The sequence below is a fragment of the Puma concolor genome, chromosome A1 (genome assembly GCF_028749965.1).
Source record: "Puma concolor isolate L17-30 chromosome A1, mPumCon1.1.hap2, whole genome shotgun sequence".
Lineage (NCBI taxonomy): Eukaryota > Metazoa > Chordata > Mammalia > Carnivora > Felidae > Puma > Puma concolor.
In genome coordinates this window covers 202,147,991-202,292,169 of record NC_141667.1, presented here as the reverse complement: position 1 = coordinate 202,292,169, position 144,179 = coordinate 202,147,991, and positions in this window count along the sequence as shown.

Genomic DNA, 144,179 nt, shown 5'->3' with positions numbered 1-144,179 from the left:
TTTATATTTCTGAGTGGCTAACTTATTGCTTGTTGGATATACAAGTAGTGCAGAATTGTTGTTTTCCCTATTATGTTGCATTTGTTGCCTCTCCTTAGATGTAGGCTGAAAAATAATTAGTAATAAAAATAATGTTAATAATTATAGCAATGGCATTAGTTGTTCTTGGTTATAAGCAAAAGAAACTGATTCTGGCTGTTTTATTTTTTTAAGTTTATTTATTTTGAGAGAGAGAGTGTGTGTGAGCAGGGGAGGGGCAAAGAGAGAGAGGAAGGGAGAGAATCCTAAGCAGGCTCCACGCCGTCAGCGCAGAGCCCGACGTGGGGCTCAAACCCACAAACCGTGGGATCATGACCTGAGCCGAAACCAAGAGGTAGTGGCTTAACCGACTGAGCCATGCAGGCACCCCGATTCTGGCTGTTTTCAACAAAAGTTGAATGTATTGGATGTGTGTGCGGGAATCACTATACTGATCACAGGCTGGAGAACCTAGGCTAAGAACTGTGCAAAAATAAGACTGTCAGAGCACTTGGCAACAAGACCATCTGGCTAGAAATTTGCTAGGCCTTCTCTCACCGTTGTTTCACGGCCAGTGTAAGTAGTGGCAAACTTCCCCTTACTTTCCATCAAAATTTCTAGATTCACACTTCCATATTTGAGAATCTGATTGGCTAAGGCTCATTACAGTCATCTGATTCAGGAGTTTAGTTACTGTCTCTCACAGTGTGGGTTTGGCCCCGCCGAAGAAGGAGCTAGTTGAATCTGAACAGCGAAAATGACAGTAGTCACTATTTTTCACCATTTTGGTTACTCAAAATGTAAAAACTCTCTTTTGGCCTATTTTTATATCTGTAAGTAAAATCCTAAGGCACTAGTCCGTTAGTAGATATTCACTCTCTCCCCTAAAGGGAGAGAACCCCAAATGTTGTCAAGTACCAATCTGGCTGCACATAACAGGATCGTTGAATAAAATCTTTAATATTCACTTAAAAACGTAATAGGCTTATTTTTAGGCAGTTTTGTGTTTACAGAACAATAAATGCTGAATACAGAGTTGTCATAAATATCCCTTCAGCCCTCCCTCCTCCTCCACTCAGTTTCTGTTATTATTAACATCTTGGATTAATGTGGTACATTTGCTGCCATCCCTGAATATTGATACATTATTATCAACTAAAGTGCACAGTTCACATTTGAGATAACTCTTTGTGTTGTACATTCTCTTGGTTCTGACAAATATGTCATGACACGTATCCACCATTATGGTATCATATGGAGTAGTTTCATGGTCTTAAAAATACAAATATTCATGTGTCCATAGCAGTATTTATTACCTCTCTTCTCCACTCTCCATTATTGCCTTTGACTTATACCTCAGACAGACGAGATTCTTTTCCTAAAGTCAAAAACCCTTTATTAGGGATTTTGTTTTTGACTATTCTGCCTTTAGAGAGTCATGATGCATTATTCATTGTGATTTTTAGAACTAAAAAATGGAAAGATGAGGAAGAAAACATGGAGTTTCTAGAAAGTTTTACCCATAGTCCATCCAGTCTCCAAAAAGTGACAAGAGCTTTATTCCTTAGTGATACAGAGGATGTACTATCTAAGCCAATATCCTGAACCCTTTTTTTTTTATTCATCCTGGGATTCATCTACCCAACTTCAAAACTGGCAGGAGCCCTCAAAATGACTTGGTAGCAGTTTTATTTTGGAACCATTGCCCTCTTTCTGGTGAAGCAGTCCTTTGTTTCATGAAATTGATTCCAGAAACCCAGCAGAGCCCAGAGCTCCAGTGCAGAAGACAAATTTTCGTTTAACAGATCATTGAATAGACAACAGCAATCCCTCTCATATACACATGTCCTTCTCACATACACACTGTCTTCTCTGGTGCCCAGAAATATATGTGCTGCTTGTTTCAGAGATCGCATCAACTCTCTGAAGATGCGCTCCAAATGGGAACCATATAGAATACCAATAACAAACTTCCATGAGAAGGGTGATTGGCAAAAAAAGTGTCCATTCCTGAAAAACGTAACTTTTAAATGAACATTCCTCAGAATTGTTCTAAAAATTCCTACAGCTATCTCACCACCATAGGTCTCCCTTCCCTCACTAGATCTTTTACAAATCAATCAGCTCTGTCAAAACGTAATGTCAAAAATTGTCAAATTTTGCTGCAAGGCCACGTACCTATAGCCAAAACATTAAGGTAGTTAGAAAAAAAAAGGCATCCAGTTTAATGCTACTTGGGGTATATTGAGATATTCAATGCCAGCTTTATTCTGTATGAGAGAGAGAGAGAGAGAGAGAGAGAGAGAACTGGGGGAAGTGAGAGAAAGATTGATACGTATGGTTGGCTACAGTGATAAAACTACTTGCAATGTTTTCTTTACACAAACAGAAGAGATTAAAGAAATATCTTGCTAAAAGATTTATTCTGTTGTTATTTTAGGATTGAAACACATTTTACCCACACAATTAATTCCTTCTATGGTCTCCCTTCATTTCAAGGATAAGTTTTAAATGCCCTAGAATAACAAAGAAAGTCTTTCACGATCCAGTCCCAGACAATCTTTCTTACCATAAATTTGTCTTAACTGAATTTTAGTTCTAACATTCAGTTTACACCCCAACTTCCTTCTGGCTTTTTTTCAATCTAAGCGCTCTCTGCTCCAGAAACTCTAAAGTAATCATAGACTTCGATTATCACATTCACTTTCCCTCTTCGTCAATGCCCTACCCTCCATCTAGAAAGCTCTTTATTACACTCTCTCTACTTCCTATTAAACAGACATTCATGCTTCAGAACATGTTTCAAATGTCACTTCCTCTGTAAATTCATCCTTAACTTTTCCTGGCAAAGTTAATCATTTTCTCTATTGTATTCTTAGAACATTCTGAACATACAATATTTGCTTTGAAAGTATTGGTTTACCCATCATCTGTACCCACTAGATGGTGGGAATACAGGTTATGTCATAGTCATCTTTATATCTCAAATGATAAGAAGAATAGGTAGGTATTCATTGGTTGAGTGTTGAACATTTGAGATTTTCAGCCATTTTTGGAGCAGTTGTTTATATGAACAGTATCTCCAATAGAACCCTTACCCTGAAAACGAATGCATATTCAGTATGTTGGTTATTTTTTTTACATATATTTATTCAGGATTTTAAAATATATCATCTGTTTAATAAAAACATATATTAAAGAAGTTAATCAAAATAGATTAATGTCTGTACTCAAAATATTCAAATGTTAAGTTTAAAAAAGTTTTTAAAATGACAAGAAGAGGAGTGTCTGGGTGGCTCAGTCAGTTAAGTAAGCGTCTGACTCTTGATTTTGGCTCAGGTCATGATCTCACAGTTAGTGAGTTTAAGCACCATGTCGGGCTCTGCACTATCTGTGTGGAGCCTGCTTGGAATTCTCTCTCTGCACCACCCCGCGACCTCAGAATAAATAAAAATAAAACTTTAAAAAAATAAATAAATTGACAAGAAGAAAGTAGAAATTTTAACATGAAATTTGGGGCATGGTTTTCAGGATTGTGATCTTTGAAAATAACAAGGACTTTATTAATTTGCTGAAAACAAAAACAAATTATATTGATAAATAAATGAATGAATAAATACATAATTAAGATTGAACATATGGTCCCTGATATAGGTAATATTATTAGAAACACTTAGAAATGCTGTGGAACTTATTAGCATGGTGCCTTGTTAACAACTAAATTTAGGCTTTAGCTTTAAGGCTTAGAACTGAAATTAATAAAAGTTTTAAATGATATTTTAGAATTGACAGTTGGGTGGGATGTGAATATTCTGGACAGCTAAAATATATCCCAAATCTAAGAAAGTTAAAATCGTCAGCAGTCTCTGTTTTAACAATGCAATTTTGAAATTCTATTCCCAGTTAGCCCCAGGGAAACATGTTAAATACCTATAAAATGATGGCTAATGTCAAAATCTCTAATGCAACTAAATAGACAAATCTTCCCAAGTTAGGCCAAGACAATATAAAGCAGGTTTCAGTCAACACATCTCGATGTATGCCTAATGTGCTTTATAACACCTGAAAGAAAAACTAGAAAATAAAACATCAAGACAACTTGCCGGCTTAGAGATATTTACACCCCAGATATCAAAAGACAGCACCAATGATGGGTAACTAAAATGCTGAAATAACAAGTTATTGAGAACTGTCATTGTGGTAAATCACTTACAAAATTTGTCTCATTTTTTTTCTTAGTCTGCTCAGGCTATCATAACAAAATACCATAGACTGAATGACTTAAACAGCAGAAATTTATTTTCTTACAGTTCTGGAGCCTGGAAAAACCAAGGTCCAGATGCTGGAAGAGTGTGTTCCTAGTAAGGGCCTCTCTCCTGGCTTGTGTCCTCACATGGCCCTTCCACAGTGTGTGTGTATAGAGGCAGTGAGCAAGATCTATGATGTCTCTTCTTACAAGAACACTAATCCCATTATTATCCAGTCTTATGACCTCCTCCAGTTTCCTCCCAACTGCCACATCTCCATATACCATTACACTGAAGATTAGCATTTCACCATATAAGGGATACAAACATTCAGTCCATAACATTTATTTAGTCCAGTTGCCTATGGCCAACTGCAAAAAAAAAAAAAAAAAAAAAAAAAAAAAAAAAAAAAAAATCTATTATATTTACTCAGAAAATAACACTTGTTTAGGAAAAACTTTTTAAAAAGATTGCAGTCATTGAAGACAAATGAAACCCCAAAATACAATCCAAGGAATTCATGAAGTTGTATGGCCTCTGTATTCAGATCTTGAAAATGAGAGAGAGAGAGAGACGATAACACTGTTGGTAGCAAACCAAACTTTAAATAAACAGAAAACAGTTTCTTCTCCCTGGCAAGCTTCTGTTTTCATCATTGTTGTTAGGACATTTAAAAGATGAGGAAATCAGGTTTCACATTCATGAAGTAATTCAAATAAATTCATACAAATAGAAAGTAACAAACTCAGGAATTTTTATGCAAAACAGTTTGAAATTTAAAACCTATATTCATAACAAGTGGGATATACAGTCCAAACAACCTCCCTGCACCTTTATATTTAAGACCGTATTAATAAAACCTAAGTTATAGAAAAATTTTAAAACTGGCTTATGAAAAATACCAATCACATAGTAATTGTTATGGAATGAATGATTGTGTCCCCTTTAAAATGCATTTTAGGGGCACCTGGGTGGCTCAGTGGTGAAGCGTCCAACTTTGGCTCCTGTTATCGTTTCTTGGTTCGTGAGTTCGAGCATCGCATTGGGGTTGCTGCTGTCAGTCCAGGGCCCACTTTGATCCTCTGTCCCCCCTCTCTCTGCCCCTCCCCTGCTAACAAGTACTCTCTCTCAAAAGTGAATAAGCATTTTAAAAAATTGATTTGTTAAAATTCTAGCCCACAGTATGATGGTTCTATGAGGTGGGACTTTTGGGAAGTGACTAAATCATGAAGGTAGAGTCCTCATGAATGGAATTAGTACCTTACAAAGGGGACCCCCGAGAGCTCTCTCACTCTTTCTGCCTGGTAAAGACACAGTGAGAAGACAGCCATCTATAAGCCAGGAAGAGGGCTCTCATCAGACACCAAATCTGTTGGTATCTTGATCTTGGACATCATAGTTTCCAGAACTGTGAGAGAGGAATGTTTGTTATTCAAGCCACCCAATCCATGGTATTTTTGTTATAGCAGATGGAAAAGACTAAGAGAGTAATTATAAAAGTAGTTCTGTTTATTGTTCTCATTAGTTTTTGTAGAAACTTACTTCAAATACTTATAATTAAATAAAATTATTATTATTATTATTATTTAATTTTTTTGGCTTAAGATTAATTATTAAATTAATTATTTGGCTTAAAGTCTCAGATCTCTGTTAATTAGACAATGCAATAATACATTTCAAAACATATTTTTAAAAAATTAAAAGTACACTATCATGGAGGAGTTAACCCTCGAAGTCACTGCTGTTCGGTGATTTATGATTGTTTTTCATGTTGTTGCTTCAATTTTTTCAAATTAGTCAGGTACAGTTGAACTAGAAAAACTGACTTGTGTCATTTGAACCTACTCAATAATGATTTAGTCGGAAAAGTTTGGACTATATACTTTGATCTAGATAAATTTCTCTTGTCCTTGTGCAAGGATAAAGGTAGTGCAAGGATAAAGGTACTGGTCTCAGGGCATCATACAAGAAAAACATATGCTCAGTTCATCTCTGTTTTCCAGTTATAGAACTGAGTGGGCCTCCCTGGGGTGCCCCACACCAATCTCTACCTGACTCATCATGGTAAAAACACCAGAAGTAAAGCTGTTCCTCTCAGACGTGTCATGTTACATTAGAAATAATGGCTTTTCGCTCTTCATCTATTAGTTTAATTTCTCATATCAAGTTACACAAACTAGCCATCTAGTTATTGTTGACCCAACTGTCTTACTATCTTCTGAGAATAATGTTTACTAACCCAACAGTCTTATCTTCTAAAGATAAAGCTTAAGGCATATGTCTTCATATATAAAGATATATAACACACACACATATATACATGCCATCCTGGCATAAACAACCATAACAGTGTAAAAAAATGTCTAAGGCAACTTTTTTATCTTTTTATTTTTTAGCTTTAGGTAACAACCTTTCAAATTTCTAGTCCTTAAAGAATAAAAATTCACGGATCCAAGTGTGTGATCATATCAGCTTTCCCTGTAGAGCGCTGTACCATAAGCTTACATCTAACCAGAGTATGATAGTAACACTGAGCTGAAGAAATAGTTGTCAGTGATTGGGGCAGCTAAAGTGATTGGACTTTATGAGGCAGGTCACCAGAGAGGAGTCAGCTGCCTAGGGGTGTGAGAAGCAATCTGGGTCTAAATTCTCCATGTTACCTCAACATAGAACTGGGCTTCTAATATGCAGAACAGGTCTACAAAATGATAATCAGACAGCAGCTGCTACAGCGTGAGGGCACAACAGGTAACAGGTTAGTTGGTGCTGGGGACCACTTAAGGTCTGGTTCACCCAAGTAGTGAATATTTGTCACTCCAGTGCTGAAACTGAGACAAGGACTACACCTCTGCCTGCTCCAGACCTACCCTAACAAAGCATAAGCCAAATCCCGGAGAAAAACTGATGCGAACACAATTTGGAAGTTGATAGTCTCACCAAGTTCTAGGAACTTCAGTAATATCATGAGTTTTACACAGATCTCCCTTAACAAAATACAAACCAAGCCTATACAAGTTCAAGTTGATCAGAAGTAGTTAATGCACCAACTAGGAAAAAATCAATAATCTCTAGAAGAAGAATAGAGTACACGGTCTCCAATTTACACTCCACAATGTCTAATATACATAACCTCATTCATGTGAACAAACAGGAAAATGTGAATCAGAGTAAAAAAAAAAAAGCAGTCAATAAAATTCTGTCCCCAAGATGGCTGAGAAAGTTGCCTTTAGAAGATAAAAATGTTAAAAGTTACTATAAATATATTCAAAGAATTAAATAAAATATGCCTTATTGAATGAATGTGTATACTCTTAGCAAAGAGATAGAAAGAGTAATGGAAAAATAAGTGATCTTAAAAAATGAGTCAATAGATGTTATCCCATCAGAAGAGCAGAAGTAAAAAATATAAATAAGATTGAAAAAAATTAACAGAGGTTTAGGAAGCCTAGACACATATAAAATAGTCTAATATTCATGTAATAAGAGTCCCAGAAGAAGAGAGGGAATATGGAAATACAGAGAAGAAAGAAAGAAAGAAAGAAAGAAAGAAAGAAAGAAAGAAATTGTTGAAAAATGCCAAATCTGATCAAAACATCTAGTTACAAATCTAACCCAAGAAAATCTAATAAAGTAGTTTGGCACATCATACTCAAACAAGCAAATATCAGGAGAAAATCCTCAAAACATGTACAGAAAAATTGCATATTGCATAGTTTATCAAAGATAAGAATGGTAGAAACAATTATCAGAAAAAAATTGAGGCCAGAATATAATGAAGGAGATAATAAAATCACAGCTTTAAAAAGCTAACCACAATGACAAAAAGATTGCCTTTCATGCAATAATTCAGTATTCATAAAGAATACCCTTTAAAACTCAAGATGAAAATAAATACATTTTTAGGTAACTGAAAGCTTAGGAAATTTGACACGAGACCCAAACTATAAGAAATGTTAACATATTCTTTAAGCTGAAGAAGTAAACAAAAATTTGAATCTGCAGAAGGAAAAAAATGAATAATGAAAATGACAAATAAATAAGTAATATAGTCATCAGGTCCTAATATATTTCAGGAAAAGTAATCCAGGGGATATAGGTAAAAAAGAATAGTGTGATTGGTTTTATGTTATATACAATTGTTAAAGAATGTCTCCCTGCTAGGAGACATTTCATTATATATCTAAAGAAAGTGAAGGTGTGAGCCTTGAGGATGTCTAAGAGAGGAGCCTTTTGGGTAAACAGTAAAGATCCTGAAGCAAAGCTATGCTTGGGGTACTCAAGGGTCAAGAAGGAATTCTGTGGAGCTGGTATGGAGGGAAGGAGAAGGGAGTAAATAGTAGAAGATAATGACCAGATCAAGTCCCAGGACATAGTGAGTATTTGGCTTTGCTCTAACTGTGACAGGGAGCTACTTCGAATTTTTGAATGAGGTGACATAGTAGGTCTTTAATTTTAAAAGGATCACTCGGGTTGCAGCAGTAAGTAGAGATGTGGAATGCTGGAGATGGGGAGTGGATGCAAAGCAATTGAAATCTGAATATATTCTCTAAGAGAAGCCAACAAGATTTAAGGATGAATTTAATATAGAGTGAGAGAGAGAGAAAATAGGGATGTCTTTAAAAGTTATGGCCTTAACAACTGTTAAATGCATTTGCTAATTTCTGAGAGGTTGATGTTATGAAGTTTGGTGATGTTTCAATAAGCATTCACCAAAAAACAGATGACACACTGAAATGGGGCAATTTGAAAAGAGTTGAATAAGGAAGAGACTATTTACAAAGGTTGATCTGAGAAAATCCAGAAGGGCTTGTATAGTACTCTGGGGGCTAATGGTTGCCATTATAATCCCTAAGTCTATAGGAAGGAGCAGTTACCATGAACCATAGAGAAGACTTCCAGAAATAGAATTGTGTTAAGAAAGCTCTGTTCTTCAGTAAAGTGTTGCAGACAGCATATGGTGATCTTAGTGAAAAGGATCCAGGGCCATAAATATCCCAGCATTACTTTCTTCTTGCTCTCTAGACTTCATTCTGGGGTCTCTCATTATGAAATCCAACCGGAAATAAGAGGGCATGGGAGATTCTTGATCCAGTTCATATAGTTTAAGCTCACGATGGTAGAAAGCAAAGTGGAAAAATATGAATAATGGAACCAAGGCAATTATTTGAAGATACGTAACACAGGTAGAATGCCAAGAATCAATCATGAGACAGCAAAGAAGAAATGTTTAGTAGCCTGGAGTTCAAGGAAAAGATAACCATAACTAATAAAAAGCAGAGAATACCAGCATATATCTGATATATAAAACCATGTAGCTGGATGTGTAGTTTCTAATAAAAAGGTGTCAAAAGTCTCATATGTAGGTTTATCTAGAATTAGGAGCCCTGGCCTTCCCTTAGCTTTGGTGTTCACTCCACTTGGGAGGACCATTAAATCGACTTGATAATCTTGAATTGTCAATAAGTAAATTAGACATCTTAAAGTAAAACTTCCCAAAGGTTCTCTAGCACCAACTTAAATTTAGAAAGGTCTTTAAATCTCTGTAATGATTGTTGTAAGGCCAACTGAATACATACATATATTGTAATTTGTCAGATTGGCTTCATTTGCGTATTTATTCTCTTGCTAATGAGTGTTACCTTGTGGGAGGTACTGAACCATACTCTGTGATGACATATTACTCTATTGGTCCTCTCTCTCTCAGTCAGCTCCTGCATACAGGTTATGTAAATAAATGGCAGGACAACTGTCAATGAATAGTCTTCCTATTCATCTACCAACTTACCTCCTTGAAAAATATCTTTGTTACCTTAAAAGTAAAGAAGAATGGAAACAAAATTTACTTTCTAGCAGGGCCTAAGTCTAAGAAGTATATATGATATTATTTTGACCATTCAATTAAATACTCACCTTCACTCTGATCTGCATATAATTTTGTGTTTCATGGTGTATGAAGGTCAATTACCAATATTATACATGCCTTTGAAGTATGATTATTTATAACAAGAGCTCCCATGAGTTTTTCAGTTCCTCAGTTATTTTATAGTTATGAACAATTACCACACATTCAGTTTACTCTTTATGATACTGAAAAATCATTTCAGGGACACTTACATTGGTGCTTTTCCTTCCTACAAAATCTGCAGAGGTCTGAAATCTTTATTAAAGTTTAAGGTCACTTTCACACAATCTGTATATGTTTAGCAAAGAAATGCAGTGTCCCTCCTGATGTTGGATATTTGGTTTTAGGTCCTCATGAGAATTCTTAGTCATAAATTCACTAACAATTTTCCTTGTAAGTTCCTAATTGAAAATCCCCCCTTAACATTCAGTGTTGCCTTTTCAAAAAACTTGAATCGCTGTTCTTGAACAACTCCAGGAGAAGAATATTACTTCTCTTTGCCTTTCTCATTCATATAATTGCTTTCCTATTGATTCATATTTGGATTTCTTTCCACTGTATTATGGATCCCATCGGAAAAAGAGCAAGCAAAACTTGTATATATATTTCTTAGCATTCATCACAGGGCACAATTCAGTGTCTACCACAAAGTAGCAATCTCTAAAAATAGGGTAAATGCATAAATTAAGCCCATCTAGTGAATCAGGATTTATCTATTCATTACATGAGATGGAAAGTATGTTTCTTCTTTACATGTGTTTACTTGTTATTAAACACATATCTGTTTCTTCTTTTCTTGACTATGTAACAGTCATATAGGTAAAGATTAGAATAATGTTTTCTACTACTTTGAATCCCTGGCTCTTGTCAGAACATCTGGTGCAGAATAGACAGTTGGTTCTAGATGAACACAATTGAATTGACATAAAATGGGACTGCAATTCTACCTGATTGCCATATCCTCCTATAATTCAGAAAAAAGCAATGGGAGAAATATTTCTATTATGTCCCATAAATATATGTGTGTGTGTGTGTATATATATATATATATATATATATATATATATATATATATATATGTGTGTGTGTATATATATAATATTTAAAATGCTAATATAGTACTCAAAAGCTTCTACTTTTTTTTTAATGTTTGTTTATTTTTGAGAGAGTGAGAGACATAGAGTGTGAGCGGGGGAGGAGCAGAGAGATAGGAAGACACAGAATCCAAAGCAGGCTCAAGGCTCTGAGCTGTCAGCACAGACCCTGACATGGGACTCCAACTCAGGAATCACGAGATCATGACCTGAGCCAAACTGACTGAGCTACCAAAGTGCCCCCAAAAGCTTCTACTCTGAAGTGGGAAAGATTTGAAGGAATGACCCCTACTTATTACTATAAGGATTACAGATTTCTTAAATCACCAATATTTTAAAGAATATTACAAAAATCTAAAGGTCATCTCCCTTGAATCATCCACATATCTTCATGCAAAATTTGATTCCAAAGGGCTCACAAGCCCCAAGTTTTAGTATCCAAGGGCCATAGATTAAAGCCCAGATTATAGCAATCAATCCATATGAAAAGATCCCAATATATCATTTCAATCCATGACTGAGTAATCCATGTTTCAGTGATACATCCCTAAAAATCTCAAATAATAATAATCATAATATTGATAAAAATAATGAAATAATATCTATAGTAGCATGCAAAGGAAACAATAATGAGTTTGGGATTAGGTATCCTACATTCAGTTATATAATACTGTTAAAAAATTTATTGTTCTTTGACTCAGAACATCAGCTCACATATTGCACATTGCAGAACAACTACTGTAGGCACTCAATAAATATGTGTAATCTGAATATTAATTACATTCCCATCTTCTGCCTGTGGTGGTTAAACTGAAAACCCTGAGCTCTAATAATTTATTCCATAATAACATTTCTGTTAGTTCAATTTTAAATTCATTTTAAATTTGGGTTTTAATCTGATTTTAGATTAATATTTTTCATATTTAACCTTACATTTACTATATCCTTTAGTGAGATGCATAACTGGGATTAATAAATTAAATGAACAGGCTCAAGAAATAATTTTAGATAATTTTATTTTCCCCCCTTTTTTTCTACTCTAGAAGCTGACCCTACAAAAAATATCAGGGTAGTACAATTTGAGGCACACGGAGTTTGTTTTACTGTAAAATTTCATTGACACTTAGCATCTATCCTAATAGTAAGTAAACATTCCCAAGATGTATGAATTCAAATATATTCTCAATAATTTACGTTTTTCTTCTTTGTTCAAAATTGAAAATTTAAGCCATATCAAGATACATCAGTATAACCTTACATTTCTGTAATAAAATAACTTCACATTTCTAAAAACAGTAATTGTATAACCTTATTTTTTAATGCAAACCAGTGACACTTATTTAAATAGCAGGCAAATTTAGATCTTAATGGCCAAATTTCACATGTACTGTATTTTTCTCATTTTTCATCTGAATGATGTTGACATGTTCATCCAATGACATTCTAACCATGAATGATTATGACTCAACTGTAGCTGCACAAATTTTAAAAATACAATTTTGAGTTGTAAAAATTGGTGAAACTTACAGTAAAATCTGATTTATATTAAATTCAAAATTACACAGACACTTTCTCTCTCTCTCTCTCTCTCTCTCTCTATATATATATATATATATACACACACAATGAGGCTATCTATAGGAAAAAAAAGAAAGTATATAATATTCAAAATATCTGTGTTAAGATTGTGAACAGTATTATTAACAGTCTCATATTGGCTTGCGTGAGTACACAGATGTTTATTGTATTATTTTTTATATTCCATTTTATGCATTAAGTATAGTCTTTGGTGTATAAGAAACATATAATTAAAACAGAATAAAAATATGTAAACACTGAATTCCAAACTGAGAGGAAATACATCACACTTATAAAACCCTGTCCATATGCAAAGCAGGGTATTTGGAAATTAATCGTGTTTTTTTAATAACTATTTAAAGTATTTCTATATCCATGATATTAAATAAGAAGAACACTTTGGTAAACTTTCAAAAATGTTTTTGTGAATGGCAGCTTTTAATCATTCAACTAATTGCCCCTTTAAAATTCCTGAAATTTCTAATTCATATCTTTGGCCGACAAACTTCCTCTATTCAGGAAATGGATATTTTCTCAATATTATTATCTTAGGTGACTGCCTACCTATATATTATTATAATTAAAAACCTATTTTAATAGTCCACTTCTTTAAACAGCAAGTTGTGTAAAACACTGTTATTGAATTCCAGAAAAGGGGGCTCTTAATTTTTAAATGTTATTTGTATAGATAATTTGTATCATTTAAAATAGTCTTTAAAAGAGTTTGAAGACTATTTAAAGCTACGTTAATTTTAAATTTTCTATCATTAAAAATAGACCCTTTTCATCTATGTGATCACATTGATGGCAAGTTAGTTCTTTAATCACAATAAAATTGAAGAAAATCTGAACATATTTTAGAAAAGGGTGTTTTGTTTTCGTTTCCCTTTAAAACATAATATTGTATAGAGATTTTCTATTTTAATTTAAAATATTGTTTGAGAATACTAGTAATGTCTCACAAAATATGGTTTTGTTTGAAGAGTACTTAGAGCTCTGTTAACTTTAAATTTATTACAACTTAAAAATCCTTTTTATCTATGCAAGCACACAGTTGGTGAGTCCAGGTAAATGACAAGATTGTGCACAATATTTAACAATGCACCGTATTGCAAACAAAAAAGCAGGTTTTCATTCATGTAATCATCAAAATCTAATTGAAAAATTAAAAGTCTTTCAGCATTTTGACAATTCTGTATCCATGTCATTCAAGAAGGTATGGCAGGTAGATTAAAAAATTTAATCTCTCAAAGGGCAAAATATTCAATATAAACTTAAAGCGACTTAAAATGAGCCAGTCCTGTTTGTCAGTCATTCTTGTTTCTCTAATTTGGCTGCATAGTTTGCACATTAGTGCCTAATTCAAACTGTTTAGCATTGTCCTTAAAAGCTCACTCTGAGCCCTTTACTGTAGCACAAGACTTGTTTTTCATGTACCTATGTACTTAATGCAATCTGATGCATGCTTACTCAACTTCCTTTCCTCTGACTCATTATTTTTCAGATACCCTCTAGCCACCTCGTAATTTTCTGATGTTTTAATTTCCTTAACTCCATGTCTCTTTTCTTACTAGCCTTTTCTAGGGGAATTCTTCTGCATAAAAAAAAATCATTTCTTCTATCATTTTACCTCAGTATGTTTTTTATTAAATGATTATCTTTTTCATTCATTTCACTCTTTCTCTTTGCTTACTCTTTCAGTCCAGACAAAAATACAATGAAGACCCCTCATGTCTACAGTCTCTTGACATTTATATGTGTGTAAAATGCCATCTCTACAAAATTCTTCATCCCTTCCTGAGACCATTTGTCCTTATTCTGGTGTTAAAATTGCTTTCTCCGAGTATTAGCCTATGCTAAAATATATGAAATAAAGAAGAAAAGGAAGCATATATGGATGGCAAAGTGAGGACCCAAGGTAATAGAAATATCTGTTTATTGTGACAAATATATTAACAAAACATGGATTCAGAACTTGACATCTATGATTTCTAGCTGGGTAAATTTATACAAGTTGTAAAACTAACCTAAGTCACAGTTTCCTTTTCTGAAAGGAATAAATTAATATTATCTTTGTTTTTGCTGCATTTTTTCAAAGAAAATAATGTGTTAAGTTTTTATGCAAGTGACGGCCAAGTGATAAGCACAAGCCAAATAATGTGTGTGTGTGTTCCTAATATTAAAAATAATCTTTTGGTATTACCTAACTAAAGAGAGAGTTAATTTAAGTTGAAATGAAACCACAACATTCAGTGTCTATAGAATGAAAAAATAAGCATATTTTTATCTTTTGATACTGCTATGAAATCCATTATTTTTACTTATAGACAAAGGTTATTACTTATCATTAACAGAAAACTATAATATCTATTTATATGACCATCTAACAATCAAACTTAAATCCTATCATATCTTAGGATTCCAAGAATGGTAAATTCTGCAGTTTAGTATAATTAAACTTCTTTTAAAATTGAGTCATACTGTTATATTTTATTGAAAGCAGTTCCAGTAAAAAAAAAAAAAAAAAAAAAAAAGACAAATAAATGATCATTTGTGTTGAAATAAAAAGGTAGACATAGGTTACTTTTCTAATTTTTAAAATATAGGCAATATATTTTCAATTTTCTAATTGAAATTGCAGAAAATATGTCTGCATGACTAGAATTTTCCCCTCATATAAGATCACAGAAGTAAAGATACTTGTCTATACAGGTCAGTGTACTAATTTCATATATTACCAAGTTCACAATATGGCATTTTTAACACAGGACTCAGAATATATCATCTCAAGGAGTCCATCTTAACTATTCAAAGTATCATATTTTTCAAGTTCTTATTATATGTATGCATATTATCAATTCTATAAGTATATCATAATTTGGAAATATAATTTCTAATATGGCAATATGGAAGAATATGTAAGCCAACTTCTATGAATCTATATGAGTAATTTCTTTCACTGAGACTGTCACATGAGTGGAATGATTCATGTCTTGGTGCCATACCTCTTACGATTCATTCCAAAGAATTAACTATATTAGTAGAAACAAAGAAATTAGGAACTAATAAAATAATCCATTGATTCTTTAATATTTTGGGAGTTATTAAATGGTGTCCCTCATAGAAGCTATCAATAATCTTTGAGTAAAAATTCAGATATATACAAAGAAAAACAACTTCTAGAAGTCCTAAACCTGCCTTAGCAAAACTAAGAAGGAAGAACACAAACGCAAACACACACACACACACACACACACACACACACACACACACACACAACCTCAATGCGATCAGCCTTGAAGATTCCCAGAGCCATCCGCAACTTGCCCCTATCTCTGGTCATATCAGCACAGACACTCAAGTTCCTGTTCATGAGAGTCCATCCATCTTTATATGCTTTTTGATAAATTCTTCACTCTTCCTTCCCTTCCAGAAAGGTCCAAATCTCTCATCCCCCAAAACAAGATATTAACAAGACATGATCACTGTCCCTAAGGAGGTGACAATCTTGTTGTTATTGTTGGCATAATATAGAATTAATAGTCTGGGTAAATCTGGGCAGTAACAGTCTTTCAAAAGTCTTTGAAGACTGGTTGATTAATTTGTTAATTGATTGACCTCATTGGCAGTACATCCAAGTGAACTCATTCTGAGAATTGTGCTTTACTAAAATTGTATGCTATAAAGCCAAAGGTTAGTGTTTGTAATTGTTTTGATTGAGGAAATCTGATTTTCTGGTGCCCCCCAAGAGCCTTGCTTGCATTGCTACAATTAATTTTTTCATTTCTAAGGTCCTCATTTTGATGACCTGATGGCCCTCAATAAGCAGAAAAATACTATCTAATCTCTGGGGAAGATTTTATAGATGAGGGTGGAGGCTCTTACTTCAAGTAGATGCAATATAAGAGAAGGTACATTTATTTAAATCACAAATTTGAATTTCATTTTGTACTGCAGCAGAAACCAGTCAATCTTCATGGGAAACAAAGAGTGTGAAACGTATATGATGGAATCAGCATTTAAATGTGATGCAGTTTTATAGAAGCACTTGTTATAAGAGCTCCAAAACACTGATTAACTAAAGTGCTTTATGTAAATGTATTTTAGCTCCAGTAATTTTTACATGGGCTACAATCTAAGTATTATATGTGTTTGAGAAAGCAAATTTGCAAAGACATAAGAAAAGATATTGTAGAATGCATATTTCTTTGCGATAGAATATAATGTGGGATATCAGAAATTATAGTGTATTATTCCTAGGCAAAATGAAAATTTCAAAAATCACTCCAAACTACAAAGTGGAGAAATTGATTTTTCTCTCTATAAAATAAAGACGGTCTCCAACTTACAATGGTTTGGCTTACAATTTTTCAACTTTTACAATGGTGCAAAACAATATGCATTCAGTAGAAACTGTACTTCGAATTTTGAATTTTGATTTTTTCCTGGGCTGGTGATATGTGGTACCATACTCTACCACATTGCTAGGCAACGTAGTGAGTCACAGCTCCCTTGTCAGCCACACATGATCATGAGGATAAGCAACTGACACATTTACAACCATTCTGTACCCATACAACGCTTCTGTTCTTTCACTTTCAGTACAGTATTCAATAAATTACATGAGATAGTCCAAACTTTACTACAGGGGCACCTCAGTAGCTGAGTCAGTTAAGGGTCTGACTCTTAATTTCAGCCCAGGTAATGATCTGACAGTTCCTGGGATCAGGCCCTGTGGTGGGCTCTGTGCTGACATTATGGAGCCTGCTTGGGACTCTTTCTCTCCTCTCTCTCTGCCTCTCCCCCTGCTTGTGCACACGAGCTCTCTCTCTCTCTGTGTCTCTGTCTCTGTCCCTCTCTCTCTCTCTCAAAAATAAATACACAAACAAAAATTTTTATTATAAAGAGGCTTTGATTTTGCCCAACTGTAGGCTAACGTTAGTGTTCTGAGCATGTTTAACATTGGCTAGGCTAAGCTATGATCTTCCACAGGTTAGGTCTATTATATGGACATGGTAAAAATAAAACCAAATTAAAGATAGATACTTTGCAGAGAGAAGTCCAATGTCATGAAAGGTAAGTAAATACTGTCACAACACAACAAACCATCCTAATTGGGATGATAGATTAATAGCAGCTATTTTTTAAAATCTCTCGATGACATATTTCAGGTAGGGTTTTTTTTTTTTTACATGTATCAGTATTTTCTAACCTATATGTAAATTTATATAATTTATCTAATTTGTATATAGAGCCCATGCTGACCAAAAATAATAAACAGAATCCTTGTGAGACATTCAAAAGAGTAGAAAGAATGAACCCTCACTAAAAGGATATTAAGCAAACAGAAATGAGAGAATGAAAATACATGAGCACATATACAATTATATACAATAAAATAAAACTGCTAGGAGAAATTAATACAGTGGGCATTAGAGTCAGCAGTTTATAAAAAAAAAATACTTAAAAAATATGTTTCTGATAAAAAAAAATTTCCAGTGGAACAAACTTTGAAAAATACCCCTTGATAAATGCTCCCTTGGCTAAGTTTAATTCCTTCACTGCAGACAGACTTACTGCCATTTTTGTCTTAGGAGCAATGGAGTCCAATGGCAGTTCAGTAAAGGAATAAGGCAGTGACAGAAGAGAAATCTCTACCAAGTACAGGAAAGAGCAGTCACTGAGAGCTGGAGAAAAAGGATTGAGTACCAGCAGCATTGGAGTGGCACCAGTGACTAGATGGAGTAGGTGAATGCTTAGAGGTCAGTAAGGACCCAGAATACATGAGACATGCATAAGGTTGCGTGGTAGCCACGCATACTTTTGACTTCAAACCCTATGTGGATAGTGACCCTCTGCTTTTGTACAAAGCTCATGGAAATGAATGCAGAGAGAGAAAATACAGCCTTGGGAGTAAACTGAACTTTAAGCGAACAGAAAATGTTTCCTCCCAGTGGCAAGATGAAGCTTTTCTTCACCATTGCCAGGACTTGGGGTTGCTGAAGTTTCAATTAGTTATTGAAATCAAGGCGTTCTAGTGTCTTGACCAATAATATTATGGGTAACAATGCAGTCACTAAAAGGAGTATATACCTACCATGTAAGATGAAAGTTATTTTCATCTATAAAAATTTATCTGATTGAAGCAATCCATATACATTCTGAAGCTAATATTTACCATTAATTATTATAGTTTAAAAGAGTCATTTTCTTACTCTTGTGCATGTCATATATGTTGAATTTTAAGCAGAAAATAAGTCAGAATCAGGTATCTGAAGATTTTTTTCTGATTTAAGATGACTACTTTTTAAAAATGGTTTGGGGCAAATTAAATTAATCTGAGCTCAGTCCTTCTCACCACTTCAATGGAATAATCATAATAGTAATAATGTCAATAATTATACAATTTTTAAAAATTTAGGGGCTCAGTGGGTTGAGCGTCTGACTTCAGCTCAGGTCACAATCACATGGCTCATGTGTTCGAGCCCCGCATCTGGCTCTGAGCTGTCAGCACAGATTCTATGTCTCCCTCTCTCTCTCTGTCCCTCTCCCATTCACTCTGCCTCTCTCAAAAATAAATAAAAACATTGAAAAATGTAATGGAATGTTTATGAGGTCTTCTTCGATCAATATAACAACTCCTCTTCAATTTGAGGAACTCTCCTTCTGTGAGTCTTGGAGGAACACAGGGACCAACCTTTTCCTAAAGAAGTCAGGGTGACGTGCTAGTTTTTCCACAATTCTACAATTTAAAGTATATGCACATGCTTTAAGTTTGGCCCTTAGGACTTGGAATATTGAACAATATCTCAAAGACAAAGGAGCAGGTGAAAAAATTCTCACAGTGGCGGGGGTGGTAATAAGAAACTAGGAGGAGGAGTGATGAGTGGCCCTCACAGTCCAGCTGTGACAGTGGTCTAAGTGGTGTCCAAACCTGGATGTCTCATGGAATGGCTATCCATTATTAATGCCTGTATATTTTCTGTGACTGACAAAATATCTTGTCTATTCATCAGTCACCTGATATCCTTTAAAAAAATTCCGCTAAAGATCTCCCAGTCAATTTCTGTTGTTTGCAAGTAAGAACTGTAACTCACACCAATTGGTATTCATGGTGTAAACAGGAAGATGAAAAACATGAAATTTTATAACACTTCAGTATAATGATTTCATGGAAAACATATTTTTAGTTGAAACACTTTGGAACCTTTCTAACCTCTCGTTATCTTCAGCAGACTTTCCCTCCTCCATTAATAAGGAACAGTGTATTAGTTTTCAATCGCTGCCCTAACAAATTACCACAGACTTGGTGGCTTAAAACAACACAGATTATTATCTTACATTTCTGAAGGTCAGAAGTCCAAAATAGGTCTAAGTGGACTACAATCAAAGTGTCAGCACAGCTGCATTCCTTTCTGGAGGGGTGAATCCATTTCCTTGCCCTTTTCAATGTCTAGAAGCCACTCATATTCCTTGGTTCATTAACCTTCATCCATCCTCAAAATCAACTATAGAAGGTCAAGCTATTCTCACCTTACCTCACCTTAACTTCCTCTTCTGCTTCCTCCTTCCACATTTAAGGACCTTTATGATTAAATTCACCCCATTCCGAAAATTCAGGATAAACTCATTTTAAATTGACTAACAATCTTAATTCTATCTGCCACTTTAACACACCTTTACCATGTAACGTAACACATTCACTGTTTCAGATTAGGATGTGGATACCTCTAGGGGGGCATTATTTCACCTACTGTAAAGAACATTCCAATAACCGATTTGAGAAATTCAGAAGGATAAGAAGGCATTTGCTACAAATTGACAACCAATGAAAAGTTGTCTTAGGGTCAAAAAGCTGAAATCCATTGGAATACATGTATATGAGGTTAATGAAGTCTAACTATCAAATCTGTTTTCCATTACAAACAGGAAGCATATTATGAAATATAGGAGAAAACACAAAATTGAAACTATGAAATAGATTTTGGGTTAGCAAATAGGAGACTCTGAATATATTTAGGAAAAAATAAATTACAATAGAGGATCACTGAATCAAATACAACTTAGTAATGTCTTTTTAAACAATTCATCTTAAGTATTTCTAAATTACATTTCATGTTTCCCTTCTGTCTTTAAAGTTTTGTCTAGGCTTCACAAAAAAATACTGTGCCTCTTTTGTTTGTTTCTCCCATATGAATTATATTTGAGAGTTACCAAACATGAATGATATGGGGAAATTATTCTTTTATTTCAAAAATTCCAGTTAATAAATGCAAATAAAAGTAAAAAAAAAAGTTAATATATGCATTCATGGCAATGGCAGTGGCAGACAACACCTGAACCCACTGACCAATTTTAACATCCCTAAATCGAGGACAATCTTCTCTTTTATTTCTGGTTTTGAATGAGGTTTTGATAATAGTTAAAACTATACCCATATCAAAGAGAAGGAAAAGAAAGTGTATCTGGAGCAAAACTAACTTATCTGATGTAGACCTGAAACTAATAAGGTATTATTTGTCAATTATACCTCGATTAAAAAAAAACTGAGCCAACTTAATAATTTATGGTATCAATTTCTGAAGTATCTTAGAGCTCCAGATATTCCTCACAATTTCCTAAGAAGCCTCCATCCTTCTCCTTTTAAAATGCTTTCATCCAGCAATGGCAATAAATTGAAAAATATTATATTTACCTTGTTTTTTTGTTTGACAGTTTCACAAATACCACATTCTAATAAAATCATTGTTTATTAATATATTATGGCTCCATTAGGATTCAAATGTATTCACGTTATTGGCCTAGGAACCTAACATTTTAACATTTAACATTTTTAACCTTAAAATAACTATTTTTAACAGTATTTACTTGGGAACTTTTCTGCATATTGAAAACAACAACTATAACATTAACTATTGAAAAGCAACTAATTTGTTACTTAGGAGTGATTATGGTTCTTGTAGTTCTCTTTTTTTGACGCATTTCTGTTTTAAACGTCTCAATATTTATAATCAAAACTTTTCATATTATCATAATTTAACATTATTTCACAATTGAACTGTTCCGTACATTTGAAAATACAAAATTCTATAGCAGCAAATGATATAAACAATGTCATATAATGAAAAAAACTTACAGTTTAAATGAAATTAATCTCTTGGAAATTACAATAAAATGGAAGTCATAGGATGAGATTATGTGAATTGCAGGTTCAATTTTTATGAACACGTATACAGGTTTCACTGGAGGGCTTTTTTCCTCTCTCTAGAGCTCTAGAGGCTGCACACCAGGTTAAATCAACTGACCTCCTCATCCTAGTTTCCTCTGGGCTATTTCATTTTCTACATCGTTCTATTTAACCCCTAATGTATTTTTCAGGAACTCTTTAACCTTCTCCAATAAATGCACAAGCCTTTAGGGATGTTCGGAGTTTGTGACTATTTGTTTTTAATTGATCGGAGTTTTCTTAAAAAAACAAAACAAAATAAAATCAGCTTGTAGGGGCACTCTTACACAGTATATTCAATGGCCAGTTACAGTTAATTTTACAGTGTTTTACACCAACCAAATTATTTTAAACTAAACTAATGAAATTTGTTGATAGAACTCAAAGTCCTATTACCAACTGAGAAGAAGAAAAGAGAACATCAGACTAAAGTAATAATAAACCGTAAGGGTGAAGAGAAACACAGAACTTTTGGTTGCAATTCTAAAGAGGAGATAAGAAGCATGAAGATTAGAGCCTATACAGAATAGGTTGCTAAATGGGAGAAGCAAATATTTATTTTTTTCTTTGAAGTACAAATGTCACAACTACTCCCACTACCAATCTTCCCTTCTACAGCGTGGAAGAAAATATTCATACAATTGTCAAAATTATGTTAAACGAGTTATCATAATCTATCAGATAAAAGGCCTCATTTTATTTTTTTTTTTAATTTTTTTTTCAACGTTTATTTATTTTTGGGACAGAGAGAGACAGAGCATGAACGGGGGAGGGGCAGAGAGAGAGGGAGACACAGAATCGGAAACAGGCTCCAGGCTCTGAGCCATCAGCCCAGAGCCCGACGCGGGGCTCGAACTCACGGACTGCGAGCGTGACCTGGCTGAAGTCGGACGCTTAACCGACTGCGCCACCCAGGCGCCCCAAAAGGCCTCATTTTAAAGAGACTTAATGTTTAGGTCTAAGCCTTAAGTTTTATTTGTATTTCAGGATTCAATCAAGAAAGAGAACATTGTAATACCTGCCGGTTGCTGCCAAATAGGCAAATGAATGGTAGAATGCATTCCAAAAGTAAATTCCATAAAGAGGAGTCTACATGAATAAGGAAATGACCACAATAAAACAATCCTAACTTCTCTGTTTTTATTACTGCGCAATCCACATAAATATTGAAATCTTTTAACAAGATTTAACTTTAAGAGACTATGATCAACATGAGAAAGCTCCTTAATCAAAGGAACTGTGTCTTGTGGTTTAATGTGCCCGAAGTACAGGAGGATCAAAATAAATGTGCACCAAGTGAGTTTACCTCACTTGTGAAGTGAGTGAAATGGAATAGCTTAATAATAGCATGAGCTTGAGGTTTTTGTTTTGTTTTTGCTACAGTGCTTTGCAAGAGAAAATATTTTTAAGAGACCATAATATGCTATAAAATTTCCATTTCATGTCACTATAACTAAAATCCATGTGTTAGAACAAATTATCTTTAGTTTAAATATAGTCTCCTGATATCTCCTGATTGGAATAGTTCCTTATGTTATGATTTAGAAAAAAAAGTTGCTTTTCAAATTAGATCAGTCTCTTGGAAATTACAATAATATATATGTGTACATTTCAGAAATTTGATTATTCCAAAAGATAACTTTTTTCTCAATATTAAAATCCATGTTGATGAAATAATTCTACAATTATCTATTAACTAGGAAATAGGTTATGTGTTTGGTCCTGCCTAAATAATCTAATGCATTAAAAGCATGTTGAATTGTGCCTAGCTTCTATAAAATGTACAATGATTCGTGGTTCTTTGCTCCACTTCTCAGACTTTTTCAAATATTGAGTTTAAACTCAACAGGCTTATATTTTCAAAGGGATTTACTTCGAATAATAGGGGTTTATTTTGAATAATAAATAATATGAAGCTTTAAAGATTACAGGAAATTGAACACAATTCTGATAGTGCAAGCTTATACACTGTTTAAAGTTGGGATAAACTGTAGTGTCAAATAAATGTGTTCTGTTCGTCAAGAGAAATTTTCAGAAAATTTCTAAATACAAAGCATAGACAACTGTTCCAAATGGCTATCAATTTATTTCTAGGGAGAAAATTATATGGAATTATCAGTATTGCCCTTCATACCTAACATGAAATCATTTAAAATGTATATAATGCTGCGTTTTTTTAAATAAAAATTTCAGTTACATTAGTTATTTTCATTAACATATGCCCTGACATATGACAGATGCTATATGACATAACTTATGTCATTACTCATTCAATTTTTATGCATACAATGATATAAATTATGTTCTAAAATATATTTAAAACTGTAACTGAAACTATTTTTAGTATTAGAAATCCTTGTGGAGGGAAAAGGAGTGATGACTGGGAGGAGCATAGTAGTGACATGGGGTGTCTTAGGTGCTAGGAGTATTCTACTACTTGTACTCGACAGTGGTTGCATGGTTATGTGATCTTTGTAAAAATTCTCCAAACCACACACTTACAATTTCCTGTACATTTCTCTCCTTATGTTGACATGGGTCTTTCCTAGGATCAGCTAGCCAAATGACACTTAAGTGAAGCCAGCCATCAGCCTTCTGCACATTTATAACTTCCAATCAGCTTTCAGCTTCACTATCTGTAGCATGCGTATACAAAGAGCTCAAAACATCTGAGAAAATTCTATAATGTGAAAAAGAACAAAGCACAACAAATGAACAGCAGGAAAACACTTTGAAACAAAGACTAAACAAGAACATCCTCCAAAATACATATTAATATACTCCAAAATACAAGAAATCTAATACCATCAGGCAACAAAAACCAGGATCCACTACAAAATAAGATCATTCAAAGAACACAAACATGTGGCTAGTAATGAAAAACTCTATAAAAAATCTGAAGATCCAAGTGAAGACATCTCCCTAAAAGGCAAGCAGAAGACAAATATATGAAAATAAGGAAAGAAAATATAAAATTGGTGGAAATTGGTGCATCCGTCTGGGAGTTCCACTAACTAACGAATAAGAGTTCTATAAAAAAAGAACAAAGAAAATAAAGTGGAGGAAATTAAGAAATAATGCAAAATGATTTTACAGAATTTAAGAATCTGAACTTTTGGTTAAAAGAATCCACTAGGTGCAAGTACAATGTATGAAAACAGAAATATAAGAAACCAGGTAGAAAAGAACATCCTAAATATTTTTAGGGCCAAGGGTATAGTGAGAAACAGATAGAGAGAGATAGATAGAGAGAGAGAGAGAAGTTTTTCATATAAAATATCAAAGTATCAAGTGATCTTGGAAGCCATCAGACAGAGCAGCAACATCTCACACATCAAAAAAAACTATTGTCCACCATGAATTTTACAAGCCATCAAATGACCACTTAAGTGTAAGGGTAAAATAAAGATAATTTCATATACTTAATGTCTCCACGAATTTAACTCCATGCACCCTTTCCCAGAAAATTACTAGACAAAGTGCTCAAGCAAATTCGGGAATCAAGCAAGAAAGCAAGAGATATGGGATCCAGTAAAAAGACTTTAAACAAAAGAAATATGTGAGCAGAATTATTGAAATGATGACAGTGGTGGTCTCTGGAACACAGATGTGTAGCAGGGCTGGTGACAAACCAAGCACTTTTGTAAGGTTGGAAGGCTCCTGGGGGAGGCTTGTTTGTAATGGTGACACAGAAACACACACACACATGCACCACATGCAGGCACACACGCATACACACACACACACGCATACATCTGAGAGCATTTGATGATAAATTAGGGATAAATGAATGGCAAGCTAAACAAGTGGGACAAAAATATGATTATTCTCTTCAAAAAATGTTTCTCTGGGGACAGTATATTTCATGTCCACTTGTCAATGTAGTGCGAGAAGATATAAAGATAACAAATCTCACTTTTTCACAGTGAAGAGTCAATTACTTATTGATTGGAGCATTGTCTATGCTCCTTCTTAAAAAATAAAGAAGCAATATAAGTATATTATTTAGAGATACAGAGGAAAGTATAGGAATAACTTAAAGAAAATGGAAATGATAACCTCTGAGGAAAGGCAAAAGGGGACTTCTGTTTTCTGGTTAAAAAAAAAAGTTTGTAGATTTTTCAATACCCTTACATGCAGGACTTTGACAGATTTTAAGAATAATAATACTTAAACATACTAGGAACCATGCTCAGATCAGTTTCTTCACTTATTAAAGGAGGTAGATGATGCCAAAAATAGCTCATTTTGAGGCAACAATATAATGGCTAAGCTAAGTTAATGATAGAAGCCTTTAGGGGCCCCTGGGTAGCTCAGTCAGTTAAGCATCCTACTCTTGATTTCTGCTTAGGTCATGATCTCACAACTCAGGGACAATGACAGTGCAGAGCCTGCTTGAAATTCTCTCCCCTTCCCTCTACCTCTATTCTTCCCCTGCTCACACACATGTGTATTCTCCCTCTCTCTCTCTCTCAGAATAAATAAATAAACATGAAAAAAAAGAGAAGCCTTTGGACTACGAGGCAGGTGGTCTCTTCCTAAGGAAAGTGGAAAGTGGTCCCTTTCTTAAGAAAACCACTCAGGAATAGACCTATCTACTGAAATTTGCAGGCCAAAAAAAAAAAAAAAAAATGTCATGGAATCTTCAATGTGATAAACAGGAAAACTATACAGCCAAGAATCCTTTATCCAGCAAGCCTGTCATTCAGTATATAAGGAGAGATAAAGGTTTCCTCAAACAAATAAAAACTGAAGGAATTCATCACCACTAAACCAGCCCTACAAGAGATCCTAAGGGGGACTCTGTGAGTGAAGTGTTGCAAGGACCACAAAGTACCAAAGACATCACTACAAGCATGAAACCTACAGATAACACAATGACTCTACACCCATATCTTTCAATAATAACACTGAATGCAAATTGACTAAATGCTCCAATCAAAAGACACACGTTATCAGAATGGATTGCCATCTGCAAGAGACCCATTTTAGACCAGATGACATCTTCAGATTCAAAGTGAGGGGATAGAGAACCATCTGTCATGCTACTGGAAGTCATACTTATATTACACAAACTAGACTTTTAATTAAAGGCTATAACAAGAGATGAAGAAGGGAATTATATAATAATTATGGGGTCTGTCCATCAGGAAGAGCTAACAACTATAAATGTCTATGCACCGAATTGGAAAGCACCCAAATATATAAAACAATTAATCACAAACATAAGCAATCTTATTGATAAGAACGTGGTAATTGCAGGGGACTTTAATCCTCCACTTATAACATTGGATAGATCATCTAGACAGAAAATCAATAAAGAAACAATGGCCCTGAATGACACACTGGACCAGATGGACTTGACAGATATATTTAGAACTTTTCATCCTAAAGTAGCAGAATATACTTTCTTCTTGAGTGCACATGGAATATTCTACAAGACAGATCATGTACTGGGTCACAAAACAGCCCTCAATAAATATAAAAGGATTGAGATCATACCACGTGCACTTTCAGATCACAATGCTATGAAACTTGAAATCAACCACAGGAAAAAGTTTGCAAAACCTCCAAATGCATGGAGGTTAAAGAACATTCTACTAGGGGCGCCTGGGTGGCTCAGTCGGTTGAGCGCCCGACTTCAGCCCAGGTCATGATCTCGCGGTCCGTGAGTTCGAGCCCCACGTCGGGCTCTGTGCTGACAGCTCGGAGCCTGGAGCCTGTTTCAGATTCTGTGTCTCCCTCTCTCTCTGACCCTCCCCTGTTCACGCTCTGTCTCTCTCTGTCTCAAAAATAAATAAACATTAAAAATTTTTTTTTAAAAAAAAGAACATTCTACTAAAGAATGAATGGGTCAAGCAGGCAATTAAAGAACAAATTCAAATATATATGGAAACAAATGAAAATGAAACCACAAGAATCCAAACCCTTTGGGATATAGCAAAGGCAGTCCTAAGAGGAAAATACATTGCAATCCAGGCCTATCTCAAGAAACAAGAAAAATCCCAAAATAAAAATCTAATAGCACACCTAAAGGAAATAGAAGCAGAACAGCAAAGAAACCCCAAATGCAGCAGAAGAAATCATAAAGATCAGAGCAGAAATAAACAATATAGAATCCAAAAACATAGTATAACAGATCAATGAAACTAGGAATTGGTTTTTTGAAAAAATAAAATTGATAAACCTCTAGCCAGGATTCTCAAAAAGAAAAGAGAGAGGACCCATACAGATCAAATCGTGAATGAAAATGGATTTACTACAACCAATCCCTCAGAAATACAAGCAATTATCAGGGAATACTATGAAAAATTATATGCCAACAATGTGGACAACCTGGAAGAAATGGACAAATTCGTAAACACCCACACACTAACAAAACTCAAAAGGGAAGAAATAGAAAATACGAACAGATCCATAACTAGTAAGGAAATTGAATCAGTTATCAAAAATCTCCCAACAAATAAAGAGTCCTGGACCAGATGGCTTCCCTGGGGAATTCTACCAGATATTTACAGCAGAGTTAATACCTATCCTTCTCAAGCTGTTCCCAAAAATAGAAATGAAAGGAAGACTTTGGGACTCATTCTACGTAACCTTAAAAATAATAGGATAGGGGCGCCTGGGTGGCACAGTCGGTTAAGCGTCCGACTTCAGCCAGGTCACGATCTCGCGGTCCGGGAGTTCGAGCCCCGCGTCAGGCTCTGGGCTGATGGCTCAGAGCCTGGAGCCTGTTTCCGATTCTGTGTCTCCCTCTCTCTCTGCCCCTCCCCCGTTCATGCTCTGTCTCTCTCTGTCCCAAAAATAAAAAAAATAAAAAAATAAAAAACGTTGGAAAAAAAAAATTAAAAAAAAAAAATAATAGGATAGAGGCGCCTGGGTGGCTCAGTCAGTTAAGCATCCGACTTTGGCTCAGGTCATGATCTCACAGTTCATGGGTTCAAGCCCCACATCAGGCTCTGTGCTGACAGCTCACAGCCTGGAGCCTGTTTCAGATTCTGTGTCTCCCTCTCTCTCTGCCCCTCTGCTGCTCATCCTCTGTCTCTCACAAAAATAAACATTTAAAATTCTTAAAAATAAGATAACAGCCACAAGGATAGGCCCATCTCATGTAGAGAACTGTCCCTTGTAGAATTCATGAGGATGAACATCTTCTGGCTCAAGTTGGTTCTTTAATACAGGATTTGTAAGTTTTCTAATTTCTAGTTAGTAATGCCAAGTGAGTAAGGAGCCAGTTCTGGAAAGATGCACATATGTACATGCACACAGAACTTCTATTACATTCTTCCTTAGAGTTTTATTCTCATCTTTCCTCTGAGCTTGATGTTTCCAAGGTAGTAAAACATAATCTCTGCTTTCCTGGATAACTAAATCCTTCAGGGGCTACAGCCTAATCTTATTCTTGCAGTATCACTTTTACAGGGATTTCTCAACTGAGGACTGGCAAACCACAGACCTGTGGGTATGTCTGGATTCACTGAAAATAAACACTAAAATTAAATATTGTTTCATTTGTACATGCTTACCTTGAACATCATAACTCCCAGTGTAATGAATGGAACAGATGCAAACATAGTTTAACATTTTCAAGGCAGCTTTCTGGGCTAGCCCCAGGATTGTACAGCTTTGTTTAAATTTGGCTTATATCAGCAATGAGAAGCTCACATTTGGGGATAAAAAAACTTGGGAACTATAGCTTCTCATACTTTCCTCAACATTAAAAAAAAAATCAAAATCCCTTGCTTTGACATAGGACAAATTATCAATGATATATGCAGGAAAGACCAGGGGCAAGGCGGGAGGAAGAGAAGCTAAGAATACAGCTTTATTAAAAGAATCTACAATAAGTCATCTAATCCATCTAAACAATTATTCAGGGGCGCCTAGGTGGTTCAGTCGGTTGAGCGTCCGACTTCAGCTCGGGTCATGATCTCACGGTTCGTGAGTTCAAGACCCATGGGGGGGCTCTGTGCTGACAGCTCAGAGCCTGGAGCCTGCTTCAGATTCTGTGTCTCCCCCTCTCTGTCTCTCCCTTGCTCATGCTCTGTCTCTGTCTCAAAAATAAATAAAAACATTTAAAAAAATTTAAACAATTATTCAACCTACTCATTTTTTTTTTTGTCCCTAGAAGCAAGTTACAAATGACAGCCAGTAAAATGTTTAAATGAAACAGATACAAGGAGACATGTGACTTTGTTTAGGAAAAAAATGGTAAGGAGGAAACTTGTGCATATCACAAGCATTATTAATTTGGGAAAAAAGCAATTGTTTTCTTTACATTTATTCATTTTGTTAATGATTTTGCATTTATAAAATTTCACTATGTCAGGGTGCCTGGGTGGCTCAGTTGGTTAAGCGACAAGCGACAGGCTCTTGATTTCAGCTCAGGTCATGACCTCACAGTCATGAGATGGAGCCCCAAGGCAGGTGTGGAGCCTGTTTAAGACTCACTCTCTCTCTCTCTCTCTCTCTCTCTCCTTCTCTCTCTCTCTCTCCTTCTGTCCCACCCCACTCACCCTCTCTCAAAAAAAAATAAATCTACTATGTCATCCAGAAATAATAGCAACATTTGTCTTTCTGTTTTAAGTTTATTCATTTATTTTGAAAGAGAAAGAGAGGAAGAGAGAGGGAGTAAGAGAATCCCAAGCAGGCTCTGTGCTGTCAGCACAGAGTCCGACGCAGCTCTTCATTCCATAAACCGTGAGATCATGACGTGAGCTGAAATCAAGAGTTGAAGGCTTAACCAACTGAGTCACCTGGGCACCACAGAGAGCAGCATTTCTTTCCCAGAATTTATCCTAAATAGTGTTTTTTGTTTGTTTATTATTATTTTTAACGTTTACTTATTTTTGAGAGACAGAGACAAAGCATGAGCGGGGAGAGGACAGACAGAGAGGGAGACAGAGAATGCGAAGCAGGCTCCAGGCTCTGAGCTGTCAGCACAGAGCCTGATGTGAGGCTCGAAACCCACAAACTTTGAGATTACAACCTGAGCCAAAGTCAGATGCTTAACTGAATGAGCCACCCAGACACCCCAATAATGTTTGTTTTAAATCTAGGAACTAATTGCATTTTGTGTGCTACCTATAGCATAGAGGTCCACTTTACAGAAAATCACCTCACTGATAAATAAATAGGGTGCTATTATTTTGTCCTTGGGAAGACTTTTGGCTATAACCCTGCTAGCTAGGGGAATGTCTGCATTTCTAACTAAGAACAATATTCTATTTCCTACAAATCACGATACTCAAATGTCATAACCTGCCAGTGAGTGAAGAGTTTGTCTTTATTATATATATTTGTGATGCCAATAACAAGTTATAGTATATTTTCTTGAGAGTCACAAATACTAATACACTCACCAATTATGGCTCATAATGAAAAGGAAATTCCACTCTTGCACTTGAGACCAGACTTCTTTATTAGTGTAGGGGCTATTCACAATAAGCTAAAATACGTTTTCCTCTAATGAATTCCATAGGCCAATTCTTGTAACAACTTAAAGCCTTCTGGGCACTACACCCCTTCTTAAATAAAAGCTCTATTCTCAGTAGGAAACCAGGCCAGTAAATACATGGAAATTATTAAGAAAATCGACTGATTTTTAAATAGATTTTTAGGCAGGTCACTTCAATGCTAGTGACGTTTGAAATATTGTTGCTTGGAAATTTAATATGTATTCCACTTTTTAGAATTTTAATTGACATTGGCATAGAAAGTCAAAGAGTAAGATTGTTCCTGCTTATATTGTGCTACTTATAAGGTCTAATCCCCTTTTTTATACTTGTTGGTCAAAGCAAAATATAATGAAATGCATGTTACCTTGAAATGGGCATATTACTCATGTGGTAAATTTGTCTGCATCTGATAGATGTTTTGAGGTAGAATTTGTGTTAGTTGAATCTCTTGGTTTTAAGTAAAGAAACCCAACTGGCTATCTTTTAAAAACAAATAAAAGGTAAGTAATCCACAGGAAAATATTACAGACCTTAGTTTTAGACAGAAGGTAGACTAAGTCATTGGCTAAAGCCACCAGAGATCTTTGCATATTTGGTGTTCTCTGTATATCAGCTTCATTTCCTTTTCTTTCTGTTGACATATTTTGTAAGTAAAGATCCCCAAGGCAGAATACAGATAGCTCAAATTTTCATATTTCATATGTTAAAGTTATAAATTTACAAACACAGAGAACAGAAACAAAATAAAAAACAAAACCAAATATAAGTCCATGAATTGCCTCACATTTTCAGGAAATAAATTCTGATTGGCTTAAATTGTGTCAACTCCCTACAATTCCCAAGTCAACTATAGTCATAGGATAAGGTTGTATAATGAAACATGAGTCTTAGGGGTTCAGACCTATGAGTAATAGTCATTTTCCAGGGGAATAAAGATATATTATAAGCAAGTCAGACATTCTAATAGATTTGTAGCATGGTATTGTTTCCATGATTATGATACTTCACCACCATAAATTATAGTATATATTACAATAATTGATCAAATATAGGATATAAATGAAATATAAAATTTATTTAGCAGTTTGATATAGCAACGTATTATTAAAAATCTGCAATTTGCCAAGAGTTTGCTTTAATTAGGAAAATGTTTAGAGAACAGATATAATGTCTACTTTCATTTGGTGAATTCTTCTGGAGGCAAACAGATGGTCAGGGCACATTTAAACTTTATGAATATCAGAAATAAATAGGGATCAAGTATGCATTTAGAAAGAGGTGAAAGGCATATGATCCTTCTCATCCCAAATTCTAGGCAAAGCCATATTTGGTAAAATATACCAAAGATGATCACTGAAGCAACATAAATATTAGAATAAAGACTTTGAAATATGAATGACAGTTCTGACCTGCCTGGTAAAACCATTTGGAAATGTATAACTGAAAAAATTGCATGTACTTTTATATACAAAAGACAAATATGTATTTGGATAAACTATACTTACAAGCTTTATAAAACTGACTTTTTTAGATTGATTCTATCTATTTTGTTTGGCTCCTTTTGATACATAAAAAGCATAGTCTTAATGACCCGAGCATTATTCCATTTGGGGTAGACGACAGTAGAACTTAATTTGAGACAGATACTAACAAGATGTTTACCAATTTAATGTCCTTATTCTAGACATACAGGAAGATTATCTTTCTCAGTCTTATAATTATTCTGGGGTCATAAACTGGATTCTAGCCAAATGTAAGGCTAGAAATGATGTGTGTGAATCCAAGCCTTGTTATACAACAGTTTGAAGACTCTTCCACATCTCTGTCTTTGAACACTAGCTGGAAGAATGCAAAAGATCTAGAAGACAACTCTTTGGGGTCCCTAGGAGAAGGTGGAGAAGAAGGTCCCTAGGAGGAAGGCTCTTTCCCTTAGTTGCCACTGAAGAGATCTCTCCAGTGCAGTTATCCACTGTAATCTGCTTCTGATTTGACTAAGAAATAAAAATTTATTGCATTAAGTCTCTAAGATTTTAATTTTTTAAGTTTATTTCTTTAGTAACCTCTATACCCAAAGTGGGGGTCTAACTCATGACCCCGAGATTAAGATTTTAAACTGTTTATATACCAGGTATCACTCATGGCCCAGGCTTAAATGATAGTGTAATTGTGATTCTTATTTATACTATAAAAGAGCAACCATATCTTATAATTTTCCAATATTTTAAACTCAGTCCTCACTCTTACTGCTTGTAGTTTGAAGTTTGTTAATGAGTTCTTTTTCTTCAAAGGAAACAAACAAAACAAAACAAGAAACCAGATTGTTCCTTCAAGTTCTAAGGCATCTTTTTAAAACAATTTTAGACTGACATGCTTCCACCACTAAAGAATAAACACTATATGAAGGGAAAGGAGTGTATTGTCAGGAGAATTGAACTTTTAGAAGATATACTTTCATTTTTAGTTCTACCATCTACTAGCTGTAGGGCCTAAGGCAAGCAATTTTAAGTATCTGGGTTTCAATTTCCTCATATGTAACATGAAAGAGTTAGAGCAGACCCCCAAGGTCCCATCCAATTCCAAGATTTAATGATCTAGGAATAGCCATGACTTGGAAAGGAAGAAGAGTTGTAGAAATAATGAAAAGAAGAAGGATATAAAGGTTATAGGTTGAAGAAACTAAATGTTAAAATAGAGGTGTGGCAGAGATTACAGAGAGAAAACAAAACTGTAGAATGATAGCATTTACTACAGTTGTAGAAGTTCTATGTACGGAAATCTTGATGTATAGAGAGTCATTTTTAAGAGTTTAGTCTGTGAAATCGAAAGTTATTTCAAAGCCAGGGTCTGCAATGTATACTTGGAAATGTATTTACATCTCTTTGCACTTGAGTTACCCACTCCATAAATTAAGATAATGATAAATTTTTCTTAAGTGAAAATTAATTAAGTTGAGTACATGTAAGGACATAAATGACATAAAATGCATGAAATGTATTCCAAAAACAGGATGTTTATTTAATAATTTATTATTTTAATCCTTCAGTTCCCAAGTCAAATTAAGTTTTCACATTTCTGTATGAGTTATCAATTTCCCCTTTAATTTACTGTGTAAACTTGTCAAATCACTTTCTGTCTTCATGTCTCAATTTTCTAATCTGTGAAAAACACCATCAAACTGAAACAATTCTCTTCAAATGCTAAATTATATCAATTTCCTCTGCATTGGTAAAAGTGTCTAGAATTGGATACAAAATATGGAAATTAGATAAACATTAGAAAGTTACTACTATATTTTCCCTTTATAGACATTGCAAGCACCTGAGAAAACATAACAATCATAATCATAATCTTTGAAAAAATCAAACTGTCTTAATTTTCTAAAAATTTTCTGTATCATTAAAAGGACTTGAGTTAAAGAATGAAAGAAACACTAATGGGCTTGAATAGTAATGGTACAAAAATATATTGTGAATATTAAATAATAATTGAAATTTCATAATTTTTTTAATCCTTTATACTATTAAAAGAGAGTCACTAAGAGAGAGAACTACACATGCAAAAAATCCTAAGTGAAACCCATAATTTTAAAATTTAACTCACTTTTTTCTCATTGCCACGTAGTATTCCATTGTGTATATAAACCACAATTTCTTTATCCATTCATCAGTTGATGGACATTTAGGCTCTTTCCATAATTTGGCTATTGTTGAGAGTGCTGCTATGAACATTGGGGTACAAGTGCCCCTATGCATCAGTACTCCTGTGTCCCTTGGATAAATTCCTAGCAGTGCTATTGCTGGGTCATAGGGTAGGTCTATTTTTAATTTTCTGAGGAACCTCCACACTGCTTTCCAGAGCGGCTGCACCAATTTGCATTCCCACCAACAGTGCAAGAGGGTTCCCGTTTCTCCACATCCTCTCCAGCATCTATAGTCTCCTGATTTGTTCATTTTGGCCACTCTGACTGGCGTGAGGTGATACCTGAGTGTGGTTTTGATTTGTATTTCCCTGATAGGGAGCGACGCTGAACATCTTTTCATGTGCCTGTTGGCCATCCGGATGTCTTCTTTAGAGAAGTGTCTGTTTATGTTTTCTGCCCATTTCTTCACTGGGTTATTTGTTTTTCGGGTGTGGAGTTTGGTGAGCTCTTTATAGATTTTGGATACTAGCCCTTTGTCCGATATGTCATTTGCAAATATCTTTTCCCATTCCGTTGGTTGCCTTTTAGTTTTGTTGGTTGTTTTCCTTTGCTGTGCAGAAGCTTTTTATCTTCATAAGGTCCCAGTAATTCACTTTTGCTTTTAATTCCCTTGCCTTTGGGGATGTGTCGAGTAAGAGATTGCTACGGCTGAGGTCAGAGAGGTCTTTTCCTGCTTTCTCCTCTAAGGTTTTGATGGTTTCCTGTCTCACATTCAGGTCCTTTATCCATTTTGAGTTTATTTTTGTGAATGGTGTGAGAAAGTGGTCTAGTTTCAACCTCCTGCATGGAACTGGAGAGTGTGATGCTAAGTGAAATAAGCCATACAGAGAAAGACAGATACCATATGGTTTCACTCTTAGGTGGATCCTGAGAAACTTAACAGGAACCCATGGGGGAGGGGAAGGAAAAAAAAAAAAAAAAAAAAAAAGAGGTTAGAGTGGGAGAGAGCCAAAGCATAAGAGACTGTTGAGAACTGAGAACAAACTAAGGGTTGATGGGGGGTGGGAGGGAGGAGAGGGTGGGTGATGGGTATTGAGGAGGGCACCTTTTGGGATGAGCACTGGGTGTTGTATGGAAACCAATTTGACAATAAATTTCATATATAAATAAAAAAAAATAATAAAATAAGAAAAAAAATAAAATAAAATAAAATTTAACTCACTTTATGTATTAACTATTTTGATTGTTGATTTGATTTTCATGCACATGAAAGCAAAAGCAGTGGACTTACTTCCAAGTGGTAGTTATGTTAATACAAATAATTAAAGAAAATGTGGTTTTTTTTCTAATGATTAATTTTTAACAGCTGTTATAACTGAATCGCCATTTTCTCCTGATTTTATTATGGCTGGATACGTGCTGTTAGAGGAGAGCTTGAGTAATTGCTATACTAACTTTTTTCTATATAAATACTTAAAATTGAAAGTTTAAGTCTTGAGGTGCCTGGGTGGCTTAGTCAGTTGAGCGTATGACTCTCGATTTTGGCTCAGGTCATTATCCCAGGATCTGGGAATCAAGCCCTGTGTTGGGCTTCGTATGTGGAGCCTGCTTAGGATCCTCTCTCTCTGTCTCTGTCTCTCTGTCTCTGTCTCTCTCTCTGTCTCTCTCCCCCTCTTTCTCCCCCTTTTTGTCCTCCCCCCACTCAGATTCTATAAATCAATCAATATATAAAGTTGAAGCCTTAATTCAATGTTTTAAGTTTGTTCCTTGAGGAAAATAACAGTCATTTAGGATTTGACTTCAGATTTCTCAAATCTTAAAATGGCATCATACATGAAAAACATTAATGATTGTATACATGAAAAACACAAAGAAATGCTGGTAGTCAATAGAATTCCGAGAAATGGAAACATATATAGGAGAAGAAATTTAGGAAATTATTCTAAAGTCTTTAGGGTTAATAACACCAAAATTTCATGTTAATTGACCAAAAAGGGACAAAATAATGTGAAATTTAACTCAATGTTTAGTCTCAAAAACCATGTTTTGAGACTGGAAATTTTCCAGTCTTCCACCTGTCTTTTAAATATAACTAATGGGATTTTTAAAATTCTGTTCTATACTTTATCTTTAATTTACTCTTGAACGATATCAAAAGTCTGTGAAAAATATAAGGATTGAAATGTCAAAGGTCACATAAGCCAACTTAAATATGCTTATCGAAAAGTAGTCTACTAATTTGTTTCCCTGTATAATTGTGTGGGCTTTGATTTCCTGCAAAATGTTCAGGTGGTGAAACATGATTATTTTGTACACCAGAACTCAAGCCTACATATGGTGCTGAATCAATGAACAAGGATTAAAGGAGGCAAGTTTTAAGCACAAAACTGGTATGGAAATTAAAGTGAAATATGAGCCAAGGAGCATAAATCTGTCTGGACTATCTAAGAAATGAAAAACTAAGATGAATCTACTCATCCTGTATATTTGTACTGTAACTATAGATATGAGGACACCTTGTATATTTAGATTTCTTGCAGAGAATCATCAGCCTAAATAAATCTATACAAAGATATGTAGTGCCACAGTAATTTTCAATAATGGGAAAAATTCTCTAACAAATCCTTAATTATCCAAATAATTATCTAAATAAATGGGAGAAAGACACATACTTATCATGGTGAACATTTTTGATAACAACCTTGTCCCTTTAATTTTCTCTTCAATGATTTTGTGTTTTTACCAGAGGAAAAAAGATGTTACACACTTCCTTATCATCTCTATTACTTACTACTGTCTTATCCTACTTTCCTAATTTTATCTGAACAAGATATCCTAAATAATATGACACATTAGAAATAAATACATTGTAATGCCCTCACTAACTGACGTGGCAATATATCCTAATGCATTCTTTGATTCAAATATCAACATACAGGGTATAAAGTCTTATGATGTAATCAGTTTTTAATACTTGTCAGTATTCTGTTTTCAATGTTTATCCTTCCTAATATGTTTTGGAAAAAAGAAATTTGTCTCTTGTCTGCATCTGAGCCATCCACCCCACAACATGCTCCTAGCTACAATTCCTAACACCACAGTGGATTGCAACTCTCCACTCTGCTGTAATTTCCTGGTCGATGGCCTTGTCTGGCAGGATGTGAATTTTCCTATGTTGTTTTTATAGGTATGAATATCCCTTTATTGCCTCACTATTCTATTCCCCAGGACTCTATGTTTTATCAGACTGGATTGAAAAATCAGAGTAACTCAAAGAAATTACAGTGCAGGAGCATGGAAACCCTTCTCACATAACAGTCCTAGCAGCGCAAAGGAAAATTATCCTCACTAATGCATTGTAGTTCCTAACTTCGTCTCTGTCCTCAAACCTGGACATCTCTTAGAGCAAATCACCTATAAACTGCCACGCTAGAAATGTGTACTGCCAGAGGGCAATCCACCTTCCACCCAGAGAGATTGTCCAGGCCTCAGAATATATCTTCCTTTCTTTCTCACATGTATTCTCACCTGAGCACAGGAATGCTGCCGTTTTCCACCGTACAATCTCAACATATGAGTCATTCAGCCTAAAATATCAAAGGTAGGAGAACGGAGAAAGATGATGTATTTACAGAATAATCAGGGATCCACTTTGGATTGGGCATTACAAATCCGTCAAAGTTATCCAGAATGGGCTTGGTTTCAACAAGTTCAATTTTCTTTTAAGTCTCCTGGCTATAGTGAAGTGGAGCAGACATGTGTTACTTTTTTCTGTAGCTGAACCTTTAATCATAACTTGTAGACATTCATGGGGCACCTGGGTGGCTCAGTCGGTTAAGCATCTGACTTCAGCTCAGGTCATGGTCTCACAGTCTGTGAGTTCAAGCCCCACCTCAAGCTCTTATCTGACAGCTCAGAGCCCGCAGCCTGCTTCAGATTCTGCCTCCCTCTCCTTCCCCTCCCCCACTCATGCTCTGTCTCTCAAAAATGAAGAAATGTTAAAAAAAATTTTTTTAAATAACTTGTAGACATTCACTCATAAAACAAATATTATGTTCCCACTTGTGTCTATATTTGCATTTGTTCTTTATATTTTAAAGTTTAAGAAATTTTGATCTAGCAATGAACAAAACTGTCAAGAACCATACCCTTATGAAGCTTGCGTTCTTTTTTTAAATGTTTATTTATTTATTGGGAGAGAAAGAGAGTACAAGCAAGGGGAAGGGGTGAGAGAGGAGAGAGAGAATCCCAAGCAGGCTCCACACTGTCAGTGTAGAGCTCAATGTGGGGCTTGATCCCACAAATCTTGAGATCACGACCTGAGCTGAAATCAAGAGTCTGACGCTTAACCGACTGAGCCATCCACATGCTCCTGAAGCTTGCATTCTCTGGAGACAAGAGAGAAAACAAATAAGAACAAAACTTGCGTGACAGAAGATAATATGAACTAAGTGAAAAATCAAAACAGGGAGTGTTTGAGAATGGACTGCATTTCTAAATAGGAGTCTGGGAAGCCTCACGAAGAATGGGACACAGAACAGAGGGCAAGAGTAAGGGTGATAAATGATTTAGATATGAACCATTAAATGAACAAACACAAAGGCTGGCAGCATTCTCGTCACACGTGAGGCAAATGAAGGAAAGCAGTGTGGCTAGAATAGACTATGATAGCATGAGAATTTAATTCCAGATGGGGGAGGAACTTGTAGAGCACGCCACATGCTTTGGCTTTTTTTGCGTCTAAGAGGGAAAGCGCTGGAAGATTTTCAGCAGAGCAGTAATGTGATCTGACCTAAGGTGTAGCAGAATCATGCTGACTGCAGCGTTCAGAAGATATTGAAGAGGAGCAACGATGGAAGAAAAGGAGAGCAGTTAGGAGGCTACTGCAATAATCAGGGGCTTCTGCAATAACCGGGAGCTACCACCAGGATACAATGATGAGAAGCTGCTGCAATAATTAGGGACTGCTACAATAATCATGGGCAACCCAACAACCAAGAAGCTACTTCGATGAGGGACCACTGCAATAACAAGGAGGCTACTGCAATAATCAAGCCTGAGATGATAGTGCCTGGATGGGGTGTTACAACGAAGAACATAGAGCAATAAACAGACTTGGGCTTTATTTTGAAAATTGGCCCTACAGGATTTCTGGACAGACGCCACATATAGTGTGAGAGAAAGAGAGAGATTTTAAAAAAAAAAAGAAAAAAAAGAGTCACATCAACATGTATGTTTGTTCATTGCTTTTGCTAAGGGAAGACGGAGTTGCTGACTGAGATGGGAAATATTGTGGGTGAAGCAGGCTTGGGGAAGTTGGATTGGAATTTCAATACTGGACACGGAAAATGCTGCAAGAGGTTTTTTCCAAAGTGTGTTCTGAAGGTTACTACATACGTGAGATTCTTCAGAAAATGTCACATTTTTATTTTTAGAAATACCTCTGTGTTCATCTCTTAAAATATAGAAAGGTGTTTTTTTAAAGTCCTACTGCCAATAAAATGCACCATTTTACTTCACCTTTTTCACAGGCATTGGTAGATATGAATGACCATGGGTTTGGGTTTGTTTTGAGATCCATAATTACTGTAAATATCCAGTAGAAATATGATTCTGTAGAACAAAAAAATGTGGCAGGCATATACAATGGAATATTATTCCAGAATCTTTGTTGAAAGATTGAAATCTTAAATATTAAAGGTCAGGAAATGTACAAAGTTTTTTACACATATCTTTTTTCCTACTCCTTAAAAAGTATGCAAAAAGATCATTAATATTTCAAACTTTCAAATGATGATAGTTTTCTTGCATAAAGAAATTATCAGTGTTTCCCTCCAACCCGTGTCCCCAGGAAGAGATTACACATTTTTATACTATGTATTCTACTCACTGCAAGGAACAAAAAGCATCCTCTATGAAATTTCTCCTTAAATTGACCAAAATCGTTTTTATGTTAATGTCTAAAAGGCCCTGTTTTTTTTCCTATCTAAGTAACAGCATCTGTTGACTATTAAGGTGAGGTCCAGAAGAAAAAAACACATTTAGAAATGAGTACTCAAGTGAGAATTTCTCTAACTCTTGGATTTTAGAGACAAGCATACAAGAAATACTTCTATGTAACCTTTGAAAGGAAGCATTTTGAAAATTGAGAATTAGTTTTGTTAATATTCATACTTATTCAATATTCTTTACATTGTAACTAAATTATATTAGGCTTTGTTGAGAGAAATACAACATACATGCTCAAAATTTTGCGATAAAGATATCTGATAAATATTAAAGTAGGAGATGAGGGTCATCTGTATTTTTAGGGTTTATTGTAGCTTTAAATTCAATGCAAATAAACTCAAAAGAAGAAAAGATTAACACTTCATTTTTGTGTGGAAAAAAATCATCACGTAATTAGTTACATTGAAAATTTTCATTTTAGGGGCACCTGGGTGGCTCAGTCGGTTAAGCATCCGACTTCAGCTCAGGTCATGATTTCACAGTCCATGGGTTCGAGCCCCGTGTTGGGCTCTGTGCTCACCGCTCAGAGCTGGAGCCTGCTTCGGATTCTGTGTCTCCCTCTCTCTCTGCCCCTCCCCTGCTCATGCTCTGTCTCTCTCTGTCTCAAAAATAAATAAAAACATTAAAAATTTTTTAAAAAGAAAATTTTCATTTTAAATTTTGTATTTTTTTCACTTCATTTCATTTCACTTCATTTCATTTTCATTTTTCACTTCATTTCATTAAACTTGACCCAACAAGTTTAAGGTCAATGAACTGTGCATTAGAGCAAGAGTTGTTTGCCTCCAAGGGTTGATTAAGTAGTGCACAAATATTTTGTAAGTATCTTCAGAAATATAATATGAAATGTTGGGAACACTGTGCTTTCAACCATTTCTATCACTTTGTTTATAACAAAAACAGGGTTCCCACTGAAGCAAATTCTGTTTTAGTGAGTGCTACTGAAGTTTATTCCATGGACACGCTGCTTTTGTTGGTGATACAAAACAAATTCTGTGGTTACAAGAATGTTAAAGAGAAAAATGGAAGTTAGGAGATATTTCATGCAGTTTTATCCTGAAAGACATTAATAAATTATCAAATGTGGTTTAAAAATAGATCTGCTCCATTTTCTTTCCCCTAGTTTAGATGCTTCTCTTTATAGTTGTATATGTTTTCATTTTACCTCTTACACATTTATGTAGAACATAAACAGTTATAGCTAATGTTAAGTGTAATGTTACACTTTTCTAGGATGTTTTACTCACTAAAAGACAGGAATTACTCCTTTTCTTCCTGATGTAAATCCTTTATTAGATTTTTCCACATTATTTATTATGGCATTCGAGTTTGTTCAACTTCTATTTAAGGACTTTGTGGAATTTTAAAAATGGAGATATAATTGACAAATTACATTGTGTAAATATGAGGTGTACAACATGCCGATTTGATACTTATATTCATTACAATATGATTACCACCATAGCATTAGCTAAAATCTCCATCATGTCATATAATTATCATTACTTTTTTGTGGCGAGAACATTTAATAATTCTGAAGCATGTAGTGCAGTATTGTTAACTAGAAACATAATGCTGTGCATTAGCTCTTCAGACTTATCATCTTCCAACTGCTAGTTTGTACCCTTGAACAACATTTCCCCAATTTCCCCACTCTCCAACCCCTGGTAACCACCATTCTACTATCTGTTTCTGAGTTCAGCTTTTTTAGATTCTGCATATAAGTAATATCATATAGTATTTCTTTCTCTGTTCAATTTATCTCACTTGGCTTAATATCCCCAAGGTCCATCCATGCTGTCACAAATAGCAGGAGTTCCTTCTTTTTGTAGTTGAATAATATTCCATTGGATGTATATGCCACCTCTCCTTTATCCATTCATCTGTTGAGAGACATTTGGCTGGTTTCCATGTACTGGCTATTGTGAATAAAGATGCAATAAAAATGGGAATGCAGACACCCTTTCGAGATCCTATTTTCATTTCCTTTGGATATATATCCATATGTGAGATTGCTGCATTATATGGTGATTTCATGGTGATTATAACCCCATGAAATCATATCCTAATACAGTATTTCACACCAAAATAATTCAGCATCATAAAATAGTCACTTTCTGGCCAGAATAATTTCACAACTATTTGCTATAGGAAAATAGAAGCTTAAACATTTCATAATTGAACTACTTTCCTAATCTGCGTTCAGTAGTAATGGCCCCTCTTCATTTCTGATATTAGAAATTTCTCTTCTTTTTTTATTTTTCTTACTTAGCCTGTCTAGACATTTATAATTTTATTGATCTTTCAAAAAAAATGTAGGTTTTGTTGATTCTTTTCTATTGATTTGTTTTCAATTTCATTGATTTCTGTCCTAAGTTTTATTATTTTATTTTTGCTCTCTTAGGTTTATATTGTTCATTTTTATCTATCTCCTAAGGCAGAAGCCTAGATTATTGATGTTTGATCTTTTCATTTTTTAAGATATGCACTCAATGCTATAAATTTCTCCTAGCATTTTTTCTACATTCAACATATTTTCATAACTGTATTTTCATTTTCATTTAGTTCAAAATATCTTAAAATTTTTCTTGAGACATTTTCTATGACCCATGTGTTACTTAGAAGTGTGTTGATTAACCTCCAAATATTTCCAAATTTCCTTGATATCTGCTATTGATATCCACTTAATTTCTAAAGCAATTTTTCTCTATTCCTCCCTGTAAGAACCTTATGTTGCTCCTCTAGGTCAAAGCCATGAAAGTGTGGGGCTCTCCTTAAGACTGGGCCCACAGGAGTTTTTAGCTCTCAAGATAGTCTACACTCAGCCTCCTACGATCTATCAATTACCATTAAGTGTTCCTAGTTTCCAGTTACTGTCTCAAGCATCTTCTGATCCAGTAGGCTGATGTCAACTGTGAATTTCTCTCTATTCTCCTGACTCTTCAGTTTGAACATGATGGCCTGCCCTGTGTCCTCATTTCCATGATGGGTCTAAATAAAGTTTTTGACTTTCAGTTCATTTCAACTGTTTTCTTTATGTGAGGATGGGAGTAATTACTTCTAAGCTCCTTACATACAGGAGCTTAAACCAGGATCACCATTATTGTATTTTTAATTTTTCACATGTTTGCAAAGCATTTTGGTTTATTTGATTAATAATATATCTTCTCTGTTGACATTAACTATAATTGTTGCAGATGGTTTTTTCCACTGTTATCTCTGTTGCCTTCATTGCTATGAGTCACTGATTTCTTAGTATTGCTATCTGCCTTTCATGTTAAAGTCTTTCTTTTAAAGTTAGTGACATGCAACTGTGCATTCATAACTAAGTTGGGGGTACTCAAAAGCTGTTTGTATGAGACAGTTTGCAGACTGGTGAGCTTTATGGTATAATTACCACTAAAAAGAAACATTATTTAGAGATACTACAAGGTTAGTGGCAGAAGACTTGGAATTTCCTGCTCACAAGCAGTTAAATATATAGATGGTTATTATTTTTATTTTATCATATAATTCTTTTTGGTATATGATTATAAATCATCTATAGATCATTTTTTGCAGATGTTTTAAAAGTCCTTGCAGGCCAAAATAAGATTCTGCAAAAAATCCTTCTCAAAATAGTGTTTTATACCCAGAAGTTGTCCTTGAAAAACAACAGATAATTTCTGGTAACTACTGAAGTCCTGGTTGGTTTTACTAGAAATAAGAGAGGTTGGGGAGGAGGTCTTAGTGCAACTATCCCATGCACTGAATCTCTCTGTTGCTCTAGATCCTTCATTTCCAACTTATGCATGTATTTTGCTCAAAGAGAAAGTGGTGAATGTGGCAAATATTCCCCTGAAAATTGTACAATTTTATGTAGGGCTTCCAGTGTGAGAAAGTTTAAAAATGATTTCCCTTTCTTTATTCCCTACATACAGATGCTTTATAAATAAATGAGTAATGGAAGGTTATAATCAGCATTCTTTCTCACAAATTTACTTAGCAATGGAAGTAAATATCTTAGTATATATGGTAGGGAACAATGCAGAAGCTACAATGACTGCAACTGTTAATATAATTGTTTACATATTTAATGAAACCATATTTCCTGATTAACTCTCATATCTCTATCTGTCCTTTTTTGTTACTCCATTATATGTAAGCTTAGTAACATCACATGATTTTGTTTTTTATAAATGCCTTATGTGTTCCCTGGTACTTCTAAAGTAAATAGAGAACAGTCCCTGCCTTATAGGAGCATAACTCTAATATTTGTGAATTAAAATTGTTTTATTTCAAAATATATTATGCTGATGAATTAACAAACATTTAATTATTAGGCAAAAAGATATAAGAAAATTATTTTTAAAGACTGTCTTTGAAAAGACGGGAACATAATTAGATTTTATTTTACAAATAGAAAACATTAAAATTTCTCTATTTTGTTATTCAAAATGAAAATAGAACATATCATTATATTATTATTATTATTATTATTATTAATGCTATTTACAATAGGAAACATAAAGTTGAAAAGGAAAATGAAAACTAGCAGTTCTCTTCTGCCTGGGGCCCTAGCTCTTTCTTCCATTCTTTCCCTAAAAGGTAAACAAAGAATCTTAGCTAGATTGCCTTACAGGGTTTTCAAATAATAGGGAAAAACTATTGCAATTTAAAAGAAAATAATTTAGGGGTGCCTGGGTGGCGCAGTCGGTTAAGCGTCCGACTTCAGCCAGGTCACGATCTCGCGGTCCGTGAGTTCGAGCCCCGCGTCAGGCTCTGGGCTGATGGCTCAGAGCCTGGAGCCTGTTTCCGATTCTGTGTCTTCCTCTCTCTCTGCCCCTCCCCCGTTCATGCTCTGTCTCTCTCTGTCCCAAAAATAAATAAACGTTGAAAAAAAAAATTTTTTTTTAAATAAAAGAAAATAATTTAAAATGAAGTCCCTCACCACAGTTGGGCTCCCCTCTCATTCCATCTTAACTCTTTGCCTTGGTGTTGGGGTCCTACCCAAATTGTTTGAAGTAATTTCCTTTCTGCTACACCTAATTCAATCTGTATAATCCCTGTTTTTAGAAATGAAAAATCTAAACATTATTTTAACTTTTATTGAAAATATGTAAGGTTTCTTGTGCCTGATTTATTTTCCAGTCTGCCTCTGAATCTTCCTCTCCTAAGCAAAATAGGCTTTAGTATATTTTATTTTTTTTCTGTTGTTGCATAACAAATTAACACAAAATAATAGAACAGCACATGTTTATTATATTACTTTTTTATGTAATGGGGCCCAGGGTCAGGAATCTGGACACAGTTCAGCTGATCCTCAGCTCAGGGTCTCACAAGGCTGTAATCAAGGTACTAGCTAGGCCTGAATTTGCATCTGGGGTCTTTACTGGGAAAGCAATTTACTTCCAAACTCATTCAGGTTTTTGGCAGAATTCATCTGCTTGCAACTGTTGGAATAAGATTCCAAGCTTCTTGCTGGCTGTCAGCTGGAAACTGCACTCAGCCTGTGGAGTCCTCCTACAGTTACTAGAAACTTTTCACAATTCCTGGGGGCTGGCTGCAATTCCTCATTATGAGGGCTTTCCCAATATGTGCACTTACTTCATCAAACAGGCAGGAAAAGTGTCTAGATCAAGACTGGTTTGCAAATCAGTCAACATATACCACGTTAATAAAAGATAAAAACCATATGATCATTTCAAGACACGGAAAAAGCATTTGACAAAGTACAACATCCATGATAAAAACTCTCACAAAGTAGGTTTAGAGGGAACATACCTCAACAAAATAAAGACCATATATGAAAAATCCATAGCTAATATCATCCTCAATGGGGAAAAACTGAAAGCTTTTCCTCCTACCATCAGAAACAAGACAGGGATATCCACTCTCACCACTATTATTTAATAACAGTGGAAGTCTTAGCCTCAGACAATCAGACAACAAAAAGAAATGAAAGGCATCCAAATCAGCAAGGAAGAAGTCAAACTTTCACTATTTGCAGATGATATGATACTCTATATAGAAAACCCAAAAGGTTTCACCAAAAAATTGCTAGAACTAATACACAAATTCGGTAGTCTCAGGATACAAAAACAATGCACAGAAATCTGTTGCATTTCTATACACCAATAATGAAGCACTAGAAGGAGAAATCAAAGAGTCATTCCCACTTACAACTGCACCAAAAACCATAAGATACCTAGGAATAAACCTAACTAAAGAGGTGAAAGACCTGTACTCTTAAAACTATAAAACACTGATGAAAGAAATTGAAGATGACATGAAAAAATGGAAAGAAATTCCATGCTCGTGGATTAGAAGAACAAACCTTGTTAAAATATCTATACCACCCAAAGCAATTTACACATTTAACGCAATCCCTATCAAAATACCACCAGCATTTTTCATAGGGCTAGAACAATCCTAAAATTTGCTGCAAACCACAAAAGACCCCAAACAGCCAAAACAACCATGAAGAAGAAAAGCAAAGCTGGAAGTGTCACAATTCTGGACTTGAAGTTACAATACTAGGCTGTAGTGATCAAGACAGTATGGTACTGGCATAAAAATAGACACAGAGATCAATGGACTAGAACAGAAAACCACAAAATAAATCCATAACATATGGTCAATTAATCTTTGATTAAGCAGGAAAGAATATCCAATGGAAAAAAAGATAGTCTCTTCAACAAATGATGTTGGGAAAACTGGACAGAAACGTGCAAAAGAATGAAGCTGGACCACTTTCTTACACCGCACAGAAATCATTTCAAAATGGTTTAAAGAGATAAATGGGAGACCTGAAACCATCAAATCCTAGAGATCAGAGGCAGTAGTAACCTCTTTGACATTGGCCACAGCAACTTCTTTCTAGATATGTCTCCTGAGGCAAGGGAAACAAAAGCAAAAATAAACTATTGGGACTTCATCAACATAAAAGACTTCTGCACAGCAAAGGAAACAATCAACAAAACTAACAGGTAACCTACAGAATGGGAAAAGATATTTGCAAATGTCATATCCAATAAAGGGTTAGTATCCAAATATATATAAACATTTTATAAAACTCAACAACCAAAAAATAAATAATTCATTAAAAATGGGCAGAAGACACGAATAGACATTTTTACAAAGAAGATATCCAGATGGCCAACAGACACATAAAGTATGCTCAACATCACTGATCATCGGGGAAATACAAATCAAAACGTCAATGAAATATCACCTCACAGCTGTCAAAATGGCTAAAATCAACAGCACAAGAAATAACAAGTGTTGGTGAGAATGTGTATTGAAAGGGGAACCCTTCTACATTGTTGGTGGGTGTGCAAACTGGTGCAGCCACTCTGGAAAACAGTGTGGATGTTCCTGAGAAAGTTAAAAAAAGAACTATCCTGTGATCCAGCAATTGTATTACTAGGTATTTACCCAAAGAATACAAAAATACTAATTCAAAGGGATACATTAACTACAGTAGACAAATTATGGAAAGAGCCCATGTATATATCAACTGATGAATGGATAAAAAGAGCTGGTATGTGTATACACATATATTTGGAATATTACTCAGCCAGGAAAAGAATGAAATCTTGTCATTTGCAAAGATGCAGGTGGAGCTAGAGCTATTAGGCTAAGCAAAGTAAGTCAGTCAGAGGAAGACAAATACCATACGATTTCACTTATATGGAATTTAAGAAACAAAAAAATTGAACAAAGAGAAAAGAAGAGAGAGACAATGGCAAACCAAGAAACAGACTCTTAACTATAGAGGACAAACTGATAGTTACCAGAGGGGAGGAGGGTGGCGAAATGGGTTAAATAAGTGATGGGGTATACATCTGAAACTAATCCTACACTGCAAATAAATGGAATTTAAATAAAAACTTTAAAATGTTTTAAATAAATAATTTTTAAAATTTAGAAAAAGAAAAAATACGTCATGAAATAACTTAGCAAAAAAAAGAAGACTGATAAGAAGGCAGAATCTTATATAACATAAGGTAATCATAAAGTGACATTCCCCTTTTCCATCTTCTATTGGGTGAAGTAAATTACAGATCACATCCACACTTGGACAGGGAAGGTAATACACAAGGTACAAATACCAAGGTTAAAAAGCACGAGTGGTATATGGTAGGTATCTGAGAAAATGTCTGCCACAATATGCTTCTACAAATAAAAAGTAATTCTGGAAATGAATCCTACTGCTCTTGCAGAATGCGTAAGTAGTGGTATTAAAACCATTTTCATTTGATAGCAATAGTAGTTGTTATTGATATGCATGTAAGTATTTTTAATGGAACTCTATTCTAAAAAATGTTTTATAGCATTTTATTTCATTAAACTGGGTACATGCATGTATTGCCATAGAAAAGATTATAAATACGCTTTATGACTTTCAGTACTTACAAAGTGTTATCTTTTATGAATGTACACAATGTATTTAAACATTTCTTTGTTGATGGGCAAATGTTTCACTCATTTTATCGCTCTTAGCTGCACTGATGAACACCGTGTTATGTATTTCTCTGCAAAACTGTTAAATTATTTCATTATTTAACATTTCTTGATCCAAAGTTCCAGAGTCATCTGAAAGCCTGCACATTTAAATTTTGATACCAACTGCCCTTCAGAAATTTGCATTTAAGATCTCACCTACAGAGTATGAGGGTATCCATGACCTGGATTCAAACTAGGTAAACTATTAAAGCACCTAAGCCTTTAATGCACAAACCAAAGTGCACACACACAAAATTTTCAGAATTAATTGCAAGTAGATATTCTTCTTTTTTTTTTTTTTGAGTACTCGAAATCAATGAAACCCAAAGTAGTTGGAGACTTCTGAGTTATTTCCAATGTGCTCTTCATTGTACTTGTAAGAATAACATGATATAAAACTTTTACCATTGATGGCTTCTGGCCTTTGACTGAATTATTCATTAATATGCATACATGTATTTGACATTATCACTGTCTCTTTATTTCAAGATAAAAAAATGAAATAGCCAGTGAAAACCCCTCACTGAATATAATTTTCCATGGATGAACCTTTAATGACATGTAAATATAAACTAATTATTTAATACTAAAGCATAATATTCTCCTGAATTATAGTAATATACACCTAAAAATTTTAAACGTTGAAGAGAATTTTTATGTTTGCGCTACTTGTTTGGATGATATAGATGATATACTGAACTTGCACTTTTGCATATTAAGTAGGGTTTCAAAGTTCACAGGGGCAAACTGTTTTTGAACATTTGCTACTTTTATAAAACTTCTCTGGCACTTACAATACAAATATAGATAAAATATAATACATGGAGAGTGAAATACTAAATATCCTTTTAAATTATATGTCACATACTCTATTAGAAGTAATAGAAAAATGGACAATGATTCTTTTTTATAAAGGGTGATATTTCAAATGGTACTTGAGGAGGAGGGCTCCCGGCTAAAAACCTAAGTATGATTTTCAGGCCGAATCATAGACTATGATAAAGGCTTTTTACCTGGCAGGCCTCATGGCGGAAAGCTGGCCTACCCACATCTAGACCTGGTGCAAAGCCAATGCACTGCAGTCTCTGAAGGGAGCCAAGGACTCGGGGCTCCACTACCTTCAGTTCACATTCCCAAGGTGAAGACATGACGTGTGACATTTTAATATCTGACTTCTGCTCAGTTATTCACTCCTTGGAAATACTTCAAACATCATATATACTCTATATATGTTCACATGTAGCTGTACACTATAGTCACACAATAACTTACATTCTTAACAATACATTCTATTATGTATGATGTTCATTCTTCCTGAAATGCTCTCCCTTCTCCTGTTTCTCAGTCTTCAAGATTCAGCTCCCTTAATACTTTATTTGTAATAATTCTAGCTATTTTCTCCTTTAGGTTCTCAGATTATCTAATAAACTTCAGTTATAGAACACATGACCCTATTTTCAATTTTATTTTTAATTTGTTCCCTATTTTTTGACCAAAAAGCAGCCTTCCTTTTTATTATTTATTTATTTATAATTTTTTGAGAGAGAGAGAGAGAGAGAGAGAGAGAGAGAGAGAGAAGAGAGGAGACACCGGGGGGGGGAGGGGCAGAGAGAGAGGGAGAGAGAATCCCAAGCAGCCTCCATGTCCAGCATGGACCTCCACACAGGGTTCAATCTCAGGAGTGTGAGATCATAACCTGAGCCAAATCAAGAGCCAGATGCTTAACTCACTGAGCCACTCAGGTGCCCCAAAACTTTCCTTTTTAATCTGTGCTTCCCCAGTGTGCAATATGACTCCCGAAACAAAGTTTCTGCTTACTTTTGTTTACTTAAAAGGAATATATATTCACTATCTAATAAAACCACACGCCAATTTCACTACTTCAGTTATAATACCCTTTTCTTTTATATATAGTCACCAAGTATGACTGCATTCATTATTTTTCTGTGATATATCTCCCTTCTTTGATCTGTTCTTTTTGATGCTCAGCATTACTGAAAAATAATTTCATAATAATTAACAGTTGTTTAAAATTTCTTATTCCATTGGCAACTATATGACAAGCATTAATTTATATTCCCGTATCATAATGCCCTTTAACTATATAACTACTTAGCTAAGTACTCTACTGTACTCACTTTCTATGATTAGAGCAGCCCCTGGTTGCTTCTAAAATAAAACCCAAATTCTATGGTCTAATACAAAAGACTCACTTAATCTACCACTTGAAAATTATGGAACCTATAACATGCATAATAAATGACAGAATTAAAATACAAATTTAGTTGTATCTCTTGATGTCCCTTTTTTTCTTTTGTTTTTGTTTTTTTTTTAATATGAAATTTATTGTCAAATTGGTTTCCATACAACACCCAGTGCTCATCCCAACAGGTGCCCTCCTCAATGCCCATCATACACTTTCCCCCACCACCCACCCTCCATCAACCTTCAGTTCATTCTCAGTTTTTAAGAGTCTCTTATGGTTTGCCTCCCTCCCTCTCTAACTTTTTTTCCTTCCCCTCCCCCCATGGTCTTCTGTTGTTTCTCAGGATCCACATATGAATGAAAACATATGGTATCTGTCTTTCTCTGCCTGACTTATTTCACTTAGCATAACACTCTCCAGTTACACCTACGTTGCTACAAAAGGCCATATTTCATTCTTTCTCATTGCCGTGTCGTATTCCACTGTGTATTTAAAACCACAATTTCTTTATCCATTCATCAGTTGACGAACATTTAGGCTCTTTCCATAATTTAGCTATTGTTGAAAGTGCTGCTATAAACATTGGGGTACAAGTGCCCCTATGCATCAACACTCCTGTATCCCTTGAGTAAATTCCTAGCAGTGCTATTGTTGTGTCATAGGGTAGATCTATTTTGAATTTTTTGAGGAACCTCCACACTGTTTTCCAGAGTGGCTGCAGCAGTTTGCATTCCCACCAACAGTACAAGAGGGTTCCCATTTCTCCACATCGTCTCAGCATCTATAGTCTCCTGATTTGTTCATTTTGGCCACTCTGACTGGCGTGAGGTGATATCTGAGTGTGGTTTTGATTTTGTATTTCCCTGATGAGAAGTGACACTGAGCATCTTTTCATATGCCTGTTGGCCATCTGGATGTCTTCTTTAGAGAAATGTCTATTCATGTTTTCTGCCCATTTCTTCACTGGATTATTTGTTTTTCGGGTGTGGAGTTTGGTGAGTTCTTTATAGATTTTGAATACTAGCCCTTTGTCCGATATGTCATTTGCAAATATCTTTTCCCATTCCATAGGCTGCCTTTTAGTTTTGTTGATGGTTTCCTTTGCAGTGCAGAAGCTTTTTATCTTCATGAGGTCGCAATAGTTCATTTTCGCGTTTAATTCCCTTGCCTTTGGAGATGTGTCAAGTAAGAAATTGCTGCACCTGAGATCAGAGAGGTTTTTTCCTGCTTTGTCCTCTAGGGTTTTGATGGTTTCCTGTCTCATGTTCAGGTCCTTTACCCATTTTGAGTTTATTTTTGTGAATGGTGTAAGAAAGTGCTCTAGTTTCATTCTTCTACATGTTGCTGTCCAGTTCTCCCAGCACCATTTGTTAAAGAGACTGTCTTTTTTCCATTGGATATTCTTTCCTGCTTTGACAAAGATTAGTTGGCCATACTTTTGTGGGTCCAATTCTGGAGTCTCTATTCTATTCCATTGGTCTATCTGTCTGTTTTTGTGCCAATCCCATGCTGTCTTGATGATTACAGCTTTGTAGGAGAGCCTAAAGTCTGGGATTGTGATGTCTCCCGCCTTTGGTCGTCTTCTTCAAAATTACTTTGGCTATTCACATTCTTTTGTGGTTCCACACAAATTTTAGGATTGCTTGCTCTAGCTTCGAGAAGAATGCTGGTGCAATTTTGACTGGGATTACATTGAATGTGTACATTGCTTTGGGTAGTATTAACATTTTAACAATATTTATTCTTCCAATCCATGAACACAGGATGTTTTTCCATTTCTTTGTAGCCTCTTCAATTTCCTTCATAAATTGATAGTTTTCAACATACAGGTCTTTTACATCTTTAGTTAGGTTTATTCCTAGGTATTTTATGATTCTTGGTGCAATTGTGAATAGGATTAGTTTCTTTATTTGTCTTTCTGTTGCTTCATTCTTAGTGTATAAGAATGTAACTCATTTCTGTACATTAATTTTGTATCCTGGCACTTGGCTGAATTCATGTATCAGTTCTAACAGACTTTTGGTGGAGTCTATAGGATTTTTCATGTATAATACCATGTCATCTGCAAAAAGTGAAAGCTTGACTTCATCTTTGCCAATTTTGATGGCTTTGATTTCCTTTTGTTGTCTGACTGCTGATGCTAAAACTTCCAACACTATGTTAAACAACAGCGGTGAGAGTGGACATCCCTGTCATGTTCCTGATCTCAGAAGGAAAGCTCTCAGTTTTTCCCCATTGAGGATGATATTAGTTGTGGGCTTTCCACAAATGGTTTTATGATGTTTAAGTATGTTCCTTCTATCCCGACTTTCTCGAGGGTTTTTATTAAGAATGGATGCTGAATTTTGTCAAATGCTTTTTCTGCATCGATTGACAGGATCATATGGTTCTTATCTTTTCTTTTATTAATGTGATGTATCACATTGATTGATTTGCGAATGTTGAACCAGCCCTGCATCCCAGGATGAATCACACTTGATCATGGTGAATAATTATTTTTATATGCTATTAAATTCGATTTGCCTGTATGTTGTTTAGAATTTTTGCATCCATATTCATCAGGGATATTGGCCTGTAGTTCTATTTTTTGGCTGGGTCTCTGTCTGGTTTAGGAATCAAAGAAATGCTGGCTTCACAGAATGAGTATGGAAGTTTTCCTTCCTTTCTATTTTTTGGAACAGCTTGAGAAGGATAGGTATTATCTCTGTTTTAAATGTCTGGGAGAATTCCCCAGGGAAGCCATCTGGTCCTGGACTCTTATTTGTTGGGAGATTTTTGATAACTGATCCAATTTCTTCGCTGGTTATGGGTCTGTTCAAGTTTTCTATTTCTTCCTGTTTGAGTTTTGGAAGTGGGTGGGTGCTTAGGAATCTGCCCATTTCTTCCAGGTTGTCCAGTTTGTTGGCATATAATTTTTCATAGTATTACCTGATAATTGCTTATATTTCTGAGGGATTGGCTGTAATAATTCCATTTTCATTCAATGTTTTATCTGTTTGGGTCATCTCCCTTTTCTTTTTGAGAAGCCAGGCTAGGGGTATCAATTTTGTTTACTTTTTCAAAAAACCAATTCTTGGTTTCATTGATCTGCTCTACAGTTTTTTTTACATTCTATATTGTTTATTTCTGCTCCAATCTTTATTATTTCTCTTCTTCTGCTGGGTTTGGGGTGTCTTTGCTGTTCTGCTTCTATTTCCTTTAGGTGTGCTATTAGATTTTGTATTTGGGACTTTTCTTGTTTCTTGTGATAGGCCTGCATTGCAATGTATTTTCCTCTCAGGACTGCTTTTACTGCATCCCAAAGCGTTTGGATTGTTGTATTTTCATTTTAGTTCTTTTCCATATATTTTTTTAATTTCTTCTCTAACTGCCTGGTTGACCCATTCATTCTTTAGTAGGATGTTCTTTGACCTCCATGTTTTTGGAGGTTTTCCAGACTTTTCCTGTGGTTGATTTCAAATTTTATAGCATTGTGGTCTGAAAGTGTGCATGTTATGATCTCAATTATTTTATACTTATGAAGGGCTGTTTTGTGACCCAGTATGTGATCTATTTTTGAGAAGGTTCCATGTGCACTCAAGAAGATAGTATATTCTGTTGCTTTGGGAGGCAGAGTTCTAGATATATCTATCAAGTCCATCTGATCCAATGTATCATTCAGGGCCCTTGTTTCTTTATTGACCATGTGCCTAGATGATCTATCCATTGTTGTAAGTGTTGTATTAAAGTCCCCTGCAATTACTACATTCTTATCAATAAGGTTGCTTATGTTTGTGATTGTTTTATATATTTGGGGGCTCCCGTATTCAGCACATAGACATTTATAATTGTTAGCTCTTCCTGATGGATAGACCCTGTAATTATCATATAATGCCCTTTTTCATCTCTTGTTAGAGCCTTCAACTTAAAGTCTAGTTTGTCTGATACAAGTATGGCTACTTCAGCTTTCTTTTGACTTCAGTAGCATGAAAGATAGTTCTCCATCCCCTCACTTTCAATCTGAAGGTGTTCAGGTCAAAAATGAGTCTCTTGTAGACAGCAAAGAGATGGGTCTCATTTTTTTATCCATTCTGATACCCTATGTCTTTTGGTTGGAACATTTAGTCCATTTACATTCAGTGTTATTATTGAAGGATATGGGTTTAGAGTCATTGTGATGTCTGTAGGTTTCATGCTTGTAGTGATATCTCTGGTACTTTGTGGTCCTTGCAACATTTCACTCACAGAATCCCGTTAGGATCTCTTGTAGGGCTGGTTTAGTGGTGAGGAATTCCTTCAGTTTTTGTTTGTTTGGGAAAACCTTTATCTGTCCTTCTATTCTGAATGACAGACTTGCTGGATAAAGGATTCTTGGCTGCATATTTTTTTCTGTTCATCACATTGAAGATCTCCTGCCATTCCTTTCTGGTCTGCCAAGTGTCAGTAGATAGGTCTGCTACTATTCTTATGTCTCTACCTTTGTAGGTTAGAGCCTTTTTATCCATAGCTGCTTTCAGAATTTTTTCTTTATCCTTGTATGTTACCAGTTTCACTATGATATGTCGTGCAGAAGATCGATTCAAGTTACGTTTGAAGGGAGTTTTCTGTGCCCCTTGGATTTCAATGACTTTCTCCTTCCCCAGATCAGGGAAGTTCTCAGCTATTATTTGTTCAAGTACACCTTCAGCCCCTTTCTCTCTTCCTCTTCTAGAATTCCTATGATACAGATATTGTTCCATTTGAAAGCCTCACTTAGTTCTCTAATTCTCCCCTCATACTCCTGGATTTTTTTTAATCTTTTTCTCAGCTTCCTCTTTTTCCATAATTTTATATTCTAATTCACCTATTCTCTCCTCTGCCTCTTCAATCCATGCTATGGCCACCTCCATTTTATTTTGCACCTTATTTATAGGATTTTTTTAGCTCCTCATGACTATTTCTTAGTCCCTTGATCTCTGTAGAAATAGATTCTCTTCTGTCCTCTATCGATGTCCCTTTAACAATATATCTGGACAGGGGCGCCTGAGTGGCTCAGTCTGTTGAACGTTCGACTTCAGCTCAGGTCATGATCTCATGGTTCATGGGTTCAAGCTCTGCCTCAGGCTCTGGGCTGACCATTTGCTCAGAGCCTGAAGGCTGCTTCGGATTCTGTGTCTCCTTTTCTCTCTGCCCCTCCCCTAGTCACACTCTGTCTCACTCTGTCTTTCAAAAATAAATGTATGGGGGCGCCTGGGTGGCGCAGTCGGTTAAGCGTCGGACTTCAGCCAGGTCACGATCTCGCGGTCCGTGAGTTCGAGCCCCGCGTCGGGCTCTGGGCTGATGGCTCGGAGCCTGGAGCCTGTTTCCGATTCTGTGTCTCCCTCTCTCTCTGCCCCTCCCCCGTTCATGCTCTGTCTCTCTCTGTCTCAAAAATAAATAAAAACGTTGAAAAAAAAAATTTTTTTAAAAATAAATGTATGTAAGAAAAAAATTAACAATATATCTGGACAAAGATACTTTTAGGTTCCTTGAGAATTAACTCTTTAATAATAGACATAATTTTGGTTTTATTAAATCAAAAATAACTGTTTGACTTCATAAAATGCATTATACAAAATACTAGCAAAATTCCAACTTTTTTCTTAACAACAAATATCCTCTTTTCCTATCTTTTCTTTAAAAACTTTTTATTCAGTTATTTAAGCTTAAAAAAATAGCCTATTTCTCCATAGTCTTCTCAAGCCCCCATCTCTGGCACCCACCAATCTGTTCCCTGTATCTCTGGTTTAGTTATTTGTTTTTTGTTTTGTGTGTGTATGTATGTCTGGGTTTTTTGTTGTTTGTTGTTGTTGTTTTACTTTTGGGTAGGCTCCATGCCCAATTTAATGCTTGAACTCACAAACCTCAGATCAAGAGCTGCATGTTCTACTGACTAAGCCAGCCAGGTCCCCCTCTTTTTTTTAACATCCTTATATAAGAAAGATCATGTGATATTTGTCCTTCTCTGCATGACTTATTTCACCTAGCATACAGCCCTCAAGGTCTATACATATTGTCACAAATGACAAGATTTCATCCTTTTTATGGCTGAATAATCACATATATAAACATACAAATATAAATTTTATATATATATATATACACATATATATATATATATATATATATATATATATATATATATCACAATTTCTTTATCCATTTAGCCATCTGTAAACACTTAGGTTGTTTCCACATCTTATAATGAATACTGCAATAAATACATGTATGCAGGTATCTTTTCAAGTTAGTGTTTCCATTTTTTTTGGATAAATACCCAGAAGTGAAATTGCTGCATTGTATCTTATAATATCATACTACTTAAATTTTTTGAGGGACCATGATACAGTTTTCCATAGTGGCTGCACTAATTTACATTTCCACTAACAGTGCACAAATGTTTGAGTTCTCTTTCCCTTTTGTCTTGGTGAGTCTAACTAAAGGTTTGTCAATTAATTAGATTCAAGCTGGAAGCCAGCAGATAGAAAGGGACATGTTTGGGGCTTCTTTCTCTCTTTTTTCCTCTCTCATCCTGAGCTAGGTTCTTAAGGCTTTACCACTCCAGGACAAGTTCATGGGGAAAGAGAAGGGAAAAGAGGCAGCTACTATTTGATATGAACTGGCTTTTTACTTCATTTGCCCTGCAGATGATCAAGCTACTTCCTTGTCTCTGGTGAGGTCCTTTCATGATCTCTATGAAGCTTCCCTGATGACTTCTCTCTCCTGCATTTCTTCTTACAACCAAGATTCCAAAGGATGAATTTCTATCCCTGCATATATCTAGCAACTTCATCATTATCCCCCAAGTGTCCAAGTCTAGATTCTTTTTGGATATCTTCCTATCTTAATTGGACAAAATACAAAATAAACCTGTGCTGTCTTTCTTTCATTTTTCTTCCTGGATCTCATCACAAGTACAAAAATATATACATATCCTTTGCTCTAACAAAATCTGGACATGCAGTTAGATCTGAATACACTAACCTGACACCCTCCCTCAAAAGTTCACTCAGCCACACTGCCTTCTCTAGGTTTTCTAGATTAGAGTCATTTTGCTGACAACTAATGTACTCTAATATAAGGGGCCAATTTAAACATTCAATGCAGTTTCCCCTAAATTCTCCAACAATGTTTGAGGTGATGTGTAGAAACATAAACGGATATTTATAATAAATGATTATTTTTTTACCTCTCAAATATCTAAGAATATTCTTGCCCCTTGACCAAACTCAGACCTTGTACTGGGAAAAATCTCATCTGTGTAATATACTAATTCACAATGATCTTTCTTTTTTTCTTTTTTTTTGAGTTCTTAAGATATATGATACCTAGATATATGAATTGATAAGGTCATTGATCTTTTTAATGAATGAATATTACTATATTGACCAGAGTACTAGACTTTTAGACCAGGGACTTTCAGCTACAGCATTTTAATATCCCTAATTTTCAACACAGAAGAGTTAGTTAATAAATATAAAGCATTATTGAAAATGATGGATGCTTAGAAGTTTATACTGATATATTTAGACCAGTAGATTGATGAATTTATACATACCTAATAAATAGTTCTTAACTTCATTGTACAATATATAGTGTGTTAAGTAAAGCAGTTTATTCAGTGTCTGTGGTGAGTTTAGACATCTTTTTGAATGCTGGAACATACATTAGATTTCCTTATATCCTCCAAAAATCTGTGAATCTGTAACTTCTGTGTGTATGTGTGTGTTTGTGTGTTTGCAGAAAGCTATCTTTTTTAAATAAAAAGTCAAATTTAACCAAATTTTAGCATGTCCTAGAAAAATGCATTTTGCTTAAAAGTTCTTAGTAAACATGTAATATTTTTATTGTCCATAAAATTCTATGATGGACAAAATGGTGGTATTTGAATACTAATGTTGAAGTATCCAGTAGGTCAATGAAGAAGAAAAGATACTGGTGGGGTTTAAAAAACAGAAGAAACCAATATGGACATTTTATGAGGATACAAATCCATTTTCAAGCAAACTTTGCTTTATAGTTACACACATATAAGTCTGAAACAGTCCTAAAGAACCCTATATCATTCTATGCCAATCTAAAAAATTCACCAACCTACCACAATGCATTGAGTGCTCTTTAAAAAAAAAATTTTTTAATGTTTACTTATTTTTGAGATACAGAGAGAGACAAAGAAGGAGCGGGGCAGGGTCAGAGAGAGAAAGAGACACAGTGTCTGAAGCAGGCTCCAGGCTCTGAGCTGTCAGCATAGAGACCTACGCAGAGCTCGAACTCACAAACCCTGAGATCATGACCTGAGCCGAAATGGGAAGATTAACCTATTTAGCCGCCGAGGCACCCCCAGAGTGCTTTTTTTAAAAAAAATAATTTCCGGGGCGCCTGGGTGGCGCAGTCGGTTAAGCGTCCGACTTCAGCCAGGTCACGATCTCGCGGTACGCGAGTTCGAGCCCCGCGTCGGGCTCTGGGCTGATGGCTCAGAGCCTGGAGCCTATTTCCGAATCTGTGTCTCCCTCTCTCTCTGCCCCGCCCCCCCCCCCCCCCCCGTTCATGCTCTGTCTCTCTCTGTCCCAAAAATAAATTAAAAAAAAAAAAAAAAAAAAAAAAAAACGTTGAAAAAAAAAAAATAATTTCCCTTTTTATATTTAAAGTTGATCCATTCAAAATATTCTTAAGACTTCAAAAAATTCTTTAAACAAATAGAAGATGTTAAACTAACAAGATATATTTTACAATCTGTAAATTCACTTAGTACATATAACTCATGAAGACATACTGCTACCCCATACTGCATTGTTACTTTTTGACTTGTTATCACTGAAATTAACGGCAGCCATGCTCAAAGACCACTGGGGACTCCAGTACAATCAAAGATGATTCTTTCATAAGCACCACATCTTAAGAAATAACTTAAATGCAAACTTACAGTACGTTACATATGTGGGCTAATTCTAATGAATGAGGTATCTTTTGAACTTTCTGGTATCATTGCTATGTTTGGTAAATTAGTTAATGAGCTGTCTTTTATGTTTCTTGCTGTGCCAATTGATACAAAGATACCAATCTAGAAAAAAACAATTCTTTATTAAATACAAAATCAGATAGTTGCTTAATGAAGTTTTATCTTTTATTTGATGACATATTGAATATGTGGTATGTCCAAGGGTTCATTTGATAGATTTACAGAAAGTTAAATCTAACTTTGTTCTTACATTAGCAGTAAGACTTTGCAGGCTGGAGTGTTCTGCTTTTTCAATTATTTAGTGAGTGACTCAGTAGCAAGGCTGCCTCCACACAGCCAACTGTTCACGTGTAGTAACAAATGAAACACCATAATCTTAACAAGATTATCATAATAAAGAGTCATCAGAGAAATTAGAATTATCTTCTTTAATTATGAGATTATAACCCCATTAACTCCTCTGCATGAAAAGTGGGAATTGGGGAATAAGAAAGGAGAATCCATAGTTGGCAATTAAAACCCCAGAGCAAATTAAAGGGAGGGTGGAGAAAAACATCCTACATGGATTTAGATATTTCAGGTAATTTATATGGGAGCATATGTTTGTTGTAGATTGCAACTTCCAAACTATAACCACGGGAAGCATGCTATTTTGGTTTTGAATTTTGTTTTTTCAGATTGCCTAAACGAGCAGCCCTGAAAGCAACAAACTTAAAGAAGACCCTTATTTAAATATGCCTAGAGCTGTGAATTAATTATGGACTAAGTAAGTTATTAGAACAATATTGTCACTGATGCATTATTTATGGATAGTTGTTGAAAAGTTTGTAATCGCAAAAGTACTGAAGTGACATTTCCAAAGACATTAACATGAAAATGAGGAGAATTTGAAGAGAAAAAATTATTCAATGTGCAACCTCTTACTAAGATAGTCTTCAATAATGTATACAGCAACTACATTTTTTTTTTACTTCTAATATACACATGTAATATTCATAGGCCTGCTCTAAAGCTTTTTCAAATTAAGTTTGCAAGTCTAAATGAAAAAATAGACACCCAGTGACAGTAAAATTTATATGATAACAAAATTATATCCAGGCATTGTTACCACAAGCACAATAAACACACTAAGAACAAAATATACTTCAGAGTTGTCATAGACCATGCAAGTTTTAAAATAAATACTTATCTACTTTCTTACTGTGATATTAATATTTATATTTTAGATACTCTGATATAATTATATTAAATTGTAGGTGATCTGTACCTTTTGGAGATTAAATAACACAGAAAAACAAGTGAATGCATTGTATTCAGTGAAGCATGTTATTAAATTTCAGCATGGCAGCTATTTTGGTTGTTTATATTATAAAAAAGGATAACATTATGCTATTGTGTAAAAAAGATTTTACTGAAATTAGCTTCTGACAAAAGATTGTACAGAAATAATCCTTGAAACAATTCAGAAAAAGCAGTAGCAACTGCTATAGTCATTGAAAGATAAGACAAACAAGAGGTAAGATGCGCTCACAAGACATTTATTATGTATTCAATTTCAAATCTTAAATGGTCAAGCTAGAAGCTTTGTATGATGCATTATGTATACTGTGTATATTAAGAAATACAATCCAATCAGATTTCTGCAGGGTCATGCATAGCTCAAGCAGCTATGAAGAAAAATTTTAGCTTTTGTTAACATACACAGTAGTATTGTTCATTTCAAAATTTTATGTGCTTTCCCCTTACATCAGTGAATGGGTATACTAAAATCAAGAAATCATCAGTGTTTTTTTAAAAATGTTTTTAACATTAATTATTTTTGAGAGAGAGACAGAGTGTGAGCGAGGGAGGGGCAGAGAGACAGGGAGACACAGAATCTGAAGCAGGTTCCAGGCTCTAAGCTGTCAGCACAGAGCCCGATGTGGGGCTGGAACTCCGGAACCATGAGATCATGACCTGAGCCAAAGTTGGATGCTTAACCGACTGAGCCACACAGGTGTCCCAGGGAAATCATCAGTGTTTTATTTCTATTTCATACTTTCAGAATCTTGGACTTCATTTGTTGATTAACATTTCCAGAAAGGCCACGGCATGATTTTCTTTTACAGTGTTTGATTTCATAGCTTTGGGAAATATCCCTGGGGAATCAGGAAGGTTTCTTTGTTTCTGGATTTATTTTGAGTTAAGTTTCTTAGGTTGTTCTTATCACGTGATAGTTTTCTTTCTCGTAACACAATTAGCACCTAAACAACATTTCTGTTTTACCATTTAATGTGCATTCTGCTTTTCAAACTGGCTAAGGGAATCTCAACTGTGGTCAGTCATCCTTTGTGCCTACACAGTATTCAGAAGCAAAGTGAATTATTCCATTGTCACATCAGGGGTATTTCCTGATTCATCTAAGTCAGTATGTCATCGAATTCTTGTGACCGATGATTGGTTCAATGACTAGTTTGGGTCAAGTACATGTGAAGTCAGCTGTAGTGGTCCAGACCTAGGAAACATTTCCTTGATCACAAGGTGATGGAGGTGATGCTATTGGAAGATATGATTTGAAACAAAGTGAGTGCACTAAGGTGGCCAAAAGAAAGCATGAAAAGACTTTGTGTCCTTGAGGGAATCAGTGTACTACACTGATCCTTACCTGCAACTTCTTGTAATATAAGCTATGTATTTGCTATCTAAGAAAATATGGGTCCCATAATTAATATGGGTCTACGACCTTCTAAATGTTACAAATATTAATAAAATAATACACTCCAATGGTAACCGCCATCTATGAGAAACTAGATAGCTATCTAATATTTTTGAATTATACCATTGACAAAAAATATCACTTCTTAAAAGAAAACGATGACATTTTATTTTAGGTATGTGACATTCTTTTGCTTTCTAGTAGCTAGAACTATACAAAATTGGTTATTTTTAAACTATTTTACAAGATATTAATTCTCTTATAGTTTATTATTTCCTTTAATCACTGTACGACTTGCTATTTTACCTTACCAAATACATTTGCAAGGGCAAAGACTGTCAAATGAGCTCCACCCCTGTGCTCACCATTATGGATAATTGTTGGAGAATGACAATTATTCCTCGTTAAATAATTAATCCAGGTGGCAATTTTTTAAATGATCATTTAAGAAATAGACCTATAAATCTCTGAAGATGTATCTGGATAAGAGGAAGCATAGAAAATGGAAATTTAATATGCTTTATTTGAAAAGAACTAAAATAAATGTAACTTCATTTATAAAGATATATACAAGTGCTTTATTTGAATTTCTAATTATATAAGAGTCTTTTTCCAGTTGTCACCCTAAGAAATGATTATCATTAATCTAAGCCTACAAGTAAAGTGCTTAAAGAAGGTGCCATTCAATTCCTTTTCACTCAATCTACACAATTAATTTTAACAGCAATAGTTTTAAATAGACATATAAGCAATTAACTTTTGAAGCTAAGATTTGGCCCCCAAATGTGAAAGGTCACTTTGAAGAGAATACTTATATGTTGTACTTCAGTCCTGGATTGTGTAAGACTGATAATAAATTTACAGTAATTTCCTTATGAGTCATCCAGTGGGGGAGGCTGGAATCTCTTTCTAGTCTTGCTGCCCTTTACCTTTGTTACTAGCATACTGATTGCAAGCAATTATTGAATGTCAATCATGTGTCAGACACTAGTTTAAAAACAAATGCCAAAAATGAAAAGACCCAGATTTTGCCTCTTCTGGTGGACACATTATCATTCTGTGTGACATTAAAATATTAAAACATGGGCCCAAAACAAAGGCAAGAAGTAGCTTTAAGGACGAGAGACCAGGAAAGGTTTCATAGAGGAGGTAATTCTCAAGCTAGATGAGCTAATGACAATGATTAAAAAAGAGGTGCTGGGGCACCTGGATGGCTTAGTTGGTAGAGCATCTGACTCTTGATTTTGGCTTAGGTCATGATCCCAGGGTCGTGGGACCAAGCCCCAAGGTGGGCTCTGCACTGTGCTTGGGGCCTTCTTGAAATTCTCTCTCTCTCTCTCTCTCTCTCTCTCTCTCTCTCTCTCTCTCCCTCCCTCCCTGTCTCTCTCTCTCTCAAAAAGAAAAAGAAAGAAAGAAAAGAAAAGAAAAGAAAAGAAAAGAAAAGAAAAAAGAAGTGCTGAAGTGAAGCTAGATAAGAACCAATCCAAAATCCAAGTATAGAAAGTAACATGGTCATACTTCGGAAGAATATTTCAAGGGTGCCTGGCTAGCTCAGTTGGAAAAGCAGGCAACTCTTAATGTTGGGGCTGTGAGTTTGAGCCCCACATTGGGTGCAGAGATTACTAAACAAGTAAGCAAACTTTTAAAAATACACCTATTACATTAACATTTTTTCAAAAAAAAAGAGTATTTCATAAACCTTTGGAAGAACTGTAAGCATAAAGCAAAATAAAGCCTTTAACAATGGATTGATTCTTGTCATATTACTATTTAAAAACATTTTAAAGGAAGTAGGTGAGTAGATTTAAAGCAATACTTTTGATATCTTCTAACATACCAATAAACAAGGTCAATTTTTACCATTTTGAAATGAACACATGGCTTAATGGATCACAAATATTTTCTTTGAATGTCAACCAATACACTATTTGAGGAAAAAACATATCAGACTAGGGAACAGAGTCAGGACTCCCACAAACAAGGAACTCATACATATTTATACTTTTTTGTATTTTTTTGACGTTTATTCATTTTTGAGAGACAGAGAGAGACAGAGTACAAGCGGGGAAGTAGCAGAGATAGAGAGAGACACAGAATCCGAAACAGGCTCCAGGCTCCAAGCTGTCAGCACAGAGCCCGACACGGGGCTCAAACCCACAGACCATGAGATCATGACCTGAGCTGAAGTTGGACACTTAACCGACTGAACCACCCAGGTGCTCTTATTTATACTTCCTAAGCATAGCTTAGTGAACACAAAGGAATATAAGACTATATGAGAAATATTTTAAGCTTCTTTCCTCATATTAATAGTTTCTTTTTGCTTTGTTTCAGCCCTCTATCCATTTTGCAGTTTGGGATAAATACTCTTAAGCTGCATGATAATATCTAGTAAATTGTGAGCTTCGTGCACAGAAGGATTACGCGTGTTTATGTCTTCTGCAAGAAGTTGTCACACTGCTTCATATTTAACTGGTATACAACAAACGTTTATTCAATTGAGTTTTTTGCTTTTCTAATATAATACATAGTCTGCTCTTTTGTCTATAGAAAACTGTTAAATCAATGTATATAGCTATTTTATTATAACTTAAAGCTCTAAAATAAAATATAACAGCACTTTCATAAAAGATGGATTTAATAGCTTTATATTGGCTCTTGAGTGAATTAGAACATGGTGTGTGTGTATGCATGTGTGTCCACACATGGTACTTCTTTAAATTCAGAAAAGAGAACCTATTTCACAGAGGTTAAAAGGGAAACAGAAGATCAACAGCATTTATATCTTTATCAGTTAAACCCTACTATAATAATTAAAAAGTAGATTTTCATTTTTTAATATGTGATATGTAATCTTAATTGTTTTGCGTTGTAATTTTGTATTTCATGCTTGTATGCACTAATATTATGTACCTAATTGTGTTTGCACTTGGTTTATATTTCCACTTATATAGTCCTCTTTTCTGCCATTAAGATCAACATCAAAAGGGTCATTATTTTAAATCTTACCCTACATTTACCCTACATAATACGATAAAAGCCATTCATATCAGCTAACACCAGCTTCAAGGGATCTCATATCCTAAGCGAGAGGGATTTCACGCATGTCAAGGAATCTAGAGTACACAACAGTGAACATTTTCACCTGCAGCCATGATGCCACAGTCCTCCTCTGAACCTCTTCTGATACAGGAAAGAAGATAAGGTAGAAAATCTTCAATGTGACTGATACTAAATATGAAGAGAGTTATAATTATACTATAATGAGGAGACTAACTTGGAAACAAAACAACAGATCTTATGTCATAGAATGGAAGAACAAAGTACGAAAAAGTTCGCGGATAATTGTTTCTCAAAGTTAGATCTTTGTTTACCTGAATTTGTGAGAAATTCATATCCCACATGTAAATGGCTAACTTATTTTTCCTTGTATTTTTATTGTCTTTCTCTCACATCCATACTGGAAGGGATCATGCAGGATATTAGTAAGTATTTGCCGAAGGAAGGAATCTAGGAAGTTAGAAATAAAGAAAAGATGGAAGGAAGGGCAAAAGGGAGGGAGAAAGGTAGGAAGGAAGGAAGGGAGGAAGGAAAGAAGGAAGGAAGGAAGGACAGGAGGGAAGAAAGAAAGAAGGAAGGAAGGAAACAATATATCCTGATTAAACTTACAGAAAAAGTGAATATTTCTGAGGAAGAAAGGCAAATATTTTAGTCACTAAAAAAAGTCACTCAGTACTTTGATATCACATATTATCTAAACATGTAGTGAGAGTAGTTTGGATCTATGATTAGTAATAGCTAATGTGCTCCTGCTCATATAAAAAACCACATGGAGGATGAAAAAACTAGCATTTCATGGGCAGAAATTTTAATGTAAAAATAATGCTCTAGTGAAACAAAAATATTTACTTACATTCAAGAAACAAACAAAACTTCAGTTCTTCCTAACTGCAATTCTGCCTATGTATTTTCATTCCAAATCCACCACTGGAGTTCAGGGTATGGATGAGACAAATACCCGAACAAAAACTACAAACACACACACCCTCCTTATATAGATATGAAATCAATTCAGAATACATTTCTGAATGCAACTGAATGTGTGGTTTGATCTATCTCTTGTATGTATTGTCTTTTATTTTCTTATTTTATTGAGATGCCCCATGATACCTATGTTTATGTTTCTTGCGCAAAGTGAACACCATATGCCATTGTCTTTGCTGTCTTTATCATGCCTTTACTTTGTTTTATTTGTTTCTTTATTTATATCCGCATTTATTCTTTTTCTTCAGAGATTATCTTACTAATTTACCTGCTCTACCATATATAAGTACCTATATTAGTTTGCATTTCAACTGCCCTTTCCTTTTATTCTTTTATTCTCATTATGAAACTTCTTAATTTGGAAGAAACAGATTAAATCTATCATTGCCACAAGACAAACTTTGGTTTGTGGGTCCTAAGTGGGAAGTATTTCTCTTTGCATTAAAGAAGGCTTAGCTACTGCGTGAAGCAAAGAAAGCAGACACATCAGAAAGACACCTCTACTGATTCAAAATTTCTGAGATTTTAAAAATGGTAAAATGGATTCATTCTCTTTGAATTTTCCTGGGCTACAAGTATGTGGGAAGGGTTGCATTCGCGTAGGTACAAGATGAATGCTTATTACTCGTTAGTTAAGAAATCGGGAACGAAATTTTAGCCCTAAGTACACAATGAAAAACAATTCTAAAAAGTGTGTTTTAATAAGCATGAAAAATCTTTCTGCTTTTGTATTTCATGAAAAGGATAATTTTAAAATACAACCACTTCCACCAACCAATCATACATACAAATAGGGGGTACTACTGCCTGAAACTTGAGGACTGTAACATAAATTTGAGTAAGCTTCGTATTATTTTCTCCTTTACAATTGAAGCATTGCCTTTCTAGGTTCATAATAACATTCATCAGAGGCCTTTAAAAATGTATTTATTCATTTTAAATTATCTCTCCAAAGTTATTGAACACTGCTTATAAGTTAGACCCTCCATTATAATTTGAAAATAACAGCCCCTGTTATCAAAAAGTTCCCATGGTCAGAAATAACAGAAAAATGCTATCTCAAAACACAAACTGCCAAGTATATTTGAATATTATGTATTTAGCATACTGATTATTAGATTGCTTAATAAGTTAGTAGTGGGAATGGAGGCTGGTCAGAATGGGTTGTGATAAAATAGACTAAATGTGTAAGATTTAGAACCAGAAAGCAAGAATCATATTAACGCCTTATGCCTTGGTTTTAGATTCAAAGAAAGTATAAAGTGAGAGAAACAATTACTGGAAAATGCACCCTTTATTTTCCAACTACCGTTTATCTTCACATTATGTCAAGACTACCATCATGTAAACTTTATGCAATGCAAAGCTAGACAGACAATGCAATGGGATTTAGCGTATGTGATAATTTCCGATGTAAGAAAATATTATGCAAGACAGAAACAAGAATGAACAGAAATGTAAAAAATGAAATAGCGACTCATGAGTAGCGTATATATATATAATAACTTTGAAATATTTATTGAAATGAGATGGTACAGTTTTAATTTTTATTGATCCCCAAATCAATCATTGTATAAATAATTCAAGTTAACAATATTCTGTCTTAATAGTGTTTGTACAAATTTACCTCTTCCTAACTGCATGTTCAGGTTTAACACGACAAGATTTAAACCCGGCGTAAGTAGCATTTTTCTCAAGTTTTGTATATGAATATGTGGTAAACTCAGGAAGCCAGGCTAATTCAACATGAACAAGGTTAATTAGAGAAAAGATAAGAGAAAAAATATGCTAAAAATGAGCGTCCTATGCCACTTTGCACAGTGCCCTATCCATTACAGAAAAGATAAAATACATAAGAACGATCATTTTCTTAGTGTTCCAAGAGGTAAAAACTTGGCTCATTCATAGCAAGAGCTTTCAGCTGCTTGCATCCACAAGCTTTGATAACGGGAGACATACCACAATTCAGAACAAAATGTTAATGACTGTCGCATACTACCTCAGCCTGTCAGTGCAACAGCTACTTGAAGATTAAACAGCTTTTGCAACTATAAAGAAATACTTCAGACACTGTGAACACTACTCCTCTGCAGAAAACCCACCCACATCTTAAGAAACAGAAAGGTTTAACAATTTCCTGTTTACAAATTAAATCGATACATGCCATGATTTCTGGAACCCAGCCACAGGTACTCTTGCTGTGAGATGGATACCAAAGAATAAAAACAAAATGTAAAGCCAAACAACAACAAAAGACCACTAAGAAGTCCTGTATTGAAATTCCTCATCTAGATAATGTTGTTTGGCATGCTCTGCCAGCACGACCATGTGCAGATGAAACGCAGAGCAAATTACTCCCAAAATGGTATTATGATCTGAAAATACAGTCTGATTTCAAAAGGACCAGACAATTTCATAGATGGTTGATTCATAACTGACCACCCAAAGAAACTAGAAAAGTCTTACGTGCGTAGTCAGCCTCTTGACGCTAATGTCATAGAAAATATTAGTTCCCAAGATACAATCAGAGATTTACTGGCTGTAAACCAGTGTTCTTTCTGAGAATGATATTTGATATTAAATAAGCTCCAAATTGTAAAGTCTTTGAATGTGTGACTCTTGTCTGCATGGCACTCTGGATGCTGCTTTATAGTGTAGGAACGTTACAAACACATAAGGAAACAAATCTGCCATGATCACGGCAATCCCATCTTCAGGTATACATAGTTTTGTTGATGAACATTTGCACAGTGTAAAACAGCAATGTATTAAACAGAAATACACAGTTCCAAATGACTGTTTCTTCTTTATTTTGCTGCCTCTTTCCTTTTCTCCCCTCCCCTCTCCTCTTTTCTCCTTCTCTCTCCTCTCCTCTTTCTTTCTCTGTGTTACGAGCTGGCAAAAGTAAAAGTTAGTATGGCAAGGTCCAACATAACACCTTGCCTCCCTATCTGTTCTCTTTTTCAGAATAAGTTTCTGACATCTTATCGATAGATGGAGTTTATTTTTGCATCCTCTTGAATTTAAGGTGGCTATGTGTCTACTTTGACAAATAGCATCCGGTGAAAGTGGTACTATGCCAGACCTGGATGTCTTTTTGTGGGCTGGTAGCTTCAGCCTTCTGCCTCTCAGAACATTCACTTTTAGTATCCTCCCCTTTAGAAGCCAGGAGCTGTACGTTAGAAGCACAAGTCACAGACAGCAGCCAAATGCAGGTGCTCCAGTCAACAACCTGGATGAGTCCCATCCAGCAGCTGGCATCAACTGTCAACCTTGTGAATCAGCTATCTTGGCCATCCAGCATTGCTGTGCTTTCCGATCATTGGAGCCTCAGCATATATCTCCTTGCAGCTACACAAGAGACTCGAGGAAGAACGGCTCTGCTGAATCCAGTCAACTCCATTATGAGAGATAACAGTAGTTATTTTAATCCCTTAAATTTTGGCCTTAATGTGCAGCGATAGATATTGGAATAGTAAGAAAACAGTCACAGTGCAGATAGCTGGAGAAAATCTAGAGATTAGAAAAGGTAAAAAACAAAAAAAAAACAAAACAAAACAAAAAAAAAGGTGTTTTGATGATGTCAGCAATTAAAAGTGAAAATGATGGTTTTATCTGCAAGTCAAGAGAGGGCTGTGAAAGAAAAACAAAGTACACTGAAGGTGGGGTTTGGGGCAGGGTCACACAATGTACTTGTCAAGAGAGAGAACACAAACCAATACAATGACAACAAAAATCAGTACACTGCATCATGAAAGGAGAAAATGCAGGACAGAGGGTGAGTATGTCCTAGAAAGGCAGGAGAGTTTGTACTACTTACGTTACTTGGGACTAGAAAGCTTCCACGCAGGATAAGAGAGATGTAACTTATGACTATATTTGGTTTGTTAAAACAGGTATCATTATTCACTGGCCAGGAAAGTGCTTCCTGTGTTGGTCCATTACAAGTCTGACATTCCACAAATGCTCCAAGTTCTTAGTTCTCTTTCAGCTTTCACTGATGGACCGCTCAAATTCCATGGTATTTTTGTTATTGTTATTGTTGTTTTTAATAGCTTGAGATAATGAATACCAGTTGTGGAGAAACACTATTCAGTTGTGATACCTCCAAGCAAGTGTTTGCATGGACAGGTATTTTCATCACTCCTATGTAAATACCTCAGAAGTGAATTGCTGGATAATATGGTAAATGTATATATACTATACATACAGGATTGTGAAACTGTCTTACAAAGTGGTTCCACCACATGCTCTGAATACTTACCAATATTTAAAGCTTCAACATTTTCAATTTTAGAATTTCTAGGGTGTTTGTGTAGTGAGAACTCATTGTAGTTCAAACTGCATGTCTACAATGATTAATTTGTTGAGTACTTTTCCACGCACTTAACAGCCATTTCTATACCTTCCTTCATGATGTATCTGACTTTTCCCCATACTTTATTGTGTTATTTGCAATTTCATTATTTAGTTTAGGAATTCTTTGTATGCTGTGTATGTACATGTATGGCAGAACTTAAAGTTTTACTATAAATTTAGAGGTCAAGTTACAAATTAATAATTATAATACAAGTGTGATAGTCAAAATGTTTGCCAACTGATAAAGGAGACCCTTATAAATCTGACTTGATGTCAGCCATAACACTTAAATGGTGTCTTTGGAGGCTCTTGCTGAGTTATATATTACCCTTAAATCCAGGATCCCAGGTCCTAGGAAACCAGTCATGTGACAATATGGCAGGATCACATAAGAAACTTAGAAGAACAGACTAAATGGCTATGGAGCAGGATTATCTGAATGCTTTAACAACCAGTATTATTGTTCTAGCATATACTTACAAAAATGTCTACAAGCATCCTATCACATTTTATCAATTCTATGACACATATTTTTACATTTAACATTTTAATACAGGATATTACAGTAGTATGTGTCTGACACCAATGTTTCTTAAAATTGTAGTCATGCAACAGACCTCATGATTTAGTTATCATTGTGCACGTGCAAGGTGGGCCATGTGCAAGGTAGTCACATATTCATCACTACGAGTGAGTTATATTTACTTCTATTTGGGTTAAATTACGAATTACAATGTCTTAAGAAAACATTACAAGGCTATTCAGCAATAAAACTACATATGGAGTTGTAGAAAATCAGGAATGAGAGCAAAAATTAAATTTTCATCGTTAGAAGAATGACTACAATTTCATATTTTCTTGTAAAGCAATAACCAAGTACTTTATGGAACCTACAAAGGAAAATTGCATCATAGATAAAGGTGACAATATTTCATTTTAAAATGGTTACAAAAAGAGGCCTATCACCTACTAAACAATACAACTAAAGGCATGAGATATGCCACATACCTCAGAATAGAAGAAAGAAATTTCAAAGCAACCAAAAAGTGATGTTTCCACTTTGTGGATTGTGCATTCAGATTGGGGCACTGTGTCCTAATTTAAATTGAGAGCATTTTTTCTTATGTATTAATTTTTGCTTAACAGTGCATCCTACAATCAATGAAGTCTAAGAGTCAACAAAATATGGAATGTACATTAAATAACCAAACACAATAAAAGACTGATTAGTAGAATGATTTCAACTACTAATTCTAGAGGTATGACAGTATGTATCATATTCTATATTAACAGGTGTCAGCAAGACTTTCGTCCTAGTGTTCAAATGAACAAATCATGAAACATTATTTGCTGTGACTCAGCCTCCTGGACATAATAAGGAAAAGAAAAAGTGTAGCTGTAAGCTTGTTGTGGCAAAAACAAACAAAAACAAACAAACAAAAAAGATGAGAAATAACACCGAATCACAGCTTCAAGAAATTTTACATGACTGGGGCATGTGGGTTGCTCAGTCAGTTAAGCATCCAACTTCAGCTCAGGTCATGATCTCATGGTATGTGGGTTCAAGCCCCGCATCAGGCTTTGTGCTGACAGCTCTGAGCCTGGAGCCTGCTTTAGAGTCTGTGTCTCCCTCTCTCTCTGCCCCTCCCCTGCTCATGCTCTCACTCTTTCTCTCTCTCTCAAAAATAAGCATTAAAAATTTTTTAAAAAATTTTTGCATGACAATTGGTAAAGAACTTTAAAATGCCAAAGCAGAGACATAGACACGACTTAAATAAGAGACTGAACAAGGTTAGAGTTTTCTTATATTTATTTGCTATATGCCTTTTGTTCTTACTAAAAGGTACACTCGAGGAAAGCAGGGACTTTACTCTTTTCCTGCTATGGGTGCCTAGAAAAGTACATAGCATAAAATAGACATTGAGTGTAAAGAATAAACAAAGACAAACCCTTATTTTTGTTTCTTTGGCAATTACATTTAAAAAGAAACATTACACAAACCCAAACACACACACTACGTGGGTTTTACAATGCATTACAATGCAACATCACAAACTTTTCATGAATATCATATGCGAAATGTCAAAAAAGAAAACTTATTTTAAACAACTTCCTATAAATAATTATTGCAGTTTTAGGAATAAACTAATAACAGCAACAATAATAGCAGCAGCAACAACTTTCATTTATAGGCTTTAATCCTGCTGAATTTCTTCACGTTCCCCACATAACCCAGTTGGCTCCTGAACATGGTAGCACTGAGGAACCAAGTTACTCTCAAGATCTCATTCATGAATTTGAAAGATGTTTTTGAATGTTTGCTATCAGCCAGTACCAGTGATGGTAAACCCTTGAAGCTGTAAGGTGCTGAACAAAGCAGAGAGGGTAATGATTCAGATCATATTTGAATGGATATCACTTTTAAGAAACAAATGCAGAAAAAAAAGAGAGGCAGTGAAATCCACACCTGTGCAGTTCTACAGCATTAGAAAAATAAACATTAGTATATTTAAAATTAATAGATCCAAAATCAGATGAATTGTTTAAACACATAGCTTTTAAAAAAAGCTTATGAGGAGTATGACATTAAATAACCCTTTGGTTTCTATTTCCTTATCTGTAAAAAAGATTTAGCAATAAGGATTGCCAGGGCTTTTGTAACAATAAAAAAATAATGTATGTGAAGCCATTTTGTGCTCTTTAAGGCAATATAAAAATGAAAGTTATTGTTTCAATTATTCAAAACAGGAGCCAGAAAGGTTATTCCTGCATGGCATTCAAGTGTGATAGTATATGAGTAGATTCATGCAGGCATAAGTGGGACACAAATCCACTAACAGATTCTGCAAAAGGAAATGTAAGGTTTCATAAAGAGTTGGGACCCAAATCCAGGTTTATGACACATAATCTTTAAAGAAGGAAGAGAAGGAAAATAAAAACAATTCCATTGTCATGCATTTTAATTATAACCATTAACAGCCATAAGTTTAGGAAGAATTTAATTTTATTATATAAGGAAAAAATATTCTCCAAGTTTTAACTGAATTATTTTTAAAGTGTATTTATTTATTTCGAGAGAGAGAGAAAGAGTGCATGTGTGGGAGGGGAGACAGAGAGAGGCAAAGAAAAAGAATCTCAAGCAGGCTCCCACTCAGGAACTGTGAGATCATGACCTGAGACGAAATCAAGAGTCAGATGCTTAACCCACTGAGCCACCCAGGCACCACTGAATTATTGAATTAAGAGGGACTTTTGGGGCGCCTGGGTGGCGCAGTCGGTTAAGTGTCCGACTTCAGCCAGGTCACGATCTCACGGTCCGTGAGTTCGAGCCCCGCGTCAGGCTCTAGGCTGATGGCTCAGAGCCTGGAGCCTGTTTCCGATTCTGTGTCTCCCTCTCTCTCTGCCCCTCCCCCGTTCATGCTCTGTCTCTCTCTGTCCCAAAAATAAATAAACGTTGAAAAAAAAATTTTTAAAAAAAAGAGGGACTTTTAATGCTGATTCTTCCTCTATTTTCTAATTAATTTTTAAAACTTATTAAAGTGAGAAAATCAATACCTTAATGACATCTGTCTAATTGCAGGCATGTTCTTTATTTCTCATATAAAACTATTTGAAAAGATTGTTAACAGGAAATCTTTTAAGTAACATTGAATGTAACTGGCTATCTCAATGATGAGCTTAACCAGAGAATTTATTAGAAAATAAACTATATGTTTCATAGTTAATTGATAGTATTTTGTAAAACTGTAAAGTAAGCTATTTTCTGTAATTCAGTACCACAAAATTGCAAAGGCATTACTAATGGGGGTTTGAAAGGAAGATCAATTATTTGATGAGGATATGGTTTACATTCAAATTTATGTTTCACAAAATGTAAATTATAATATAATTGCTACTATTTTTGCTTACTTATTTTTTTTCTAAATTGTATGGAGATTTAGCCTTTATTGACTTATTGCCTAAGGGGCAAGTATAAAATATTCTGGCTAAATTTCAGTTGCTATAACTACATCCTCTCAATTTCTATCCTGCATCCAATTTCAATAGAATTGCTCTTATCTTTAAAGATGATATTATATATATGATAGAACTTTGTGAAAACTATCTCAAATAGTTTTAGTGATGGGGATTAAGCAGTGCACTCGTGATGAGCACTGGGGAGATGTATGAAAGTGCTGAATCACTATATTGTACACCTAAAACTAATATTACACTGTATGTTAACTAGCTGAAATTTAAATCAAAAAAGAAAAACAAATAGACAGCTAAGTCTTCACCCAAAGAGACCATGAGAAAGAGGGTGTCATTACCTTGGAATAGCATTTGGATATAAGGCAGGTAGAAAATTCATCACTAAAAGCTATCAGGTAAATAGCTCTGGATAGTTGGGAGCAAAATGCATTTTGAGATGTTAAAACCAGAAAAAAGATGTTGATTTTCATAATAAACATAGGTCATAACAAAAGATCAAGAAGGTAACGTTTCCATGGAAAGATGAAGTATTAGAATCACGAAGCATTGGGATATTAGCCACAATATAAGCTCAATGAATTGAATTACTGAGGACCAGTTTTGCAGTTCAATTAGCTGGGCTTGATGTCCATACATACAAGTATAGTTTATAGACAGGGTGGACTAAAAAAAATGTATTTTGTCCAATCCCATAATGTCTTGATGAGGTCTATGTTGAAATCTGAAGGTAGCAAAGAAAACACTTTTGAAACAGTAGTAAGATGTCTTACTTTCTTATATAGATAGCCCTTCAAAATGAATATGTTCTTTTCAAGAGCTGCACAAAAAATAAGCTAACTTCTCAAAGGATTCTCCTGCGAACAGTTTTAAGTTTGTACCAAGATAAAAACTAAGCTCTCTAATCATCAGGAAATGTGAGAACTTCTCCAGGAAGTCAAGAATTCATCAATGCATTCATCAGTACAGAAAATTCTTAAGCAAATTCTTAACCACATTTTCAAGAAAATATCATTAAGAGAGGCAACTGTCTTTTCTATAGAATATATATATTCTAAAAATATAATAATATTTTTTCTATAAAAATTAATCTCTAAAAAATAATCTCTATTCCTAATCTTTTTAAAAATTCTAAATAAAACAGTATAGATATCCATACATATTGGTAATACCATTGTATTTAGATTCCTTCAGAAATAGCATGGGCTATTACATTAAGACCTTATATATAATACAAGTTGGTCAGAGAGGTGCATCTGGTATTCTTTTTTTTTTTCTAAAAAACTAATAGTTAAGAAGTGCTTTATAAAAAGTAAGAGGTTATTAACTTATCTCTGTTATTTATCCATTTAAACAAATAGATTAAATAATATTTTGATGCAAAGATGATTAGGAAAAAGATACTAATAAAAATTGTGTATTTTTTGGGGCGCCTGGGTGGCGCAGTCGGTTAAGCGTCCGACTTCAGCCAGGTCACGATCTCGCGGTCCGTGAGTTCGAGCCCCGCGTCGGGCTCTGGGCTGATGGCTCAGAGCCTGGAGCCTGTTTCCGATTCTGTGTCTCCCTCTCTCTCTGCCCCTCCCCCGTTCATGCTCTGTCTCTCTCTGTCCCAAAAATAAATAAACGTTGAAAAAAAAAAATTAAAAAAAAAAAAATTGTGTATTTTTTTACATTAGTCAATCAGTGCAAGGAATTGGAGAAATATCCTGCAGATTTGTTTTTCAGTAAATTTTATAGGTCTGATTTTTAAGACAGCAATTTGGTTTAAATGATGATATGTTGTTGATAAAACATTTTTCATTATGTTTATATTTTAGATTCCAATTACATAGTAAGTTCAAATGTAAATTATGAAAAAATACAAATATCTCCCTACTCACATAAGGCACAGAGAACGATTTCTAACACATACTAAACATTCAGTAACTTAGTACGTATTGGATTAATGAATAAATGCATAAAGAAATCAATAAACAAAGATATTCTTAAATTTTCAGAAGTGCTAATAATTTGTCATGATATTAAAACATACCACCAAAAGACAGAATTTTGAGTTAAATGAAACAGTGTAAGATGATTTTTAGAAAAGTGATTTGGTGATAGATGAAGAGGCCCTGCATCATGCATGTAGGATATGACCTCCAGGTTCGTTTTTTTTTTTTTTTTTTTTTCATTTATTAATAGACTTATTTGGTCACTTAGCAAATATTTATGAAATGTATGTATGACACAATAACTGCTAGGATGGCCACCGAAGGGTTAAAATCTTAAGCTTTGTCTTGGCCCCCATGTATCTAAATATATTGGAGAATAGAGACAAGTAGGGAGGAAGTCTCAATCTCCAAGTAAGAAATTGACAAAATTGCTCTATGATAGTGCTTTACAAACCAAAATGCTATTTCATGTATTCTCAATTTACTGGTTGCCTGCACAAGTCACTTCCTCACAGTGGTTAGTCCTGGTATAGAAATCAAATTAGATGAGAAATTGGTAATCATCTAATTCAAGCAAACAGAACTGGATGTTCTTTTGTGTGCGTTGGGGGTGGTGGGGCAACTAGCTGTTCTTAAGAGACACTTTAATCGCCATGAGTTTGGGAAACATTTCTCTTCTATACTTGAAAATGAGTTCAATCTAAAGAATTCTATACATTAATATTTATTAAATATAAATAAATAATATAAACACAAATAATTACTAAATACCAACTATTCTTATGAAAATATTTTTTAGATCAGCAATGTCAAATTAGTGCTTTCTCTCCTCTAAACCATGCATGCCAATATCATATTCTTTACTCATTTTTAAATATATTGATCACCTACCATGAGCCACTCTGCTAAATGAAGAGAAGCATAATGATAGAAAAGGCAGACATGGCCTGGACTCCAATATTATCACTCAGCTACTTAAGGATAATAAACTTTTCTTCCATTATAGTATTTGGCCTTGAACAAAGCTGGTCAAAATATTAAGCTACATATTTTATCTTAACAATATTTAGTTCTTTGGAAGTGTTACTAGAGGCTCCCTCCCCCTCAAATCTTAATGTTGTATTTTAACTCCAAAGTGATAGGTTAAAAAGTGTATATCTTATCAGAAATATACACACAACGGGGCGCCTGGGTGGCGCAGTCGGTTAAGCGTCCGACTTCAGCCAGGTCACGATCTCACGGTCCGTGAGTTCGAGCCCCGCGACAGGCTCTGGGCTGATGGCTCAGAGCCTGGAGCCTGTTTCTGATTCTGTGTCTCCCTCTCTCTCTGCCCCTCCCCCATTCATGCTCTGTCTCTCTCTGTCCCCAAAAATAAATAAACGTTGAAAAAAAAATTTAAAAACAAAAAGATAAGTTTATTAAAAAAAAAAAGAAAAAGAAATATACACACAAGTATTTATTTGATAATTTTATTCTAAAAACCTCTTGTCTGAGGTGCCTGGGTGGTTCAGTCAGTTAAGCGTCCACCTTCAGCTCAGGTCATGATCTCACAGTTCATGGGTTTGAGCCCGGCGTAGTGCTCTGTGCTCACAGGTCAAGGCCTGAAGCCTGCTTCAGATTCTATGTCTCTCTCTCTCTTTCTTTCTCTGCTCCTCATGCACTCACGCTCTGTCTCTCTCCTTCAAAAATAGACCTTTTAAAATATTTTAAAAAAATAAAAAAGCTCTTCTCTGATGTCTTATTTTTTTCTTAGATGCATTACAGTAAAGATCTTTTCTTCTGCTATTTAATTATATAATTTGAGACCACCATGCTCTACAATCACTGGGCAATGGTTGCAAGAATTTTATTCCTAGTTAAAATGCAGAGACTTTGACACAAATACGACCATTTTCTCAGATAAAATATATATTGAAATTACTCATACAGCAAAATAATAACTTTGTTTCATTTATTCAGAGAACCAAGGGCTTTTACCTGGGAATTTATATAATTTTTTCTAAGTATTCTTATAAATAATTTCATCTCAATTCTAAAAAATTTAGTAAAACACCATCAACTAAGTACTTGAGGCTTAGAGTTCTATTATTGGATTTATTTTTTCATGACTGAACGTGGAAAAATATTAGATAATTTGTTCAGTTCATTTTATTTTGGGTTTTTTTATTTTTTTTAAACATTTATTTTTATTTTTGAGAAAGAGAGACACAGAGCACAAGTGGGGGAGGGCCAGAGATAGAGAGACACAAAATCTGAAGCAGGCTCCAGCCTCTGAGCTGTCAGCACGGAGCCTGAGGTGGAGCTCAGACTCATGAACTGCAAGATCATGACCTGAGCCAAAGTCAGACACTTAACCAAGTGAGCCACCCAAGCCCCCTAGTTCATTTTGTTTCTTGATCAGGATTCTTATAGATGATTGGGTGAAGTCTCAAATACTTAATTATATTCACAGTGTCAAAGAAAAATGTCTCAGATATTTATACAGAATTGGACCACAGAAATCTGTAGATATGAATTACATTCTATTTTACGCCTTCTCTTATTATAAATCTTGGTCTATTATTTGAATTGGAGAATATTCAAAGGATTTGTGACTATCTAGTGTAGCCTGGCTACCCCTAAATTCATACTTATATACACATAATATTATTAAAACTAGGCATAGATCATTTCTTGGTAAAGTGATATATTAATTTGGAAGTTTGTTCCTTTTTTCCTTCTCCAGTATACAGTTAAACTTAGCATTAAAAACACCAGAAAGATTCAGCCAAACATTTACAGAACAGTACCTATTCTCAAACTAATCCAAGAAACAGAAGTTGAAGGAAAGTTTCCAAATTCATTCTATGAGGCCAGGATTGCCCTGATACCAAAACCAGATAAAGACGCTACAAAAAAAGAGAACTACAGGCCAACAGTTCTGATAAACATAGATGTTAAAATCCTTGACAAAATATTAGCAAACCAAATCCAACAACAAATTTAAAAAATAATTCACCATGATCACATGTGATTTATTCTTGAGATGCAAGGGTGGTTCAATATTTGCAAACGAATCAATGTGATACATCACATCAACAAGAGAAACGATAAAAACCGTATGATCATTTCAATAGATGAAGAAAAAGCATTTGACAAAGTACAACATCCTTTTATGATAAAAGCCCTCAACAAAGTAGGTTTAGAGGGAACATACCTTCACATAATAAAGGCCATATAAGAAAAGTCTATATCTAACATCAAACTCAATGATGAAAAACTGAGAGCTTTTCTCTTAAGATCAGGAATAAGGCAAGGATGTCCACCCTCACCACTTTTATTCAACATAGCACTGGAAAAGCTAGCCACAGCAATCAGATAAGAAAAAGGAGCGAAAGACACAGAAATTGATAAGGAAAAATTAAAACTCACTATGCAGGGGCATCTGGGTGGCTCAGTTGGTTAAGTGTCCAACTTCGGCTCAGGTCATGATCTCACGGTTCATGGGTTCGAGCCCTGCATTGGGCTCTGTGCTAACAGCTCAGAGCCTGGAGCCTGTTTTGGGTTCTGTGTCTCCCTCTCTCTATTCTCCTCCCCGACTCATGCTCTGTCTCTCTATCAAAAATAAATAAACATTAAAAAAATTAAAAACTCACTATGCAGATGACATGAAACTCTATAGAGAAAACCTGAAAGACTACACCAAAAAAATATCAGAGCTGATAAAAAAAATTCAGTAAGGTTGCAGGAAACAAAATCAATGTACAGAAATCCATTGCATTTCTACACACTAATATTGAAGTAGTAGAAAGAGAAAATAAGAAAACAATCTCATTTTACAACTGCATTAAAAATAATACAGTAACTAGCAATAAACAAAGGAGGTAAAAGACCTGTATTCTGAAAACTATAAAACACTGATGAAAGAACTGAAGGTGACACAAACAAATGGAAAGATATTCCATGTTCATGGATTGGAAGAACAAACATTGCTAAAATGTCCAAATTATGCAAAGCAATCTACACATTTAATGCAATCCGTATCAAAATACCACTAAGAGCTTTCACAGTACTAGAACAAATAATCCTAACATTTGTATGGAATAACAAAAGGCCCTGAATAGCCAAAGCAATCTTAAAAAAGAATAAAACTGGAGGTATCACAATCCTGGATTTTAAGATATACAAGAAAGCTGTAGTAATCAAAACAGTATAGTTCAGGCACATAAATAGATACATAGATCAATAGAGCAGAATAGAGAGCCCAGAAATAAATCCATGATTATATGGTCAATTAATCTTCAACAAAGGAGGTAAGAATGAGAAAAACACAGTCTTTTCAACAAGTGGCGTTGGGAAAACTGGACAGCTACATGCAAAAGAATGAAACTAGACCACTTTGTTACACCATACACAAATATTAACTCAAAATGGATTAAGGACCTAAATATGAGACATTAAATCATGAAAATCCTAGAAGAGAGCACTGGCAGTAATTTCTCTGGCACTGGTTGTAGCAACAGTTTTCTATAAATTTCTCCTCAGGCAAGGTAAACAAGAGCAAAAATAAACTATTGGGACTACATCAAAATAAAAAGCTTCTGCACACAAGGAAAACAGTCAACAAAACTAAAATACAGCCTACTGAGTAGAAGAGGATATATTCAAACGACATATCCACTAAAGGGTTAGTACCCAAAATATATAAAGAACTTAAAGAACTCAACACCAAAAAAAACAAATAACTCAATTAAAAAATGAACAGAAGACGTGAACAGACATTTCTCTAAAGAAGACATTCAGATGACCAACAGACACATGAAAATAAGCTCAAGATCACTCATCATCAGGAAAACGCAAATCAAAACTACAATGAGACATCACCTCACTCCTGTCAGAATGGCTATAATCAAGAACACAAGAAACAACAAGTTTTGGCAAGGATGTAGAGAAAAAGGAACCACTGTGCACCGTTTATAGGAATGCAAAGTGGTGAAGCCACTATGGAAAACAGTATGGAGGTTTCTCAAAAAAATTAAAAATAGAATTACCATATGGTCCAGTAATTCCACCACTGAGTATTTGCCCAAAGAATATGGAAACACTAATTCACAGAGATATATGCACCCCTCTGATTATTGCAGTATCATTTACAATAGCCAAAATATGGAAGCAACCCGTGACCATCGACAGATGAATAGATAAGCAGAGATGGTGTGTATATATAGGTATACATGGTGTGTGTGTGTGTATATATATATACACACAAATTTGGTGTGTGTGTGTGTGTGTGTATATATATATATATATACACACAAATGTCCAAATTGTGGATATATTATATAATATTCATATAATGTATATTATATGCCCATTTATTTTTAAAATAAAATGATATAGATGTAATTAAAAAGAATCATCTATCATCTTGCAAGTGACAGCATTGGCTTTAGAGATCAGAGTCCCAACAGTGAGTAGCTCTATGCCCTTAAGCTAGTTTCCTAAAATTTCTGAATCTTCTTCTTAAAATTGCATAGGATAAAATCCCATTTTTTTGGAACTATAATAAAGATAAAATAAGCTAATAAATGCAGAGAAGACAATAGCACAATCTCTTCTCATAGTAGACACTCAATTAATACTGAACATCACTCTTCTTATTCCAATACCTGATTAATAATATCACTTTTATTGAAGAAATTACTGTGTAATTATGCAGGGAAGAATCCAATTTAAAAGATATCATGAAAACATGTAGCTGCTTTTATAACAAAAAAATAACAAGTAACTGTGAAATAAATTCTTGCTTTACCTTTTACCTAAGTGTGCTGAAGGGATATGTCTGAACACAAGTCATTATTAATATTAACTATTGTTTTTATTTATTTATTTTCATTTTTTTTTTTAGGGATAGAGAGTGCCAGAGGAGGGTAGAAGAGAAAATCTTAAGCAGGCTCTGCATGGAGCCCAACTTGGGGCTCAATCAGAATAACCCTGGGATCGTGACCCAAGCTGAAATCAAGAGTTGGATGTTCAATCAACTGAGCCACCTAGACACCCCTCAACTATTGTTTTTAAATATAAAATACCATATAATCCAATAATTCTACTAGTGAGTATTTACCCAAAGTAAACAACACACTAACTGAAAAAAGATATGTGTACCCCTATGTTTATTGAAACATAATTTACAACAGCCAAGATATGCAAGCAACCTAAGTACCCATAGATAGATGAGTGGATAAAGAAGATATGATCTGTACATACATATATATACATACACATATACTAAGAAGTAGTATGCAACTATAAAAAGCACAAGATCTTGTCATTTGCAACAACATGGATGGACTCAGAGGGCGTTTTGCTAAGTGAAATAAGTCATACTAACAAAGACAAAAACCATATGATTTCACTCATATATGGAATTTGAAAAACAAATGTATAAACAAACAAACAAAAAGCAGAATCAGACCTTTAAAACCTGAGAACAAATTGTTGCTAGAAGGAAGGAAGTTGGGGAATGGGTAAAATGTATGAAAGGGAGGGAGGGTACAGGCTTTTAGTATGGAATAAATAAGTTATAAATGGAATATATAAGTTATATAAAAAGTTATATAGTCAATGATAATGTTAATAGCATTGCACAGTGATTGATGGTGGCTATACTCAGGGTGAGCAAAGCACGATGTATAGAGATGTTGAATCACTATGTTGTACACCTGAAACTAATGTAACATTGTGTGTCAACTATAGTAAAGTTTTTTAAAAAATTAAAAACCAATTGTTTTTTATTTCTCTTAGTGTTTCAAATTATCTTATACTATGCTTCAAGACTTATTAAAATATTTTAATCCATCCTCTGTGTTTAACACTGTTTGAATTTATCACACAAAAATTACTTGGGTATGTTAAGTATCTAAATATTCTGACTTTCAACAGGTAGTATTCCTTCATGCTGGAAACCTAATTACACTCCAGAATGTCATTGTGAGAGGATATTCTCCTGCTCCTGACTTTGAGGAAAACTGCTAAGAAGTCAATGTAGGATACAGGAATTTGTTCAGCCACTAATTTGCATATGTTAAATTCTCTATTAAATTGAATTCTAATTGAAAATTACACATAGCTCTTGGCCTTTGCTGTTAGGAATTCTAGTATTTGCAAACAGTACACTAGACAGTATGGAGATTTAAGAATTTCAGTGTCATCATATATCTTTGTTTTCCTTATATAACCTACAGAATAGGTTAACGTTTCTTAATTCTAAGGTAATGCTGTAATTTCCTCTTAACCATCGTTAGCTTATTATTAATTATCATTACTACTTATTCATTTGTCACGTATTGAACAAACATTTAATAAGGACCTATTATACTAGTATCTCCCAGTCACTGTTTTATGTGTTATTAACACAAGTGTTCACATTTGTAACGGAGAAATAATGTAATAATGCTCAGCAACTTATTTTTAAGTACTTTGGACTATTTTATGCAACCAACAAGCACCATAAATACTTTACTCACACAAAAGATCCAGGTTGCCAGTGGTGCTGTTTTTCTACTGAATTAGGCGACTGTCTTTTTTTATTTTAATTTTTTTAGTGTTTATTTTTGACACAGAGAGAGACAGAGCACGAGCAGGGGAGAGGCAAACAGAGAGGGAGACACAGAATCTGAAGTAGGCTCCAGGCTCTGAGCTGTCAGTACAGAGCCCGACATGGGGCTCAAACCCACGAACCGTGAGATCATGACCTGAGCTGAAGTCAGATGCTTAACTGACTGCCCTACACTGAACTAGGTGATTATCTTAAATATCACCAGGCATGGAATAAAATCTGTATAACTTCAGAAATTCATTTTCATATACACTATATTTTGATATCACTTCCTTTGCCCACCTCAAAGTACTTTTAAAAAGTTAAATTTTAAAAATATATGATAAGCCTAGAACATGTGTTGTAACACAGAATAGAATTGTTAATGGAATAGATTCTGTTAACTTTATTATCTAAAGTTCTAGTCCATGAGGTCACACTTGAAGGATTATTTTGGGGACAAATAAATTGGGGGAGTAAAAGTCTATCCCTCAGTGGGACAGCAGTTATCCTTATGTTGTTAACATATATCAGTTTATCTGCAACATATCTCAGTTTTATGTTTTAATATTCTTCATAGTTCCTTAGGGAAAACAAATATGTTTTACTAAAAATAATTAAAAACTATTGATCTAATATTATTACAATTGGCCAATATTAATATCAGTTTTCTACTGTTATGGAATAGTTCTAGATTATACACTAAAATAGCGTTGGGTTTGATTTAATAATACCATTGTCGATTTTGTTAACCGGAAATTAGTCAGCGAATGTATAAGAAAGTGAGACACAGTGGACTGTAAGCTATTGCCATAATCAAAGCAGTCAGGTGGTATGTATCATATGTACAATTATTCAAAATTTAAATTACATCATATTTTCACACTTTCAATGTCCTCCTAAAACATTGCTAAATAAAAACATTTACATATCATGCATATATCATAAGCACTGTAACATCAGCCCAGAATAAGTTAATATCTTTTTATTACAAACAAAGAAGTTCAGTCTTTAAGAGGTCAATTAACTCTCCTAGGGTCACACAGAAAGAAAAAAAAATATTTCTGGTTTCCTTCAGTAGATTTTAACGTTTTCAGCAACACTTCCTGTACACTTAGCATGGTGCTTCATAAGAGTGTGGAGTCAATAAATCTTCTTGACTGACTAATCTCTAAGTGAAGCTGATTGTAGCAATTCTAACCTAGTAAGATTAGCATACCATTTCCCTAATTTTATTTTTCCAGTCATAATAAAATAGTGGAGGGAATATACTGATTAAGTCCCATATGAATGTTCTTGAAACTAATGGAAAGGAGGACAAAGAAGAAACTCATTGCTCCTACCTACCACCTTGAATCTCACCTATAAAGAAACAGTGACATTTAAGATATAAATTATGGGCACCTAGGTGGCTCAGTCAGTTAAGTGTCCTACTTCGGCTCAGGTCATGGTCTCACGGTTTGTGAGTTCGAGCCCCGCGTCAGGCTCTGTGCTGACAACTCAGAGCCTGGAGCCTGCTTCAGATTCTGTGTCTCCCTCTCTCTCTGTCCCTCCCCTGCTCATGCTCTGTCTCTCTCTGTCTCAAAAATAAATAAAACATTTAAAAAATTCTTTAAAAATAAAAAAAAGATATAAATTAGATCTTGCAGAGCTAACTCTTGGGTTCAGACCTTAGGAAAACAAGTTGTACGCTCTGAAAGCTGAAACCAATACTACGTTTTAAAAACATTTTTTAATAGCATTCTAAATGTAGTTTGAATAATTGTCAAGGAAGGCTCGACAAAAAGTAGTAATTGATGCACTGTGTTTTCAAAGAGATTAATGTGCAAAGGATAGGGGATAGGAAGAGTGTTGAGAGTCAACCTAATCCACTGCTATTAACCTTGTCTTTTGAAGGGAAATAAATTCTCAGTCACCACGGACTATAGCATACAGGCTTCTTGGGTCCAGGCCCTTCTTTCTGCTAGTCCAGAAGTGATATACGAACAAATATATATGAGGCTGAATGATGATGATATTTTCAAACAACACATCTAACATATGATTCTTAGTGTTGCTGCACAGGCCTTTTTGCTCGTGAGATAGCAAATAAATAAAACTTGCAGTCCCAAAATAAATTTTAATTGATCCCAATCAAAATAATAGTAATTTGAAAGAAACCCAATATTGAAATGATCATAAATTATTTTTAAAAAGGTAAGAATGTATGGGGCGCCTGGGTGGCGCAGTCGGTTAAGCATCCGACTTCAGCCAGGTCACTATCTCGCGGTCCGTGAGTTGAGCCCCGCATCGGGCTCTGGGCTGATGGCTCAGAGCCTGGAGCCTGTTTCCGATTCTGTGTCTCCCTCTCTCTCTGCCCCTCCCCCGTTCACGCTCTGTCTCTCTCTGTCCCAAAATTAAAAATAAACGTTGAAAAAAAAATTTATAAAAAAATAAAAAGGTAAGAATGTAATAAGACAACTGAAATTAATACACATAATAAAAAAAGTTTTCCATGGATTCTGTGAAATAAAGAAACAAAGGAACAGAACTCAAAGAAAATATAATAGGAAAAACACAACTTCATGAAAACTGAACTGGCACAGCTAGGAATAGACATGAAGAGAAAAACAAACAATAATAGAAAACAGGACCTGTTGAAAATAAACTCAGGAACCAGAAGATCCGACATATGTAAGAATAATATAACATAGAAAAATAAAACATTTAAAGTGATTAGGAAAAAATGTTAAATTGATGCAAAATTTTAAATAAAGTAAAATATATATTAGGTGATTATTTAAAAATCAAAGTACATTTTTCTAAAATAAAGGAATGCCCATATTGATTGTTTAAATATTTTATAGTGTCCCAAAGGGACAGTATTATATGATAGCAGAAATATAGATGTATTTTTATACACACACACACATATATATACAAATCTGAAACAAAATATGAGCAAAGAAAATCAAAATTATAAAAAAGACACAATGCTCCAAGACTGACATATTTATTTCAAAACTGAAAGACTAAATTAATATTAGAAAATATATAAGTGCATCTTATCATATTAACTGAGAAAAGAAGCATCTGACCATTTTACTTGGTGTAGAAAAAAAATCTACAAAATTTACTATATATTCATTATAAAATTATCTTATTATCTTAGGGGACCTTTCTTAACCCGATGAAGAGCATCATAAAAGCCTACAGAAAAACAACACAATAAATGGAGACTTGGAAATATTTTTCTTGAAATCAAGGCTACAAGTTTGCTGTCTACCACAATTTCCAATAAATATTACTCTGAAAATTATGGTCTGTGAAATAAAAAAAGAAAAGAATTCAGAAGGATTAAAACATAGAAAATATTATTTGTAGAAAATATGATATCTCCAATGAATGTATCAGTAATTTTACAGAACTAAGAGATGAACTTAGAAGGTGGGTGGATATACATGAAATTCAAAAGTTAACTGCCTTTCTACACACCAAGCCAAAAAATTAGAAAGAAAAAATGTAAAAGGAAGGCTATCTTGTACCTTTTGACTAACATCTTCCCATTTCCTTTACCTCCATCCGCGGTAACCACCATGCTTCTCTGTTTCTATGTATTTGACTCTTTTTAGATTCCACATATAAGTGAGATCTTGCAGGGTTTGTTTTTTTTTTCTTTCTTTCTGTGTCTGGCTTATTTCATTTAGCATAATGGTACAAAGTTGCAATTACGTATGATGAATAAATCTAGAGATCTAATGGACAGCATAGTAACCACAGTTAATAACAACATAGGAAGGATATTTATTCATTGACTACTTTTCCAGAGTTTAAAGGTTTTATAATGCAATTACTATGCAAATGTTTTGAATAGGCAATATTTTTTTAGATAAAATATATCTAATAATAACTAAAGAATAAATATGATAGAAAGGAAAAGGAGAAACAAAGAAAACAAAACAATGGTTTCCTTAAAATTTTCTCTATTATTTCCTGGCTCTTGCTCCTAAGAAAACAATTTTGTCTGAATCTAGTCTGGTAATGCATACCTTAACTAAATTCAACTTGTGTAGCACATACTGTCATTGATTATTTTAATGAGTGATTTTTTTCCCCTTAGTTTGATGGTCTTGAACATGTATCTGGTGTAAGGGAAGGAAAACTATTGATCCTCAGAAGGTCACTTTTCTGTATGATTCTATTTAAACCCAAAGGCATCCCAGAAACTAGCAACATAGTTAGGCTGGGATTAGACTAAACACTCCAGATTTACATAAACCTGTTGTTCTCAGATTCCTAGTAGTAGGCTTGAACTCACATGACCTCAGGAAATTCAGAAACAGGAGAAGGTGAATTTCCAAGCACCCTATGGCATCAGTAATAAAGTTAAAAAGAGTTGTGCAATTTCATATATAGAGTTTATTTTGTTTTGCTCATTATTAAAATAATTGAAAGAGATGAAGAAAAACAGTGAAGACTATTAGAATTTTTGGATTGTACTGGTATACTGGTAGCTCATCAATTCCTTCTGAGAAAGGACCAATAGTTGGTATAGAAACAACAATTAAAATAAAACGAATAGGCATATTTAGTCTGTAATGGAAAAAAAAAAAAGACAGCTTCTAATTTCAGCCATTTTTCTCAAAATAAAAATATAAATAAAAACATGTGTCTTGGTACAGAACTCTGTTACCAGACTGGGGGGAAGTTACTCTTCTTCTGCATTCAAATATACCACAAATATGTCTATTTTGTATTCTGCTGTAGTTTTCATTGTATTTTTAGGTGTTATACATAATTTAGGGAAAAGGTGATTCTAGGCACATAAATTCCCTCGGGATGTGATGCCATGCCTTAACTCAGAGCTGTAGTGGGGAAAGCAGCAGGAGTTGGTAGGAAAAGTAAAAGCATGCGAATAAGATAAAGGCAGAAAACATTAAAAAACAGTATTACTCCCAGGTCTCATATGTATGGCAAAATTGAAATCAAAGCAACATTATAATTATTTTAGGCAAAACATGAGTGCTTGAAATAACTTGAGTCTTTCACTCCTCATTCCTCTTTCACTCAAGGTACTTGTTTGGCTCCTGGTATCTTTTGAGATTGGGATCTCTCAAAAAACAAACAAAAACAAAAACAAAAACAAACCAAACAGCTTCTGAATGGCATTTATAATATAATAGTAGCTATGATAATGTGATTATGGTAAATGTTCACTAATAATTTCTAAATATAAATTAAATCCATAATAACTTGTTGTCACTATGCCATCAATTAAGCATTTGAGCAAAAGTAATATAAGAACATAAGTTAAACATAAAAAGTACTACACAGCCTCTCCTAAATCAATCAGTAGTCCTTAATAAAATCTTAAACAATATTTCTCATATACTTCTTTGGCAAAAATAAGGAAGGCAATTTATCTTCGTTCAGAAATAAAACAATAACAGAGGATGAGAGGAATCAGGGAAATATCAAAAGAGATTATTCTCTCTTAAATAATTCAGTGTGGAAATGAATTGGGTTTAGTGTGATAATCTCTCTGAGAGATCTCTAAAATGATAAAGTGTAATTTAAGGCATCTGGGGCCTACTGATTAAATTATAGTAACAAGTGAAAAAGGGTTACTGCTGTTTCTGAACTTAAAAAATTGTCCATATATGTATTTTTTTAATCCCCAAAAAGTACATGCAGGATATTTGGTTTTGTTGTTTGCTTTCTTTATATATCACAGATGTGATTTGATATGCATATTCATTATGAAAGCATCAATTAAGCAGAGTGAGTTAAATGAAGTATGCTAATATGCAATGATTCTAAACTACCACAGGGTGGTAGGAGATTCACTTTCCACAACATTTATCTAATTGGCAGAACTAACTGCTTTGCTACACTTCGACCACATTCCAATCCCTTATTAGAAACTATATCATTGTTACTGCTCAATACGTATGAATAAAACCTCAGAGGCAAAATTATACTTTAGGATATGCTATACTTAAACAAAAGTTCAATTCAACTAGAAAGAATAAGTGTACATATATTAATTTCGTTCCTTTGCTTGTTTGTATGGTTTTTTTTTGCATATAAAAAAATTTATCTCTAGTGATTAATGTAGGGGAAGTTCACAGGATACTTATAACAAATTTATCATATTATTTATTTGTTATACCACTTGAATTATTATTTCATCAAAATACTCCCCAATATGGAAAAATACCTGTACATATTATTAAGAATTTTAGATGAAAAAATTAATAAATATCTGCAGTCCAAATTTTATTTTATACATATATAAAATAAGACTAGAATATGTTACAAAGATCACACAGTTTGTGAAATAATTAACTCAATCAACTGAGTCTATTTTTTAATTTTTTTAATTTAAATTCCAATTAGCACATACAGTAATATTAGTTTCAGGTGTACAATAGTGATTCATCATTTCCATACCATACCCGGTGCTCATCACAGCCAAGTGCACCCCTTAATCCCCGTTACCTATTTCAACCATCCTCCTACCAACTTCCCCACTGATAATCATCAGTTTTTCTCAATAGTTAAGAGTCTGCTTTATGATTTGCCTCCCTCTCTTTTTGTTTTCTTTTATTCCTTCATTTTGTTTCTTAAATTCCACATGATTGAAATCATATGGTATTTTTCTTTCTCTGACTTATTTCACTGAGCATAATACTCTCTAGCTCCATCCATGTCACAGCAAATGGCAAGGTTTCATTCTTTTTTTATGGCTGAGTAATATTCCGCCATGTATATACATGTGTACGCATCACAACTTCTTTATCCATTTACCAGTTGATGGACATTTGGGCTGTTTCCATAATTTGGCTATTGTTGATAATGCTGCTATTAACATTGAGGTGCATGTATCCCTTTGAATTAGTAGTTTTGTATCCTTTGAGTAAATACCTACTAGTGCAATTGCTGGATTGTAGGGTGGTTCGATTTTTAACTTTTTAAGGAAACTCCATACCGTTTTCCACAGTGGCTTTACCAGTTTGCAATCCCAACAACAGTGCAAAAGAGTTCCCTTTCTCCACATCCTCACCAATGTCTATTGTTTCTTGTGCTGTTGATTTTAGTCATTCTGACAGGTGTGAGGCGATATCTCATTGTAGTTTTGGTTTGCATTTCCCTGATGATCAGTGATGTTCATCAACTTTTCACGTGTCTATCGGCCATCTGTATGTCTTCTTTGGGAAAATATTTATTTATGTCTTCTTCCCATTTTTTATTGGATTATTCATTTTTGGAGTGTTGAGTGTTATAAGTTTTTTGTATATTTTGGATACTAACCCTTTACCAGACAATTGTCATTTGTAAATATCTTCTCCAATTCCATAGGTTGCCTTTTAGTTTGTTGATTGTTTCATTCACTGTGCAGAAGCTTTTTATTTTGATGAAGTTCCAATAGTTTATTTTTGCTGAATCCATTTTTATACAAACTATTCATTATATTAATATATGTATTGATTAAATCATCTATATGTAGTCATCAAGAGATTTTTTTTAAATCATTATACTAAAGACATGTAGGCCAACTGGGTTGATGACAAATACATGTAGTGAGGAGTGTTTTCACTGTCATTATTTTCTATGCATATTCATAATGGATTGGTAAAATTTTTTACTACTTTTACATTATCCAGTATTTTGGTAACCATTTTTTTTTCTTTTTATAAGGTCAAAAGACAACTTGTACAACATTCACTATCTACCAATATGACAAAAATAGATTTAAAAAGGACAGTACTAGAACTAGTTTTTTTCATCAAATAACACCATTTAAATATCCATTGCCTTTTTAAAGTATTTATTATGCATACCCATTTAAGGACATCTTAATCTCACCATGGGTTTTAAAAACATTTTTTCTTTTCTCTTGAAGTTGTGCTTCAACTTATCCAAACTAGAAACACTGTGTTACTTCTCAAATGCTTGATAGAAATAGAAGTTTCACATCATTTAATTTTATAAATGCAATAGTCAACACATGTTTATATCCTATTTTGGTATATATATATATATATATATATATATATATATATATATATACATATCAATACAAAATTCTAATTCCAATTGAAATTTGGAGACTAAATAGTAAAATTATTTTAAAAGTTTTAGATTTCTCAAAAGTCTTTAATATATATGAAATATATTTTTCTACCTTTTCCAAGAATTTATGATTATTCTTAGTCTATGTAATTTATAAAAAGAAAGTACTGTGTTGGGATTTAATAAGATACTGTATGTAATTTATGTTTTACCTTATAATTTTACATATTTACTGGAATATAAGAATCACAAATACTGGAACTTGTTCCATGACCCAAATCACTCTTCTATAATATCCACTTTAACACCACATACAAAAAAAGTAGGCATGAGAATTTTTAGGGAGGGGGTAAAATGGTGAAGTAGTGTTACTAAATTCTGCTAAAAAATTACTGCCAGGGTGTATAAAGGGAGAAACTCTAAACACACAAGGGGCAATTAAGATGTGGATATAGCATTATTCCTTGGTAAGTAAAAGAGCCTTCAGAAATTGGTAGGGACATAGAAAGGAAGGGAACAGGGTAAGAAATTTGTGGAAGTAAGGGTCACCTTCAGAGGAAGGACAGTAAGAGTAGTAAAGGATAGTAAAGAAAAGGTTGCTATCATATAGGACCGGAAAGATTTAGCACGGAGCCATTAATAAAACCATAAAAATCCAAAAGAAAATCTATTTGGTATCAGCATATAATGAGATTAGTTGCAAATATATTGAATTTGAAGGACTGGTATTGCATTCTAAGAGCATTATTAGCTGTTAAGAGTTTGAGAACTAGATCATATGGGAGTCTTTTTTTTAAAACATGAATTTTGGAGCCAAGTATAAAGATTAGACATTTGAATAAATCAAAATGAATGAGACAAAAGTGCAAAGGTTAAGACAGAAATGTGTGAAATGCCAGAATGTCGAAGTCAGTGAAAAGAACCAAACTATGAGTTTCTAAAATGAAAACGAAAATAAAATAGTGTGGGTCACCCAATCAGATTGTGGTCTCCTCTTCTAAGCCCCCATGCATGTTATAGCTCCCTAACCAGACTGGAAATTCCTTCATCATCTTTTCCACAGACACACTTAACACTTTATGTCACTGAACTAAATAACTGTTGCCTTCATGGAAAAATCCCATATGGCATTCAATAATATCAAAAGGTTTTAGAACATTATGTTTGATGTTTTGGAAGTCATTAGTGATAAGCAGGGATGAGGGAGTATAAATTCATTCTGTCAAATCACAAAAGACATTCAATTTAAAGAAAAAGGTTTTTTTTTTTTTCCTATAGGATCATGATTCTTGTTTTACTCATATATGAAAAAAAATTAGTAATATGCCCCAAATTAGTATTTTACTGTTAATATGCATCTATGCATTTTCCCAATCACTAAAAATATGATGCTTTCAACTCATTAATTTCATAGTCAATAAATCTTTAAATCTAAATAATATCAAATTATTACCTAGACATTTTATGAGTAGAGAAGAGTTTCTACATTTTGATGTCTTCCATCATGGCCAAAATGTAGTATGAATAATATTTTAGAAGCTTTTAGAGAAATAAAATAAAGGGTGTAAAATTTCTGCTTATGTGTGAATTTAAAATGTAAAAAAACTCTGCAGATTTTTCATTTGCCCTTTATTAATCCATGACACTGGGGATGACCAGTGAGAAAGGATAAATAACCAGAATGTGTACCACAGCCACCTAAGCATTGGTCCTGGAGGCAGTTTTCCATTTCTAGTGCAGAAAGGGACCCAAGCAGAACAAAAAGGAGTCACTTTGTGGTGGAGTCAGCATATTGAATTTGGGTGGGGGAAGAAGCCTGGAATATGTGGGACAGAGTACCAGAACAGGTGATTGTTATAGATCACTGTGGAAGAGAAAAATATTACAAAGACCTGTAAACTGAACAATTCACAGAACTCACACAGGATTGGTAGATGACTCAATGTTATTATTCATATTATTATCCAATTGGATTTACAAGTTCAATTCATACTAAATCAAGATCCTCATACTGGTTTTTTTGGAGGATCTGGCAAGCTAATTCTAAAATGTATATGAAAATGCACAGAAACTAAAATAAACAAAATAATTTTGAAAGAGAGCAAAAAATAGAAGTAAATTCCTAAGTTCAAGAGGAATATAAAGCTACATTTTCAAGAAAATATAGGATTGGCTCTCAGACACACAGATAGATTAATGGACCAGAATAGAATCCAGAAATAAACCTATGACATTTTTTTTAATTTAAGAAATATACTGGTGTAATTAAATGTACAAAGGCAAGACTTTTCAATAAATGGTGCTGAAAAAAACTGAATATTTATAAGGAAAAAGTAACTTAGACTCTATCTCACATCATACATGATATTATATCAAAATAAATTATATAGTCAACCTTAAAATTACAGAGGCATCTAGCTGGCTCAGTTGGTAGAGTATGAGACTCTTGATCTCAGGGCCATTACTTTAAGCCCTGCAGTGGGTGCAGTGCTTACTTCAAAAAAATATATATGGAACTGAAGGAAAACAATTTAGGAAAAATCTTCATGAGCTTGAGATAAAGACTTCTCATACTAGACACAGAAGAAAACCATGCTTTATTAAAATTAAAGTCCTTTGTCCTTTAAGCTTACATACTCAGAGTAAATATCATATAAATACTATATAGAAACATGTATATACACATAATGTATATATTTGACATTTTTTATTCGGTATATGCAAAATTTCATACAACTCAAGAAAGAATACTAACAAAATTTTTATTTTTATTTTATTTTATTTTTTTTTTATTTATTTTTGGGACAGAGAGAGACAGAGCATGAACGGGGGAGGGGCAGAGAGAGAGGGAGATACAGAATCGGAAACAGGCTCCAGGCTCCGAGCCATCAGCCCAGAGCCCGACGCGGGGCTCGAACTCACGGACCGCGAGATCGTGACCTGGCTGAAGTCGGACGCTTAACCGACTGCGCCACCCAGGCGCCCCCTAACAAAATTTTTAAAAGAGTAAAACTTTTGAGTAGACTTCAACAAAAAGATAAATGACCAATTAGCACAAAACGTAGTCAAAATCGTTTGTCATTGGTAAAAGGTGATTGTCATGTCTTAGCAAGGATGTGGACCAACTGGAACTCTCATATATTGCTGGCATTGTATTGACATGAACCTCTATAGCAGGCAAAAGTAAAGTGACAGAAAGCATATCAGTGGTAATCAGGAGTTGTGTGTGAGCAGAGGTGCTGATTGCAGAAACACACAATTGAACTTATTGGTGGCATATAAATGTTGTATATCTTGTTTGCGATAATAATTAGACATACACATTTGTCAACAACACACTGTATGGGGCGCCTGGGTGGCGCAGTCGGTTAAGCGTCCGGCTTCAGCCAGGTCACGATCTCGCGGTCCGTGAGTTCGAGCCCCGCGTCAGGCTCTGGGCTGATGGCTCAGAGCCTGGAGCCTGTTTCCGATTCTGTGTCTCCCTCTCTCTGCCCCTCCCCTGTTCATGCTCTGTCTCTCTCTGTCCCAAAAATAAATAAACGTTGAAAAAAAAAAAATTAAAAAAAAAAAACAAAAAAAACAACAAACTGTAAATTTAAGGTGTGTGCATTTTACTATCTGAAAAAATACACCTCTATAAACTTGATTTAAGATGTAATAAATATTTAAAATGTCTAATTGTAGGACTTTTGAACCAGTTTTAATATGTTCTTTATGTTTCATTCATTTTCATGTATATGTACCCTGCTTCAATTAAATTAATATTCAATTAACATAAACTACTAATCTGAACCATATTTTTTTTATTTTTTCAACTAAGATAAATATCATCTTAATGATGTAGGCAGTTGCAGTACTCAAACACTTAGGTCCTGTGAAGAACTACATATGAGTGATTTGCATAATAGAGGTGAGAGTTTGTGCTATACTTTATTTCATCCAAATATATATGAACCAATATGGGAGGAAGAAAAATGCACACTATTAATTAGGGCATGTCTGCCACACTCGGGTTTCATTCTACATTTTTCAGTCCCCAGATAAAACATTAAGGTCTGACCTACTCTATGTCTGTACAAGCATTGATTTGTAACACCAGGTAAGACAGCACAATCAAAGAGCAAAGTCAAAAAGAAACAGCTCCTTGCAGAAGATGAAAGCTTTGTTGTCAGTCATACTATTGATGGCATCATTAATGTAGTTACCAACTAAACTTAGAAACTAAGCAGAAAGACTCATCCTCATCCCATCTACCCTCATGATTGTATTTCTTTGGAAAGGGAGGCTGCTAATTATCAGGCATATTTGTGCATTTAAGATGTCTTTCTTTCTTTTTTTTTCTTCCTATCTTTCTTCCAAATCTGTCTTTACAAAAATAAATCTCAAAGCTAGATATCATAACCTCCTTCCACCATAACACGCCCAATAATGCCACAGCATTTGTAGAATTTTAGACAAACTTTTTCTATTTACTAATCAATCATCTACATTTTAAAACTACAACAGAGAGAGAGCATAGAAATATATTTCAGAAACAAATTTACATATGCAACTAATTCATTTAATGCCCAGAAAGGAACATGTACACATATGCCAATGTCATTGTCAAAAGCCTTTAAAAAGCATAAAGTGCTAAATTAGCATAATACATATTCATTGGTATTATCTATTACCAGAAGTAGCACAAAGCCCTTGTTTACCAAGTTTTAGAATGTTTCCATTGTTCAACTGTGAGATATTATGGAGATTGAATGAAAATATTCTCTGTATTAGCAAAGGGAAAATTAGATTGGCTATTCCAAAAAGTCAAAATAATTAGAGGATTTTGTGCAGAAAACCTGAAATTTTTCATTCATGTTAACATTTGAAACAAATGCTGAGCTGCTATTCTGGGTAAGTACTGTCTTTCAAATGATAATTTCTATTTAATGGTGTTTAGTAACTATCAGTAACATTAGAGTTCATGTGAGACCTTCAAATCAGCAAACACTCTTAAGAGGGAAGAATTTGGCATGTTAAGTAGATGAAATCACTCTATTGTTGAACTACTCCAAATACTCCCACTTTTTGGGGGTGTTGAGGTTTGGATTTTTTTAAGGATTTGTTTGTTTGTTTGCCCTCAGTGGAACTGCAACTGTCCATTACTCATACAAGTTCATACTTCTAGGGTTAAGAGAAGTATACTCTACTTTCTACAAAAACAGCCCTTTTGACTCTGAAGGTCACTACAGTGTCTTGAACTTTTATCTTTTAGCCTGTCTAAAGTGAATAGTGGTATGCCAGAGCCAAGCATGGCATTGAATACTAAATTTTCAGGAATTTTGTTAACATTTGACATCAGATTGATAGCTTAAAATGGAGCATGGCATAGTATTTTACACCATAATAATTAAAAAATGCCGTAATCAGTCCTTCCCTGCTGCTGACCTTCAGCTGATTATTTCACCATATTAATCATGTATCAACATGACATCCCATTTCAAAAGTAATTTTTTTCCAGAAAAAAGAGAGAAAAGAAAGGAAAAGGAGAGAAAGAAAGGGAAGGATGGAAAAGTGGGACACAGAAGGAAAAAAGGAAGGAAGGAAGGAAGGAAGGAAGGAAGGAAGGAAGGAAGGAAAGAAGGAAGGAAGGCAGGCAGGCAGGCAAAAGGAAGGATGGAAGAGTGGAAGGGAGGGAGGGAGGAAAGAAGGAAATATGTAACCATTTAACTATTTAACCTAAATTCTTACAATTCCTAAAAACAATCTTTTAGTTTTGTTTGATTGAATTTGGAAAACCATATTAAAATGTAAGACTTCTAAAAAATATCATTTGGAATACGAAATTAGTTTTTCAGTAACATTTTCTTCATCTCCTAAATGATTATAAATTTTTTTGTAATACTCTGGTAAACATTCTTTTCAGAGCAGAAACTTGTATGCAAATATATTTCAGAGAAGAAAATAAAAGATTTCCTATCAATAACTGTAAATATCTTTATCCATTAGATGAGAAGGATGAGGTGAACATATTGTGAATAAAATCTAATTTAGAAAACTATAGTAACTTTTTACATTTATTCCCATGACCGCTGTAGCAATCTTCTGGTTCTGTTCGTTTTCTAGGAGTCCTCCCTTAGAATAAATTCTCTGAGTACTGCCTGAAGAGCTTTACTAAAAGATTAAGTATTGTGATGTTACTACATTGTTTAATTTTTTTCTTCAACAGACTTCCAACGTTGTAGGTTTGTAAATAATTGCTAGGCTGTTATATATGGTCTTAATCTTACAACCACTATCTCCCTTTCATTCAACATTTCTTTATACCAACATTTAATAGTGAACAGCTATTATAACAACCATTAGACTGGTTCTGAGACACCAACAATATATAGAAGGAAAAGTAATGGTTCATGAATTAAGGAATTGATATTTTAGATAGGAAAACTATCAAGAAAATAGATGATCATATAACAGGGTTCACAAATTAACTCATACCATAACTCAAAATCATAATAAAATAAAGATCTCTAATTTTCATTTATTTTAAATTTACTAATTTCTCCCCAATTCTCTGTCAGTAAATCAGGAAATAAATATTATTAACTAAATATCCCATCAGATTGCAACCTGTGGGATAATGTAAACACTTCCTGAGGATAGTACTCTCACTTTGAAAAAAGAAAACACACTTAGCTCTACCTCTCTTCCTAAAATAAGCCATTCATTCATTCATTCATTCATTCATTCATTCATTCATTCAGGGTGAGGGCCATGCTTATGCATCCATATGGAAACAAGGGGTAGGGACAAAATGATTCTATGTTGGCATTTGGAGATTTACTGTCCTCTGTCACATACTTTGGGTAAAATTCCCTTCCTCATACAGGCATGGCTTACTCTGAAGGAATCCCTAGTTGATTTTGACAACTAATACTACTGTATTTGGTCCATTTAACTTACTCAGGGACAGGTAGTACCTTCTAGATGACTTGCTTTCACCTGGAATCAAGCTATCCTCAGGCTCTCCAGTGCTCCTTAGAGGTCCAGTCTTTAGTAGGTCAGGCATGCTGTTCTTTGTAGTTCCAGCTGTACTTACACCCATTAATCTTTCCTTTTATGTCACAATCCCCAAAGGCTTGAAAATGAGGCAAATTATTGTAGTTCCTCTATGCCGTTTCCTTTACCACAAAGCATGTCAAATTCTCTCTAATAGCAAAATCTTTGATCTAAACTGAGCCCGTGTTATTCTGAATTGGGACTTAAAAAAATTTGAAAAATAGTCTAAGACAAAAACATATTTGCAAACATATTGCCTATTATATAATATTGTTAGTTAACATTACTGTCTACTTTTTCTCTGTACTTTTCTCTTAAACAATAAAAGCTTTGGGTTAACTTTAGTAAAGTATTCATACACAGAGAAGTTAACCAAAAAAATCCACCATTAATAATTTAAAATTTGTTGTACATAAAGATTAGTAATTTCTGGTAATCCAGACAGAAACGAATGGGAACTGATAACTTCTCAGAAAAACTAAGTCCTAAGATAAATCCTGTAAGCTTGTTAGGGCTTATCCAGGAAAAAAACAAAGATGTTTGGAGTAAAAATGAAACATCAACATGTACCAAAACAGGAAAGTAAGACAGTTATGGGAAATATAAGTATTTTGCTATGATGGACATATAGAATCTGAGGAATGGAAAGAAAATAGTGAGGCAGAAGAAATAAGTAAGGCAAGATAAGGATATGTTTGGGATATAACTCTATGAATGTATGTTGAAGTCTCTAACAAAAAATAAGTCTTTTAGGTAATACTATATTAAAGTTTATTTAAAAAGTATTTTTGAAGGAAAGAGAATGAATTCAGGCAAGAGCACAAATCTTGAGGCAAGAAGAGAACAGTAAGTGAAGGTAGAAATGGAATTTCTAGAAATTCCTTCCATTTCTAGAAATGGAAGGTAGAAATGGGTTTGAAATATATATGTTTAAACATATCTATTCCCCACATATTTGATTCAGCCTTTTAAAAAAGAACAGTTCGGGGCACTTGGGTGGCTAAGTCAGTTAGACAGTGGACTCTTGATTTTGGCTCAGTTCACAGATCTCACGATTTGTGAGATCGAGCTCCACATCAAACTCCACACTGACAGCCCGGAGCCTGCTTGGATTCTCTCTCTCCCTCTCCTCTACCCATCTCCAGCTTGTGCATTCTCTCTCTCTCTCTCTCTCTCTCTCTCAAAATAAATAAATAACCATTAAAAATTGTAGTCGGAAGTGTAAGGCAATGGTTGATTGTATATTTAATGACAGTCTCAAGAAGAAAGACAGTTGTTTTGGCACAGGGTGTTAGAGAATGTAAACGCTGACATGATTACTTTTGTTGTAAAGATAATGGGAAAGTTGGGGCGCCTGGGTGGCGCAGTCGGTTAAGCGTCCGACTTCAGCCAGGTCACGATCTCGCGGTCCGAGAGTTCGAGCCCCGCGTCAGGCTCTGGGCTGATGGCTCAGAGCCTGGAGCCTGTTTCCGATTCTGTGTCTCCCTCTCTCTCTGCCCCTCCCCCGTTCATGCTCTGTCTCTCTCTGTCGCAAAAATAAATAAATGTTGAAAAAAAAATTTTTTTTTAAAAAGATAATGGGAAAGTTTAATAATATTTACAATATTCACATAAGGGATAAAGAATATAGAACACTGGCCACATGCTGTTAATATCCTCTCTGGGTTCGATAAATATATGCTCTATGTCTTGGTCCTCCTAAGATTCAGTCTTGCCTAGTTTGTTTGCTGAGAAAGGCAATGTGCTTCCTGGAATAGGTATTTCCACCTTTTATAGACTCTAACTCAAATATTTTATTTTGAGTTATTTTTATATGTTTATTGTGGGGTAGCCACTACATGTTATAGAATCATATATATACATATATATCATATACATATATAATTCATTAGATCTTTAGACTTACTCATATGATATATATATATATCATATATATATATCGCATATATATAATTCATTAGATTTTTAGACTATTCATCCTATATAACTGTAACCATGTAACTTTTGACCAACATCTACCCATTTTCCCTGCCTTCTAGCCGCTGGTAGCCATCATTTTACTCTCTGCTTGTGTGTATCTAACATTTTTAGATTCCACATATAAGTGAAGTCATGTGATACTTGTCTTTCTGTGTCTGGTTTATTTCACTTAGCATAATGTCCTCCATTTTCATACATTTTCTGTAAATGGCAGGTTTTCCTTCTTGTTTAACATCTGAATAATATTCCAGTTAGTGGTGTGTATGTGTGTGCATATGTGTATACACCACAGTTTCTTTATCCATTCACTCAACGGACATTTAGGTTATTCCCATGCCTTGGCCTTTGTGAATAATGCTGCAATAAACATGGAAGCACACATATGAATTATTCTTTCTGATGTTTCATAAATTAGATTATTTTCCTGATTTCCTTTTTCAATAGATCATTGTTGGAATAAAGAAATGCAACTGATTTCTGTATGTTGATTTTAACTTCCAATATAAATGCTCTGCTTAATTATGCTTTAATATTGAACATCTAATTTTGGGGGCATTAGGAACACCATGTGCTTGATTTCCATGATAGTGTTGATTTTATATCTTATATCACATTGTTAAACTTCAATGGCACTTTTTAATTTAAAAACCCTATATTAAATTATGGTTTTTTGTGTGTATTTTTCTCTTCTGGGCTTTAAATCTCTTGAATACAAACACTAGGCAATTTTTTACTTGAGTTCCTAAGAATGGAATGTTTTCTACCACTTAATAGATGCCTAATAAATATGTACTGAATGGTAAAAACTCAGGCCACAAATTCTAAAAAGTAAAGTCAAAGCTAAAATATATTGGGGCTCCTGGGTGGCTCAGTTGGTTGAGTGTCCAACTTCGGCTCAGGTCATGATCTCACAGCTCGTGAGTTCGAGCCCCGCATCAGGCTCTGTGCTGACAGCTCGGAGCCCTGGAGCCTGCTTCAGATTCTGTGCCTCCCTCTCTGCCCCAAGCCACTCTCATTCTGTCTCTGTCTCTCTCAAAAATAAATAAACATTAAAAATTTCAAAAAAAAAAGCTAAAATATATTAAGTTTCTAGTAATTATCTAATTTTTGTCTATGTGTATCTCAATAATTTCAACATTCTGTGGGATGCACCTATAGTTCATTATTTTTTATACAGAAGGACACTGAAACAGTAACTTAAAAAGCTAGCTGTTGAATTAAAACATATCCAGTTTCAAAGTTATTTCTACCTAAACATACTTTTTATCTAAGCCGAGATCCATTTACAGGTTTCTGTCTTTCAAAGAAAAATGATTTCCTAAACTGTTATCATACCAGACTCTGAAACCAATATCTCACATGTATTAACTTTATTTAAATATACTCTAACATTATACTATGGGTCCTACTATTCACATTGTATTAGAGATGAAAAAAGTGGAACCCAGAAACAGTGGTCCTTGTCCACATCACATAGCAAGGGGTAAATGGAACTGAGAAGTCTACCCATGTCCATTTCACTCCAAAGTCGGTAAGTTTAAATATTATGCCAAATTCAATCACTAAAAGTATAACTAAATCAATATTTGGAGGGAAAAGATAAATAATAGTCATGTAAAAGTGAAGACAAGACTTGGGAACTCATACGACCATGACTTTCTAATACTAATTTCTACTTTTCTACATACTATCCAGACTAGGGTAGAGTTCTATATCCTAAATATAATTAAGGATAAAATTTACAGTTTCACATGTTTTTATGAATAATACCTACTTAAAGGAGTTGAAAATTACTGAAATCTCACAACTTTTACATTTATCTTTAATACAGCACTTGTAAGTTATTTTTTTTAGATATCTGCTTATATACCTCACTCGATCTCACTTTAAGGGTAGGGAACAGATTAGAATCATGATTTATTTTTAAACATTTTTCCTAAAAATATTAGTTAATATAACCATGTCTCAGTCACCTTACCTGGAAAGCTTGGATACATCTTTGACTATTTCATTTCTCTGGCTCCTTACACCCACAAGAGCCACACATTAACATTTAAATGGAAGAAAACATCTTGTCATAGTCAGGTATACTTTCACATGAGACTTCACTGTACCAAGAATTAACCTTTGGATTCTTTAACCTACCATACAAGGTCCTTCACAATCAACTCCAATTTATTTTACTTTTTATCATCTGCCATTCTTCCTCTGCACTCATTATAATCTGTATCTCTGCCATTCCCTGAACATGTGCTACTTCATACTTCCATGCTTTTATACATTCTGTTCTCTCATCCTTGAATGTACATTTCCCACATGTCTGCCAGGAGAGTACAAACTTATTGCTGATGGCACAAATTAAAGATTGTAAAGAATATACCTTCTGGACCAGGCAGAATTAACACTTTATCCTCTGTGAAATTGGCACTTTGCAAACACATAATTTAGTCTTTATTATACTGCATTATAAATGCAATTGTTTACAGTCATGTTTACTCACTGAATGGTGTATTATGAACTGGAAAGAACAACTTTAAGTCCATTTTTTAGTATTATTCCTCAGTTGGTAAGTAAAGATCTTTGAACGGAATACTCAATATATAATTATTATCTTAAATTTTATATATTCTATGATCTCTAATGTAACTTATGGATAGAGTATGCACTTAATATATTTGAATTTTAATGAATCAACAGAATGCCAATAAATAGTTAATTAGAAATTGTGGTTGACTATTGACATAAAAATTTCAGATGTGGGGGCGCCTGGGTGGCGCAGTCGGTTAAGCGTCCGACTTCAGCCAGGTCATGATCTCGCGGTCCGTGAGTTCGAGCCCCGTGTCAGGCTCTGGGCTGATGGCTCAGAGCCTGGAGCCTGTTTCCGATTCTGTGTCTCCCTCTCTCTCTGCCCCTCCCCCATTCATGCTCTGTCTCTCTTTGTCCCAAAAATAAATAAACGTTGAAAAAAATTTTTTAAAAAATTAAAAAAAAAAAAATTTCAGATGTGTTAGAGCTGTAAAGAAAGTTTAGAAAACCTAGCATTTAGCATTTAGAAGGGTTCCTCTGATGACACATTCACCTCTTACAACACTCCAAAATCTACCTAAGTTTTATTTACTTTTTATTATTAAAATAATTTTTGTAGTTATCTTACCCTCTGATACCAAATCCCATTGTACAAAATATTGCATGAATCAAATGTCTGGGTTCATTTTTAAAACAAGAGTCATGTTCCTCAATGATGAAATGTCAACTTCTGTATTTCATACACTGTCAAATTTTCCATATTGCTTAAGAAAAGGTCTGAATAAATACATAAACCATGTCCTAAGCTCTAAAATCAGAAAATTTATTAGACATCTAAAAGAGTGTGCCACTCACTGACAATATTTTGTCTTCAATCTGATATTCATAAAATGACTCAAAGAACCTTTATGTCATGAAAGTCTGACATAACAGAAAAAAAGAGAGTTGTCTAGTAAAAGACATGATAGAATTATGAGTGAGAGTAAGAATATATGTTAGTTACAGTTATGTCACTAATTAATTATGGCTTATGATTTACCCCATTTTACCGTTTCATAAGGACTTATGAGTGGATCTCCAGAAAATATTGCTTATACTACAATCATGAATCATCGCAGCAATAGTTATTGAGTTGTGACCACTGAGCTGTGACCACTGTGTTGTTAGAAACTTGTACATTTTTGTTTTCCCTAGTACATTGGCAAATTATGACAATCCAACCTTAGCAGTGACTTGACTTCATCCTTTCTTTTTTTTCTTAATTTTTTAATGTTTATTTTTGAGAGAGAGAGAGAGAGAGAGAGAGCTTGAGTGGCAGAGGGGCAGAGAGAGAGACACAGAATCTGCAGCAGCCTCTAGGCTCTGAGCTGTCAGTACAGAGCCCAACCCAAGGCTTGAACCCACAGACCATGAGATAATGACCTGAGCCAAAGTTGGACTCTCAACTGACTGAGCCACCCAAGCACCCAACTTCATCCTTTCTTAATAATCACAATGCCCCAAATTGGTTTAAACCCTTAGACTTCTGCAGCCTTCCTGAAACCCTTACTTTATGGTTGTCTCCCACTGTATCCATTTTATGTGTGTCACATTTGCTTTGTCTAAGTACAACTCAAATCATGCATTCTTCTCCTCAATAACCTTGAAATCTCAATGTTTATTAAATCAACTTACATGTAGTTAATGCATTCGACACTTGTCCACCACAATTTTTCTACTATTTGAAAATATTTTAACTTTTTTATTTACTTAAGCTGGGTTTTGGGCAGTGGATCATTTTCTTCAAAGAAGATTGTGCACTGAATCCCAATGAAAACATTGGCGCTATGATAGGTAAACAGAAATGATGTGGAGGATTTCTGCTTTTAGCAGACAGAGAAAAAGTGGCCAAGTTACTCTTCTGCCTGAAACAACTAAAAAGCTGAAAAACCTATATGAAACAATAATGCACAGGCAGCAATTCTTGAGAGAAGAGAGGCAAACTCTGCATTGGATTGAATAGTGCCCCACCAAAGTCCGTATCTACCTCAATCTGTACATGTGACCTTATATGAAAAGAAGGTCTTTACAGATATCATCAAGCTAAGATGACGTCATGACTGCTGTCCTCAGAACAAAAGGGAAATTTTGGATGCAGAAATAAATTGAGAGAGCACCATGTGATGAAGAACACAGCGATCAGATTTATGCTACCACAGGCCTAGAAATGTCAGGTATTGCCAGCAGTCACCAGAGTCTAGGAGAAGCAAGGAAGCATGCTCCTAGAGTCTTAGACTCTGACAGCATTACCCTCCCACATCTTGATTTCAGATTTGTAGCCTCTATAAATGTGAGACAATAAATTTCTGTTGTTTTAAGCCATCCAAGTTTGTGGTCATTTGTTACAGCAGCCCTAGGGAATTAATCTGAGCCTTGAGATTGCCGCAGTCCACTGTCTGGAAAGATTCCACCCTGCAGCTTCGGGAAAGAGAATCCGGTGGAACCTAATACAATCTCTCTAAATTATCAAGATTCCAGGAGCTTCAACTGTGATGAAGTACTGGGGGGAAAAAAGAGCTTCTTAGAAGAACTCCAGTAATCTATAGAGGATCCCCATGGATGTTCATCTGAGTATCGATCAGCATATTTGTCGTGAGGAAAATACCCAAAATGCAGTATAGAACCATACAAAAGAACAGAAGTATAAACCCCTGGACCTCTCACAATTCCAGGACTAGTTCATGTTCTAATTCCCCAGACTGGAATATTTGATAATTCACAAGGTATCATACACAGCCATTATAAGCTGCTCAGGAGTGGAGGTCCTACAGCCACTTAAACTCTACCTGAAGATAGCAAGCCGTGAGTTGACAAAAATCCTATCAGACCTGTAAGGAAAAAAATAAACAAATAAAGCCTAAAATGAAGAGAAAAACAAATACACTGAAACTTAACTAGAAATGATGTAAATTATAGAATTAGTAGGGAAGTATTTTTTTTTTTCAACGTTTATTTATTTTTGGGACAGAGAGAGACAGAGCATGAACGGGGGAGGAGCAGAGAGAGAGGGAGACACAGAATCGGAAACTGGCTCCAGGCTCTGAGCCATCAGCCCAGAGCCTGACGCGGGGCTCGAACTCACGGACCGCGAGATCGTGACCTGGCTGAAGTCGGACGCTTAACCGACTGCGCCACCCAGGCGCCCCGGGAAGTATTTTTAAGAACATTATTAGACTTGTAGCTTCTGCTCTGACATATAAAAAGGCTAGAAATCATCACTCTTATCTTTACAGGAAAAAAAGCCAAACAAACTGAAAATCAGTGTCTTCTCTGAGCCCCACCAGAGACCTGAGATCACAATTTAAACCATAATGTTAAAATCTCCTGAGGGCGCCTGGGTGGCGCAGTCGGTTGGGCGTCCGACTTCAGCCAGGTCACGATCTCGCGGTCCGTGAGTTCGAGCCCCGCGTCGGGCTCTGGGCTGATGGCTCGGAGCCTGGAGCCTGTTTCCGATTCTGTGTCTCCCTCTCTCTCTGCCCCTCCCCCGTTCATGCTCTGTCTCTCTCTGTCCCAAAAATAAATAAACGTTGAAAAAAAAAAAAAAAAAAATTTTAAAATCTCCTGAGACAGAAGAACAGAGAATCATGGCCAAGATCCGCTTAGCTGGAGCAGGAGCTGTTACAGATAGAAATTGATAGGAAAAATTAAATGGTAATTATGATGAATTGCTGGAAACTAAGTACAGATTAGCATGAAAGTGAAAAACCCTAAGGGGGGGGGCGTTCCTAAGCTTTCCTAGATTTTACCCGTGGAGACACTGTGTGGTCATATGGAGAAAACCTGAGGAAGAAAAGTTCTCGCTTCTAGCAGAGGAAGGGGAAGAATAATAATGATGAAATACATTGAGCATGTTCTCTATAGCAAAGGCCTACCCTGCAAGAGAAAAGACTTTACCAGAGTTTTATCCCACTTGGAGGAAGGGCACTTTTCCAACTTCTGCCCTTGGGAGCTGTTCTGTCTCATCTAGTAGAAGAAAAGTATTGAGAAACACTTGTGATGCTTATGTGCCAGGGACACAGGCCAACAAAAGATGAGATTTAATCACGACTGTAGAATACTTCCCCCTTACACACACCTTACCAGCACAGGAACAGGGCTCCACTACCAGAAGAGATTAAAACTGAAAAAGCTGCAACTCTCAGAGGTGTACTTATGGCAGCCCAAAATCAAACAGGAGATGAGAACTGGGACACTGGAGAATGTGAAGCCTCTGGCACCTACAGATACAACAAAATTAAACACCACAAACTTTGAGTCAGATGAATATAAAACCTACCAGTAAAGGACTATTTACACTACTTTCTATCACCCAACACATCATGTTTTGCTTTCAATCAGTAATTTCAAGGCATGTTAAAAGGCAAAAAAAAAAAAAAAAAAAAAAATCTGAAACAATACAGCAAGCATCAAAAACAGATTCACATCTGACACGGATGTCAGAGACAGGGAATTTAAAATCCACTATTTAAAATAACTCTGATTAATATGTTAAGGAATCCAATGGGGAAAAAATAGACAAGATGAAGGAACAGATGGGTAATTTAGGCACAGATGTAAACTCTGAGAAAAAAATCAAAAGAAAATGTTACGACTCAAAAATATTGAAACAGAAATGAAGAATGCCTTTGATGGTCTTAACAATAGACTATGTATGACTGAATACACAATCAATGAACTTGAATAAAGGTAACAGAAACACCCAAACTAAAATGCAAGAAGAAAAATAATGAAAAAAGACCCTTAGAATTTCCAAGAACTATGGAACGATTTCAAAAGGTGTAGCATACACATAACTGGAATACAAAAAGAAGGAAGAAATTTAACAAATATTGGAAGTAATAATGACCAGAAATTCCCCAGAATTAATGACACACACCAAATCACAAATCCAGAAATCTCAGAGAACGTCAAGCAGGATAAATAGGGGGGAAAAAATCTATACCTAGAAAAATAACAAAGTGCCAAAAAACAAAGATAAAATCTTTTAAATAAGGTACAGAAGAAAACAAAACAAAATAAAAAAATTATCCTACCTATGGAAGAGCAACAATTAGAATTAGAGCTGACTTCTCATCAGCAACCAGGCAAACATTGCTAAGTAAAAGAAGACAGTCTGAAAAGGCTTAATATTATCTAATTATATTTATGCAATATTCCGTAAAAGGCAAAACTGTAGCAATGGCAAAAAGATGACTGTTTTCCAGGCACTTAGGGGTGAAGGGAATTTTGAAGGGGTGAAGCACAGGCCATTTTTCAGTGGTGAAGTTATTCCGTTAAATATTATAATAGTGGCCACATGATACTATTGGTCAAAATAGTTTGCCAAAATCCATAAAATTTTACAGCAAAATCAGTGAACACTGCTGTATAAAAATTTTTATTTATTCTTTCATTTTAGAGAGAGAGAATGCGAGCATGCAAGAGCAGGGGGAGGAACACAGGGAGAGAGAGAATCTCCAACAGGCAGCACACCCAGCACAGAGGCTGATGCAGGCCTTGATCCTATGACCCTGGGGTCATGACCTAAGCTGAAGTCAAAAATTGGACACTCAACCAACTGAGCCACCCAGGCGCCCCATGTATGAATTTTTTTTTTTAATTAATTAGAAACCTATGATCCAGCATGAAATGCAGAATCAGGCAAAATAATCTAACTGTAATACAAATGGATCAAACCACCTTACTGAAGGAGGTAGGGAAAAGTGGTGACCTAAGTAACTTTGAAAATAAATGGAGTCTTTAATACTAAAGGCAAAAGGAACTGTATATAAATAATCAATATACTCTATTTGATAAAATTGCTTCCCATGGATGTATGTACTTATAATACTGATACCACTATACATGTATACATACTGGCATCAGTAATTAATTACCACTGGTCAGAGCCAGATTTCTCAATGTTGGAGAGGGAGTTTATAAATAAATAAGGAGAGGAAACTAGAATGATTTACATAGTATAGGACTAGCACTGGCTTTATCATATGAATGTGTCTTAGTGTGGGCTGGTATGACAAAATACCAGACTAGGTTGCTTATAAACAACAGAAAATTATTTCTCACAATTCTGGAGCATAGTTGAGTGATGGCCCTCTTCCAAGTTGCAGACTTCTCCTATCTTCACATGGTGGAGAGGTTGCTCTGTGGGATCACTTTCTATAAGAGCATTAATCCCCATTATGAAGGCTCCACCCTCATGATTAAGCACCTCCCAAAAGCTTCACCGCCTAATACCATCACATTAGGATTTCAACATGTGAAATGTGGGGGGATAGAAACATTCAAACCATAGCAGAACTCCTACTTAGCTCAATATAGATACAGATGATTACATATAGAAACTGGAAATATGTGTATATTCATGGTTTAGCAGGCACACGTGTATTTTTGCTCTATCGCCAATAGGACCTAGAACAGAAAACATCCCAGTAGCACAAGCACATCTAGCATCATGATTTCTAATTTCATGGTTTCTAATATAAATCTAAATTAAGAGGAACCATTTCCTTGGATAAATGGGGCAGGAAATATACATAATGAACATGGAGCATTTTGTAGTGCCAAAAATTAAGGAAATGTTCAAATAAAACCCCACAATTGATGGAATTCTGTCAAAGGGACACAAGAGCCAACTGAAAGGGCTTCCAAAAGCCAAAGCTGACATAATTTAAGCAACAAGTAAATTATAAACTCCTTGTCAATGAGCTTAAATAAATAGCAATAAGTCAACAATGATGCAAGTGCTGAAACAAATACACGGGGGAGAAGAGACAAATCTCTGGTGCAAAGTAATTTCTAATAACTCTCCATTCTGTAAGTGTAGTCTGTACATAGCGATTTTCTTCCAAAAAGTACAGTATGTCAAGGGAAAAATTTTAAAGTAACTGTAGAGTGCAGAAACCTGACAAACTCTTGCTCAGTCATGTCATTAAAGTCTACATACATATCAATAAGTCATTTTTAGAGTATGCACCCTTGATATGATGACATAAAAATAGCATTTTACCTGTGTGGTCTTCTTCCAACAACAGATAAACCTAATGTAATCAGAAGAAAAACATCAGACAAAGCCTAAATGAAGAAATTTTTTAAATGCCTGAACAGTGCACATCAAAAGTGCCTAGAGTGAATGTCAAGCCTTATGAAAAACAAGGAATGTCTGAGAAACTGTCACAGCTAAGAGGAGGCTAAGGAGACGTGACTAAGTGTAATGTGGTATACTGGATAGAATCCTTACAGAGAAAAGAGACATTTGATAAAAATGAAAGAAACATAAATAAACTATGCATTTCAGGTAATATATTAATTCAGTTAATAATTCAGTCAATTCAGTTAATTATCAATAATGTGTAAATTATATTAACAATTATGCCATATATGGTAAGTTGTTAATAATAGAGGAAATTAGATGTGGGCATGGATGCAGGCATGTTCTCTTGAACAATGCTGGGGTTGGGAGCATCCACCCCAACACAATAAAAAATCCATGTATAATGTCTGATTCCCTCAAAACTTCTAATAGCCTACTGTTGACCAAAGTCCTTACTGATAATGAGAATAGTCAACTAACACATATTTTGTATGTTATATTTATTATACACTGTATTCTTACAATAAAGTAAGCTAGAGAAAAGAAAATGTTATTAAGAAAAATCATTAGAAAATAAAATTCATGGGGTGCCTGGGTAGCTCAGTCGGTTAAGCATCTGACTTCGGTTCAGGTCATGATCTCATGGTTTGTGGGTTCGAGCCACGGGTTGGGCTCTGTGGTGACAACTCAGAGCCTGGACCCTGCTTCGGATTCTGTGTCACCCTCTGTCTTTGCTCCCCCCCTCACTTGCACTCTCTCTCTCTCTCTCTCTTTCTTTCAAATATAAATAAACATTAAAAAAAAGAAAATTCATTTATAGTCCTGTGCTGTATTTATTGAAAAAAAAATCCTTGTATGCAAATATTTGAAGTTCAAAACCCGTATTATTAAAGGGTCACCTATACTGTCTTTGCAACTTTTACATAAATCTAAAATTCTTCCAAATAAAATTTCATTTAAAAATGAGTTATTTTAGCTGCATCCTATATATTCAGAAGGTAGATGAAAGATTGAACATGTTAAGTAGAGAAACAAAATATAAAAATCCCCAATTCAAACACATAAAGATAAATATAATGAGATGGAAATGAATGGGATTAACACTTTAGATACTGCACATGAGAATTAGTGCATTTGTAGACACAGAACATAAACTCTCCAAAACAAAAGAGAGAAAAATGACACAAAACCATCACATGTCCCTTCCATCTAATGAAGTAGAATTTAAGAAAAGATTTACTGCATACGAAAAGCATAGTTAGAAAAGCTTTCTTTATCTTAACACTTTATTTCCTTTTACTGTCTCATCATTTCATTTGGCTTGCTAAATTTGTGCTCCTCTTAAGCTCCACTCCCTATGCCCTCGCTTTTGTGAAAACTCTCTGATCCTCCAGCCCCACCCTTAATATTCCTCCTGTGAGAATCCCTTGTCTCTTTCTAGGTCCTCTCTAAATATATACTCTAGTTAGTAATATGTGTAATTTTTTACATCTCCTTAAATAAATTTCCTATTTGTTGAGAGTCAAATTTTGTCTTATTTAATCGTATCACACAAGGTTTGTTTGAACAGACCTTGAACAAGTTATGGATTTGAACAAGTCATAAATCTCTCTCTCTTTTTTTTAAAGCAGTATTACCATGGGTTGATGCACTCTAAGTGTTTTTATACTCTGACCATTTAGGGATGAGAGGTACCCAGATTGTCCTACGTGGTTGCTTAAATTTTGACCATAGTGTGACAAAAATGTTATGAAGAATTAAATATACATCTTTTCATGTTGTAATTTTAATAATTTTACACAAAAATACGTAAAACAAGAAAAATATAACAAGGAGATCTGACATAACAGTCACATTTCTTTTTTTTTTTTATTTTTTTAAAATTTTTTTTTCAACGTTTTTATTTATTTATGGGACAGACAGAGACAGAGCATGAACGGGGGAGGGGCAGAGAGAGAGGGAGACACAGAATCGGAAACAGGCTCCAGGCTCTGAGCTATCAGCCCAGAGCCCGACGCGGGGCTCGAACTCACGGACCGTGAGATCGTGACCTGGCTGAAGTCGGACGCTTAACCGACTGCGCCACCCAGGCGCCCCAACAGTCAAATTTCTAAATAATTCTTTTCTATCTTATGACAGGTGAGACTCAAAGATTTTATTCTAGTCCAGATTTCCTCCATCTGTGCTTATACTTTCTTCTTTTTTTTCAATTTGTTTAATGTTTATTTATTTTTGAGACAGAGAGAGAGCATGAGCAGGGGAGGGGCAGAGAGAGAGGGGGGCAGAGAGAGAGGGAGACACAGAATCCGAAGCAGGGTCCATGCTCTGAGCTGTCAGCAAGAGCCTGATGTGGGGCTCGAACTCACAGACTGTGAGATCATGACCTGAGCTGAAGTCGTACGCTTAACCAACTAAGCCACCCAGGCGCCGCACTTACACTTTCTTCTATGGCCACTCTTCCATTCTCCAATTCTGTGAACTGAAGATATATTTGGTATCAACTTTATTGGTATAATTGGTACACAGAATTAAAATATTATTTGCATATCTTGCAGATTCCCTTTAAGTTCAGAGTCTTTAAAAACCTGATTACTAAGGATGTCATTGTTCCCCTGAATATCCACTGCAACATGCTGTCTACTCGCTTTATTCATCAACAAAGTAATCTACCTATGTTGTTGAATGTTGCTATCCCATTTCACAAATTCAACAGTATTCTTTGGAGAGAGTTTCCTATGTGACAGGCCCATTTTGCCCTTTCTGATCTGAATCAGTGAGGAAAGTTTTATTTTCTCACTTTAGATGCAATAAAAAAGTTCATATAGCTCTGACTTGGAATTAATTCCTCTACTTAGAGTTTATATAATTGTTGGAAAGGAGGAAGCAAGTATACTTATGTATCTTTTCATACTCACAATTATGCATGGTAGAGGTAACATTTCTAAAAATAAGTTGAAAAACATTAAAACATGAATTGCATTTCAAAAACAATTATCTTCAAATAACACACTACCAAGTTTCTGCAAAGCCAGTCAAAACATGAGCGTTTTGGTGAGGAACAGGTAACGATTGCTTTACAGTGGTTAACCATTTTAGAATTTTTAGGAGAGATTTATGTGAAAACAGAAATGGGAAGGGTCTGGAACATCGGGAACAAAGAACCTTTTACATGGAACAAGTCACTTTAATATTGTGACATCTCATATGCTATGATTTATTTAGTTTAGATGGATAGATACTTAGAATCTACAATCTACACCACTGTCTGTTGTTTAAGTTTTTTTAATGTTTATTTATTTTTAAGAGAGAGAGAGAGAGAGAGGGAGAGAGACAGAGCGTGAACAGGGTAGGAGCAGAGAGACAGGGAGACACAGAATCCGAAGCAGGCTCCAGGCTCCGAGTTATCAGCAAAGAGCCCAAGGTGAGGCTCGAACTCACAAACTGCAAGATCATGACCTGAGCCAAAGTCGGATGCTTAACTGACTGAGCCACCCAGGCACCCCACCATTGTCTGTTGCTTAAAAAAAAAAAAGGCAGAATCTTATCAGGGTTGTAAACCACATAGGATTTTTTGTTATTTGCTTACTTAGGTTTTGTAAACCCCTTGATTTGAAAGCTTGGAAAATATCATTTTTGTGCAACGCCTGCAAAAATGCCCATTGTCATTTATAATCTTATAACTGACTTTTTCTATGCATTATGTAGTGCCACAAGCTGGATTTGGGGAAAAAATTGTTATTTTTTTTTCCTCAAACACAGAGGTCTTATTTACATAAACTCTCATAATGATTTGACGATAATTTATATTGTATACCAGTAATAATCCAATATTAATATAGCTCTTTATTGTTGCTTGCGTTCTTTTGACTTATGTTAAAATAAATAGCTGGAACTAGATTATTAAGCATATTTATTTTATATCTAAGCATTTAGTGCAGTAGTCATTTAATGACTGAGATCTAAGGTAGATAACATTTTGGAAAAAACGTATTTTCTCAACAAGAAACATATCAATGAACTTAGTATGTGTTCTTTAATATCACAGGCTTTGGAAGGTGTGGATCTGTACTAATATGTTTTTTAAAAAATCATTTCTTTTTTTTAAATTTTTTTTAACGTTTTTATTTTTTTTTTGAGACAGGGAGAGACAGAGCATGAACAGGGGAGGGTCAGAGAGAGGGAGACACAGAATCTGAAACAGGCTCCAGGCTCTGAGCTGTCAGCACAAAGCCCGACACGGGCTCGAACTCACGGACCGCGAGATCATGACCTGAGCCGAAGTTGGCCGTTTAACTGACTGAGCCACCCAGGCGCCCCCAAAAATCATTTCTTTATCCTGACACAGCCCTCTTAACAGAAAAGTGTATGTTAGGGTTGCAATATATCCCCCCAAAGATACGTTGAAGTCCTGATCCACAGTATCTCAAAACATGACCTTATCTGGCAATAAAGTTCATGCAGATGTAAATAGTTTAGATGAGTACTTAACTGACTATAGCACTGCGGTAGGGCAGCTCTGAAACCAATATGGCCGGTGTCCTTATAAGAAGACTGTGAGAAGATACACGGATGAACTATATGTGAAGACGGAGGTTGAGATTATAGTTACATAGCTGTGAAACAAGGAATGTCAAGGATTTATGGCTACCAGCAGAAGCAAGGAAAAAGCAAGGAAGGCTCTTTTCTACCGAAGAGCCTCAGAGAGAGCATGGCCCTGCTGATCCCTTAAATCCAGACTTTAAGCCTCCAGAGACAATAAATGTCTGTGAGATGATATATCTGCTGTGTAAAGTCACCCAGTCTGTGATACTTTCTACAATCATCATAGGAAACAAATATATATTTTTAAATTTCCCAGCATTTGCAAGAAAATATACATGTACATGAAGAAATGTTTGATATATTTGTTATGTATTTGCTTGGAGAGGAGACATACACTTATGTGTCTATGTGTGTATTTATGTGTGAATATAGATATATCTTCTCTATAGTACTTCTCTAAGTACTACACAACAAATATATCAAATACATTTTCTTGTGAATATACATACACATATATATGTGAGATTATTTATATGTGTATGTCTGCATATATGTAGATACATATGTATATATAAAAATGTATACCTAAATCTTACTGACTCAGAATCTATTGGGTTGGAGCCCAGGAATTAGTATTTTTAGTGAAGTGTTCCAGATGATTCTAATGCACAAATGTTTGAGAACAATCGTTTCATGCCATGCTGACCTACTACAAATATTACTAATATGTCTAATATTATTATTCCTACAAAAATATTTCCCAAGATACTGCCGTGAGTTGCTTAATTAGCTGTTCTATACTAAAACATTCAGTGGTCAAAAAAGCATAGACAATTTTGCTTAATATATCCCCTCCTTGGACATTTATAATATATATCAGGAATAATGTGGAAGGATAAAATTATGTATAATAATTAAGATTTTCTCATCTCTGCATTTTCCTTGTTTCACAGACCCGCTTACCATTGAGTTAAAAACCATTATTGCTACAGAGAGCATTTTCTCTTGATGAGGGAATGGGAAGGGTCACCAAAAGAATCCAGAGAGATTAAAAAAAAAGTTTAATTTTAACAATTAAATAGACTGGAAAACAAAGTTCTCTCAATTTGCAGGAGTTTGTTTTTGTTTTGATTTCCAGCGCAAAAGCAAAAAATAAAACATGGAGTTGGGACAATGTGTGAATATGTAAGTGCCAATTTCCCCTCTGAAGTTTACCAACTGGAGAATAAACTACTTGGGAAAAACTACACATCCATTACAATGAGTAAATTAGAAAAATTATTGATAATGACATGTGATGGAGAGGATGCAGATAAGCTGTTTACCTCATAAACTGCTGGTGGAAATGTAAAATGGTACAATCCTTCTGAAAAATCACTCAGCATTTTCAAATAAATTTAAATATATACCTATCATTTTTTAATGTTTATTTATTTTGAGAGACAGAGAGAGAGACAGAGAGAGAGAGAGAGAGAGAGTATCAGCAGGGGAGGGGAAGAGAGAGGAAGAGAGAGAATCCCAAGCAGGTTCCATGCTGACCATGAGCATGGAGCTCAATCTCATGACCATGAGATCACGACCTGAGCCAAAATCAAGAGTCAGAGGCTTAACTGACTAAGCCACCCAGGTACCCCAAATATATACCTATCTTATGACCAAAATCCCACTTCTGGTCATTTATCCTAGAAAAATTAAAATTTATGTTCTTACAACTGTCCATAATAATTCTATTTGTAATAACAATGATGGAAAAACTAAATAACCATCCTTCAAAAGTGAATGGTTAAATAAATATGGTGTATTCAGGCCATTGAAAACTACTTATCATAAAGAGATGTAAAATATTGACTGATCCATACATCTTGGATGGATTTCAAAAATATTGAGCTCAACGAAAAAGAGGCAATCTTAAAAGATTTGGAAGTATGATTCCATTTATATAACAGTCTTAAAACTGACAAAATTCGAGAGCTGGAAAACAGATTAAGGTTTCCAGTATTTAATGTTAGGGGAAAAGTGGTTACTACTATTAATAGGTAGCATGAAGAAGATTTTTTGTGGTGATAAATAGTTCTGTATATCGATTATCTGTAGTGGTAGTCACACAAATCTACACATAAGATCAAATTTTACAGAACAACACACACACATACAAATACACACGCAAATACACACGCTGATAAATGCATGTAAAAACCAGAGAAATCTAAATAAAATCTGAAGACTAGCTGATAATATTGTACCAAATTAATGTCCTGATCATGATATTTTACTGTAGTTATGTAAAATGTTACCACTGGGGTAATTTGGGTGAAGTATACACGGTTTGTCTCTGGACTATTTTTGCAGCTTCCAGTGAGTCCATAATTTTTTCAAAATAGAAATTTTTAAAAACGGTGGCAGACTGATTTGGCATGTGAGCCACCATTTGCTGATCCATGACTCAAGAGGTAGTAAATTCCTCAATCATAGATTATATAATAAATGAAGAACTTAAGTCAAACTTACTAATTAACTTCACAAGGTTTTGATGAAAGATCTATAAATTTAGATGTCATTTGAGTCTCTGAAAAGGTAGCTCACTCTGTCTGACTCACAGAATGTATAGTACCTACATTCTGTGTGTGTAGACATGATGAAAAGACCTGGGTAATTTTGGAATAATTTGAAAGCTGAGGGTGCCTAGGCCTTACTATCCAGAAATGTACCACCCGTCTAAGCTGGCAAAGAAGTTGTAAAGGACCAATGACTGACTACGTGGACCATGTACATGGGTCTGAAAGCAGCCCTTAAGGGTGCAGGAAATCAGAGAACTTTGCCTGGAAAACCATCTAAAACTTGCCCTTTCCCCAAGGCATGTGTTGGACCAAATAAACTTGAATCCATGACAAGGTGAACCACAGATCTCTGTAGCTGAAATCGCATAGGTAGAAGACTATATGCCTTATGGGAACTAGGTTATAGCATGGTCCCCCTCACACACAAACAGAAATTCAATGACTAAACACAAAAATAAATATGCCTTTGTTCACACTACTTTCCCAGTGCAAGTTGGCACAGGTTTCTGTTCATTGTTGTTCCTGAGTTTCATGCTAACCAGGTTCTACTTTGAAATGTGATTCTACAGTCATCTCAACAGGATGAAGAGAATTCTATAAGATCTTTCACAAGCAATGAAATAATCAGGCCACAAACTGACACACTTGGATTCCATTCATTTTCATTCACTAGGACTAATTAACCACCCCCCCCAATTCAATCTTGAAGTGGCAGCAATTTCATTTAATCTTTGGTGGTAGTAGTGAAAAAATAAATATGAATGAGAAAACTGCAAAAGTTGCAAAGTGCTGATCATGTAACAGACTGAGATGAAATAAAAGTCCAAGGTGTGTATGTGTGTGTGTGTATGTGTGTATGCACACACATATACACACAATGGAATATTATTCAGCCATAAAAAAGAGAAAAAATCTTGCCATTTGCAACGACATGAATGGAGCTGGAGAGTATTATGCTAGGTGAAATAATTTGTCAGAGAAAGACAAACACCATATGATTTCACTTATACATGGAATTTAAGAAACAAAACAGATGAACCTAGGGGATAAAAGAGAAAGGCAAACCATAAAACAGACTCTTAACAAACTGAGGGTTGCTGAAGGAGAAGTATGTGGAGGATGAACTAAATGGGTGATGGGTATTAAGGAGGGCACTTGTTGTGATGAGTATTGGGTGTTGTATCTAAGGGATGAATCACTAAATCCTACATGTGAAACTAATATTACATTGTATGCTAACTAACTGGAATTTAAATAAACACAGAAAAAAAGTCCATGGATGGCTGAAAATACAAAGGATAAAATAGACTTTTGTCCCTTTGTTAAAGCTTTGTCAATAAACGGGCACCTGGGTGACTCAGTCGGTTAAGCGTCTGACTTCAGCTCAGATAATGATCTCACTGTTCACGAGTTGGAGCCCCGAGTCGGGCTCTGCGCTGACAGCTCAGAGCCTGAAGCCTGTTCCTCATTCTGTGTCTCCCTCTCTCTCTGCCTCTCCCCCATTCTTGCTCTGTCTCTCTCTCTCTCAAAAATAAATTAAAACATTAAATTTTTTTTTAAAAATAGGGCACCTGGGTGGCCCAGTCGGTTAAACATCGACTTCGGCTCAGGTCATGATCTCACAGTTTGTGAGTTGGAGCCCTGTGTCAGGCCTTGTGCTGACAGCTTGGAGCCTGGAGCCTGCTTCGGATTCTGTGTCTCCCTCTCTCTCTGCCTCTCCCCTGCTCGCTCGCTCTCTATCTCTCAAAAATAAATAAACAGTAAAAAAAAAAAATTAATTAAAAAATAGACTTTGTCAGTAATAAGGCACCCCCTTTTCACAACTCCACATACTTGGGGGGTGGGGACAGATCTGAACTGATCAAATACTGATCAAAGTACAATAATAAATTAAGTGTACTGAATATATACTATATATTCACTGAATAAAAGATTCAATTTTTCTGAGATGTCTGTCCATCCTCCCTAAATGTATGTGAATTTAATGTAGTGCCAATCAAAATCCCAGCAGGCTGCACTTGTCCTAAAGGTAGATTGTGGTGATTTTTGCACAGCTCTGTTATTTACTGAAAAATCATCAAAGTGTTTGCTGAAACTTGGTGCCTTTTATGACTTACATAGGCAAGCTAATTACACTGATAGCACCCCTGTGAAAAATAACGTAGAAAACAAGCAGAAGTGGATCACCATTTTCAAAAACACTTAAGGAAAAAAAAGATCAAACCAAAAATTTATTTGTCCTTCAAGTTTTAAGACTGTAGGAAAACAATTTTCAATGAGTCAGAAATTACTAAATACTATAAATGTGTGCCATCCCTGAGGAATCTATTAGAGCTGCACAGTCCAATAGGGTAAGATTAGCCACATGTGGCTATTTAAATTTAAATTCAAATTAAATTAATTACAATTAGATTAACTAAAATTAAGTTCCTCAGACGTAGATACATTTTAAATGCTCAATACTCATGTGTGGCTAGTGGCTATCCTATGGGACAATGTAGTTATAGAACATTCCCAGCATTTTGAAAGTTCTGTTTCACTACTCTTTACAAGAGGATCAGCTTCATCTAATCAAATGTCCTAGTAAAATTTACAAAATTACTAACTGCAGGCATTTCATACACTCAATTGAAGAGCTAATATTAAAACAGGAATGAGACACAGCGTCATGAGTCAAAGAATAAAACATAAACATATTTTTTTCTGAAAAACAGAAAACAAATCAACCATAAAAACAGAGAAAAAAAGGTATGTTATAATAAGATTATTGCCAGTTGTATAGGTAATAACTGGGAGAAAAAGTACACCATTTAAAACTGACAGTATAAGATTAAGTAATAAAAAAAGCAGATTATGGGCACTATAAAAATTTTTATAAAATAGTAACCACTAACATAAAATGCAAGTCTTCTTGAGTCCTGAAAGTTTTTTTGAAAAAGGAATAAAGACTAAGAAACACAAAAAAAGAAAGAATATAAATAAATATACAATAACTAAAACATAGCCAATACAGAAATTAAAACATAAAACATGAAAGAATTGAGACCAAACATATCATTACAATAAATAATGGCATCAACCAGCTTAGCTGAAAAAAATTTAAAAATTTTTGTATCAGCTCATAAAAGCCCCAAGCCACATTGAAGGTATAAGACTTACAAACACCTCTGCACAAAATAACACGAGAAAGATGCAAGGGACAAAAAGGCAAATATGGGGTACCTGGGTGGCTCCGTCAGTTAGCATCCAATTTCTGCTGTCATGATCTCAGGGCTCCTGAATTCGAGCCCCACATCAGATCTTCTGTCCCCCCCACCTCTTCCCCTCTCATGTGCTGTGTTTGCTCTCTCTCTCGCTCGCTCGCTCTCAAAAATAAATAAATAAACATTAAAAAGAAGGATGAAAATGATAAAACACACTCATATAAAACAGGACAAGTGTAGAAAAAATAAAGACTAAAAAATACAAACATTATCAAAAGGAAGTTCTTTTGGGTATATACCAAAAACTATACACTAGCATAGAGAATACTTTCTAAACCACAATAGAACATTCACAAAATTCATCATATACTAAGGCACACGAAATGCCTAAGTGACTTTGATGCAGTAATACTAGAAATTTTTACTAAATCCAAAAGAAAACAAATCTTAAAACAAAAATACATCCACTCTCCTAACTTAAAAAAACAGAAACATCAAGTTGTTAAAATCCAGGCTTTCAAGTAGCTTCAAGCATAAAGCAATAATGATAAACATTATATATTAATAGGTTTATAAATACAGGCTTTTATAGCTTGCTTTTTTCTCAATCTCTGCTTGCAATTCATTCTAGAACCTTTGCTTTAGTTATTTCTTGTAAATTTTTTCTTATAAAATTGATTTTCAAATCTATACACTAACTCAAACAAGCCATATTATATCCATACCATAGTTAAAAATCACTTTCTAAACAGTTCACTGAGTTGTTCCATAGGATTTCAAACAGTATTTTCAAACCAAACTTTGTATTCACCATTGTAACACGTTCCACCTTCTACCATATTTGTCCTGTCATTGTCCATACAGATGCCCATGATAAAACCTAGACCTTGCAGTCTGCCTTATCTCCCCTCATTCAAAGGAGGATATTTTCCTTTTATCCTCACCATTTTATTTCTCCTTCATTGTATCCTTTCCACTATTTTCTTCCCACTTTACCCTAGGCCAAGCCCTAATCATCTGTGACGATAGAAATTTTAGGACAACTGTCTCATGACCTCCTGTACTACAATCCTGTTCCCCTGACCTCCCTATTACTGCCTCAGTTAACTTTCTCGACAATCTGTAACTCTTACCCTGTCACTACATTATTTGAAATACTGGTAACTAGACTTGTTTTGGTGATCATTTCCCACTATATACAAATACCAACCATTACTTTGTACACTGAAACTAAAATAATGTTATATGTCAATTAAATCTCAATTAAATAGAATTCAAATGTCCTTTGGTTTATCCAGTTCACCAGGGCCTTTTACCCTTATATTCCTGATTCTCCTGGTTTTTCTATCTGCTTGATCCTTGTAGGCACTGTGCTTGCATGGTTTACATTATAAAATATAGGCTCTCTTGTACATTTTAAAGGCCTTTCATGCTCTGAATTTCTGTTTGTTTACCTAAGTTTGGCTACACCATCTCTTTCTCTTCAGGTCACAACCCTTCTCCCCACTCTTCTCTGACACTGTTCTATAAGAACACTGAAGCGCCTGTGATCCTCTATAGATGCCATTTATAATGTTACTTCTAAGCACACGCGATCTTTTCTGCCTGGAATTGCATCCTTCTCACACACTTGGTTTGCTTATGAAATTCCCCTCACTAAGCATTTCCTTTCTAAAAGTGTCAGTTTTCAAAAATATTTGCTTGGCTTATACCCTTTCTAAAATATTCAAGGTGCAAAAATGTAATCATATAATCTTTACTCATATGCTCTAATGATTGTTATAAAAATGAGACACAGTGTTTAAAAGATTTTCCACTATAACTGACAGAGAATGAACCAGATGTTACTTAACAAATATACAAAGTAACTGCTTCCTCTACTGGGACCACATTGACCTCACTTAGGTAATTACCTACAATGTGTCTATTGTCTAGACAAAACAAAATTCCATCTCAGTATGATTTGAAAAGGTTTAGTTTACATGATAATTATATCAAAAAATTTTAACATTCTCTTTCCTTCTCAAAATCTGATCTGTTTGCCTCAAATGTTATGTAAAAAAAGATACAGATAGACATCTTTATGTTGACAGCTTTTAAATATAATATACCATTCAGTGATACTAAAATGTTCATCCAACAATGTAAAGGGTAACAGTGACATGTTAACTAAAATAAAACCTGTTTACAAATTATATCCTTGTATGAAAAAAATTCATTCCTCAGAGCTTGGCAGGGAATCAAAGTGACTATGGCCCAGGGTCCATTTAGTTCATGGAAAACTCAACTCCTAAAGCCACAAGCTTTCAAGGCATATACAAGAACTCTGGGAATGGCTAATTTACTTTGGGACTAGGGAGTCAGAGAGAAACCATTCAAATCCAAAGACTCAACATCAAACATGTGGAGGAGATGTACAGGAAACAACTGAGGTAAATGGTTAAGATAACTGAAAACAAAGAGTATTGATTCTTGTTTCTTTGATATATATATATATAGATAGATAGATAGATAGATAGATAGATAGATAGATAGATAGATATAGATAGATATAGATATAGATATATTTATCAGCATGGTATTTAAAAGAAAGCATAGGAATTAGAGTCAGACTAAACTGAATTCGAATCTAGATTCTAATTATTTATATACATCCTTGGCTAAATTACTTAGATCTCTGTCAGTTTTCTTTTTTTTTTATACTGAAGTGTAACTAACATAAAATATTAGGTTCAGACATACAACATACTGATTTGACAATTTTATACATTACTCAGTGCTCACCATGATAAATGTAGTTGCCACCTGTCACCAAACGACATTATTACAACATTATTGACTCTATTCCTTATGCTGTACTTTTCATCTCTGTGACTTACTTGTTTTATAACTGGAAGTTTATACCTCTTTATATACCTTTATATATTTCACTCATCGCCCCACCCACGTCCCCTCTGGCAACCACCAGTTTTTTCTTTGTATTTAAGAGTCTGTTTTTGTTTTGTTTAGTTTTTAGATTCCAAATATAAGTGAAATCCTATGGTATTTGTCTTTCTCTAACTTATTTCACTTAGCATTATACCCCCTAGGTCCATTTATGTTGTTGCAAGTGGCATGATCTTGTTTTTTTATGGCTCAGTAATATTCCAGATAGATAGATAGATAGATAGATAGATAGATAGATAGATAGATAGATAGATTAGATTATATATAATCTCACATCTGTATCTATTCATCTATCAGTGGATATCTGGGTTGCTTCAATATCTTGGTTATTATAAATAACCTACATTAGGATGAACATTAAATCTACATTTAAGAGCAGTTGTAAAAACTGGATGTAAGAAACTTTTCTACAGTATCACTTATTAAGCTTATATAACCATAAGATGTAGACTTAGATATATAACTTCATTAATGTAACTCATATTTATTGAATGACATCTATAACCCAGGCACTGTTTCAGGTGCTGAAGGCTACCAATGAAAGAATACTGGGGATGACAAGTCCACAGATTCATTTACAATCTAGAGAGGAAGATAAAACTTCAAAACCGAGGAAGACACAAGAATAAATGAAGTAATAAATAGGTAGAATTCATAGGCACTATTGACTTATTGAACTTAGAGTTAGCTGAGGAATAAAAATAGTAAGAATTATCAGTACCTTGGAATCTTAACTAAATGAGAAGCTCAGAGTAAGAGATTTAAAGGAGTGTATGTGGGACATATTTTGTGTTTATTTGTTAACATGGGAGGGACAAGAGGGAATGGATATGTTTATATTCTGAAATGAAAGAGCTGATGGAAAGGGAGATGCTGAAATATATAGGGTTTCCTCTATGGTAATTTGAAAAGCAGCAAAAATCTCTTTCCACATCGAAAATCTATCCCCTACTGGCCTATTATTTTGTCTGAAATTCTCACCAAGATTGGGGATTTTATGCCAAGAAATTGTTTCCATCACAGTTTTGCTAAAATAAACCTGTGTTTCCTGGGTTACCTGGGGAAGTCTACAGGTTTAGGCAAAGGATTTAAGAATTTAGAATATCATCTAATTATAATTCGAAGGGAATATGACCATAAACATAAAGGTATAGGACACTTTTGCTTGTTTGTTGCATATTTCTGTTTGTCGTTTGGTGTATTTAAGAAGAAACAGAGTGGATATATTGGAATATTATCAAAAGATGCATGAGGTTACTGGTGAGGATAAAGAAACGCAATAAGCCCAAAATAAATCTCTTCCTAGACTACAAAACTGAGATATGTTAGGATAGCTGTGTGCTGATTTCAGAGAAACACTCAGTTCAACTCAGCTCATAAAGAAAGAAGAAAATGTTGGCTCTAACCTAGAATTCCTGAATAATGGCAAAAGGAGGAAATCTTTCATAACTCTGAGGATGGCACACTTCTTATCAGATATGCCTCCCTAATAAAAGAGCTAAGACTGATCTTTTAAAATGAACGTAGATAAGATGAAAATATGATTACTGGATCATAGAAAGCAACGTGCCAATCAATGATCTACTTTTCTTAGCATTTCCTATATATGCTTGTGTTTGCAATTACTAAATTAGCCTCATAACAGGAAATCAGAAGAGCCCTTAAGTTTGTACTGTATCCCGGTATGGAGGGACATTAAGTTGCCAGCTGTTCACTTTTAATAAAACAATATAATGTTTATGAAGTCCAACAGAGCCTTAGAAAGCTCTGTGTCATCGTAGTGTTTTTGCTTTGCCCCTGCCACCCATGGGCACAGAAGAAACTCTTCCCCCCATATGATGAATTCCTGTGATATCCCAAAGTGACTTTAAAAATTTCAATAGTCTTTCCCTTTGAAAAATAACACCTCTTCCATTCTCTTGTTGCATATTTGTGCTTTCCTTTAGTAAGTGAACACTGAAGGGGGAATTTGAGAGCTCTAATAGCTTCTGTAGTGTTCTTATAATAGTAATGTTTTTAGCATCACTATAGTTAAGGACTTGTCAGCACTTATAAACTCCTACTTTAGTGAAATTTCACTTGGCATATAAGCTTTCAGCCCAAGAGCAATTTTCATTTTAAGCTTTAAAACCATCTCAGGGTATTTTGATAGTGTGGTTAAAACTTAAAACAAAAGCTTACTGTTCTCAGATGATTCCAATCCCCTCCAAAATTGCTCTTTGCAGGTTTCTTCTCTCCATAAAATCAATTAGCTCATAATAGCTAAAAAGAGTGGGAAGTTTTTAACAGTTGTAATGATGGATGTAATACAGTTCTGCACATAAAAATTATGTTTAAAATATTAAAAAAATATTCTAAAATCTAAAAAACAAAAATGTTGACAAACAAGAATTGTTTGCATTTTAATATATAACCAATACCTCTTGAGAAGTCAAGTTTTAGATGACACTTAAATTCTAAAGGTGAAATATTTTCAGTGGAAGACTTAATTTTAACCTTAATACACCACATTTGATGTTTCAAATGACTACAAAATGTTTAAGTTTTTGTAATATAATTTATTGTCAAATTAGCTAACATAGATTCCCATGATTTATCACTTACATACACACTCAGTGCTCAGCCCAAGTGTCCTCCTCAATGCCCATCACCCATTTTCCCCTCCCTCCAGCCACCCCCAACATCAACCTTCAGTTTTGTTCTCTGCATTTAAGAGTCTATTATGGCTTGCCACTCTGTCTGTTTGTAACTATTTTTCCCCTTCCCTTCCCCGTGGTCTTCTGTTAAGTTTCTCAAGTTCCACATATGAGTGAAAACATATGATACCTGTCTTTCTCTGACTGACTTATTTCACTCAGCACAATAATCTCCAGTTCCGTCCATGTTGTTGCAAATGGCAGGATTTCATTCTTTCTCATTGCCACGTAGTATTCCATTGTATGTATAAACCACATCTTCTTTATCCATTCATCAGTTGATGGACATTTGGGCTCTTTCCATAATTTGGCTATTGTTGAATGTGCTGCTATAAACATTGGGGTACATGTGCCTCTATGATTCAGCACTCTTGTATCTTTTGGATAAATTCCTAGTAGTGCTATTGCTGGGTTGTAGGGTAATTCTATTTTTAAGTTTTTGAGGAACATCCACACTGTTTTTCAGAATGCATTAGTTTGCATTCCCACCAACAGTGCAAGAGGGTTCCTGTTTCTCCACATCCTCATCAACATCTGTTGTTTCCTGAGTTGTTCATTTTAGCCATTCTGACTGGTGTGAGGTAGTATCTCAATGTGGTTTTGATTTGTATTTCCCTGATGATGAGTGATATTGAGCATCTTTTCATGTGACTGTTGGCCATCTGGATGTCTTCTTTGGAAAAGTATCTATTCATGTCTTCTGTCCATTTCTTCACTGGATTATTTGTTTTTCAGGTGTTGAGTTTGGTAAGTTCTTTATAAATTTTGGATACTAAACCTTTGTCCAATATGTCATTTGCAAATATCTTCTCCCATTCTGTCAGTTGCCTTTTAGTTTTGTTGATTGTTTCCTTTGCTGTGCAGAAGTTGTTTTTTTTTTTTTTTTTTTTATCTTGATGAGCTCCCAATAGTTCATTTTTGCTTTTATTTCCCTTGCCTTTGGAGACATGCTGAGTAAAATGTTGCTGCAGCTGAGGTCAAGAAGTTGTTGCCTGTTTTCTCCTCTAGGGGTTGATGGTTTCTTGTCTCACATATAGGTCTTTCATCCATTTTGAGTTTATTTTTGTGTAAGGTGTAAGAGAGTGGTCTAGTTTCATTCTTCTGCATGTTGCTGTCCAGTTCTCCCAGCACCATTTGCTAACGAGACTTTTTCCCATTGGATATTCTTTCCTGCTTTGTCAAAGATTAGCCGGCCATACATTTGTGGGTCAAATTCTGGGTTCTCTATTCTATTCTGCTGATCTATGTGTCTGTTTTTGTGCCAATACCATACTGTCTTGATGACTACGGCTTTGTAGTACAGGCTAAACTCCAGGATTGTGATGCCTCCTGCTTTGGTTTTCTTTTTCAACATTACATTGTCTATTTGGATCTTTTGTGGTTCCATACATATTTTAGGATTGTTTGTTCTAGCTTCGAGTAGAATGCTGGTGCAATTTTGATTGGGATTGCATTGAATGTGTAGATTGCTTTGGGTAGTATCAACATTTTAAGAATATTTGTTCTTCCAAACCATGAACATGGAATGTTTTTCCATTTCTTTGTTTCTTCTTCAATTTATTTCATAAGTTTTCTATAGTTTTCAGCATACAGATCTTTACACATTTGGTCAGGTTTATTCCTAGGTATTTTATGGTTCTTGGTGCAATTGTAAACGGGATCCATTTCTTGATTTCTTTCTTTCACTTCATTATTGGTATATGGAGACACAACTGATTTCTGCACATTGATTTTATATCCTGCAACTTTGCTGAATTCAAGTATCAGTTCTAGGAGTTTTTTGGTGGCGTCTTTTGGATTTTCCATGTATAATATCATGTCATCTGCAAAAAGTGAAAGTTTGACTTCTTCTTTGCCCATTTGGATACCTTTTAGTTCATTTTGTTGTCTGATTGCTGAGGCTAGAACCTCCAACACTATGTTAAACAACAGTGGTGAGAGTGGATATCCCTGTCATGTTCCTGATCTCGGGGGAAAAGCTCTCAGTTTTTCCCCATTGAGGATGGTATTAGCTGTGGGCCTTTCATATATGGCATTTATGATGTTAAGGTTTGTTCCTTCTATCCTGAATTCCTTGAGGGCTTTATTAAGAAAGGATGCTGTATTTTGTCAAATGCTTTTTCTGCATCTATTGACAGGATAATATGGTTCTTATCTATTCTTCTATTAATATGGTGTATCACATTGATTGATTTGCAAATATTGAACCAGCCCTGCAGCCCAGGAATGAATCCCACTTGATCAAACTGCAGGTTCATTTCGCAATTTCCTCAGTGCTCCTTCTTTAACTTCTTTCCTGGGTTCTCCTTTTCTACCATATTTCTAATTGATAGAGTGTCCCAGGGCACTTCTCACAATGCATGCCTCTCTTGGTCATTTCATATAGTCACATGACTCTCAATTTTATACCTTTTCTGCTAAGTCTCAAATTTACATCTCTACAGCAGAAATCTTCAGAAACATACAGCTCTACATTGGCTATCTTGTAGGCATATGGTAATTTAAAATGCATACATACATTAGAATCTTGATTTCCTCCCTCCCATTGCCCAACAATCTTTTCCTCTTTTAGCCTCTTTAATCTCAGCAAATTTCATGGTTTATGGAAAAAAAACCTAGACATCACTCCTGATTCCTTCTTTCCTCAAATTCAACCCATTAGCTAGTGCTTTTAGTTCCACCACAAAACATATCATGAATCTATCTTTGCTCTCTCCCTTCACTCAGCCAACACTTCTAATCAGGTCTACTCCACACCCGTAAAGAAGAATAAGAGTGACATTCAAAAATGCAAAGGCTATCACAATCTTGTTCATGTAAAATCTTCCTTATGCATGAAGAATAACATTCAACTGTCTTGTGTTAATTCATAAGGCTCTGCACTATCTGTCACCACTCAAAGTCATCAGCCTTCTTATGTGCCACTCTCCAGCCAAGGCCACAAGTATCTTTTGGAAGCTTAGACAGAATAGCAATTTAGAAACATTGATTCTTTTTTTTTTTTTATCTTTTTCAATGATTATCCCCCACATTTCTCATGACTGTTCATATTAAGGAATTTCTCAAAAGGGAACAGAACATTGTCAAGTATGATGTATAAACTGGAATAAAGGGGCTCTGATAGGCCTAACCTGGGAAATTTGAGCACCACAAACAGTAATGAAATGATGAGGTTAGTGAATTTTTTAACATTTTTATTTATTTTTGAGAGACAGAGAGAAACAGAGCACGAGCAGGGAAGGGGCAGAGAGAGAGAGGGAGACACAGAATTTGAAGTAGGCTCCATGCTCTAAGCTATCAGCACAGAACCCAATGCGGGGCTCAAACCCATGAGCCATGAATTCATGACCTGAGCTGAAGGTGGACTCTTAACCAACTGAGCCACTCAGGCGCCCCGAGGTTAGTGAATTTTAAAACAACAAATAAATAAAAGTCCCTAAGTCCATAGTGGTAGTTTTAAATGATAAATATAGAAGAAAATCTAATCTTCTTTTAGAAGAATGCCAGCTTTGACAGTTATATATACAAGAAATGCTAGAACTAGAAAATTGCCATCTTGTAACCCCCATATAATCACTGACTCAGATTCTCAAGCAAGGATCTTAAACTGAAGTTAAAACCATGAGTTAACATTTTTATGACCAAGTGAGTCAGATAATCACAAATTATAATCTCACCATTGTTTATCCATTAGAAATGGAAATATTTGCTTTACTAAGGAGAAATCTAGAAGTCACTAACTTATATAAATGTCGAAATAGGGTATTGCCAAGCCCGGTAGCATGACAATGTATCTCATGATGAGATCCACTATACCTATGTTTTGTTGGCCTGAATAGTTTGACATCAATCTAATAGTGAAGAAACAGTCAGAAAGGCATACTGCAAGACAGTGAGCCAAAAATCTTCAGTGTATTCATAATTGTAAATAACAAAGAGAGGTAGATAGTGTTCTATATTAGGGAAGACCAAAATGATGTAAAATAGCCAAGTCCAATGTCTGAAATAATTTGGAAACAATAGATAATTTTAAAATTAAAGAAATGTTGTTTAAATGGACAAAAACTGGCGCACGCACACACACCCACACACACAAATTAGTCAAGAATAGGATAGTTAAGTGGATTTAAACCAATTTCAAATTATCTTGGAATTCTACTCTGGAAATGGAAAACCCATTCATTTCTTTGATCCATTCAAGACAGAAATAGCAAAGAGGAAAGCTATCACATGGAAAATAGAAGACCACAGAAAGAGAATTATTCTTTTTCCCTCCATTACAAAAATAATCATCACTAAATTCTACTCCTGAAACCAATATTACACTATATGTTAACTAACTAGAATTTAAATTAAAACTTAACAGTAAAGAGTAAAAAAAAAAAAAAAAATCAACCTAATAGTGTTCTTCTTGCAAAATTTCTCTACATCCACCTCATGCTAGCCACTAAGCCATGAAGGAATGATGAACTATGCTTCTAGATATTAGTAAATTGAGACCAAAGAGAGCACTCTAACAGAAATGTCAGTTAGAAACAGATTGAAATGTATTTAGAATGTTTATAGGAGACTATCCACAGTGAAATATATAATGGCAATTTTTAAGTCAGTATTTTGAGATCAGTCTGATGCATAACATGGAAATCTAGTTACTTAAATAGTATGAAAAATGTGTTTATAACCCACAAAGATGCCATTAATGATCACATTTACTTGATGTTCATAAAATCAAGAATAGCGTACCATGTAGAAAATGTCTAAGTCCTATCTTTGGATTGTGATAGTCAAACTCTATAGTATAAATCTATAGCCTAGGAAGGCAACAAGTAAGATATTAAGTTCAGAATGGAGAAAGGCAATGCACAGATGTGCTAAGTCTAGAAATGTCTGCCAAAACAAAAAAAAAAAAAAAAAAAAAAAAGAAATATGGCAGAGCATCACTCAGTATAAATATGGAAATACAAATAAAAATAATACAGTGAGTATTTCAAGGACCAATCTGAAAGTTACAGCAGTCAACTGTGAATGCCCAGGAACCAGGACTGAATTACAGATTATGCCTCTAAAACTAACATAGTCTAGATACTAGATACTATTTAGTAGTGTTTATGCATTGACATTGACAATAAAGTGATTTTTTTTCATTTTTTTTAACGTTTATTTATTTTTAAGACAGAGAGAGACAGAGCATGAATGGGGGAGGGTCAGAGAGAGGGAGACACAGAATCTGAAACAGGCTCCAGGCTCTGAGCTGTCAGCACAGAGCCTGACACGGGGCTCGAACTCACGGCCTGCGAGATCATGACCTGAGCTGAAGTCGGCCACTTAACCGACTGAGCCACCCAGGCGCCCCGACAATAAAGTGATTTTTTTTTTAATTTTTTTTTTCAACGTTTATTTATTTTTGGGACAGAGAGAGACAGAGCATGAACGGGGGAGGGGCAGAGAGACAGGGAGACACAGAATTGGAAACAGGCTCCAGGCTCTGGGCCATCAGCCCAGAGCCCGACCCGGGGCTCGAACTCACAGAGCGCGAGATCGTGACCTGGCTGAAGTCGGACGCTTAACCGACTGCGCCACCCAGGCGCCCCTAAAGTGATTTTAATTCAAGTTCCCAAGCAGCCATTATGGGAGTGATAATACTGTGTAAGTCACTATACCTCACTTTCCTCTTTTATAAAAAGAGAATAAAAATAGGGGCCACCTCATGGTTGCTTTGAGGATGAAATAACCATGGGAGGAAATCTCTGAGCTTATTCTTTTTTTTTTCAATGTTTTTATTTATTTTTGAGAGAAAGAGACACAGAGCAAGCGGGGAAGGGGCAGAGAGAGAAAGGGAGACACAGAATCTGAAGCAGGCTCCAGGCTCTGAGCTGTCAGCGCAGAGCCCAATGAGGGGCTCGAACTCACAAACTCTGAGATCATGACTTGAGCCGAAGTCTGATGCTCAACCGACTAAGCTACCAGGTGCCCCACTGAGCTCATTCTTTGTTGTTAAACATTAAATTAAAAATATTGTGAAGTACATTTTATAATGTGTATCTGATTTGATGATAACTCAGTGATCCTGTGTGAAGAGTCAGTCTGGAAACAGAATCCTATTCATCATGTAGTGATTTTCAAAATGGAAAGTTGAAAACCAGAGCAAAAAGCTACCCTTAAAATTGCCTGCTAAAAGTCATATGAATGAGCTGTATAAAGTGTAGTTGTCCCCATATTTCAGGTGTAATATACTCAACTAACATTTGTGTTATATATTATTTCTAACAACTAAACAGACACAAATTTGTTATAAGGATGCATACCAATAATTTAGCTATTTCCAGTGTAACTTTACAGGAGAACTAAGAAAGGAAAAAGAATGTTCCATTGGGAATTTTCAAAATTTTTTTAATGTTCATTTATTTTTGAGAGAGAGAGACACACAGAGTGTGAGCGGGAGAGGGGCAGAGAGAGAAAGGGAGACACAGAATTCGAAACAGGCTACAGGCTCTGAGCTGTCAGCACAGAGCCCGACACGGGGCTCGAACTCACAAATTCTGAGATCATGACCTGAGCCAAAGTCGGATGCTCAACTGACTGAGCCACCCAGGGTGCCACCTGGTCAGGGAATTTTCAAATAAAAGCACATATTATTTGTGGAAATCCAATGTAACCTTCCACTGGTAGGTCCATTATGCAACAACCCAGCTTGGTTTGATGCATGGGCATAATTAATTATTTAATACATAATTAATAATTAATTATGAAATATATATTGAAAATCCTAGCACACAGTAAGTACTAAATTAGTTGAAGACATTTTTAACATATAAACTGGGACTACAGTACCAAAAGCCTTAGGTGATGCCAAATAGTTCTGGCTGTATTCAATAAACATCAGAGCTACATAAGGTTCCAGAACAGGAGAGGGACACAGGACTGGATACAACAACCCCTCTGCATTCTGTACTGTGTTTGAAGAACAAGAGATTGGAAGGAACACTTTGAAGTTGGAAACACTGATTTTACAGGCAACTTTGCTTATTTATACGTTTAAGTTTACATATGTGAAAATGAATGCTTCTGACAGATATTTATTTAGAATTATGAAGAAAGTAATATTTTTTGCAAAATCTTCTGTAATGTAAGGTGATTGGTCTTGAAATTCTCTTTTAAGCCCATCATGAAAATATTGGTCATTATGACTTAAGTGCTTTTGCCCATATAATTCATTATAGCAAATAGCAATGAACACAAAAGAATGCATTTTCTTAAGTGTATGCACAATGTTTTTGATAAATAACATTTATTAAAATGGATTTTTCTAAAATAAAGTTTTAAAGCTACAGATTGTGCTTCATGTCATTAAATGGGGATCAACTCTTACGACTCCACAGGAATATCATATTTGAAATATAAAGTGCCTATAACTTAAAAGTTTTCTACTATTACACAAATGGATATATTCCCCTCTCTGAAGCATTCCAAAATTGTTCTATTAGTAAAGAGTCTGGAGGGGCGCCTGGGTGGCGCAGTCGGTTAAGCGTCCGACTTCAGCCAGGTCACGATCTCGCGGTCCGTGAGTTTGAGCCCCGCGTCAGGCTCCGGGCTGATGGCTCGGAGCCTGGAGCCTGTTTCCGATTCTGTGTCTCCCTCTCTCTCTGCCCCTCCCCCGTTCATGCTCTGTCTCTCTCTGTCCCAAAAATAAATAAACATTGAAAAAAAAATTAAAAAAAAAAAAAAGAGTCTGGAAATACATTTATGTTCTGATTATAACGGAATGAAATTCATAGTAAAGGAAAAGCAGATATTGACATTGTTTATGATTTTTATTGTTAGTTGCTGTACAATTTAAATGCTTTAATAGGAAGATCAGATCAGCCTTCCCTTTCTCTTGGTCAAAGCAATCAGATTAACATACAATTTGCTTAATACGGTGGTGACTTTCTAAAGATAAACTTTTCTATTATGTTCATGTGCAAATTCTTAAATATATGATTACCCCAGACTCAAATAAATTCTATAAATATTGATGGAAATAAACGACAATAAATTGGTTTCCTTTAATAAATTTTGACAACCGAAAGATGACAGAACAGGCTAAGGAGCACAATCCCTTCATTGACACAATAATTAAAACATTAACTTAAATCTTATTTCAAGATATCTTGAACTTTGGAAAATTCACTATGAAATCTAATGGAAGGGGTCATTTACATCAAATCATCCTTGTAAACCATTAATATTTCCCACAAAAAACACTGTCAGTATACAAAATGGAGAGTAAGAATGACTCTGAAGTTGTGACCCTTGAGAGTTCCTTGGAAAAAAAAAATAGTAACAAGGCATGGCACTGGACAAAGAGTCAGAAGGCAAAACAGTGCAAAGGCACTAAACACTGAGTGCATGTGTACACACACAACTCACAAAGACATATACACACAACTTTTTACACCTGTTAAGGTGATGACAAAATGTTCATACTTTTAAAATTAAAAAATTCAGAATTTATAGATTATGTATGCTGAGCTTGCTTACACATATTCAAGAAATTAAACCATTTTTTAACAAAATGCACTGTGTAAAATGTACTGTGCCATTACAGCTCTAATTCAAACTACTAATAACCTGCATACAATTATTTTAAAATTTCTTTGCTTCATTTTCTTTTACTATTTTGGGGGAAAATGTTAATTTATTATTTTGCAAAGATATTTTTATTTACAGTCTTTTTTCCTCCATGAGGTTTAGGAAAGGCTCAGCCTTTCAATTAGCATGCTAATATACTGTATCTGATAACTGTCTTACAAAAGAGCACTTGATTTTATGTAAAAACGGTCAAACATATTATAATTTGGAAGACTGCAAGATTTGGGACACAAAATATAAGTATTGATTTTTAATCAAAGAAATTCCATTTATAAATTTTCCACATTAACTAAATCCAGTAAATAGTTCTGTAGAAATCCCCATTAAAGAAAATGTTTAGAATATTTGTAGTTAGAAGACACTGATTAAACTTAAGACCACTTTCACTTGACAAAGTTGGTGGAAGGCATCAGAAAGAAGCACAGTTTAATTTGTGATTAACCATGGACCATACTTTTTTCTCTTTCTTATTGTTTGCCCTCTCTAGACTCATTTCATTTTTCATTAACGTTTGTACCAAGGAACGTGACTGGAAGAGACAAGAAATGAAATTCACATTATCAATTAAGCCACTAATTTGTGCTCTTTTATAAGATCAGGTGGAGAAAATACTGACATTCTTGTTTCAGCTAATAGCACCATTTGAACTATGCTTTTCCTGTATTTGTGCTGCTCTGATAGCAAGGCATTTTGGACTGAGAAATTTGTAGAGTAAATGTAAATATTTACTGTAAATATTTTTTTACTTTGTGAGATACAATCAGTTTCATTATTTAAAAACATTTATTATTATTTATGATGTTATTAATATTTATTTTTCAATGTGATAGATCTAGTGTTTACATGATGATGTCTCATAGACAGTAAATCTTATCAACAGATCTAATTTCCACTTTGACAATCTGAATATCCCCTTTAAAGCTATATTTTGTTTTTAGCATTAGGATTTTTTTTATTATTTATTATGAAAAAAAGATTTAATTAACAACAGTATTTTGCAGAAGAATGGGTAGAGTTTTCATTTTATTGATTTTTAAAATGCAAATTGCTGTTTTAAAAATCATTTTTTACTTCTTTATTGAGTACAAAAAATATCAAATATTTTCTGGACAGTAACTAAATGTTACTTATTTTCACTTTGAGATAAACTATAAAAACACATCACATCTTTTGTAACTCATAAAATATTTGTCAAGTTCTTTAATACCTACTAAACAAATGTACATATACTAAATCCAAAATTGTACATCAAAACATAATAGAAGGGACTATACAGAACTGTACATTACTCAGAGTCTTAACAGTAGGCCACCTAGATTCAAGCCTGATTCTACCACTAACTAGACATGTGAACTTGTGCAAATTATTTAATACTTGGCATATCAGTTGGTCCTCAGTTAAAAAGGGGTCAATGACTCTATCTCCTAAACTGTTGTAAGGACTCCATTAATTAGTACACATAACATTCCTAGAATACTGTTTGGCCTATGGCAAATACTACATTATCATTAGTGATTATTATCAGTAGTATTGATATTATTTGTAATAGTATTATGAAATGGTTAAATCAAAGACATTGGAATGCATGTCACCAGCTCAATTTTAATATAATATTGTTACCTTAAATCAAAAAGAAAAGGTTTGAAGCAAGAAAAGAACATAAGCACTATTTCAAAGAACAAAGTACAGAAAGATATATTTCCTACCACTGAATTGAGTTTTAGAACGCAGTAAGTACCTTATCTCCTTTTTGATTTGAAAGGAATTGCAAATGTTAGAAGATACATTATAATCTTCACTATTTCATTTGTTTTCAAAATCCATTTTATTTTAATTCTGTCACGTAGAAAAATAAAACCTTAAATTCCCAAACAAGTGTTTTCTTGTAAATTGAAATAATATTTAACTTCTTGAGTCTTATTCTTCCCCAAACCAAGTCACTTTTGCCTGATGAGTGAAGCTCATAAACTCGGGACACCAGGGAACCATATATGGCATTATTCTATTGCTGCCATAGCACTTAACTGCCACATTCATTGTGTAGCTACAGCCATGGGGAGAACATAGCTCATTAATACTTTTCACACATTATACAGTGACATAGTCCAGATTATTCTTTTCTTACTTATAAGACCTCAGTGACTTCTTTCATTGAAATAAAATAATGTTCCCACTTCTAGAAATATACTAGAATATGTCTCTAGTTTATAAAACAAAAGGCACTTTGGAGTATGCTCACTATATGGCAAAGCTTTTTTAATTTCATGAAAAGGCATTTCATAGATTTATAATAAAATTAACTTCTTTGAGAGTGCATCAAATCAAACACAGATTACTCTGACTTGAAAACTACCAAAATGTTTTGATCCACTATACTCTTGATCTCCTTTTTTCTGTTATAGTACACCCATTTTCAATTGTATGCTATGTTACAGAAATAACTTTTGAAACCAAGTATTTTAAATTTAAAAGTAATACTATGGAGAAATAAAGAATTTGCCTTTAAGATATATATTTCTACTAGAAAAAGAGATTATCTTTGATAATTAAACTTCTCAAACATAACATTATATATCCGATAATAAATAACAGAAAACTGTTTTTAATTTTGCCCAAATAAGTGATTTTGTATAAGAAATTTCTTAGAAATAATTGTTAACAGTAAGTGGAAAAAAAATAAATGTATGTGGTACTGGAGTAGTAATTGCTACTCCACACATTATACAGTTTTGGAAAATTTAATTCTTCCATGATTATCATTTAGTGATGCAGGGAACAAACACCATTAAATTTTTTAAAATGATTTTAAATGCATAAACTCTTAGGACAAAGAGTGCAATAATACAAGTATAATATTATCAGTAAGAACTAAACTTCTTTAATGCTCAATTTCACCTACCAATATTGCTAAAAATACAACAAAATACTGAAGCACCAAAGGTTATTAAAGGTTTTCATTGAAAGTAAATCAAAATAGAAAACTTTGTTTGGCTTAACACATTAATGAATATTTTGGTTTGCAAAAATGGGCCCTAAGCCTAGTATGAAATAAAGAATATAAAGAATGAAATTGCCTTAGACAATGAATAGTACTGTGTTTCCCAAAAGAGGTGGGCTTGAAAAATAAAGGGTCAGAGAACGATTACCAGACATCCAAGCATACAGCCCCTATGTGATAAGGTCTAAGAAGCAAGGGGTTGAAAAAAGCTTAGGAACATGGATGTCAAATATTTTATATTTAGGAATCTTGGTTTACTGTATATCAAAATATCTGTTACTTCTTAAGCCTTCAGTAAAGTTGTATTACCAACCAACTGAATATCTTGTATAAGTAGAAATCTTGAGAAAATCAAAGAAAAGGCATGGAGTTACACATATTTCAAATATTCTTCTCTGCCCCTGGCTACATTGATCTGAAGATGAATCCCTTTCCCAGCCATACATACACATATCTAGCTATAGAAGAGAAACACAGTAACAACTAGGGAAACCTAAAACAGAAAAACATAAAGCATCAGAATTTATAGAACATATGAAGAAAGTAAGCTTCCCTATAAATAGAAAAAGTGAGTAAATAGATGACAAGTATTATTTTTTGTTGTCGTTATTTTTGTCATTGTTGTTTAAATGTTCCTTTCTTATTTTTACATTGAAATTAAAATTGATTTGTGGTTAACAAAATATTAACCAGTCCAGTTAAAAACGATATGACATAAATGTAGGTTTCAAGAAAGGCGCTGGGTGGCTTAGTTATTTGAAGATTCTCTCTGTCTCCCTTGGCCCCTCCCCACTTTCACACAAGCTCTCTTTCAAGGGAAAGAGGCTCTCTCTCTCTCTCTCTCTCTCTCTCAAAAAAAAAAAAAATTAGGGCTGAAGAAAAACAAAGCAGCAATAAGATATATATGTAAAAGAAAAATGAAGAACAACATGGTATATACTTTATACCCTAGGTTTGGCTGGTCACTTTATTAAGTTCTACGCTAGAGGGGCTATAAAATAACATTTAATTGCATTTAAAATCCATTGAAATTAGCCCTATAATGTTAGCAGGGTCAACCTAGGCTTCAGTTTGGCAAATTTTTATCAAGTTGGCTGTAATTTCCTTGCTTTCCTTCATTTATATACTCAGCATTCCGCTATTTTACCAGTGAACAAGAAAATTGACTGGTAAACTTCTTTTAAAATTTAAAAGAAATTTAAAGAAATTTGACTGGTTAATGTCAAAATAAATAAGGAAACCTCTTTTTAAATGGAGTCAGGAAGCGCTGAAAGAGGTGCTTTCACACAGGTAACTCTCCTTTCAGCCTGTATAACTAGCAGAAAGAAGGAAGATAAGAATTAGCTTGATAAGAGAAAACATTTTTACATAGGAATTTCATCTCCTGCTTTTAGGAAAAGGAAGAACCCTCCCAGCCCCAGAAACAAGGTATTAACCACGAATGAGTACTAACCACAAACTAGAACTCTTGTTCTTCTCCTAATGTTTGTTTAAAACAACCCTTCCCAATATCTTCCTAAAGCCTAATAAAATCTAACCATCTCTTTGTTCTTCGGACGTGCCTATGGTTCACCATAGTTTGCTTGTACTGATTTGCAATTTGTCTGCTATTCCCCTATAAATTCATTTTCTAGTAAACTAACTGCTATTTTATTTTTAAGGTCAACATTTACAATATCTGGTTTGACCTGACCTCAACATAAAATTACCGAAAAATTTCTGGTTCCTGAAGTAGAGAGATCATGTGAATAGGACCCCTTCCTGAATATTACCATAATGAAGCATATTCTAGCCGCAGCACATCAAAACTATAGTCCTGATTTATATTATATTTATGTTGGAATGAAGCATTCTTATAGTATTACTGGTTTTGGTTGATTGCCGTGTGATTATTCTGTTTTTTGTTGTTGCCCAATATTGTAAAACCTTCCCTATGCTAATTTTTTCTGAAGTTGTGAATTGTGCATAATCATAAATGAATAAATGAATATTTTTAGCAATAGAAGTATTACAGGCATTTCAAACAAATTTTATGGTGAATGTACAAATAATCAATTGGATACAAATGTAGATGGTTGAGAAATTATATTTGGGCATCCTGTGGTGCAGTTAAATGAGAATTACTTTCTTGTTAGGAGGTATTTTTAGCTGGTGAGCTAAGATCCAGATTTTGCTCATATAGGCTGCATCTTCTAACTATACCCAGCTCCTCAAGTTCAAGAAGTGTAGAAGCTTTATTTTATGACTGCTTAAGAAGGGAGGCTTCTCAACATGAGGAGTAGTTGTGAGAAGAAGACAAAGTCAAGTTTTGATATGGCTTACCTCCCCACTCCAGCTTTGGTAATGGGTTTGAATCCCATCTGTACTCATGTACACAGATGAGTACTACAAGTCGATGAAACTATTCAAAAGATAGATAGCTTACACTAGGCACAAGTCTAAAGGGAACATCCCTGGGGAAGAAACCGTCTCCACGAATTTCAAGTGAACCCAAGTGCTGCTCAGATATATGGTGATTTAGCACCTTTGTACATGTTTGGCAAGCACAATTTGCTTGCACATCAGCATTATCACGAAAGATGAGATGAAAACAGAAAAATTCCAAATCATTCTGGTGTGGACAGGTAAGAAGCAGGAAAGATTCTGGTGAATGTAACTGAGGAAGTCATTCTTGAGCGCATGGAAAGCTCGAGTTCGGGACAACAAAATACTTGAGAATTTGAAGGCAATCTATAGTCCTGTAATTTATAAAGGGAGAAGACATTCAAAGAGCAGATATTTGAGCTCGATTCTGTAGGTAATATTGTTGCTGTTATAAAATTGATGTGTGTATCATTAAAAAAAAGAATGAGAAGTATAAAAGGGAGAACTATTTAGATTCAGCTATATATTTTCTCTTCTTTTGCAACCTTTATGTCATGAAGCCTAATTTTATTCAAACTTCAGAGATATTTGTCATTCTTTGACTTAACTCTGACTTTGACTTAACTCTGGAAGATTAAATGTAAAGGACACACTGAAAACGGCGTAGCATCAATGCCCACATTTTAATAAACTCTGCCTTATCTGTCAGGAGAGCTTGCAAAAGTAGCTCACTATCATCCCCTTCCACCTTAGTTCTAAAGGGACTAAGGATGAAGCATTTATATAAGTGAGAAAAAGATTGTATAGGATACAGGATTTTACCAGATTATACCTGTCCTATAAAGGACGGGATATAGGAACATATCACATATGTAAAGGTCCTTGAAAATTCTATGTTAAAATCCATAAACATATTATACCATAAACAATTACCCTTTGTTTCCATCTCTTTTAAGCTACTACTACCAATAAACTGATCTCAGCAGATAGATGAAGCATATACCATGGTATCCATTCCATTTTACCATGACTTGTTTCACCAGAGCCCAGATCTTAGTGGTTCCACTCTTCTTATCCGTTTGGATATTATGCATCTCCCCATCTTCTTCCCACTGCCTCCTCTTAAACATGACTCAAATATAAATTAATGTCTTTTATATGAGCTTATACCTTGGACAGTGATTGCTCTAAAGATGGACAGTCATAACACCTACTACTTCTGGCCAGTGTAATTTTTGGTCAATTGTCAAGAACAAGCAGAATAATTCCTGGAATTCTTAGATCAGAAGATAAGGGAAGAGGTTATTTCCTGCAGGGTGCTATAGGTGAGAGTCAGCTTATCAGCAGCCATATCCTCTGGAAGGAAGAGAAAGTCTACGTCTACTGGGACAGAAAGAGGTCTACATGAACAGAAAAGCAGAGAATAGAAAAACCAGAGTCACTCTGCCCCTATTTCTAGTTTTGTCTGATGCCAGCCTCAATTCTGTCATTTTTAGAGCTTAGACACACAAACAAATACATATTCTTTTCTTGCTTAGGTTAGTTCAAGTTGGATTTCTGTCACTTGAAGAAATCACGTTGCAAAGATCAAAGAATGGGTTACGGCTTTTTAATGCTGCTTAACCGATAAAGGAAGAAATCATTAAAAGGAAATACAAATTATGGTATAAATTTGTAAGCCCCTACAGGAAAATAAAGCACATGTGAAAGTAAACTGGATAACCGTGATACAATTATGAAAGCATAATTTAGAAAATATTTAAAGTCTATAAAATTTTGTGATTTTCTATATATTTAATTTATTAAATTATCTCTATGATTGATTAATACCCTTTCTATTTCATTCAGCCCACCTTTATTTGCCCTGTATTTTAAGTGTTGTAGTCAGTCTCTTTGTTTTTATCCTTTTATCCAAGGAACAGCTTTACTGAGAATATAAAAAATAATTTATACTTGATATTCACAGAAGAGTTGAAATAAAAGAGATTTTGCAAAGCAAAGATACAATCAATGTAAACATATTGATTTGGAAGTAAAATAAAAATAATAAAATAAGCAGAGTTTTTGAAAAATTAATATAATGAAACTGAAAGATCAAGTGAGGGCAATATTTCT